At 36.7% G+C, this 144179-nt stretch overlaps 4 protein-coding genes and 1 long non-coding RNA gene across 6 annotated transcripts; 2 read left to right on the top strand and 3 right to left on the bottom strand.

Moving 5' to 3' along the window:
* The first annotated feature begins 6113 nt into the window (after positions 1-6113).
* LOC132294658 (CDPK-related kinase 4-like) lies at positions 6114-10963 on the top strand. 2 transcript variants are annotated; one of them, XM_059792586.1, is made up of 4 exons: positions 6114-6353; positions 9375-9437; positions 9881-10048; positions 10578-10963. In XM_059792586.1, the coding sequence occupies exons 1-4, from the start codon at positions 6186-6188 to the stop codon at positions 10581-10583; spliced, it is 405 nt and encodes a 134-aa protein (XP_059648569.1). In that variant the 5' UTR covers positions 6114-6185; the 3' UTR covers positions 10584-10963. The 2 variants fall into 2 exon arrangements, 1 of the variants encoding a protein (XP_059648569.1); XR_009478134.1 differs by lacking the exons at positions 6114-6353; positions 10578-10963 and having other exon boundaries at positions 9319-9437; positions 9865-10021.
* A 224-nt stretch (positions 10964-11187) lies between these two features.
* On the bottom strand, positions 11188-14969 carry LOC132294664 (uncharacterized). Its single transcript, XR_009478137.1, has 2 exons — positions 14248-14969; positions 11188-13849 (listed from the first exon to the last, which is right to left on the bottom strand). It is a non-coding gene; the product is annotated as an uncharacterized LOC132294664 (long non-coding RNA).
* Positions 14970-68817: 53848 nt separating this feature from the next.
* LOC132270645 (uncharacterized) lies at positions 68818-69204 on the bottom strand. Its single transcript, XM_059771828.1, has one exon. It carries the CDS (start codon positions 69202-69204, stop codon positions 68818-68820), a length of 387 nt encoding a protein of 128 aa, XP_059627811.1.
* Positions 69205-85445: 16241 nt separating this feature from the next.
* On the top strand, positions 85446-85769 carry LOC132293640 (flowering-promoting factor 1-like protein 3). The gene has a single exon (XM_059791227.1). The coding sequence runs from the start codon at positions 85446-85448 to the stop codon at positions 85767-85769; it is 324 nt and encodes a 107-aa protein (XP_059647210.1).
* Positions 85770-106910: 21141 nt separating this feature from the next.
* LOC132294648 (vesicle-associated membrane protein 724-like) lies at positions 106911-119155 on the bottom strand. Its single transcript, XM_059792575.1, has 5 exons — positions 118811-119155; positions 115126-115267; positions 114921-115041; positions 107476-107538; positions 106911-107314 (listed from the first exon to the last, which is right to left on the bottom strand). The coding sequence occupies exons 1-5, from the start codon at positions 118998-119000 to the stop codon at positions 107165-107167; spliced, it is 666 nt and encodes a 221-aa protein (XP_059648558.1). The 5' UTR covers positions 119001-119155; the 3' UTR covers positions 106911-107164.
* Positions 119156-144179: the final 25024 nt, after the last annotated feature.

Below are 144179 nucleotides of genomic sequence, written 5' to 3'. Positions count from 1 at the left end.
TTGTGTTTACAAGAAAAAACAGGGTAATGTCATCATGATTCTCGTTTTATATGTCGATGACATCTTACTCATTGGTAATGATGTAGAGGCTTTGTCATCAGTTAAAAGGTGGTTGTTCAATAAATATGAGATGAAAGATCTTGGAGAAGCAAGCTATATTCTTGGGATCAAACTTATGGGAGATCGGGTTAAAAAGAAAATAGGCTTGTCTCAAGAGTCTTACATTGACAAAGTTCTGATCAGGTTTGGAATGGAAAACTCTAAGAAAGGGTTTTTGCCATTTAGATATGGATTGGCTCTTTCTAATGACCAGTCTCCCAAGACTGATAAAGAAATTGAGCAAATGAGGCGAGTACCATATGCTTCGGCAGTTGGTAGTCTCATGTATGCCATGGTCTGTACCAGACCAAACATCTGCTACTCTGTAGGGATTGTCAGTAGATATCAGTCCAATCCTGGACTTGATCATTGGTCAGCTGTGAAGAATATCTTAAAATACCTTAGAAGAACTAAGAGTCTCATGCTCGTTTATGGAGGTGATGATCTGGTTCCAGTCGGATATCGGATTCTGATTTTCAATCAGATCCAGATGCCAGGAGATCTACATCTGGATATGTGTTCAAGTTCAATGGAGGGGCAGTTAGTTGGAAGAGTGTCAAGCAGGGTTGTACTGTTGACTCAACCATGGAAGCAGAATACATTGCAGCCTCTGAGGCAGCAAAAGAAGCTATTTGGTTGAGAAACTTTCTAATTGAACTGGAGGTTGTGGAGCATATAGATCAGCCTATGACGCTTCATTGTGACAATAGTGCAGCTATAGCCCAAACTAAGGACCCAAAATTTCATAAAGGAACAAGACACATTCAGAGGAAACATCATGTGGTTCGTGATATAGTAAAGCGAGGAGATATACTTGTGGCCAAGATTACATCGGAACATAACCTTGCTGATCCATTCACAAAGGCTTTACCGATCAAGATGTTTGATCGTCATATGGAGAACATGGGAGTTATATGTGATTCGAATTGGCTATAAGTGCAAGTGGGAGCTGTTAGGATATGTGTGCCCTAGCATAACAAATTCTAATTTTGGATTGTAAAAGTCATGGTTCCTTATCTGAATATTATTATTAAAACATTATACAATTGGTGAATGGAATGTATTATTTTTCGATTCATTATGGAATTGATTGTGTCCACTTGATTACAAGATATATTTATATATGTATGTAATGGCAATTAATACTATGTTATAAATTAGTAATCATAAATGGTTCAAAATCGGTAATTATAGATGGACATTTAATTAGTTAAGATTTGAACCGAGTCCATGATAGATTGAGATATATTGCGAGAGCTGTCATATGCAATTGCTCTCTATCACAGTCATGGCTTTTGACTCTTAAGCATGAGAGAAGTATAGACTCTTTTATTAATTAATAATTACTTTGATTTGTTCGGCGGATACCTCGGGATCCTTAGATCGACACTTTGGGTAGTTATGTAATTAATAGTTAGAGGTATATACTCTCAATATTTGCATCAGTGCTATTTATATTTATTTTGTTTTGATTATGGTTGATCACAAATTAAATTCGAAGGCCTTCGTATGTTTTAGACAAATGTTTTCTATATATATTTATTTAGTAAATTATTATTTTGTCAAATAAATATTTTATTGTGATCGAGCTGGAAATAATCAAAGGTAACAAAATAATTATATTAATTATGTTGTCAGATTGATGGCTTTAATTATCCGATAAATAATTAAGCATAGAGGGGTCAAAGTGCAACATTGACTTAGAGGTTATTTACTATTTAATTAGAGTGCAATTAATTTCTTTTAGTGGAGTAGAAATTAATTTATGAATTAATTGAATTGGGTCTATGGTTTAATGGACCGGACCAATTATTAATTTATAGGAGCCAAGAAATAGTAAGCCCAAAAGGATTCTCACCAATAGCCCAAGTTGATATTGGAGTTCTGTTAGAATTGAGAAAGTTGATTTAGAAATGGAGAATGATTTATTGTTTCCTTATTCTTATTTTTATTTTGCCTATATATACATGGGTCCATGGATATTTTAGGAGTGACTTTGAGAACAAGAAAAAGGAATACACTTTCTCTCTCTAGATTTTAGGGTTTGTTTTCTCTTCTAAAGGAGGCTACCACAAGCTTAGATTCCAAGGTCATTCATCAATGCATGTTGCTGATTCCTAAAGGGAAGATTATAATCAAGAAGAATGAGAAATCATCTTACTAAAGGGGTATACAATAAGTGAGAACATTCACTTTAGAGGAAAGATTAAAAGGTTTACTCAGACATTTGATGTAAGTATTCAATCTGTTTATTGAATTATACATCATCTTTTATTTGTGTTTGCATAAAACTTGTCTCTATGCGATGAATCAAGATCCATGATTGCAAATCCCTCAAAAGTTTTTAAAAACTTACACGTTTCCCAACACCCATAACCCATAAACCAGTCCTTAATTGGTTAAAAATAATCATCTCATCTTGGTTCAATATCTGTTTTGCTACTGACTATACAGGTTATGAAACAAATTCTTCTGACAATAATTTATATTAATGACAACAAAACTAGAAACCTAATCTATGTAAATATAGGTATTGTGTCATCTATGAATACGTATGCACTATAGTGCTCTAGTACAGGCCACACAAAAGTCCAATACATGTAATCAATTTAACTGATATATAATTCCTAACCCCTACAATAATATCAGTCTCTCTTTAAATCATGATTATATAAACACAATTAATAAATCAAAACAATCTACCCAAGCTTATCACTAGGATAACCATTATGAGATAACAGAGGAATAATAACGCATAAACTATGTAAAATTTAAGATGCGTCATAAACTCAAAGCTAATTCTATTAGAGATTGACAAAATTCCAAAATGACTTGTAAGCATCACTAGTAATTCTCCACAGTATCCTTATACAAGAATAATCCAGAAGTGCAGAATATAGCATCATACAAATCTATAACATCAGATTAACTCAATGCTTCGACATGCAATCTCCACCATTCTAACCAAATCAAAATTCATGAATTCTATAATTAAATCATAAATAGTGATCTTAGCACAAATATATAAAAAGGGTTACAAGCAAGAATTAACTTGCCTAACTTTTCTTCGCTTCAAAACAACGAACGCGTAGAATCCTCGGGATAGCAACGTAGATAAAAACTTAATACAACTAATTCTAGACATATACATATATATGTAGTGGTTGAGTTCAATTAAAACTCCTTTAAATTTCAAAATAAATTAGATGATAGCTTTATCTACTTATATAAATAACTAACGATATATATATATATATATATATATATATATATATATATATATATATATTATATATATATATAACACGTCTCTTAAAAAAATCGCGGTTGTTACATTTAATCATATGACTGTTATAACGCCACATCACCATCTTACCATTTCCTCATTAATTTATCAAAACTTAATTAAATATGGTATTTTTTGGATTCCAATATAACAATTACTGCTCGTTAAATCAATTTTAATAAAGTCAAAAAATATATTAAAATTTAATAAAAATAACTTATTCATTAATTATCGATGAGTTATTTTACATGTCATGTTTGATGGAATTAACCTCAATGACATGGATCTTTTATCGAACACAGATAATGTAAAAATAAAATAAAATATTTTACTTTAAAAAGAAAAACATTTTACAAAAAGAATATTTTAGGTGTAAACAACGAAGCCCTAATCTCTTCTGAGGAGACTCAGACTTATCATCAAATCAGAGGAAACCATCTCGAACCCATTAACAAAACCTCCCTCTCTCATTTTGGATTGTCATGGTTGGTTAAATTAATTAGTTTTTTTTTTTTTTTTTTTTTTTTTTTTTTTTCGTCAAAGATAGAATCTCCTTTGTAACTTTACTACTGATAAATCTGATTTTGGTTTGTTCTTTACGAACACAAATACACTATCTGATAATACACTGTCTAATTCACGGTTCTTTCGGTTCGACCGCCGAGTTTGTCGCCCTTATTACACCGTCCGTGTTCTCTCTCGAAAACTTGCATCGTCTTCTCTACTGAACTGTTGATTCTTTTTTATTTTCATCCATATGTGTACAAACACACATACACTGCTTAATTCACGTTTCTGGATTATCATATTATACATATATATATTTTAAATACACAAATATATACACATAATTGCTTGTGTATACCTGAAACTAAAGTTGATCCTTCTGTGTTTGAGTATTAACTAGGAAAAAAAAGTTAATATTTACTGGACAGATTGCCGTCTATACTTGAAGATTGATGATAGTGGAGGGAAATTGAAAGAGGGAAGCATAATGGTAATTGTTATCTTAGAAATTTTAGCGCCAAAAAGTAAAATGAAGCTTAATGATAATTGTTATTTGGAAATTTTAGTACCAAAAAGTAAAATGAGCGAGATGGGGAATCAGCCGTAATTGTTATTTTGGAATCCAAAAAATACCATATTTAATTAAGTTTTGGTAAATTAATGAGGGAGTGGTAAGATGGTAATGTGGCACTATAACAGCTATAGAATTAAATCCTTGGAGATACTAGGAGAGGAATTCCCTTGGAGAGGATCCGTTCCCTTAAATTTATGTCCTGAATAAATAAGATTTTGGGGACCACTGGTAACGGTCCTCGATGTATAATCTCTTGGTTACTTGGCATATATCAGATGGGTTTACATTTATATATATAACTATGTTAAGACTTTTTGGCTGTCCACGCTTATTATATATCTCTAAGTATCTATATTCAAATCAATTGTTGGGATAAGGGTGAAATTATTTATAATGTTTGTGAAGCTATTACCAGCAACTAAAATATATACATGTGCCATATGATTCAGTTTTTACTTTGATTACAGTTTTACTAGTATATTTCCTTCATCTCTTTTGTTATTAGTCTCGTCTTTATTTATCTCTCTTTGCTATCTTATTGTGGATTTAACTCTATGGTTCAGTTTGAAATGGGAGGAAAATAATCAGTGATTATTAATAAGAATGTTTACTTTAAAAATCAAACCATGCACTTAAATGTAATTATTAACCACCGAGTTACTTGTTATTAGTTATAATTATGATACTATGCATAGATCAGTTTCACGCTCATGGACAAAGAAAGAGTTTACCTGGGCACAAGTCCAAATCTTGGACAATTTTTACAGGTAATCAAATAGAGTACAAAATTAATTGTATGATTACCTTTGGAATTTTATCATAGCTAATCTTTTAATTAAATTGTTATATAAACCATAGTGATCATGGTACGTCATTCTTAATATTATGTCATTCTTCATATTATGGTTTATATCTTGATACATGTCACACATGATAAAGGCTTGATTATGTTGCCTGGGCACAATATATTATTTTTTATGAGATCCATTTTATGGATATTGAGATTAAATTCAACGTCTTTGGGACTGCATTCAGTTTATGATAACTTGAAAATTGAATATCTCACGGTAAAAGACCCACTTATTTTATGGTTAAAAAATAAAAAAAAAACAAAAACATTCACAGAGTATTGTGATCCTTCTAAAAAGCTTATATGAATGGATGCAATTATGGTTGCAGAATTATGAAATTATTGAGTAATATAAGTCGGCCTTATTTATAATCAGCTAAATTGATATGATGTGGAGAAATAATTACTCATAAGTATATGTGAAAAGAATATCACTTATCGTAAATTTATAATATATTTGATGTAGAGAAAATTTTATTGAAGGTTATATATTGACAAAGTGATACTTTACTGATCCCACTGCTTTACTAATCACGCTGAATGTGTGAATTCATGTACACTGATATCAGGTCCGATTATGGCCACTATAACAAATTAGGGAATCACCGGGACTTTTTTTTATGAGTGCTTTCACTTTCTTATTTTTATTTTCTTCAAAAGTAAAATCATATTTGAGATGAAATAGAAAGTAAAATCATATTTAATAAGAAGATTTTATTTTTAGTATTTTGAAAGTAAAAAACATAAAGTAAATTTAATAATTTTTATTGTAATTTTGCTTTCTTGTTATATTTCTCTCTCTAAAAAACAGCAGCCGAAATCTTAGCCGTGCCTTTGCAACCCTCACGAAGAAAAGACGTTGAACCAGCATGACGAGATGGATTGAAACGGTAGACGACTTCCAACGATATTGTGCTCAGCAACGGCGAGCACAACACATCCGACCACCACCATATCCAACCCCACCACCAAAAATTAACTTCGGCGAACCCATTTCACCCACAACCTACGCATCTTCACCCATCTTCAGAATCAAGGTAATTGCTTTTCTCCTTTGCTTTTTGAAATTAAGGTAATTACTTTTCTCACATGGCCTCTGATCGGATGGTACAAAAATGATCGATTCACAAGAATTTCATGTCATCTCCAATTTTGAAACCCAAGTCAATTTCTGGCCTCTACAAGCGGCCTCTTTGCTTCTAATCAAGATAATTTCTTAGGCATCGAGACCCACCTGTGTGTCCAATACTCTCTACTTTTACATATAGATTGCTCAAGTCCAGAAATGCTATGCTCATGAAGAAAGCCCAATGAACAGTCACAACTTCCGCCATGAAACGCAGACGTTTCGACATCGTAATTGTTCATCGTCTGCTTCTTCGCCAACTCCGGTGAGGTTGACTTTCTCGGTGGATTCGTATGTTCTTTCTTCTCCCTGCACATATTCGTGGAGCAATCTCTTTTTCACTTTGGGTGGTGATGGCTTCATTAAGGGTTTGTTGATTGCAGAGAGAGAGAGAGAGAGAGAGAGCAAATCTGAATGCTATAATAAAAGGGAGTAATTCCTTATTATAGTACAAAAGATAGAGAAAGTGAGGATTTCACTTTTTTTTTTCTCCTCACATCAATATAAAGTACTTCTTTAAAATTGAAAAGTATTTTACTAAAATTATTTCACTTTACTATTTGCTTAATTTATCATTTGTTTCTAACTTCACCAATCTCATCCGACATTACAAACTTCAAGCCCTAGGTTTCTCTTCAGCCTCCACAATGGCCTCCATCCTATTCTCGTTCTCAACTCTGAACTTGCCCTCTCTCTGTCTCTGCAACTGCAATCTACAAAATCTACAAACTTCAAGCCCTAGGTTTCTCTTCAGCCTCCCCAGTCGCCTCCATCTCTATTCTCGTTCTCAACTCTGAACTTACCCTCTCTCTCTCTCTGCAACTGCAAACTACAAAATCTACAAGAATCAGAAGTTCAAAACCCATAATACTTAGTTTACATATCTGTCTGCTAGAATCAAAAGTTCAAAACCTATTACCTATATCAAAACCCATATCGGCATATCATTTCAGATTGTTCAAAAAATCAAAACCCATATCGGCATATCATTTCAGATTGTTCAAAAAATCAAAACCCATATCTTTCAGTTTCCATCGCCCGCTGGTCCAGTTCAGGTTCACCGTTCGCAAGCTTCAGCCGCTGGCCCGCTGTTTTTTTTTTTTTTTTTTTTTTTTTTTCACTCCCGATTTCTTGTTTCTCTCCTCTTTCTAAAGTTGAGGGATTCACCGGAAACGCAACTGATTCATACACGGCTCGCGCCTATATACATACATATATGTATATACACACACACGTCTATCTCATTCTCAGGGAGATTGCGATGGACCCTTCCATTATGAAGCTTCTTGAAGAGGACGAGCTTACGTTTCTCTCTCTCACTGCACAATACATGTTTGAATATGTTCGCATATTTGTTATATATATATATGGCTGAAATTTATTGGATTTGTAAAAAAAAGGGGAATTGTTGGGATAGTAAAATCTAAGTTGTTATCATCTGATACGTTTACATGACGAAACTATGCATTCTGGGGCGGATGTGGAGGCGTTCACTGCTGCTTTAAACAGGGACATTGAGGGCCACACCTCCACTTCTCAACCCTCTACAAGCTTTGGATTAAGGACGAGGTTCTATTTTTTTTTTTTTTTCTGTAATTTTTTTATAATTTGATTAATGCCGCTCCCCCTTTGATTGATGAGAGATGTAGAGGAAGTAAAACTTTGGATCATATATATGCGTATGTACATATATTATTTCGATATGCACAGGAAATTTGGGAAAAAAATTGTTCTGATTTTGAATCTGATTTAATGTTTTTTCATTTTATCATGTTTTTTCATTTTTTTTAATCCTGTTTTTTCCCCTTCCATGAGGGAAGGAAGAATAAGACAGCTAGTTGTTGCATTCAAGAATTTGTCTATATATATTTGTTCTGTACTCAAAATTTTCAACTTTCCCGCCTGCAAATAGGAATCCAATTACATTTTCTGTATCATGTGTTTTCTGTTTCTGAATCTTTTAATTGTACAGTGTCAAAATAATCTGAATTTTATTTTACTAGCTGAGTATTATATCATAAATATACATTTTACTTTCCTTTTATAAGGGAATTGTAATTATATTTTGTATCACTTTAGCCACGGTTATTAATTTTTTTGCATCAATTCTGTGTATCATCCTTCTCACGTTGAGTTTATCAGTTAAAGCATTAGTATTACTGGGGTCTCTGTTTATTTTGAATGGTAAGTACAAGTCATGATACTTAGATGAGTTATTGCCATTTCATTTTTACAGAGGAATTTCAGTAGACAGAAATTAAGGATATTTATATTGATACATTCAATCGAGTCCCATTTATCTTCATCCATCAACTGCCTTGAATGAAAGCCTACCTTATTTTGAAAACGGATTAGAAATGGGCTTACACACATCCAGTGGAATATTCTGACCATCTATTCTCCACCCATCTTCCTTTGACCATGAAGCTGGAGAACAGCTGCTTGAAAACAGACTCAGCTTATCTGTCTTGCTGAGTTTGTGGATCGCTTTATATGTTGAATGCCTCAATTAGATGGCTTGAAAATAGTCATACCCGTAAAATTATTTCATGCTATTATCATGACTGATTGAAGATTCTGGTTTTAGTTATAATTTTTGTTATTGTTGTTTGTTCTTCGATTGCAGGCTCTCTCAAAAGCTTTAAGCCTATAACAGAGGATGAGTTGGTTTATCTTAGAGCTCAGTTTATGCTTTTGGACCCTAACAAAGATGGACATGTCTCGCTTGATAATTTCAAATACTTCCCTTTCTTTCTATTTGATCCTTAAATTGAAGTTGATTATGATTTCAGGGAATGATTGTTCTAACTATGGAGATGACATGATCATGTGATAAAAGAAATTATGTTCTGTGTTAGCCAGTTTTCTTATCCTCATTCCTTCCTATAAAGTCAAATTTATGGTCAAACGAGAACTGAAAACAAATTTGCAGGCTATTGTGCGAAATGCAACTGACGCAATGAAGGAGTCAAGGATTCCTGATATTCTCAATGCGGTGAGGACTTTGGGATCATTATTGCTCAGTGAAAAAGTATATGATCATTGTATCTGATATTTATTCTGGTGTTTATGATATTTTTGCATGTTTAAATGCTTATAAAATGAGTAGTTCCTTGTGAAATAACCATTTTTGCTTGATTTTCTTGCTTGGTAACATGTTTATTTAATGATAAACAATCTTTAAGCTAAATTAATACCTGTTACTTAACGACAACTTCAGTTAGGTACTTCGTATTAGTTGGAACATGTCCAGGGTTATCTGCAGCAATTAAATAATCTATAGACCTTTTTTTTTTTTATCATATTCCATTTCTATAAGTGCTTTTTGTCTTGTGAATCCTGAATATTACACTGAATTATTTTCTTCTTCTTTTTTCAAGTTTAAAATTAACATTGCTTTTCCTGACTCTGGTGCTTGTCAGTTGTCTTTTATTGTAGATGGCGCCACTGTCCTATCGGAAGATGGACTTTGAAGAGTTCTGTGCAGCTGCAATCAGCACATATCAACTGGAGGCTCTTGAAAGATGGGAGCAGATTGCATCTACAACATTTGAGCATTTTGAACAGGAGGGTAACAGAGTGATCTCAGTGGAGGAATTGGCTCGGGTATTTTCTAACTGTCTTTAAAGTTCCAACACGTCATTTCTTTTTTTCTTTTTTCCATCAGAGTGGGAAAAAAAGTGTGTACAAATGAAAAGTAGCAGATGAGTCAGTTGGGATTAGGCATATTTAAAATTAATTTTTTTTTCTCCATGCTCAGTCTTTGCAGATTGTAAATCTGTTTGGGGTTGAGGTCATAATCCAAAATTATATATAGAAAGTATTCAAAAATTTTAATTTCATCCAGCTTTTCAAACTGTGTTTGTTTAATCTAATCATCCAAAATTAATTGATTATTGATGATGAAAAGGGATAACGAGTCTTAAAACTTGTTTTTTAACCCTTTCCTCTCTTCTTTAGATATGGTTTTTGCAGTTGTTGACTTGGTTCCATGACTGTTATATCAAAATGCAATGAAATGTAGTTGAATGACTTGGGCTCTACAGCTGTTGTTGGTGGGTCTGAATGATTTGGGCTCCGATTGCAATTTTATAACTAAGCTTACGTTGTAACGTCTAATATTCTTGAATTTCAGTTTTAGAGGTGGAGATTCATCAGCGCGCCATGACAGAACTGAAGCTAGTGGGACAGCAGCTGCAGCAAGTGTTGGATCAATTTCCCTTCCATGGAGAAGAGCAGCAGCCCAGTGGTGTGCTTCAGCTGCAGCCTGAAAACTTCCCTTTTCAGCTCTACCCGTATTGTACATAGTTCATGCCTATTTACTTGTTGGGATTCTTGAATTGGTTATGTTATTGGCTGATTTTTATTTTTTTCAAAGATGGGCCAGAGGCAGTTGCAAATCTACTCATCTGTTTTTTTTTTTTCTTTTTTTCGGGTTTCTCCTGTTTTTAGGGAGTGATGCAACTTTGTTGAATGTATAATAAAGATATTTGTCGAATGTATAAAAAAGATATTTTCTCATGGGATTTCTGCTATATGTTTATCAGCTGTGTGTATGCATAACCTGTTCGTAGATCCTCTTCAAAAAAATAAAATAAAATAAAATTGGATAATCACCTGTGTTCATTAAAAGAGCATTGGTAAAGGCTCATTAAAAAAGCACTGGTAAAGGCTTAATATCAGCGCTTCTTAAAGAACGTTGATAAAGGTACACCGACGTTGGAATTACCAGTGGTTTTCAATGAAGTCTTTCACGAGCATTTCTGAACGCTGGTAAAAAACATAACTGTTGTAGTGGGCAGAGTAAAATTATGAGCTTTTATTATGATATTACTAGTCCCACTAGATCGAAAACGATTTCTAAAGTGAAATCTGTTCATTTCACGATCATAAACATGGTCGTGGGTATAGTCATGATAGAATTAACTATCAACACCGTGGATGTTATTACTTTACTTTTACATTGGTGGGACCAAAATAATATTAAACAAGCAAAGGGGGAGAATTTGCACGCATTGCTTGTTATCAATGCGAAATTGATTTAGTGTGCCGATGAAAATTTGATCAACGTCAAATTGCTTATTATCAATATAACATCGAAAAGGAAAGTGTTGCACAATCTGCTTCTAAGTATTTATTGGATTCTCACCGTATACTTCCAAGCATTTAATTAATCTTTACCAAGGCACAATCTAAGAAAAGAAAATAAAGATAAAAATGAATTTTATATGATGCTTATGGATATTTCAGCTTTTATAAGGTAACCTATTATTGATTAGTAATATCCACACAGCTTATTTATACTTCCTTATTTATACTTTCTTTTATTATCTACTTTATTAAGCATGCCTTTTATTTATTTATTTATTTTTTTTTTGGTCAAAGTTTTTTTTTTATTTTTTTTATTATTATTATTAAAAGATGAAGTTTGCATGCACGAAATTACATTAACTCGAGGTAAGGATATATGTCTCGTGGACCGTAAGACCATCAATCCTTCGTCATTGAAAATATTTTCCGTAACAAGATAAAAGTAATGTAGAATATATCTGTCTCACTTCCATTAAAAAAAATATATTAGAAAAACTTCATTTTCTTATGCATATTATTATATTACCAAAATCATGTTTGTTTATTTTATATTCACAATATTTCATTTGTTAAAATTCTTCTGTGACGGTATAAGTTTTACAAACACGGTACATTTGTGATAACCCGAAAGTTGACCCAATAACGGATTCGGAATGTGGGAGCGAAAAGGGAACAAGATTTCTAGAGATGGACATTGTCCTTAGGACGTCAAAGTGGCCTTCCGAGGAGTCCCATAACTCAACGGAAGCGAGATGGAAGTTAGGATTTCAAAACCCTCCAAGAAATGGACTAAGGGCAAAATGGTAATTTCAAACAGAAATGAGTGCCACAGTGCACACCATTGGATAAACAACGAAAAATAAATAAGGATAGACTCAAGAATCACATGATTCGGAGTCTGAACAAAAAAGTTATAGCCGAAGCAAAACGAAAGACAAGGCTGCCAAAAGTCAAGTTGGAATGAGCATTGCTAGCGAGCGCCAAGTGCAGCGGGCACCCGCTATGCTGACACTGCGGGCGGATGCCAAAATTGGCGGGCGCCTGCCAAAATGCAAACTTGAAACTTGCATTTTATTCTAAAAATCACAACACTTACTCAAAAAAAATCACATTGGGTCAATTTAACTCTATTTGCAACATCATAGCATTTGACTTCAACAAGTTGGGTTCAAGTTGACATTTCATCACAATTTTCAAGAAAATTTCAAGTTCACATCAAATGAGCTCACAAGATATCATAAGAGGCCCTCACTTGGCAAGAATCAAGAATTTGATACGAATATACTCAATGGCGCTCAAAACATGCATTTGGATGAAGAATGAAGCAAATGGAACAAATTCATCTCATTTAAGGACACTTTGGAATTTTTTTTTTTATTTTTATTTTTTGAAAAATTTCAACACTTGGTTTCAAAAATGAAATTTTTAGAGACTTTGGAGTTGTAACTTTCACATGCATTGTAGATAAGAATTCTCACAAGAATCATGCACTGAATCACTCAACAATTGAAGGAATTTAAAAACTCAACTTCACATTTCAAATTTAAAGTCCGAAACTAAATTTCAACTTTTGAAAACCAACAAATTGTGCACAAATGAGATTTCCAATTTTTCAAAGATCATATTCCAGAATTTCAGCTCAATCATGAGCATATATCTTAAGATCAAAACATTGCAAAAAGTTCCATCTCACAACACTTGCATGTTTATAGACTTGACACTTCATTTTCAAGTTTAGAAAAAACAAATTTTTAACTTCAAGTCACAACATTCAAGCATTAAACAACTTAGAACAATCATCTACGCAATTCCACACTTAGGCTTTAATCAAATTAAATGAAGTTGGGGACATACTCTAAAATTGCCAACTTACAATGCCAAACAAGTTCCAAGTATTTTTCAACTTACTTTCAAAATTTCAACATGCTTTCTCTAAACAATATCATTTCCATTCACAATTCAAATTTTCAATTCCAATATCCATTTTTAACAATTTAAGTGCAACAAACAAATTAGGAACAAACTTCACTTCATTTAACAAATTCCATTCCAATTTCCATTTTTAGAGATTACAAAAACTTTCAAGAAATTTGCAACATTTTCAAAACCACAACCCTTTTGAGAATTTTCAACAATCACTTCACAAATAGGCAATAACAGTCACAGTTTCAATTCTCAACTCACAGAATTTTCAAACACAAAACCACGCATATATATCAATCCAATCACAGCCCAATCTCCAACACAAAAATAGCAAACAATCTCCATTCAAAGCCCAAACTCCAAATTACAGAATCCCATCCTCCTTTCATAGTCCTGCCCAATATTTTTAGAAAATCAGGATCAAACCCTTCACAAGTTTTTCAGAAAAATTCTTATACACAGCCAACATCACAGCAATCCCAAAATTTAGTTCACAGTAACAACAAACACCATATACAGAATTCCCACCCTCCTTTCATATAAAAAATTACAGCCCCAAACTCCAAATTACATCATCACAGGTTACCAAACAGTCAAGTCTCAACATCCATGTTCAATTTTCAGTCCAAATATTTTTTGTTTAAATTTTTCAGTTATTTATTATTATTATTATTATTATTATTATTATTATTATTATCAATTTTGGTTCAACATAGATGCATATACATACAAAGAAATATAAAACAAAAATAAAATGAAAAACAAAAAATGTAATGAAAAACTGAACATACCCGAGAAAGAGATGAGAAAAACAGAGAGAGAGACTCGGGAAGATTTAAGTGAAACAGTGGCCGGAGAAGATGACTGAAGATGACCGGAAATTGCAGAGAGCTGCCGAGGGCGATAATCGCTTCTCCTTGGCCATAAAATGGCCGGAGATAAGGAAGAGAGAAAACCCGAGATGAAATACAGACCGCGATGAAGAAGGAGCTCGGCTGATGAGGCCAAGAGCTCGCCGGAAGAGAGAGAACACGGCGGCCTAAGATGGCGCCGAAAATCGCAGGGGGGAGGGTTTTACTGCTCCGGTGGTGGTTGACAGAGACGGGGGAGAGATGAGAGATGAGAGATGAGGGATGAGGGAGAAAGAGAAGGTGAGAGGGGAGAGTAGGTGGGGGCTAGGGTTTGTGATTCGGTGAAGAGGGAAGAGAGATAAAGATGGAGGCGAAGTGAAAGAGAAAAGAAAGAAGAGGGAGAAAAGAAAGAAAATAAAAAGAAAGAAAGAAGGAAGAAATAAAATGTAAGAAAAAAAAAAGGTTTAGGCATTAGGTGAGGGGTTAGAATACCAGTGGGCGAAGAAAGTGGGGCCCAAAATTTGAAAAATGATTGGTTAAAATGCGATCGATCGGTGATCAGGTACCATCGTTCATAACCTAAGCTTGACTTTTGAAAAAAGAATTTTGGTCCCAATACAATCGATAGGTCAGCGATCCATCGTGATGACTCATGAATGATTTTGAGAAGATGAAAGGTCCAATGCGATCTATCTGAAAGGTTGGCGATCGATCGTGAATATTCACAAACGATGGATACCGAGAGTTGTTTTCAAGGCAAAATGGCACCCTACAGATGACGATTGATCGCAAGAATCTGTGATTGATGGCTCCAAAAACTAAAATGAAGCACTTTGGAATCTATCTAGACGACACAAGAATGAAAAATAAAAAAGAAATAAAGGAGAAATAGAGTTTGAAAACTCTACGAAGCTAGTGTTTAATATCTCTAGTAAAACGTTGGGCTACTTCCTAGCTTGGATCAAAGATTTTTGTTGCCTTTCCCTTCTCAATGAGATGAAAATGTTCTTGAATCCCATCCAACAAACTATTTCCTAAGGAATTTGTTAATTTAAAACAATGAAGCTTGGTAGATGTGATACCCCTCGATTCTAGAGTCACGGGTGATCAAGTCCGAGTACAGATTCGAGGGATATCAAACAATTAATATGTAATTGAACACGAAATATAAAAAAAAAAAAAATGAAATAAGAATAAAATAATAAGCTGAAAGAATTCTAAATTAAAAAACCCCAAAAGATTATACATTAATATAATTTAAACTTTCCAATCCGTACAACTTGAGAATCCATCTAATAAACCCCTAATAATCCCAATCGAAAATAAAATACAGAATCAAAACCCAACACTAAAATATATAAGGAAATCCTATGTAGTCGGAGGAGTGAGTGACTGTATTTACTCAACACGATCAAACTCTAAGCCTAGAACTGATGATCACTTGAAAAATAAAAGTGGGTCAGGCCCACTAGCAAGTTCCATCCTAATACAATCCATAGAGAAACCCGATAGGCAGATACATGCTAGATAACTCAACAATAACTAAATAGTTCGTAAATATATATATATATATATATATATATATATATATATATATATCCACACTAAAGGACTCTCACTTAACTACGGGACAGTCTCAACCTGACTAGTAGGCATCATGCAAAACGCACCTGGAGTGGGCATGAGTACCTAGACCTAGCAGGGTGATCGGTTGTCAATTATATATCAACATTTGCAATTGCACAAATCATTGTAAAATAGGGCTATTGGTCGGGTAAGTCGAACCACTAAGACTGCTAGTTTAAGGCAACCTAAGTAACTAGAATCATCTTTTAGAATGATAAAGGGGTTTATAGAGGATTTGTTGGATTGTCACTAAAAGTATGAATTAAAATGTGCATAAATTGAGAATGCAAGGGAGTACGAGATAAAGACAATAAGAAATGGGAGTTAGGGAGGTGAATTCACTACCTATCACTAAGCATGCTATGGCATAATTTACTTTGGGGAAGTAACATATATAAATGACCAAAGAATATAACAACATAAAGTAGCTATATTTCCTTCAAGAAAAATATAAAATCAATAGGCAAGAATAACCTATCAAAGCACTACATGTTTTGGTCACCTAAACTAGAATGCAACCTTAGACATGATCACCAAGCCATAGATCATCAAGCCCTTAATCTCATACTAGGAGCACATGAAATAGAAATCAAGAAAAATCTATCAAAGGAAAGCCCTAAGCAATAGATTATCAAAATTCCTAAATATCATACCAATAAAAACACTTCCATGAACTCATCCACATTGTCACTATGAAAATGTAGCAATATAATCATGAGAGAAAAATAATCTAAAACAAGATGATTAACCCAAAATGATCATTTATAAGCATTGGAGTTCTTTACATAACATAAATTGCTCTAGTTCATGGAAAAATCACACATATACATTAATCCCCAAATATAAATCAAAATAGAGCAATGCTTACAAGATGGAGCTTCATCACCTCCCTAAATAGGGAGTTAGTTAGCCATAATTATAAAGTATGAAGAAGAAGAGGAAGAACCACTCTCCATTTTCACACCCTAAACTCAAGAACACTCTTTTTTCTCTCTAGCCCTTTGCCTCCCCCAAAACTTGAGATATGAGATATGAGATGAGTGCCTCTTCTTTATTCCAATCAAAACCTACTCACCATACCCCCCAAATCCCGAGCTCGCCCCTCTGCATCAAGCTAAGCGACACAAAATGAAGATAAGGAGACAAAAATGTTGAAATTCAAGGGCAGTTGAGCTGCTTGCAGCAGGTCGGCGGGCGCCCGCGGTGGCTTATGAGGGACTGGAGTGTTTGGCGGGCACCCGCGATGGCACGACGGGCGCCCGCGGTGGCTCGCTGGGGCTCCCACGGGGGCTCAGCAAGGCCCCGCGAAATGGGGCAGAGAGATTAGGGGTTCGGCGGGCGCCCGCGAGAGCTTGCCTCTACTATATTAGCAAGGCTTCTTCACGCTGGACCGTGGATGCACTTCCACGAGGAACACTCAGTCATGACTTCACAAAATGGCAACAGAAGAAGTCAAGTCCAAAAGATGACTCCCCAACACGGCGCATGTATTTCAACGAAAAGTTGTCAAAACCGCTTCTTTGATCATTCTTGGGAAAAAAACCTAAAATTAGAAAGAAATACACAACTGAATTAAAATTATACATTATCCTCTAATAATGGACTTAACTAATGCAAGACAGGGCGTTTGAATATGTAATATTCGGCGCTTATCACACCCCTAAACTTACATTTTGCTAGTCCCTTAGCAAAACAAAATAAAGAGCTTAATGCAAATGACGACCAATGAAATGCTAACACATGCATCAATCACGAAACAAAAATATCGACAAAGCTCAACTATGATTTGGAGCGCAGAAAATTTTGAAGATAGACATTAGACAGACTACCTTGTATATATGAAGCCTTAACATAAAATGGCAAAACAAGTTCAACTTAAATGCATCAATCATCAAGGTCAATATAAACACTTCAATTGTTATCTCTTGAATAACATGAACTCTAGCTTCAGTGAAAGTGAGCCAGTTTCCTAATATGTGGCTTTTACCCTCTTTTTCCAATCTCAAGAACATATTTTCACATCCTTAAATCTCCTTCTAAATGAGGGCTCCAAGGCATAACTTTATTAACTGCATAACTTTTGTTGCTTATTGACAATTTTATTGATCAACTCTAAAGATCACCTACTATGGTCGTGCAATATCGAGAATTCATTAAGCTTTCTAACCAACCCATGTAGCAAGTGTTGGGCCAACAACTCCCAAGCCAGGTGGCTTTAGGGCGCTAAGTGTAAAGACACTCCTAGGGCTTAATAACTCGAATTGGAAAGGCTACGAATTTCAACGAACCATCTTTATTTATTTTTGAACAACCGTGCAATGTCTAAGTTCTTTAAGCTTTCTAATCAACCCATGTAAAAAGTGTTAGGCCAACAACTCCCAAGCCAGATGGCTTTAGGGTGCTAAATGTAGAAACATTCCTAGAGCTTAATAACTCGAGTTGGAAAGGCTACGAACTTCGACTAGTCAATAATTGAATTTTTTCTTTTTCTTTTATATATATATATATATATATATATATATATATATATATATTTTAATTAATTATGCCAAGGATATCCATTCATTAGGGTCATTAATTCAGATCATTGAGTCCCGATCAAGGTCAATTTGGGTTGCATACCTCACAATTAGGTTTCCGGTGTGCAAATGTGCAATGTGAAGCATAACAGAGTATGAAATCCGACGAAAATTTAATTGAAATATTTATACAAATCGACTATGAATCAACATGTTTAATTCAAAAAAAAATTTCTTTATTTTCAAAAAATTTGTCTTGGCTTCCATACACAAAGTATTAAGCACATGCTTCATCCTTCAAAAAGTTCCCTTTAAACAAAATGATTTTATTAACTTACTAGCATAAAAAATGATCAAAAATATCAAATGAGCAAAGAATATCAAAACTGCAATAACATGCTCATGCACCCCCAAACTTGAATGTCACATTGTCCCCAATGTGAGAAGACAAAGGACAAGCAAAGAGAATGAACAAAGGAGGAAAGGAACAATAGTACCAAGTTGATAGGATTGGAGTGGCAGTGCAAAAATAGGCCAGCTCGTAAATTCCCGGAGCATGCCCCCAAACTTGGTTTCAAAAACATGTCAAAAGATATCTATACAAGACAAGAATCATATGAATCCAAATTTAATGAAAATAACTGCAATTTATTTGACTAAAAATGATAAACCATGCAAAATAGCAAAAGTGATGCAGTTATAAGTGCCAAAGAAAAACTGAAAAACAAATGCAAACGCGGCCCAAAATAAGTCTAAAAAGTACTACTAAAACGGGAAATAAGAAAAATGAAATCACTCCACCATTGGGGTAGAGGAGGAGGGACCAGGTGGGCCAGGTGCACGGTCAATCAATGACTGGAGCATAGCCTGCAAAATCTCTTGATTCTCCTGAGTTTTCTGGACGGCACCCTCTATAGCATCAAAGTGCAAGGAAAAGGCATCGAGACGAGCATCTAAGGCAAGATAGTCGGCGTGAGTCATGACATCCGGCGGCGGGACAAAAGGGGCAGTTGGAGAAGCGGGGGTATCAGGAGGAGGAGGAGTAGGAGCCACAGGGGGAGCCGGAGCACCCCAATCCAACTCGTCACCAATGCGGGTCTGACGGGACGTCTGAAGTTGAGCTGTGCTAGACTTCCAGACCCAAAGGTTGAAGTTCAACACATATTTCTCTTTCTGTTCACCACGGGGAGCTCGGAACCCCATGTTTTTTAGCAACCTTGTAATAAGGTATGGAAATGGGAATGCCCAGGTGATGGTGGTGCGCGACCGAACCAAGATTAATTCATTATAGATTTTTAGCAATTGGTCCCAGACAAGTTGTGGGACACAAAACCAACACTCCTTTTCAGCATAGTAGAGGGTTTTCAGAAATTCCCCCTTTCGCTCGGAATGGCCTGGCACGGGTAGGACGTTCTTGGCCAGGACCGAATCGAGAAACCATAGCCGGCATGGTAAGAAAGATTTATTGGTGTTTGTGGTTCTATTTCCGGTGAATTGACCATGACAAATTTCTCCCACAATGTCTGCTAAGGTAGGCTGATCGGGACCTTCAACATAAAGGGCGAGGCCCGCCTCATCCACCGGCGAAACCAAGGGGCAATCCATAGCTATGGCAAGGTCATCGAGGTTGAATTCATAATCATAGCCATCAATGGTGGTTTTGATTTTGTCCGGTTCCTCACATGAGTGGACCATGTTGGCATAGAACAGACGGACCACACGCAGGAAGTAAGAATGAGCGCGCAGTTTGAAAAGAGAGGCAAGGTCACGGGCCCTCAATTCGCGGACAGACCATGCGGTCTCCAAATTGCTCTCGAAAGTAGGTGTAATGTCGAAACGAGCTTCGGTTTCAATTGGCCATTCAGCCCAATTTGGGGTCGGAAGAGCATTAGAAGGGCCCTCGGATGACCAAGCACGCTTGGAAATAACCCTATGAGCCATTGGAATGAAGAAGATTGGTTCAGGACTTTTGTCAAACACTTGGTATGCAGCAAAAATTAGAAGAGAGCAAAATGAGGTTAGAAAGGTGAAAATTCCCAAAAATTTGTACCTAGAATCAACCATGCACAACCCCAACAAATTCTACAACCTTCACCACATCAATCTCATCCTCCATTGATCATAAAAGTAAAAAAACAAAACGAGAAGAGAGACGTACCCAATGTGGAAGAACAAAGTTGCTTTTATGCTTGATGATGATGCAAGATAATGAGGGATGATAGAAGATGGTGGGTGAGATGAAAGAGGGAGGAGGTTAGAGATAGATTGGAGGATGGTTTGAGGGTTTGAGAGGGATGGGGGCGAGAGTAGAGAGCGAGAAGGGTTTAAGAGAGAATAAAAGAGGGAAAAATGGGCTTGAAAGCCCATTTAAAACCCGTTCTGCGAAGGCAGCGGGCGCCCGCGGAAGGGATGGGGGGGCCCGCGGGGGCTTGGCGGGGCCCCGCGGGAGCTAGTTTGCGTACTGCCTCATTTGGCGGGCGCCTTCGGGAGCTCTCTGCAGTTGCCTTGTGCAGCTTAAGATGGCCTTGCAAGGCCTGGCCGGGGTCAAAAGCAACCAAATTTGAAAGTTTAAGTGTCTAATGACCTGTGATACCTCGTAAAACCTACGGAACAGGAATTGAAGCGCATTTTCAAAAATGCTAGACTTGTGGTCCGAATCTCCCGTTATCTTTGGATTTGTCGAGAAAATTGCCGGAATGACCTTGCAAAAGTCTGAAAATTGCACCAAGACCTTAAAATGACTAAGAAAACCGCATGTGACCTTTGGAATGCAATTCGAGACAATTCCATAAGAGGTCACATTTTGGCTATAATTAGTGAATTTTCGAAAAATTCTTAGCCAATGTAACTTGAAGGAGGGAAACTTGGAAATTGGAAGAATTGCTTTCCATGAGTGCTAAATTTATTGTCGATAACTAGACGAACCAGGCATCGCATAGCGCATTAATCCTCGTAGATTGGGTCCGTTAGTAGGACTTTCTTAACTTTTCGAAAAGGGATTATGCCATCAATGTAAGGCTTAATCCATTGGCCATTAACTTTGAAGAGAGATCCATTGGTAGGATCTTAGAGTTCGACGGCACCATGAGGAAAGACAGCTGTGATGACATATGGACCATCCCACCGTGAACGGAGTTTACCGGGAAAGAGTCTCAATCTAGAATTGAAAAGCCAAACTTTTTGTCCAAGGGCAAAAGACTTTTTGACAATGTGCTTGTCATGAAAAGCTTTAGTCTTTGCCTTATAGATTTTGGCACTTTCATACGCATCATTTCAAAGTTCCTCAAGTTCATTGAGTTACAATTTACAAGTAGAGCCGGCTTATTTGAGATCAAAGTTGAGCCTTTTTATGGCCCAATAAGCACGTTGCTCTAGTTCAACGGGGAGATGACACGCCTTGCCAAAGACAAGTCGATATGGCGATATGCCAATGGGTGTCTTATAAGCTGTCCGGTAAGCCCAAAGTGCATCGTTTAGTCTTAATGACCAATCTTTGCGGTCCAGTCGAACCATTTTTTCCAAGATGTGCTTAATCTCCTGATTAGAGACTTCCACTTAACCACTTGTTTGAGGATGGTAAAGTGTGGTAACCTTGCGGATGACGGAGTACTTGGAGAGGACGGATTTAAGATAACGATTTCGAAAATGAGTTCCACCGTCACTAATGATTGCCCGGGGCGTACCAAAACGACTAAAAATGTTGGACAAAATGAAGTTGATCACTACTTTATGATCACTAGTTTTGGTAGCTTCGGCTTCAACCCACTTGGAAACATAATCCACTGCTACAAGAATGTACTCACAGCCATAAGAAGATGGAAATGGTCCCATGAAGTCGATCCCCCACACATCAAAATTTTCTATGATTAAGATGGGAGTGAAGGTCATCATGTCTCTCCGGGACATGGATCCGAGCTGTTGACATCGCTCACAAGATTTGCAGAAATTGTATGCATCCCGAAACAAGGATGGCCAATAAAATCCGCTTTGAAGGACTTTGTCGGCGGTCTTTTTGGCACTAAAGTGTCCCCCACAGCACGAGTGTGACAGAAATTTAGGACACTTGTGGTTTCATTGTCGGGAATGCATCTCCGGATGATTTGATCCGGGCAATATTTGAACAACTCCGGATCTTCCCAAAAGAAATGCTTAACTTGGGAGAAGAACCGGTCTTTCTCTTGTTTGGACCAATTGGATGGAATTTTACCTATCGCTAAATAGTTGACAATATCCGCATACCAAGGGAGAATGGTATGGGAAATCTGAAAAAGTTGCTAATCCGGAAAGGAATCACGGACTGCAGGAAATTCAGAAGATTTTTCAATAAGTAAACGAGAGAGATGGTCTGCGACAACATTGTCGGTCCCTTTTTTGTCCCAGATTTCAATGTTAAACTCTTTAAGTAAGAGTATCCATCAAATTAGACGGGGTTTGGTTTCTTTTTTAGCAAGCAAGTGCTGAAGAGCGGCATGATCCGAGAAGACAATAAACTTGGATCCAAGAAGATAAGAAAGGAATTTATCCAAGGCATACACCACAGCTAGCAATTCTTTCTCAGTGGTGGTGTAATTTAATTGAGCATCGGAGAGAGTCTTGCTAGCTAATAGATGACGTATGGAAGTTTTTCCACACGTTGGCCCAAAACCGCGCCTAATGCATAATCGGATGCATCACACATGATCTCAAATAGAAGAGACCAATTAGGTGGTTTCATGATTGGGGCGGATGAGAAAAGAGTGCGTAGTTTCACGAAAGCTTCCATACAAGCTTCATCAAAATTGAATGGAACGTCTTTGGCAAGAAGATTAGACAAGGGCCGAGAGATTTTGCTAAAATCTTTGATGAAGCGCCGATAGAAACTGGCATGTCCAAGGAAGGAACAGATTTGACGGACCGAATTTGGAGGAGGGAGGTTAAAGATTAACTCCACTTTGGCTTTGTCAACCTCAATTCCCTTTTTTGAAACAACATGTCCTAAAACAATGCCTTTTTGGACCATAAAATGACTTTTCTCCCAACTTAGAATGAGATTTGTTTCCTTGCACCTTTGAAGCACAAGAGATAGATTTTGGAGACACGAGTCAAAGGAGGATCCAAAGACGGAGAAGTCATCCATGAATACCTCTAGGAATTTTTCAACCATATCTGAAAATATGGACATCCTGCATCTTTGGAACGTGGCTGGTGCATTGCATAGCGCAAAAGGCATGCGTCTATAAACAAAGGTTCCGAAGGGGCATGTGAATGTGGTCTTCTCTTGATCTTGCGGATCAATTGCCACTTGGTTATAGCCGGAATAACCATCAAGGAAACAATAAAAGCTTTGGCCGGCTAACCTCTCTAGGATTTGATCAATGAATGGGAGTGGAAAATGTTCCTTCCTAGTGCTAGAGTTAAGTTTCTGGTAGTCAATGCACACACTCCAACCAGTGGTGGTGCATTATGGCACGAGCTCTCCCACGGAATTTTCAACGACGGTGAAGCCGGATTTCTTAGGAACAACTTGAGTGGGACTCACCCATTTGCTATCAGAGATAGGGTAGATGATTCCTGCATCCAATAGCTTGATCACTTCTTTCATGACCACTTCCTTCATGTTGGGATTCAACCGGTGTTGCACCTCTCTAGAAGGTTTAGCGTCCTCCTCCATATGGATGCGATGCATGCAAATAGAAGGGTCGATTCCTTTCAAATCAGCCACTGCCCAGCCAATAGCGTCTTTGTGCTCTTGTAGCACCGCTAAAAGGCTAATTTCTTGATCCTTTAAAAGGTCAGAAGCAATGATGACTGGAAGAGTTTGATTAGCACTAAGAAACACATACTTGAGGTGAGCCGGGAGCGGCTTTAGCTCAAGTTATGGAGGAGACTCCAAGGAAGGGACCGGAGGAGTAGAAGAGAGTTGAGGAAGCGGTTCTTTTGGAATTTTCCATGGAGGAGTATCCATGACAGCATTAATGTCAAGCAAGGAATTGAATTCTTGGATTGATTGGTCAATATCAAAGTTTGAGAAGTCGAAATGAGACATGCAAGTTTCCAAAGGATCTTTGCTTAGAATGAAGGGGAGGGATTCTTCAACCACTTCATCTACCACATCGACAAGGAAACAATCATCCTCATTAGAAGGATGTTGAGTTACATGGAAGATGTGGAATTTGACTTGCATATTTCCAAAGGCGATATCCATCACCCCAGTTCGGTAATTAATTAAAACGTTAGCCGTAGCTAAAAATGGCCTACTGAGGATCACGGGAATATGCTTCTTTGTGTCATGAACCGGTTCCGTGTCAAGAACCACAAAGTCTACCGGAAAGTAGAATTTGTCCACTTTGATAATGACATCTTCAAGAATGCCTCATGGGTGCTTGACCGATCTATCGGCAAGCTGCAAGACCACGGAGGTTGGCTTTAAATCTCCCAACCCAAGCTATAAGTAAACTGAATATGGAATTAGATTTACACTAGCTCCTAAGTCAAGGAGGGCCCTTTCTATCTTGTTGTCGCCAATGACACACGAGATAGTTAGGGCGCCCGAATCCTTATACTTTGGAGGAACACTGTGTTGAATGATTGCACTCACATTTTCAGTTAATCTCACTTTCTTTGGCAAATGATTTTTGGAAGTGCGCTTTTGAGTGCACAAATCCTTGAGAAATTTTGCATCGGGAGGGATTTGCTTTATAGCATCCAAGAGAGGCAAGTTGATTTTTACTTGCTTGAAAACTTCCCACATGTCTTGAATTTTACAATTCTTGTTCCCAATATGTGTCAACTCTTGGAGACATTGAGGAAATGGAGCTTTAGGCTCATAAGAAGTTTCTACATTTGGGGTGACAAGCTTGGGATTTTCATGAGTAGGATTTGGATTAGAAGAGCTGGGACTTGGATTTGGATTTTTCGAAGGAGAATTTTTCTCATCTTTGTTTCCTTCAACCTTGTTGTCAACAACACGACCACTCCTAAGGGTGGTGATTGCTTGGACTTGTTCATGAATTGGCCCACCCGGAGGAGGGGATTCATCAATCACATGCATCCCTCTAGGATTTTCAAATGGTTGAGTGGGAAGCTTACCCTTGTCTTTTTGGAGCAATTGATTCATAGAGTTAGTTATTTAGCCCACTTGATTCTCAAGCTTAGTTATGGACTAAGTATGAGAATGAACCATTTGGAGAGTGGGTTGCAAAGATGTCAAGAGTTGCTTGTTGGAATCCATCATTTGCTTGTTCAATGATTCCATCATTTGCTTGTTTGCAGCCACAATCTCATCAGTTGGGAACACATGGGGTTGATTGGAGACATTTGGATTGTATGGAGGACGGTAGCTTTAGGAGGCCTGAAATTGCCTATTTTGAAATTGAGAAGAGGGCTGATTTTGTTACCCTTGATTTTGAAATTTTGAATTTTGTGGGGCTTATTGCCTCCACGAGAAATTCGGATAATCTCTTTATTCGGGATTGTAAGTATTGGAATATGGATAATTTCTAGGCCTTAAGAACATTGCATTCACTTGCTCTTGATTAGAATTAGGAAATTGTTCCGGTGTGGGACAATCTTCTGAAAGATGGAATGGACTAGTACATGATGCACAAACCGCACTTGCCGAATTTTGAGACAAAGAGGGGGAGAGATGTGGTGCCATCAATTGATAGAATTTATGAGCTATGGCATCCACCTGGGAAGATTCCTCCCTCAGTGTTTTTGGTTGACAAGGGTTGGTGTTCTTTGTATTGATTAAGGTTGGACCACTACGAGAGTTATGCTACAATGAGTTTTCACTCAAATTTTTAAGTAAGGTCCATGCCTCATCCGCACTTTTAGACATGAACATCCCTCCACAAAATGAGTCAACCATGAACCTATGTGGGTTGGTTAACCCAGCATAGAAAGCTTGCACTAATTGCCATTTTAGAATTAGGTGGTGTGGATATTTCCTTAAGAGGTCTTGAAATCGCTCCCAAGTCTCATGGAGTTGTTCCCACTCGCTTTGTGAAAAGCTAAGAATGGAACGCCTCATTAAATTGGTTTTACTTACTGGATAATATTTCTTTAAGAATTCTTGCTGCAGTTGAGCCCATGTGGTGATGGAATTGGCAGCAAGGGAGTTCAACCAATATTTTGCCCGTTCTTTTAATAAGAATGGGAAGAGATGCAATTGGAGAGCATTATCAGGAAAGCCCCTCAACTTGATGGTACAACATATTTCAAGGAATTCATCAAGGTGCTTATAAGGGTCCTCATTTTCAAAGCCATGAAAAGATGGAAGCATTTGGATGGTGCTAGATTTGATTTCATATTGAGCGGCCTCAATATTTGGCATCACTATGCAAAAGGGAGAAGCATAAGTGGTAGGGATGAAGTGGTCCCTTAGAGTCATGGGAACCACATTTGGAATTTCGGCCCTTTCATTATTAATCCCCTCATTTTCAACATTTCCTACATTTTCATCCATTGTGTTAAATTCAGTTTCAAGCTCTCTTATGCTAGAAGATTCCCTAAGGGTTCGTCTAAGAGTTCTTTCAAGAGAATTTATATCAACTGGAGATTCTAGAGTTGGTAGGGAGAGTGATCTACGGCCAAAGATTAACAACACACCCCACAATCAATACAATAAATCATCACAATCAACTCCACATACAATGTTTCATTTCTCCTCAATTATCAAGACAGAAATTAAATGGCCACAACAAGGACCGATGCTTTGTAATTGAAAATAAACAAGAAAATAGCCTCAACAAAGGCTTCACAACTTAACTATTACCAAATTATACATTGACAATATTAACAATTTCGAAACTAAAAGGCCAAGAGACCTACCTGGAGTCCTCTAGACTTACAAATTGCTAGCATTCCCTCGGCAAGCATCAAGTCCCTAGAATCTCACAAACAACTTTCAACAGCAAGATAGTCCAAACCACACAAGAAATATTCACAAATCACAATATTGACAATCAAACCAAAATTAACCCTAGAACTTCAGTTGCTAAACTGTGTGCAACTCCCCGGCAACGGCACCAAAAATTGATCGATTGTCAATTATACATCAACCTTTGTAATAACACAAATCATTGTAAAATAGGGCTATTGGTCGGGTAAGTCGAACCACTGGGACTGCTAGTTTATGGCAACCTAAGTAACTAGAATTATCTTTTAGAATGATAAAGGGGTTTATAGAGGATTTGTTGGATTGTCACTAAAAGTAGGAATTAAAATGTGCATAAATTGAGAAGGCAAGGGAGTACGAGATAAAGACAATAAGAAATGGGAGTTAAGGAGGTGAATTCACTACCTATCACTAAGCATGCTATGGCATAATTTACTTTGGGGAAGTAACATATATAAATGACCAAAGAATATAACGACATAAAGTAGCTATATTGTCTTCAAGAAAAATATAAAATCAATAGGCAAGAATAACCTATCAAAGCACTACATGTTTTAGTTACCTAAACTAGGATGCAACCTTAGACATGATCACCAAGCCATAGATCATCAAGCCCTTAATCTCATACTAGGAACACATGAAATAGAAATCAAGAAGAATCTATCAAAGGAAAGCCCTAAGCAATAGATTATCAAAATTCCTAAATATCATGCCAATAAAAACACTTTCATGAACTCATCCCAATTGTCACTATGAAAATGTAGCAACATAATCATGAGAGAAAAATAATCTAAAACAAGATGATTAACCCAAAATGATCATTTATAAGCATTGGAGTTCTTTACATAACATAAATTGCTCTAGTTCATAGAAAAATCACACATACACATTAGTCCCCAAATATAAATCAAAATAGAGCAATGCTCACAAGATGGAGCTTCATCACCTCCCTAAATAGGGAGTTAGTTACCCATAATTACAAAGTATGAAGAAGAAGAGGAAGAACCACTCTCCATTTTCACACCCTAAACTCAAGAACACTCTTTTTTCTCTCTAGCCCTTTGCCTCCCCCAAAACTTGAGATATGAGATATGAGATGAGTGCCTCTTATTTATTCCAATCAAAACCTACTCACCATACCCCCCAAATCCCGAGCTCCCCCCTCTACATCAAGCTAAGCCACACAAAATGAAGATAAGGAGACAAAAATGCTGAAATTCAGGGGCAGTTGAGCTGCCTGCAGTAGGTCGGCGGGCGCCCGCGGTGGCTTGCAAGGGACTGGAGTGTTTGGCGGGCACCCGCGGCTGGTGCCCGTGGCGGCTCGCGGGGGCTCAGCAAGGCCCCGCAAAATGGGGCAGAGAGATGAGGGGTTCGGCGGGCGCCCGTGGGAGCTTGCCTCTGCTATATTAGCAAGGCTTCTTGCAAGCCTTCTTCACGCCGGACCGTGGACGCACTTCCACGACGAACACTCAGTCATGACTTCACAAAACGGCAACAGAAGAAGTCAGGTCCAAAAGATGACTCCCCGACACGGCGCACGTATTTCAACGGAAAGTTGTCAAAACCGCTTCTTTGATCATTCTTGGGAAAAAAAACCTGAAATCAGAAAGAAATACACAACTGAATTAAAATTGTACATTATCCTCTAATAATGGACTTAACTAATGCAAGACAGGGTGCTTGAATATGTAATATTTGGCGCTTATCACAGGGTACACATCAAACCATCATATCCAACTATGCATCTCAATGCATATACGCTCCCTAACCATCAATCCTGAGACTCAAGCTCATATCGTGGGAACATAATTATATATTTAAAATATATTTCATCCTAATACAGAACATAAAACAAACATCCAGTATGTCGTTCAACTGTTTTAGTTGACATGACATGAATCCATGTAGGATTTAACTATTTTAGTTAATCCATTCCGTATGTATGAATAGGTAGGAATTAACATTTTGATCTAATCCATCCCTAATATGCCACTGTCCCATACCGGTGCATATAATGCATATGATCCATAAATGATGCAACACTCATTTGAACATCAAATGCATCCAGAAACAATCATAATAGAAATCAGGTATATGCAAGATCCCATTACATATCCAATATATGTTTATAATCATATATCCTCCGTTTAAATTGTTAGAACAAAATAAACAATTTAAATCCTCCATATCCATATAATTGACAGAACAGAAATTGTATTAGTTCATCAATTAACATCTATAGCATGATATAATGATAATCAGAATTATGAATTGAGCACATTATACTGGAATGCCAAAAATACTTCCATACTAGTCCATGTAATTTGCTAAAACAAAACTAGCAGTTAAAACTTTCACAACTCCTGACAGTATACAATTTAGTATTTAAATTTCATGATGTCTATAATCATACCATAAACCAACATTCCTGGCCTTAATTATATAATATATATCATTAATATAAAATCACAAAAGTAACTTTCATTCCAGTCCATTTAATTTGCTAAAATAAACTAGCAATTAAATCTTCTTCCCTCCTTGACAGCATGCATATTAATATTTATATTTCATGATGTCCCTTACCGCAACCTAGACCAACATTGCTGGGTCTTTAACAGGTTCAAAACATCTTTTAAAAACCCCCCAATTGAATTATAGAATTTCATTTTAGCCCCTGGAATAAAAAATAAAAATAAAAATAAAAAATCAGAAAAACACCCCGTAGGGTGTTTCCAGCAAGGGAGCCGGCTCCCCCTTCATAGGAGCCGGGTCTCACCCTCTTGTAGCCGGCTCTCCCTCATGGAGAGCTGGCTCTCTCACCTAGGGAGCCGGCTCCCTCCATTAGGGAGCCAGTTCTCTCCCTGAGAGCCATGATCTGCCTCCTCTGTTTTTCTTCTTCGCTTCCGGCAAAGTTCAAGTCGTCTGTCCCGATTTTTGTTAAAGGTTTTAGGGTTCAATATGAGTCCTAACAGTCCTAGAAACTCCTCTGATTCCAATATGAATTGTTTGACAAAAATCTAAAACATAATCGAAATAGTTTATGCAAGATAAACGATTTCAATTAATTAAGCATAAAAATAGTTTACAGTATGATATAACATGCATCAAACATCCGTTTTAAAGTTTAAATTAATTCCTGGAGATTATATAGCATGCACAGAACACACGTTTAAGGGAAGGAGTTAGGATAAAACTTGCCTTTAGGTTTCGATTTGAAACCTTTAAACGTCGTCTCTGAATTCTCCGATGACTGCCGACTACCGATAAACCTCCTACTGCTCGGGCTCAATCCCACAAGCCATCCATTCCTTCCTCTTTGGTCCGACCTTTAGTCCACTGCCAAAATCCTTACTGGTTCTCACAGTTTTCTCTCAAGTTGCTCTCTGTTTGTGAAAAAGGTTTTGTTGATTTCTAAACCCTAAGCCGACGTCTAATGTTATATTTATAAAGGCTTAAGGAAAACCTAATTTCTTTAATTCTAAGAGAAGACGTAAAAGAAAATAAAATAAACCTACACTAAGTCGGCTAACTTGTGAGAACATACGAAACCCTAGAATTATATTACACATTATATAATGAATAATAATATAATTCAATTATTAATATATACTAATAATTAAACTAATCCACACATATATATATACCCAGATATACATGTTAACCGTACCCACTTACTCCCTTATCCAAGTAATCCATGTAACCCAAACCGTTAGTCCATTTCTACTATCCAAGTCCATCCTTAATAAAATAAAATAAACATTTAAATCATTTATTTCCTAACAAATAAGCTACACAAAAACACACATAAGCAATTACCAATAACTCAATTAAAAATGTAAATTCAAATAAGCCAACCAAATACATTCAACCCCATAATTAAAGATAAACAAGTAATTCAATTAACCACATAACAAAAAGCTAAATAATCAATTAAAAAAAATACATGCACATGAAATAAAATAATTTAAATTTCAATTATATCCTTTTGAAAATTAGCGGTATTATAGTAGACCTCTATCCACACCCAAAGAAGGGCATTTAGGCTTCTTTGCCTTTTTTACTTTTGATTTCAAATTAGAACCATGGAAAGTAGAATCACTTGATTTTGGTGAGTTAACAATTGGTTAAACTTCAACTACTTTCTCAACAATTTCAACAACATTGACTTTTTCATGCTTGTCAATAGAGTTTGGGATTGGATTAAAGATGTTCAATTTTATCTTCATATACCCAAAAGAGATTTTCATCACCCCGATCTTACAATTGATTGTTGCATTGGCAATGGCCAAGAAATGACAGCCTAAGATAACGGGAATATGACTCTTAGGGTTTGCAACCGGTTCCGTGTCTATGACAACGAAATCAACTGAGAAGTATAACTTACCAACTTTGATTAAAACATCCTCAATGATCCCACACAATTTTTTTATGGACCGATCAGTGAGTTGCAAAATAACTGATGTGGGTTTTAAATCTCACAAACCTAATTGAACATACACCGAGTAAGGAAGGAGATTAACACTCGCTCCAAGGTCCAAGAGAGCCCTATTGATTTTATGATCACTAATAGTGCATGAAGTGGTCGGAGAGTTGGGGTCTTTGAACTTTGGAAGAGTATTATGTTGTAAAATGGAGCTTACCTGCTCGGTGAGGGTGCTTGGCTCTTGGACTTCCTCTTTTGGGTGCATAAGTCCTTCAAGAACTTAGCATTGGTGGGAAATTAATGGATTGCATCAAAAAGAGGAAGATTAACTTTCACTTGCCAACACTTCCATCATTTCATGGATTTTACCCTCTTGTTTCCCAAAAAGTGAAGAATTTTTCAAAGCTTGTGGAAACATGGTCTTTGGCTCACAGGGCTTTTCAAAATTGCTAAATGATGATGATTATAATGATTTGCCTTTAATGTGATCATGTGGCCTTGGTGAAGTAGGAATAGGATTGGAAACAGGACAGGGCAACCATTTGGTTGCACTGGTTCATTATCTTCACTAGGTGCTTCAACTTTGTTGTCAACCTCTCTCCCACTTCTTAAAGTGGTGATGGAATTCACTTGTTCATATGGAGGAAATCCCAATGTGGGAGTTAATTTCACCATGTATTGAGGTTTAGGCTCGGGCTGTAGAGGCAATTTACCCATCTCTTTAGCATTCAAAGAACTAGTTATTTGCCTGACTTGGGTTTCTAGCTTTGCTATTGATTGAGAGTGGGAATGGAACAACTGAGCATTGGCCTTTAAACTTCCCAAAGCCGATAAGACTTTATCCTCAAAAGCGGTGTTCCTAGAAGGTCGACCTTGAGAATAGGATTGAGAATTAGACACTTGAGGATTTGATTATTGGTTCACATTGAAAGAGGGGTATGAAGGACGGTATCCTTGAGGATTTGACCTTTGAAGGTGCAGGGGCACATACTTCTCTTGGAAACCTTGACCTTAAGGAAGGTTCGCACCATTTCCTTGGTTTTTCCAAGAGAAGTTTGGATGATTCTTCCACCCCAGGTTATAAGTGTTTGAATATGCGTTATTCCTTGGATGGATAAATGCGGCATTTTCTTGCTCTTGTTGCTCACCTTGAAACAGAATTCCACTAGGACAATTGGAAGTATTGTGAGTCAAACTTGAGCAAGTCATGCACATTTTTTGATAAGAACGAGGAAAGGAAGATACTTGATTGGCCAAGTTTTGATTCATCAAGAATTAATCAAATCTTTGCGTTAAAGTTTTAACTTCGGCGACAATGTCATTTGAACTCTCTACTTGACACAAGTTCGAGTTCTTCTTCCCTCCAACATTGGAATTACGGGCTAGGCACGAGGACAACGACCTATGCATATAGTTTTCTCTCATATTTTCAAATAAGTGTCAAATGTCATCCTCATGCCTTTCCAAATAAGTACCTCCATATGAAGCATCTACCATACCCTTTTGGGTTTCGGATAAGCTCTCGTAGAAGTATTGAACTAATTGCCATTTTGGAATGTCATGATATGGACACTTTCATAGTAAAGCGTTCAAGCGCTCCTACGCTTCATGTAGAAGTTCTCCATCCCCTTGAGAAAACTCACGAATGGAAGTTTGTATGGAATTGGTTTGACTCGCAAGGTAACACTTCTTTAAAAATTCTTGTTGCATTTCTACCCAAGATGTTATGGTATTTGCCCCTAAGTTGGTGAACCAATATTTAGCTTTATTCCGAAGAGTAAATGGGAAAAGCTTCAACCTTAAAACTTCTTCCGACACGTCTATGATTTTCACAATAAAGCACACTTCCAAGAACTCATTCCAATGTTTGTAAGGTTCCTCATTGCTCAACCCAAAGAAGATTGGACACATTTGAATGGTGGAAGGTTTGATTTCATAATGATGGGCCCTAAAATTAAGAAGTTGGATGCACGTTGGGGCATTATATTCATTAGGCACATAATGGTCTTTGAGAATCATTGGAGGGTTGGGAACTTATTGCTCTACATAAGCTCCAAGAAGAACTTGACCTAGGGGAGGTGGTGGCACAAAAATCGGTCTTGGCATTCTAAGAGGGACTTGCACAAGAGGTGGTTGTTCCACATAAGGTGATATCACATTATCATTAGGTTGTTGCACATTGTTAAGATAGTACATACCTTGTTGGTCCACATAACCAAGATCCTTAACTTAATCTTCCATTGATATAATGAGGTGTTCAAGAGTTGGAAGAATTCCACTAAAAGTACCTCTACCTCGTGATTATGAACGATGGATTCAAGATTTAGATTCAAAGGTAGAATAGGACGATAAAGTGACCTTCAACTATGCATGCATAAGAAAACAACAACAAAAGCAACAACTTCTCCCCTACAACAACAATCAATTAGCAATCAATTCACAACCTCCATATACGATGTTCCCATACTCCCATGTTATATCAATGCAATAAAGTAATGGTCGTGACAAGGACCCATGCTTTCAACATTTAAAGTAAAGGCCTTAACAAAGGCCAATGCACAATTAAGACAAAAGAAGTCCAAGACGCGCTCACAAAGTTCCCAAGCAATAATGTCGAGGTCTAATGCTTGTTTTCCTTGCCTTTAAGTACCTAATTAAACAAATAACAAATGAGAAAAAAAATAAATAAATTAAAGACAAGCAATCAAATAAGTGCTAATTCCTAATTTGATTCTAAGTAAAACAATTGATCCTTGGCAACAGCGCCAGAAACGTGATGTCTTCTCGAGTGTGTACACAAAAATGTTTAAAACTTTTAGAGAGTATCAAGTGGGCATCACATTTAAAATTTATAAAGCCACTAAACACTTATACTATGTAGTATAAAGTGAAAAGGGATCATCCCAAGAGATAAAGTGCACTTAGAATAAAACTCGGATTAGTAGGTCAATTAATTGAAAAGAGGGATTGGTTTGGTTTGATTAAACTACAATTGAACTTAAAAAACATGAAAATTAAAATAAGCTAAATTAAGTTGGGTGTACAGATTAGGAGAGAGGTCTTAAGGCATAAGAATCACCACTAAGCCCTTCCTCTAAACCACTAACCTTCAACAATATGGGAAAAATTCAATGTTGTAAACCAAGTGTGTGCTATCAATTGCAACAATGAGCATGGATATCAAAAACAAGCATGAATTGTCTACTTAACAACAAGTAAGCTAGGATGTAGCACAACTCATCAAGTCAAAGCATAAACCATTCAATTAATCCACAATTGTAGCACACATCAATCTAGAGAAATATACATCTTGCAACAATGAGCATGGACTATCAAATTCAAGCATGGATTGTTTACCTATCCAGGAATTGAAATGCAATTAAACTACCATTACACTAATGCAATAAAACTAAAGGTGTAGAACAATCCATCAAGCATAAGCATAATCCATCAAATTAATCCACAAGTGTATCCAATAATAACTATGCATAACCATCACTAAATTCCCAATTTAATCACACATAGACATGTAATCAACATAGAGAAACTAATGTAGAGACATAACTCTCAATTTAACCATACATAGATATGTAATCAATCTAGAGAATTAATAGGAAGAATTTAACCATTGAATTCATAGACAAAGTCAAGATTCATATATTCATAAGGCTAAAACATTCATTACAACAAAGAATTCTCCCAAAAGTTAAAGAACTAGAGTTTAGAGTACAAGCCTAGGGCTCTTCCAAGCCCTAAGATGGTGTTTAGCCACTCATAGATGTGGTCATGAAACCCTCAAGGGCAATTTCCAAGCATAGCTCCATCTTTTTCCTCTTGGTCTTCTTGGTAGAAATCCTAGGGATCTCGATGTTCTTGCCTCTCTTCTTCCCCAAAACCCTAATTCTAGAGAGAGAAAACTATCTATCTATCTATAGAAAATATCTAAAATTAACCAACTAACTAGTGAACAATGAGTGAACCCTTAACAAAATGGTTCATTTTGTCTTTTATACAAGACCTTTGGAGGCCAAAATGGGTCAAAAACATGCCAAAAATTGATGCAATCTTGCAGCTAAAAGTTAGATGAAGATCGAGCGAAGTCAGGAATAAAATAGCTTACTACCAGCAGAGTTACGATTGATCGTGGAATTCTGTGATCGATTGTGAATGATATGGTAGTCTTATCTTGACAACTGGTTGTCTTATTCGCTTAGCTGGCGCTGACATGGCACTACAACGATCGCACTTCCTTGCGATCGATCGTGAATGCTCGAGGGTAATTTTCTGACTTTTTTCGGATTTTCTGCTTAGCTCTAAAAAGGCCTTAATAGATTGTTTTTAGCCCATTTAAACCTTATTGACCTGAAATAAACAAAAACACAAATTAGAACTAAAATGGGAAAGTAAGATAGATGAAGGGACTAAAATACCCTAACTTAGGTGTGTTAGCTCTTCTCTTCCCATCTCTATCTCTCATACAGACATATAAATATATATATTCATATTCATATTCGCACTATACTTTTCTACGTTTCCATTCCATTCTAAAATGAAATGACTCTTCTAACTCTAATTTCACAAGTAAATAATTATTTATTTTCCAATTACATAACTACCCTTTCAGATATGATGGGTCTCTTTTTAATCTTTAATATTTTTCCTTCTTTTTTTTTTTTTTTTTTTTTTTTTTTTTTTTGCAACCCCTATTAACTATAAGTTTAGGGACATTTTTTTTCATTTTATTTATAAAAAAAGGCAAGTGGAGTGCGAATATTGCCTCCCTATATCTTATATGATATATATATATATATATATATATATATATATGTATATATATATTAAAGAGAGTTTGGAACATGAAATTAAAATGGATGTTGTGATGATTGGGTATTTATTTCCCTTTTTCTTGTATTTTTCGTTTCACGTGCATTGGATATTATATGTGTGAGAATACATATATATACTATATCAGGGTTTTCGGGATTCATTAACACATTTCTTGGAGTCATGGACTCTTAGAAATGCATTTAGAGTATTTTTCTTCATTTTGGGTTTGAGGGATTAGGAGGTCCCCAAGTGGGCATGGTAGGATTTTTTTTGGGTTCGAAAATTTCCCCAATGTAACTTATCTTATTTTATATTGTATTAGGCATTTAATTTTATATTTGTATAGCCTTGCATATGTGTGTAATACTCCCTCTATCCCAAAAAGAATGTTATATTTTCCTTTTTGGTCTGTCCCAAAATAATTGTCACTTTCTTTTTTCAAACAATATATTTTACATCTTTTTATATATGTCCTTGGAGTTTAAAATTTCAAACTTAAATATTCAAAACTTAGAAGGGCAAATTAGTAACTTTTCAGGGAGACAAGGCATGTCCCCTTAAAAATTTCTACTCCCCAAAAACAACATCTAAATTCGGATGGAGGGAGTATGTGTTATGGAAAGCGGGACACAATGTTCATTTTTGGGTTATAGTAGTGGAACCCATTCTCCACTCACTTTGTGGAGTATATATGGGGGGGAGAGAGAGGGAGAGAGAGAAAAAAAAAGGGCACTTAGTCCACCAATTTGAGCTAAACCTTCTTTGTAATGTATATTTGCATTAGACAAGCTAGGAATTCATCCGGCTACACTTCGAATTTGAAGAAATTGTAATCGAAGAAGTTATGAATCAAGGCTCCATTTGTTTAAACGTAAAATATTTTTTGAAAAATATTTTTTTATTTTTTGATGTTTGGTTGTCGTAAAATATTTATGAAAAAAAAAATTTTAATTTAACAAAAATAACTTATCCATCAATTTTCAACAAGTTATTTTACATGCCCTGCCAGATGGACTCGACCTCAACCTCAACGTAAACCTTTGTCAAACACCGATAAAGTAAAAATAAAAAAAATAATTTACCTGAAAAAGAAAAATATTTTCAAAAAGAATATTTTACGTCGAAACAAATAGAGTCCAAGTCAAGGGCTATCATCCTATGGTCATAGATTTTGATTTGGTGTATATTAATCCTTGGGCTGAAATAGGGCTTTTGATTCTTCTTGAGTTGGGGATGTTTAACTAACAATTTCCTTAGCTTTATAAGTATAATTTGTAATTTTCATTGTGTTAGCATGCTCTTATATATATATATATATTTTTTTTTTTTTTCTTTGTTGCATGTTCTTATATTTTAATTGTATAAAATACTTATTTGTTAGCTTGTATGGTATTATTCTTAGCTTGAAGCATATGTAATAATGCTAATAGAAGAATTGTATACTATTGAAATTAAAATTGAGCCATAACTTGCCTTAGAAAACTGACTTGGTGTAAATTGTCTGGTAGCATTCTTATGTGGTTAAATATTCTAGCTTAGATTTTATCAGTATGATGTTGGTTTATGAAAATTGATATTCTTGGAGTTAATCCTGGTTAATAACATGCTTCAATATGAAAAGGATATACTTTGGATTCAAGTGCAGTTAAAGCTCCCTACACTTGACAGCAAGTGCCGAACCCAACCCGAGCTCAGCTTGATTTTTCACAAGCTTAGACAATCATTTTTATAATTAGGGTTGGGTTTGGGTTAAAAAATTTCAACCTGAATTTAATTAGAGTTGGGCTTGGGTTGAAGTGTTAGTAACTCGAGCCAATCCGAACCCGAATTCTAATATTATTTTCATATATATTTTTACTTTTAAATACATTATATATAATATTTAAACTATGATTATTTTTTTTCTTTTCAATTTTTTTTTGTTAAATCTTAACTTATTGTATACTAACATTTAGGACAATTAATTTTCTAAAAATTTGTTCGAATTTATTAAAAATATACAAAAAGTCTTTAAATTTCTTCTGGTTTAAGAGTAATTTAATCTAAAACTATTTCAAGATCATATTAAATTTTCGGTATAAAAATTAGCCATATGGGTAACCCGAATTAACCTGAAGTTTTAATCCGAAATATAAACCGGAGTTGCAAGCTTGAATTTAAAAGTAAAAGAATAAGTTGGATTCGAATTGAGTAGTTAAGGTTAAAGATAGGGTTAGGGTTGGACTTGGGTTTAGTGGGTTGTTATACCTCAAACTCACCCAGCCCGCCCGTGTTGCAGCCTTACCTTGTGTTGTCTCTGCTTAGCACTACATAAAACACATTCCCATATGTTCTTTAAGTGTGAATTGCACCATTATGGATATTCATACAAGACAAATGATGTTTCTACACTCAAGAGCAATAGTTGGGGTCAATTTATCAATTGGGCATACTACCATTGGAGTCAAAATACCATTGCACATGGGGTATGTAGGCTTGCATTAGCTGTTTTTGTATACCATTTATGGCAGGAGCGCAATAATAGACTCTACCGGAGCTTGCCATCAACGCAATCAAGAGTCATGAGACTGATCACTTCTTCCATTGCAGAATCACTTAAAACTTCGAAGAACCCCTCCTTCTCTGCCCAGCTACTGAGTGGGTCTTTTCTCCAACGACTAATCGCTCACCACCAATGCCTCCAGACTAATTGGAGAGAAGAAGGATGGAGTTTCCCTGTCGCTGCAGGTTGTTACGGGAATTGCATTGTACATCCATTGCTAACGGATCCGAATTCGTTATCTATGGCTATTCATGGGTCTCTTCTTGTACCAGAAAGTTGTTTGCTCCAACTGTTGACTCTAGCTGTTGGCTTTTGTTTGTTCCAAATGTTGTTAGTCTTGTTGGGCTCTGACTTTTGGGCTGCTTGTCTTATGGGCCACATTGTACGTTCATTACATTTTAATATAATTGCTATACCATTCAAAAAAAAAAAAAAAATATGGAATATAACTTGAAATGTTTATCTCGTGTATTGTAGTTATGATAATAAGCTTGTTGTTCCCTTTAACAAGTGTATAATGTTTAAATTGAACAAATTGAGCTCCCTTATTAACTAGCATGCCACATGTTCGATGAAACTTCGATGAGAAGTTATCTTTATTCCTTGTGTTTGTTGGTAAGTGTGTACTACTATAAATCAAATGGTTATCGTTACAATGACTTGAAATTATGGAATTGTTGCGTTTCCTCACACCATGTATTGCAATATTGCATAAAGTGGGTGTATGGTGAATGAGTAATGATTTTTCTAAGGTTGTGGATTTTTTTTTTTTTTTTTTTTTTTTTGGGAAAAGAATATCAGGGAGACTACTCTGTATCCAGTGGGTTAACCAACTTATAGGGGTACAGGGAGACTGCTCCATATATGGTTATATTAACCAGGACACAAAAGGTACAGGGAGACTATTCTGATCCGAATGGTTAGTTAATTCCCTAGAGATGCCGGGGAGACTGCTCTACATCTGATTGTGTTAACAAGTTTTCAGTGTTGTGGGTTGAATTTTGACTACATATTTGGGTTTATGTGTGAGTTCAGTGACGTAGCTAGAAATTTTTTGCGATGGGGGCAATTTTTAATAACAATAATATATATGTATATATATATATATATATATATATATATATATATATATAATTAAAACAATAAATGCAAAAATTAAAATATTAATTTATAATTTTTCTATTTAGTACATTCGCAATGATTTTTCAGATTATTCGTTACTGTTTCAAATTTGAGTTCATTCAATTAAATGTAATAAAAAAAAACATATTTAATGAATTAAGAATAAGCTATGAAAAAGAAAATAATACAGTTACCTAACTGTTCTAATATATATATCACATATGTGAAAAAAAAAAAAAAAAAAAAACACAAACTAAAATTTAAAAGAAGCCCTAAAATAATTTTGGTAATAATAAATAACTAATAATTTTTCTAATTAAAATTATAATAAATTTAGATGATAAAAAAAATATCAAATTACCTATCTACCGCACTGCAGTATGACTGACTGAGTCTCAGTCTACTAGTAAATGGTTGCCCCACTTGCTTTGTTTGGATTGTAGAAAATGTTGAAGTTCAAGATGAAAATGTAATGGAAATAATCCATTTGTTTATGGTAAAGTCAAAAAGTGTGGTAGAATATCGTGGTGAATTTTTTATTTATTTTTGGAAAGTGGTAAAGAATATAATATTTTGGAAAAGTAGAAGAAAATATCATATTTTTTGGAAAATATGGGCTTTTTTGGTTATATATATATATATATAATATTATGTGTGCACTGTCAAATTTTAGAAGGGATAACAATACAAATATAAAAATCTTTCCATATGTAATTTTAAAAAATTAAAAATTCAGTGGCCCCAATTTGTCCCTTTGTGGCTACGCCACTGTGTGGGTTCATAGTGCATAATCTTAGATTAATGTTATATTGTTGCTTCTATTTAATTTGAAGTTGTTGTATAAGCATGTATGTTAGTCTAAAACCTAAATTTCAAAGAAATGATCCCTTAGGTTTATTTGCATCAGGTTTATCGAGCAACCTAAGTTCATGATAAGAGCTGAATAACCTTTTTTTCCTTCAACAAAGCTAGCGACTTTAAATTAGGACATCCTAGTCATTGATGCCAAATATGGGAAGAAGCATCACATTTCCTTATTGCACTTAGATCCTCATGAAAACTTCCATCCAAAGCATAGAGCTGTCCTTTTTTATGCCCTCTTGCTATCATCTTTTGATTTGGACCTTTAACAACAAAATCAGGATTTGGATCTTTAATAACAAAATCAAAAGAGGTGAATTCAAAAGTACATGAATTATCTGAAGTAAACTTTCTAGCAGATAATAAATTCTTTTTCAAATCAGGAACCACACAAATATCTTTTAATTTTAAATTTCCTTCCTTTGTAGTAACACATGCATCCCCAGTATGAGATATAGACGGGGCCATTCCCATCTCCAACATATATCACATCACCCCTTTTGTAGGCTTTTATATGGGATAATTTACTTGCATCATTGGTCATGGGTGAGGTGGCTGCAGAATCAGCATAGAAAGATTGATCATTGTCATTGATGGAGAGAGAGGAATATCCTCTTATTGATATGAATAGTCAAACCTGGACCAATAATCTATAGCAAGGTGATTAATTAGCTTGACCACAAATTTAGCAAGTGACATTACCATAATTGTCAGCCTTATTATTTGACCGTTGTTGCTGTTGATTAGCCGAGTTTCCATCTTTGCTTTGCCCAGCATTATTGCTTAATTCCCCTTTAGATTGATTGCATTTGAATTGCGGGTTTTGGTTTCCATTGTAACGCCCGTCTAAAGCCTCTACCTCTCATCTACCTCTCGAGTTGAATTGTCCTCTGCCCCTCAGTTGTTTCGACCTCGACCCCGCTGTCCAAAGAAAGCTTATGCATGCTCTATGTATGCCTTCTTTTCTTCCTTTTGTGCCAAGAATGATTGTTCATGTCCCTGAAGTGCAAGTACAAACTGATTAAAAAGTAGGACATTGAGGCTTGGTGAGCATAGCCAAGTGAAAGTCTTGATATTTTGGACCTAATCCTCGTGAGAATTGGAAGACTTTATTGAGATCCGAAATTGGCTTCTTAATTGCAGCAAGTGTGTCAAAAATGGACTTGAAGTCCCTTAGATATTCAACTAAGAAACGTGACCCCTTTTTGAGTGTCACCAACATATCTTTCAAAAGGTAAGTCAACCATCATTGTTGTTCCATAGTTCAGATAACGGATTGATGTTTTTGTTTCCAGCATCATCCTTGATCTCCTCAGTGGGTTTGTCATCACTATTGGGGTGATAAATGACTCCATGGCTGTAGACAAGGAGAAGAATTGGGAACGCCACAATAGGAAGTTGGTGGTGCTTAGCTTGACCGAATCCAAGTTAGAACATTGGAGTAAGAACTAGATGTTGAGTTTTGGTTCTTTTTTTTGGGTTTAAGATGATGAAAAAGTCATAATGTTTAGGCTCACGGGTTTAAGCTCTTATACAATGAATTTTTTTTTTAAAGAAAATGAATATTGTGGAAGCGCATATTAAGTGTCTATACAATTATATACACGTATAGAAATCAATCACAATTACAATTACATGATTGTTTGAATTATTTAAGGAATAAAAAACACATGTGACAACTATAGTTGACTAAGAATTGATTTGTTTCCTTGAGTAGTTCTATGATGATATCCTTCATGAGATTCTCCATGATCTTCAATGATTGTTGATTTATTTCTCACAACATCAATGCATGCATAAATCAGGCACATCAAATACATGATAAAAACAATAAATAAAATTGAATATGCAAAGAATTAACTCTCTCTATTTTGACAGAGTCTCATTACATTTTCAACAAAAATTCCCCTTACATTCTCTCCCTCCTGCCTATTTATAGGCATTTACAAGTGCTATTAGCATGCTATAAGTGATTCCCTAAGTTGGGTCCCTCGACCTCAGGATTCATTCCTTACGGGCCTAGCTCTTCTCGGAAGATCCCATGCATTCGGCCCATTCCACAACGTCATCGTGTGGGCTGAATCCAGTTTTTCGGCCCGATCCTCTTTTCGTGGGTCATATCCAACCCATGTCACTTCCGGAATCCTCAACTGCCCCATAATTACTCCCTAATTAATTAGGGGGTAATTATTAGAGGCTGCTAATCATGGCTTGACGGCTCGAGAAGATCTCACGGAAGAATGGACGGTTGGATTTGGAAGTCGGTGCTTCGAGATTCAAAAAACTCCTCGCTTTCCTGACTCTTCGGCCTTCGGGCCCACCTTGTCTTTATAAGCCTCAGAGATGTTCCATCAATCCTCTTTACCGTCTCCATCTTGCTTTACTATTAGTCGAAGAGTTAAATCCCCTCCGACGAACTTTTGCAAAAGCTTCTTTTTCCAGTGATCTTGTAGTGCTCTTCGCGGTGTTCAATCTTTCGAGGTTAGTTTTGCTTTTTTCTCCTCCTCTAGGGATTTGCTGTTCTTTCTCAGAATCTTTGTTCATTTTCACCATGACTATAGACTTAGGTGTTTTTCGTATGAAACTTAACCTTCTTGATGACATTCAAATTAGGGGTTGCCCCAAAGATGTAAATATTAGGACTGGTGATAGCCTTCTTCCCGGCGAGGTCTTATTTTCCAATCTTCAATTAAATCTCATTAGGTTCCCTCTGCATTCCTTCTTTAGCTACATTTTTAATAAACTGAAACTTTCCCCTTTGCAAGTAAACCCAAATTTTCTCAGGGTTCTATCTGTTATGTTGCTTCTGAACCGTGACAGAGGTCTAGATCTTGACCTCATAGATCTTCTCCTTTGTTACAAGGTTAGCAAAATCTGAACTGATGAACCATTTTACCATTTCTACCCAATTGAGAAGAGGTCCATATGCAAAGATAAAATCAAATCTGAGAAGGGTTGGAGAAAAATATAATTAGGATTAGGGGAGCTTGGTTTTCTCCAGCCGCAAAGGACTTCCCTATCCCGAGCGCTTTTGGCGAGTACTCTGTCTCTTCGTATAAAAAATACAAAACCCATAAGAGTGAATGTCCTTGCGAGATTTGCGTTCCTCACTTTTGTACTTTCTTATGTCGTTCCTTAGGCATTCCTTGTGATGATTTGAGCTACGGTGTTTGCAGGGATAGGGACAACTATTGGAAGAAGTACGTTCTGAACGACATTCCCTCTTGCTCGGACCTCCTTACCTCAGACAACCTTCTTGCTCTCTAGCCCTTGGCAAGATAATGAGTCAACTCCAGATCCCCTCCTTCGGCAGGAAGAAAGCTACCCCCAGGACCGTTCTTGCCCCTGCGGCAACTTCTTCCCCAGTTTCAGTATCTTCTTCTGCCACTATTTCTAATACCACTCATTCCATCGATCCGACCGTGACGGCTGTAATACACTTAATTTCATAAGGATAGTCCTGGTATTTAATTTATTATTTTAATTGAATTTTTAATTATTTAATTTGTTTAGTTGCTTGTATGTTGGACTTAATTGATTATTTGATTATTAAGCGATTACATGCTTGTTTGTCTTGTGTTGTTTAAATTACTTGTCGATTAGTTTATTTAAATGGTGTTTTATTTTCTTTTATTATTATGGTTTTAATGGAATTATTTTAATTGGTTATTTAAATTGTATTTTGGTTTTTTAACTTAATTATATTCTAGCATTTTAATTATTTATGTGGCTTTGTGATTTAAATGTAATTTAGTTGCTTCATTATTAGAGTTTTATGTTATACATTGCAGTTGGGTTATTGCCGACTTGTTGTTGGTTTAGGATTTAATGTAGGGTTTAGATTAAAACATATAAATACATAAGCATACGTCTGTCAAGGGTTACAAAACAAACCCTATTCAGCCTATTCACGAATACTGTGAAACGGAGAGTTACAGAGAGGAATACAGAGAGCAACAGAGAGGGAACTTTGAGGGTTTAATGGAGAGGTTCAAGGAGGAAGGAACGGGGTTGCTTCTGGGTTAGCCAAGAGTAACAGAGGCGTGGAACAAAGTTGGAAATTTAGAGACGACAGTTAGAGATTTAAAACCAAAGTCTCGAAGGCAAGTTTCAGTTCTTGCTCTTTCCCTTTAATTCGTGTTATGTGCATGCCTAGCTAGACTCCAGGAGTTTAATTAATGCTAAAACAAATTAATTATGCATGCTTAATCAAAATAAAACAGGGTGTTGTAGAGTTATACATACATGTTCGTGTTTTCTTTAGTTTTGTGATCTTTATACATGAACTGTTGTTTAAATTGAATCTTTGCATGTTAAAACACTTAAAATAATTTAGTATGGATGTATGGGACGTAGGTTGAAGCTTAGAGGCCTTAGCAATAGCGCTTTACGGTTTACAGAGGCTAAACGGACGAAGAAGACGGCATCAGCACCAACTTAGCCGACTCAGTTGGAGACTGAGACGACTGACGAGGGCCGTTCCAATACGCCAAACTAAATGTAGTGAATGTGTGGTTCAATAAAAGCCCTTTATGTCAAATTTAAATTTATAAAAACCACTACCAACACCACTACTAACGTAGCAAGAGTGAGTAGGGACCGTCCCAAGGGATTATACGTGTTGGAATTTCAACTTCGACTCTAGCGTACCAAATGATTGCAAAAGAGAGTTGGATTGGTTGATTACTTCTAGAAAAGAATTAATTAAAATGCAATAAAAATAAAACTAAGTAGAGATAGGGATTTAAGAGATGAGAAGAGAGGACTTAGGGTGTTGGAATCACCACTAAGCTTGTGTAATTAACCACTTGCTTTCCATTAATGGGGAATACATTGTTGTGAATAAAATTGGTTCGACTAGCAAAGGTGACTCAACAAGTGTATAATGTCTAAACAACATGTCAAAGTCCACAATATATCTATTGGAAGAGGAATATATTGTCTAGACAACATGTGAAGAGAACAAAATATCAAATCAAGTCATTAAACATTTCATTAAGCTCATAGTCCAAATAATTCACAAGGATAACTTAGTTAAACATGTATTGTCTAAACATCATGTGAGAGGCCACAATATATCTATTGGGAGAGGAATAAATTGTCTAAACACATGTGAAAGATACAACATATCATAACTAGTCATTAATCCTTCATTAAGCTCAAAATTCCATTACACCACAATATTAGAGCATATGCTTCTTGCATTCAAAAACATGGAATATCAAAGAACAAGCATGAATTGTCTCCCCCATCTAACACTACACTACAACTACACTACTAGCATGAAAACAAACTAAGGGAGAGGCACAATCCATCAAGGAATAAGTATGAACCATCAAAAGACATAACAAGAGCATTCCATTAAGCACTAATGTCTAGCCATCACTAGATTCTCAATCAACCACACATACACATGCAATTAATATAGAAAAACTAGTGTAGAGATCAATTCCCCAAATAATCACACATAAGATAACATGTAATTAAAATAGAGAATCAATGGAGGAATTAACCCATATGAATCATGTGAGACATAATTCCTAATTTAATCACACATAGACATGTAAATAAACTAGAGAATTAATAGGAAGAATTAGACCATGGAAATCATAGAAATATACCAAGATTCATGAAATTCACAAGGCTAGAACACTAATCACAACAATATATATAAAAATCCCCAAAAATAGAAATACAAGGGTTTAGATTACACAAGACTTAGGGCTCACCCAAGCCCAAAGTGTAGATCTAGTCAATCATGGAAGAGGTGGATGTAGTCATGGAATCAAGCTCCAAACATGGCTCCATTTTCTTCTTCCTCTTCTTCTTCTTCTTCTTTTAAGCTCTAGAGATGGAGAGATAGTAGATTTAGAGATGTGTTCTTGAGATGTGCCTTCACTTCTCTCTTTTCTTCTAACTCTAATCTCTAACTTTTTCTAGAGAGAGAAAATAAAAATTACAATGTAGAAAATAAAATGATAAAAAGCCTAAAGAATCCTCTTTTACAAATGGGTTGCTTCCCTTTATATAGAAGGTCCTTTTCTTAGCCACTAAGTCTGGAATATATGCCCAAAAATATCTAATCCCGTACTATATGGTGGGTGATAACTCGCGCGCGCACGGAAAAGGTAACAGCTTGCTGCCAGCATGTCCAGTTCGATCGATCCAACTTTTTCGATCGATCCAACTTATTTTTCGATCGATCCAACTTTTCTGATCGATCCAACTTTTTCTGCGATCCATCCAACTTTTCAGCTTTTCAGTATTAGCTTCTTTTTGCTCCAAATCAGCCTGTTTTTGCTCCGGATCATCGCTAAGACTTAGTTTGACTCCAAAAAGGCCTTAAGAACTCATTTTTAGCCCATTTTAACATTATTGACCTGAAATAGACAAAAGCACAAATAAGTATTAAAACGGGTAAATAAGATAGATAAATGTCCTAGAATACTCAAGCTTAAGGGGTTTAAATGTGTACTTTTCAGCGCTCATCACACCCCCAAACTTAAATATTGCTAGTCCCTAGCAATGAACTACGAAGTAAGGAATGAAATGAACAACTAAACAACTATGAACTAGAAAGCAATAAAATGATAGCGCCACTTTCGTAGGGAACACGATTGCATTTAACATATGCAACAAGCCTTTTAAACCCCTAGGTTACCCCTAGTGGACGAGTGAAGTCTCGTGAGGGTTTCCAGAAATGATTCCCACAAACATTAAGCTCATTCTTTCAAAAGAGGCACCAATATTACAAACAAGCATTGGGAGAAAACTACCTCAAGTATGCAATTTTTTAACCATTTTCAAGCAATCTCCCAAAATCTCAACATCAAACAAGCAAGCATGGTCCTCCACACATCAAGAAAATGATCATGAAAATCGAAACAAGTCTAGAATCCATGTGAGAGGTCCGGCATCAAGTGTGTTGCTATCTTAGCCAACTAGAGAAGTAATCGCATCCTTACCCTCAAACTAGCACACAAATCTAGTACCGATCATCAAGATAAGAGAGTGGACCTTTTATTAAAGCTTTATTCTTCTAGGTGCGCTTATTCTTTTCACTCTATTTTTATTTTTATTTTTATTTTTTATTTTTTATTTTTTTATTGAGGATCAAAGATGGAAATATTGTGCAATGTGTTGATCTCTTAAGCTTTCTAGAAGATTCATGTAGCGAGCTTTAGGTCAATGACTCCCAAACCAGATGGCTTTAGGGCATTAGGTGTTAAGACACCCCAACGGACTTACAAACTCAAATCAACTAGGCTACAAATCAAGACAACAACCATCTAATCATTTCTCACTTCTCACCTTTTGGGAGAAGTCCTCACTTTTATTACTTTTGCAACTTCTTCTCTTTTTTTTTTTCTTTTTTTTTTTTTAATCAATTATTAACCTAGAGTTTGGGCCCTCCACCTTTTGGCGCGAGAAGTTCACTGCTTAATGAGGCAAGAATCCCGGCTACTCAATGAAAAGGGGTTGTTATCCACCTTTATCAAGAATGAAAGCTTTCAATGCACTACTAGCCCAATTGGGATATAACCAATTCAATAATCAACAAAGCATGTACCCCACAAATGAATGCTAGTGTGCACCGGTGCTAGTGTAGAATCCTAGAATGAATCTTAAAACAATCACAAATTCAGGATGATGTGGACCACAAATGCAAGCAAGATATCAATCTTTTGAAAAATTTACTCCTAAATGGCATCGTCAAGGCATACAAGAAGTATTGGACTCTCAAGTCAAGCAATTTTTAAATTTTAAGCAATATAGTCCTCAAAAGATCAAAATCATAACTAACATCAATCTCAAATCTCAATCATGCATTTAATGCTCAAATCTTAAGTAGAATGCAACAAGACACCTTACCCCTAAACTTAAACCGCACATTGTCCTCAATGTGCAATGAGAACAATGGAAAAAAAGTGGAAAGAGTATACCGTGGTGGTGTAGACATGAAGCCCGGTCATGATCCAATTCGAAAGACGTCTCCCCCAAACTTGGAATCAACAACCTACTTGAATAACCACGCTAGCAAACTCACATCAAATATCAAATGGGATAAGAATAATTAAATCAAGCATTCTAAGGCAATGTAACACATGATGCAAGAAAGATATAAGATCAAGCCCTAACTAAAACATAAAGTATGCACGACTACACATAAGGGCACAATGATGAATCTTTTTATATTTTCATTTAATGAAAGCAAGTATATACAAAATGCAAGAAAAACAAAGAATAAAATACATGAACAAAATACAATAAGAAAAATAAATAAGGCAAAATGCAATGAAAGAATATGTACAATGAAAGAAATAAAAAACAATATGTGCAATGTAAGAAATGAAAAGGAATATGTACAATGCAAAAAAAATGGAAAGAATATATACAATGCAAGTATATACAAAATTTTCTTACTTTTTGTTTTTCATTTTTTTTTTTTTAATATATATGTGAAAACATGCAAAGAAAAATGAAAAATGTAAGAAATATGCAAAATGGGTGCTAAGTTTAACATCTCTATCAAGACGGAATGCTTCTTTGAGAAACCGTCCTTTTTTTTTTTTTTTTGAAATAAAAATTAAAGTTAAACAAAATATTTTTGGATTTTTGGAAATAAGATAAAAGGAAATAAATAAAAGAAAAGAAAAATGTTTTTGGGATTTGATTTTTTTTTAATTTTAAATATTTGAAATAAAAATAAAAATAAAGCTTGGAAATAAAAGTAAAAATGAAAATAAAATAAAAATCTTTTTCAAATTTTTGAAAATAAAATAAAATTAACAAAAATATTTTTGTGTTTTTAACAAATTTCCAAAAACTTCTTCTTCTTTTTTTTTTTTTTTTTTTTTTTTTTTTAGTCAAGAGGGAGAGGTAACTAAATGAAATAAAATAAAAATAGAAATAGGAAAAAGTCAAAAAGTGAAAGGGTCAAAGGGGTAAAGTTGTGATCGATTGAAGATGAAGTTCGATCGATCGAACATAGCTGTGATCGATCCAAGATGAAATTCAATCGATCGAACATGTAAAATTTTGGAGATCCCGAGAGCATGCATTTTTGAAAAATGGATGAGGCCTGAAAATTTTTCTAAGTGTTGAAACTCATGATCGATCGAACCACATGTTGGATCAATCGGAAGATAGTTCGATCGATCGAAATGGTTCACGATCGATCGAACTTTCAAAAATTTGGAGATCCCGAGAGCATGCATTTTGGAATTTGGATGCAGATTCAAAATTTTTCTAAGTGTTAGGACTCATGATCGATCGAACCACATGTTGGATCGATCGAAGAACAATTCGATCGATCAAAGGTGATCTTGTGATCGATCGAACTGGCACCAAATACCTAATTTTGAACTGAAAGTGCAGAAAATCCTATGCTAAGCCCCAATGATGGTAATAAGAATGGAAATTTGAAAAATAGATGGAAGAATGTACACAAGAATGAAAAATAAAAAGAAATGAGGGAGGAATAGAGTTATGAAACTCTATGAATACTAGTGTTTAACGTCTCTAGCAAGACGTAGGTCAACTCACTAATCAAATGAATCAAAAACTGGATATGAAACATCCTTATTGACCCTCTTTTCACTTTTCTCATTTAATGTCCCACTTATGACAATAAAATCATCCTCCAAAAGAATGACTTGAAAAGAAATAAAAGAGATGATATTGTTCCTTTCATCCACGGTCTTGAAAACAAAATCAATCATGGTTAGGCTTGCCTCTTTGTTGTGTTCTTGAAACACATTCAAATGATCATCCATATTGATAATTGGTAAGGCATTGTCTTTCAAAGACTCATTTGGATTAATAAGAAACATCCTCTCTTCGTCCCTCTTCTCCTCCTCATAAATTACCATTTCCTCACCTTCTAAGTAAGTTAAGGAGTCCATTAGAGAGTTTATTTCATTTTTAGAGCTTTTAAAGTCAAAACCACAATTTTTATACATTTCCAAAAGACACTCCTCAAGAGGGTCATTAGAGATAATAGAAGGAAGGCCCTCTTCAACAAGTTCCTCCTCCTTCTCTCCTACCTCAAGTGTGGTCAACATCTCCTCACTCTCTAGAGTAGCCATCTCTGAGATAAAATCATAATCAAAACAAGGAAAGTCCTCATTAATCATGTTATGTTCTATTGGATTAGCCACTAACTCACTTGCCACTTCCTCCTCTATACAAGATAGAGTGCTAGGCATTAGCTCACTTGTTTCATTCTCCTCACTCTCATCATCCTCATCTATATACATTGAAGTTCTTGTCATTTTTTCATTTGCCTCTTCCTCCTCCTCTTGATGAGAAAGAGTATTTGTAATTTGCTCAACTTGAGCTTCTAAGTTGGCTAAAGTTTGAGAATGAGAATTAATAAGTGAAGTGTGTGAAATATGCACATCAAGTAAAGTGAACACTTTTTCTTCAAATCCGGGTGAGTACTTAGAAGGTGGTGGAATTGATTCATCATAAAATGGTGGTGGAGGGCAATAGTCATAAGAAGGATTAAATGAGTGATCAAGTCCATAATAAGATGATGCATGAAATGAATTAGACTCAATCTCATAAGGATTAAAATGTGATGGAGGAGCATAAGGTGAAGGGATGTAATTCCCCCCCAAACTTGGATCAAACAATTCCTCCATTCACAATTAAAACCCAAATGCAAGAAAAAATTGGCCTCAACAAGGGCCTATGCTTGGACAAAAATTTAGCAATAAAATGAGCCTCAACAAGGGCTATCACAGGCATACAAAGAAGTGAAACAATTAAAATACAAGAGTGCCAAGAATTGCTCACAATGGTCCTTTAGCACTTCAACTCCAAATTTAGCTTTTAAGCTCCAATGATTGCTTTAAGTTCCAAAGTTCGCCTTCCTTGTAGTCAAGTACCTAATTGAACAAATAATAATGAGAATCAAGAGAAAAGAATATACAATGGAAAATAAAATAAAAATAGAAGCAATCTAATGAACACTATTGTCTAGTTTAATTCCAACAAAACCGTTAATCCCCAGCAATGGCGCCAAAATCTGACGACGGCCGTTCCAATACGCCAAACTAAATGTAGTGAATGTGTGGTTCAAGAAAAGCCTTTTATGTCAAATTTAAATTTATAAAAACCACTACCAACACCATTACTAACGTAGCAAGAGTGAGTAGGGATCGTCCCAAGGGATTATACGTGTTGGAATTTCAACTTCGACTCTAGCGTACCAAATGATTGCAAAAGAGAGTTGGGTTGGTTGATTACTTCTAGAAAAGAATTAATTAAAATGCAATAAAAATAAAACTAAGTAGAGATAGGGATTTAAGAGATGAGAAGAGAGGACTTAGGGTGTTGGAATCACCACTAAGCTTGTGTAATTAACCACTTACTTTCCATTAATGGGGAATACATTGTTCTGAACAAAATTGGTTCGACTAGTAAAGGTGACTCAACAAGTGTATAATGTCTAAACAACATGTCAAAGGCCACAATATATTTATTGGAAGACGAATATATTGTCTAGACAACATGTGAAGAGAACAAAATATCAAATCAAGTCATTAAACATTTCATTAAGCTCATAGTCCAAATAATTCACAAAGATGACTTAGTTAAACATGTATTGTCTAAACATCATGTGAGAGGCCACAATATATCTATTGGGAGAGGAATAAATTGTCTAAACACATGTGAAAGATACAACATATCATAACTAGTCATTAATCCTTCATTAAGCTCAAAATTCCATTACACCACAATATTAGAGCATATGCTTCTTGCATTTAAAAACATGGAACATCAAAGAACAAGCATGAATTGTCTCCCCCATCTAACACTACACTACAACTACACTACTAGCATGAAAATAAACTAAGGGAGAGGCACAATCCATCAAGGAATAAGTATGAACCATCAAAAGACATAACAAGAGCATTCCATTAAGCACTAATGTCTAGCCATCACTAGATTCTCAATCAACCACACATACACATGCAATTAATATAGAAAAACTAGTATAGAGATCAATTCCCCAAATAATCACACATAAGACAACATGTAATTAAAATAGAGAATCAATGGAAGAATTAACCCATATGAATCATGTGAGACATAATTCCTAATTTAATCACACATAGACATGTAAATAAACTAGAGAATTAATAGGAAGAATTAGACCATGAAAATCATAGAAATATACCAAGATTCATGAAATTCACAAGGCTAGAACACTAATCACAACAATATATATAAAAATCCCCAAAAATAGAAATACAAGGGTTTAGATTACACAAGACCTAGGGCTCATCCAAACCCAAAGTGTAGATCTAGTCAATCATGGAGGAGGTGGATGTAGTCATGGAATCAAGTTCCAAACATGGCTCCATCTTCTTCTTCCTCTTCTTCTTCTTCTTCTTTTAAGCTCTAGAGATAGAGAGATAGTAGATTTAGAGAAGTGTTCTTGAGATGTGCCTCCACTTCTCTCTTTTCTTCTAACCCTAATCTCTAACTTTTTCTAGAGAGAAAAAATAAAAATTACAATGTAGAAAATAAAATGATAAAAAGCCTAAAGAATCCTCTTTTACAAATGGGTTGCTTCCCTTTATATAGAAGGTCCTTTTCTTAGCCACTAAGTCTGGAATATATGCCCAAAAATATCTAATCCCGTACTATATGGTGGGTGATAACTCGCGCGCGCATGGAAATGGTGACAGCTTGCTGCCAGCATGTCCAGTTCGATCGATCCAACTTATTTTCGATCGATTCAACTTTTTCGATCGATCCAACTTATTTTTCGATCGATCCAACTTTTCTGATCGATTCAACTAAAAGTTCGATCGATCCAACTTTTTCTGCGATCCATCCAACTTTTCAGCTTTTCAGTATCAGCTTCTTTTTGCTCCAAATCAGCCTCTTTTTGCTCCGGATCATCGCTAAGACTTAGTTTGACTCCAAAAAGGCCTTAAAAACTCATTTTTAGCCCATTTTAACATTATTGACCTGAAATAGACAAAAACACAAATAAGTACTAAAACGGGTAAATAAGATAGATAAAGGTCCTAGAATACTCAAGCTTAAGGGGTTTAAATGTGTACTTTTCAGCGCTCATCACCGACTAAGTTGGCAACTTAGCCGACTAAGTTAGGAACTTAGCCTGCTCAGTTGGCAATTGAGCCGACTAAGTTGGGCCGCGACCTGGAACTTAGTTTTAATTGCCCAGAATTGTTTATGCTTAAAAAATTTGAGAATACGGATATGTAAATAAATTTTTATAAATTATTTAAAAGATGAATCAGTATAAAAGCATATAACTTAGCATACTGATAATGGATGGAAAGAACCAAATTGTTTAGCTTAATTTTGGGCAACATAATGGATTATAATAAGATTATAAATCTTATATTGGATGCATGATAGATCATTTTATGTTTAAGGTTTGAACTATGCATGCTCTAGATGTTAATTGTTGGAATATCAAATTCTCTAGTGCAATTATATGAATTAATGCTGGGATTTATATTGCTGAAATTTTAAATACTTTTCTGCAATGATATGGATAATGGTTTGGATTGTAAATTACTATCTTATTATTATGTTTTGTAATTTACAGGGATATGGAGGATTGTATGCATCGGTATGGGACGGTGACATACTAGGGATGGTTTAGCTTAAAACGCTTAAACCTACCTTAATGGATTAAAGGATGGATTGAAAAATATTGAATCCAAATTGTGATTGAGTCAGATCAACTGCGACTAAGTTGAATGGCTTCCTAGATTAATGGATGGTAGTTAAGTCATATCAACTGAATAAGTTGAGTGACTAACTAGTTTGTATATTGTATGTCTTCTCAATAAGTATTTGAATGATATACCCTGGTTTTGGACGGACTTTATATATATGTTTATGGTACCACGAGATGAGCTTGAGTCTCAGACTCGTTGGTTAGGGTGCGTATATGTAGTGGATGTGTAGCTGGTTAAAGTAGGTTGAGGTGTACCCTGTTAGGTCTAGGTACTCATGCCTACCTTTGGGTGCGTTTTCGCATGTTGCCTTCTATTCAGGTTGAGATCCCTACTGTAGTCCAGTGAATATCCCTTAGTATTGATATATATATGTATGGACTAGATAGATATTGTTGAGCTATATAGGATGTATCTGCGTATCGGATTACTGCTTAGATCATAGTAGAATAGGACTTGCATGTGGGCCTGACCCACTCTTTATTTTTCAGGTGTCCGTCAGTTCCAGGGTTAGAGCTTGGATATGCAGAGCAGATACAGATATTCATTCCTCCGACTACGTAGAAATCTTTTCTATGTTTAGCTTTTGATTCTATTTTAGATATTTTAGTTTCTATTGGGTTTTAATAAGGGGTCCACTGGATGGATTCCCGAGTTGTAAACTTATGGAGTTTTGGATTAACGGATTTAAATAATTATGTTTTGAGGATTTTTATTCTAGTTTCTTTCAGCTTATTATTTTTATTTCTTTAATTCAATTTGTATTCCGTGTTCGTTATAAATATTAATTGTTTGATATTTCCCTTGGGTTTGGGTCTGGGCCTGATCAACCCGTGCCTCGGATCCGAGGGGTATCACAGTTGGTATCAGAGCACTCCAGGTTTAAGTGTCTCTAGGGTGTTTCATAGTAAGTCTTCCGCATAGCGTTATCTCTTGATTAGAGCTTAAGTTTAGGATTTGTTGAATTCCTTTACGGTTTGTTTAGAAAGTATTGATATCAAGTTTATTCCGTAATTTTAGAATGTTTGACACTAAGAGAATGATGTGGTCTGCGATGAAAGCAAAGAGGGACCAAAAGAAGAGGAAAGTTACTCCAACGATTCCCCTGCAAAGGCCGACCAAGAAGGCAGAATGGGAAACCAAGGAATTGGTTCCAATAGGTGTTGCTTCGGAGTACAAGCCAAGGAAGGTTTCTTGTGTGCGGAATTGGCCACCATATTGTGGACCTAACACAACTTCGGTGGTGCTCGAAGCTGAACCAAGCGGAGAGGAAGACCCCGAAGAAGATCTGGATGGAGGAGATACCGGAGCATCCAAAATGGAGGGCATCGGTGTTCAAAGATGATTGCTTTTCTAAGAGTAGTTTAATTGCTAGTAGTAATGGAGATATTACTAAAAAAGTGTAGTACGGATTTAATCGCGTGCACTAGGATTATGTTAAAGAATATTTTACGATTATTCGTTTGACAATTTATGGTTTGGAAAAGTTCTTAATAAAGTGAACCAGCGGTTTTGGCTATCATTACTGTGTTTTGTGATAACATTTTTGAGCTATATACAAATATGGTTTTATTAGACTATATTGGATTGTGTATGATGCGATGATAAAGGAATATCACAGTGGAGTGATTTGGTTTGATAGGCAAACAGATAGTTGCTAACTGGTACGTTGGGTTGAGACGTGATGATTGCTAACGAGTTATAAAAGAACTTGTTTAAATCAATATGATAAAGTTAATATTAAAGGAAGAATTCTTAAAATAGAATGACGTTCTAACTATGAGTAGATTTCGGAGTATGTTGTCTATGTTATGTGTTTTACTCTACGGAGTATTCAACATTGTTGATTTGGATAGTTTAAATTGGTGACACAGGTATGCGATAAACCTTATGGTGTTTTCATACCTTTAGGCGATATTGTCATTTTACTTGAGGGTGATGTGCCTGTGACACTAGATATTGGCAGACTCAGATTTCTAGCTAATCTACTGGTCCTGGACATGCACACTTATGATGTGATACTTGGGATGAATTGGTTGTCTCACTACCATGCCCAAGTTAATTGTTTTGATAGGTCTATTGTGTTCACCGTACCTGGTCAAGTTATGCTATGCCGCGTCCTAGTGGTGGAGGTAGCATTTGTTTGTTCCATGTGGAGGAGGAAACGGAGGAGGGGACTACTGTATCATTGGATAACATACCAATTGTACAGGATTTTCCAGATGTATTTCAGGAAATTCCAGGGTTGCCACCTAGTCGTGAGATCGATTTTGTGATTGACTTAGCTCCAGACACTACGCCTATTGCTAGGGCACCGTACAGGATGGCACCAGTGGAGATGAGAGAACTGAGGGATCAAATTCAGCAATTACTCAGCCGGGGTTTCATTCGTAGGAGTACATCACCTTGGGGAGCACCGGTTCTATTTGTAAAAAAGAATGATGGTTCACTTCGGCTGTGTATTGATTATAGGGAGTTGAATAAGGTTATTATTCATAATAAGTATCCTTTACCCAGGATTAATGATCTTTTTATCAGTTAAGGGGAGCCACATGCTTCTCCAAGATTGATTTGCGTTCTGGGTATCATCAATTGAGGGTTAGGGAGCAGGATGTTCCTAAGATAGCATTTCTTACAAGATATGGTTCTTATGAGTTTCGTGTTATGCCATTTGGGATGACTAACGCACCAGCAGTGTTCATGGACTTAATGAACAGAGTCTTCAGGGCTTATTTAGATCAGTTTGTCATTGTTTTCATTAATGATATCTTGATCTATTCTTGGACAGAGGACGATCATGCTAGACATCTTCGGATAGTCTTGCAGACGCTTCGTGAGCACCAGCTGTATGCCAAGTTCGAGAAATGTGAATTTTGGTAGCGGGAAGTGAAGTTTCTAGGTCACGTGGTGTCAGAAAAGGGGATAGCTGTAGATCCAGCCAAGGTTTCAGCAGTGGTGAAGTGGGGACAGCCTACTTCACCTACCAAGATTCGGAGCTTTCTCGGATTGGCAGGATATTATCGAAGATTCATCCAGGGGTTCTCAAAGATAGCAGGACCACTCACACACCTAACTAAAAAGGGTGTACAGTTCATGTGGGATGAACACTGTCAGCGAGCTTTTGATGAGCTCAAAAGGAAGTTGACTTCGGCACCGGTTCTGTCTACTCCACAGAGTGGGATCAAGTATCTTGTTTATACGGATGCTTCGTTGCAGGGTCTTGGATGTGTTTTGATGCAGGAGGAGCGACCGATTTCGTATGGATCTCGGAAGCTTAAGCCTCACGAGCTTAATTATCCAACGCATGATTTTGAGTTGGCAGCTGTGGTTTTTGCTTTACGTATTTGAAGGCATTATCTGTTGGGTGAGTCCTTCAGATTGTTCAGCGACCACAAGAGTCTGCAGTATTTGTTCACTCAGCGGGAGCTGAATATGAGACAGTGCAGGTGGTTGGAGTTTGTAAAAGACTATCACTTTTCTATACAGTATCATCCAGGGAAAGCGAATGTGGTGGCAGATGCACTCAGTCGCCGACCTGTTGGTAGTCTTTCTGCTTTATTCACCACCGAGTGGAATGCTTTGAAGAGTGTGGATGAGTTGTCGGATGCTTTTATGGTTTGCATGGTAGTTACACCTTCTATCATTCACAAGATTTTGAAAGCACAACTCACGGATCAGCAGTGTATTGACAAAGTTACAGAGATAGCTTCTGGGGAGGTTCCATTTTACTAGGTTGGGACTGACGGAGGCTTGAGGTACAAGGGACGTTTCATGGTACCTTCTGCTAACAATTTGAGGAAGGATATGATGACTGAGACTCATCATTCTGAGTTTTCTATTCATCAAGGAGGAGACAAAATGTATCAGGATATAAAGTGGTAGTTTTGTTGGGCAGGTATGAAGCGGGACATTGCTCTTTTTATTTCTCAGTGTAGTACCTGTCAGATGGTTAAAGTTGATCATCAGAGGCCACCAGGAGCTTTACAGCCACTACCAATACCGGAGTGAAAATGGGAAAGCATTTCTATAGATTTTGTGGAAGGATTGCCCATTTCTTTCAAGGGTCATAATTCCATTTGGGTCATCATGGATCGGTTGACTAAATCAGCTCACTTCCTACCTATTCGCACTGACTTCACTTCGGAACAGTTGGCGAGGCTTTACTTTTCCGAGATTGTGAAGCTACATGGCATTCCATTGTCTATTATATCGGATAAAGATTCGAGCTTTGTGTCAGGATTCTGGAAGAGTTTTCAGCAGGCTTTGGGTACAAAGTTACCCCTTAGCACTGCTTATCATCCTCAAACTGATGGACAGACTGAGAGGGTTAATCAGATTATGGAAGATATGCTTCAGTCGTGTGTGCTTGATTTCAAGGGCCACTGGGAGGATTACTTACCCCTTGTGGAGTTTGCTTATAACAATAGTTTTCAAAAGACTATTGGGATGGCACCATTTGAGGCGGTATACGGCCGACCATGTCGATCACTTGTTTGTTGGATGGAAGTTGGAAAGAACAGATTCTTGGGTCCTGAGTTCATCAAGGATACTTCTAAGCAGATAGCTCTTATTCGAGATCGTATGCGCACTGCTTAGAATAGACAGAAGAGTTGTGCTGATCGGCGTACTCGTGCTTTGGAGTTTCAGGTTGGGGATCAGGTTCTACTCAAAGTGTCAACTATGAGAGGAGTAATGCGCTTTGGGAAGAAAGGAAAGTTGTCACCACGGTTTGTCGGTCCTTTCATGATTACGGATCGAGTTGGGGCTGTAGCTTATAGATTGGCATTGCCGGATAATTACGGATCGAGTTGGGGCTGTAGCTTATAGATTGGCATTGCCGGATAATTTGGATCGTGTACACAATGTGTTCCATGTTTCCATGTTGCAGAAATTTCTGCGAGATGAGGATTGGTATCCGTATATTGATGTTGGGGAGATAGAGTTGCAGCCGGATGCAACATATTTGGAGCCACCGAGTTGTATTGTCGACCATAGGGATCAAATCCTTCGTAATAGGGTTATTCCTTTGGTGCGTGTTCAGTGGAGTCATCACAATGAGGCTGAGTCTACTTGGGAACGGGAAGATGTCATTCGCTCGCAGTTTCCTGAAATATTGGAAGAAGGTAAGAGTGAATTCCGAGGACGGAATTCCTTTTATTAGGGGGAAAGAATGTAATACCCCTAATTTTCGAAGGATAGTCCTGGTATTTAATTTATTATTTTTATTGAATTTTCAATTATTTAATTTGTTTAATTACTTGTGTGTTGGACTTAATTGATTATTTGATTGTTAATCGATTACATGCTTGTTTGTCTTGTGTTGTTTAAATTACTTGTGGATCGTTTATTTAAATGGTGTTTTATTTTCTTTTATTATTATGGTTTTAATGGAATTATTTTAATTGGTTATTTAAATTGTATTTTGGTTTTTTAACTTAATTATATTCTAGTGTTTTAATTATTTATGTTGCTTTGTGATTTAAATGTAATTTAGCTGCTTCATGAGTAGGGTTTTATGTTATACATTGTTATTGGGTTAGAGCCGACTTGTTGGTTTAGGATTTAATGTAGGGTTTAGATTAAAACCTATAAATACATAAGCATACGTCTGCCAAGGGTTACAAAACAAACCCTATTCAGCTTATTCACGAATACTGTGAAACGGAGAGTTACAGAGAGGAATACAAAGAGCAACAGAGATGGGACTTTGAGGGTTTAATAGAGAGGTTCAAGGAGGAAGGAACGGGGTTGCTTCTGGGTTAGCCAAGAGAAACAGAGGCGTGGAACAAAGTTGGAAATTCAGAGACGACAGTTAGAGATTTAAAGCCAAAGTCTCGAAGGCAAGTTTCTGTTCTTGCTCTTTCCCTTTAATTCGTGTTCTGTGCATGCCTAGCTAGACTCTAGGAGTTTAATTAATGCTAAAACAAATTAATTATGCATGCTTAATCAAAATAAAACAGAGGGTTGCAGAGTTATACATACCTGTTCGTATTTTCTTTAGTTTTGTGATCTTTATGCATGAACTGTTGTTTAAATTGAATCTTTGCATGTTAAAACACTTAAAATAATTTAGTATGGACGTATGGGACGTAGGTTGAAGCTTAGAGGCCTTAGCAATGGAGTTTTACGGTTTACAGAGGCTGAACGGACGAAGAAGACGGCATCAGCACCAACTTAGCCGACTCAGTTGGAGACTGAGCCGACTAAGTTGGCAACTTAGCCGACTCAGTTGGAGACTGAGCCGACTAAGTTGGCAACTTAGCCGACTCAGTTGGAAACTGGGCCGACTAAGTTAGCAACTTAGCCAACTAAGTTAGGAACTTAGCCTGCTCAGTTGGCAATTGAGCCGACTAAGTTGGGCCGCGACCTGGAACTTAGTTTTAATTGCCCAGAATTGTTTTGGAACCTATTTTAAGTAATCTAAATGGGTTAAATGGACTTTGGGTGGTTCTAAAATGCATAATACACTTCTTATGCTTAAGAAATTTGACAATACGGATATGTAAATAAATTTTTATAAATTATTTAAAGGATGAATCAGTATAAAAGCATACAACTTAGTATACTGATAATGGATGGAAAGAATCAAATTGCTTAGCTTAATTTTGGGCAACATAATAGATTATAATAAGATTATAAATCTTATATTGGATGCATGATAGATCATTTTATGTTTAACGTTTGAACTATGCATGCTCTAGATGTTAATTGTTGGAATATCAAATTCTCTAGTGCAATTACATGAATTAATGCTGGGATTTATATTGCTGAAATTTTAAATACTTTTCTGCAATGATATGGATAATGGTTTGGATTGTAAATTACTATCTTATTATTATGTTTTGTAATTTACAGGGATATGGAGGATTGTATGCATCGGTATGGGACGGTGACATACTAGGGACGGTTTAGCTTAAAACGCTTAAACCTACCTTAATGGATTAAAGGATGGATTGAAAAATATTGAATCCAAATTGTGATTTAGTCAGATCAACTGCGACTAAGTTGAATGGCTTCCTGGATTAATGGATGGTAGTTAAGTCATATCAACTGAATAAGTTGAGTGACTAACTAGTTTGTATATTGTATGTCATCTCAATAAGTATTTGAATGATAACCCTGGTTTTGGACGGACTTTATATATATGTTTATGGTACCACGAGATAAGCTTGAGTCTCAGACTCGTTGGTTAGGGTGCGTATATGTAGTGGATGCGTAGCTGGTTAAAGTAGGTTGAGGTGTACCCTGTTAGGTCTAGGTACTCATGCCTACCTTTGGGTGTGTTTTCGCATGTTGCCTTCTATTCAGGTTGAGACCCCTACTGTAGTCCAGTGAATATCCCTTAGTATTGATATATATATGTATGGACTAGATAGATATTGTTGAACTATATAGGATGTATCTGCGTATCGGATTACTGCTTGGATCATAGTAGAATAGGACTTGCATGTGGGCCTGACCCACTCTTTATTTTTCAGGTGTCCGTCAGTTCCAGGGTTAGAGCTTGGACGTGCAGAGTAGATATAGATATTCATTCCTTCGACTACGTAGGAATCTTTTCTATGTTTAGCTTTAGATTCTATTTTAGATATTTTAGTTTCTATTGGGTTTTAATAAGGGGTTCACTGGATGGATTCCCGAGTTGTAAACTTATGGAGTTTTGGATTAACGGATTTAAATAATTATGTTTTGAGGATTTTTATTCTAGTTTCTTTCAGCTTATTATTTTTATTTCTTTAATTCAATTTGTATTCCGTGTTCGTTATAAATATTAATTGTTTGATATTTCCCTCGGGTTTGGGCCTGGGCCTAATCAACCCGTTTCTCGGATCTGAGGGGTATCACATCGGCTACCGACCCGATTTCCAACGTTATGGCTGTCAATCCGAACATGACCCCTTCTATCAGTAACCTTCCCAGCTCTGCTACTGTTGCCGCTCGGGAAAAGGCGAGAGGATAAAGGCCTCAGCCTGATAGTGCTCTCAGCATTGATGACATTCTTTTGTCACAAAGGGTTAGGCCCTCTGGGCCAAGTGTGTCCGTACCTCCTCTGACTAGGCCCCCTTTGACTAGGACTTCTGCCCTCTCTGGGCATATCTCTGTTAATGCCTTTACCTCTGTATCGGCACTATGGAACCCTCGCTTTATTCGAATGGATGGATCGTCTGTAAAGCTGGACGAGACCATGTTCAATGATGGTCAGACCGTTATGGCATACTACAGGAGCATGTGGACTCCTAAAGATATTGAGGTAGCCAAGGGTCTATCTCAGAATGAAGTGATCAGCCGATTCCCCTTGTCTGCCATGGAGGTAACTTTTGCCCCTCAGTCAATGAATCTTTACATAGTCTTTACATTTGATTACTTCTGATCACTTGCTCCACTTAATTAGTTATCGTGTATATCTCTACAGACCCTGTTTGGGATGATGGCCATGCAGAAGCAAGTTGAGCTGGGAAATGCCAAGGCTCGTAAGCTCTCTGACAACCTTAGTACAGCTAACAAGGAGAACAATGTTTTAGTTACTCAGAATGCCGAGCTGATGGTTCAGCTCAACAAAGTTGAGAAAGAGAGAGACGCTCTGAAAAAGGAGACAGACTCTCTTCAGGACGAAAAGGATGCTCTGCAACTTGAGAAGAGTATCCGGCATACTAAGCGAGAATCTCTTAAGACTGAGAAGGAAGAACTTCAGCGCCTTCTGAGTGATGAGCAATCCGCTCGGATGGCCTTTGAGAAAAGAGCTCTAGACGAGCATGATGCTTTACTCAACACCATCAGTAAGGTAAATGGTGGTATACTAGCTCTGCACGCTCAGTTTTCCAGGGTCGGGGCCCTCAGATATGCTCAGGGGTTCCGAGAGGGTTATACCGATTGTGTTCTAGCTGAAGGTCAAACCGGTTCTACCCCGGATGAGGTTGACAAAGAACTGGAGATTGATCCTCCGGGTGTTTATGCCGACCCAAACTCCACCCCTGCTGAGGGCATATTTGATGAATACCAAGAGATTGCCTCTTCCAAAATCACTCATACTCCCTCTACTGCTCAACATCTAGGAGTTCTTCCTCTGTCCACCGTGACTCCATCCGCCACTGCTGCTAAGGATGAGCCTCAGCAAAATGATTCTTCCAATGCTACTGAGGATAGAACTCAGCAGAATGATTCTGTCATTCAGCTTGATTCTCCTCCTCGTGAGGATGGAACCGCCAACAATGATGAGGGGATCATTCAGCACCATCAAGAAGCTGACGGGGCAAATGCTTCTAGTTAGAACCTTTCTGATATATCGACCTCCTTCCTTTTTGCACTTTTGTCATCTATATACCTCATTTTTTGTAACTCGAAAACTTCATTATTAATGAGATGGCTGACTTTTGGTTGAACTTTTGCTAAAAATCCCTTTACTTAATGATTTAATGCTATCTGATCTGATTTTTCTCTGTATGTCAGTGGGTTTCTCTCTGTATGTCAGTGGTTAGTGTTCGGCTAGTGTGCCACTTTGCCACATTTTTTTTTTTTCCTCAAGTTTTTGGCGTTCGGCTCACAGTGCAACTGCCACTTACTTTGCTGAAGTTGGCGCTAGGCTAGAATGCCACTTGCCACTTTCACTCTTGTACTTTTTGGCAAATTTTTGGCGTTCGGTTCATAGTGCCAGCTGCCACTTACTTTGCTGAGTGGTTAGCACTCGGCTAGAATGCCACTTGCCACTTTCACTCTTTTACTTTTTGGCAAGTTTTTGGCGTTCGGCTCATAGTGCCAGCTGCCACTTACTTTGCTGAATGGTTGGCGCTCGGCTAGAATGCCACTTGCCACTTTCACTCTTTTACTTTTTGGCAAGTTTTTGGCGTTCGGCTCATAGTGCCAGCTGCCACTTACTTTGCTGACTGGTTGGCGCTCGGCTAGAATGCCACTTGCCACTTTCACTCTTTTACTTTTTGGCAAGTTTTTGGTGTTCGGCTCATAGTGCCAGCTACCACTTACTTTGCTGAGTGGTTGGCATTCGGCTAGAATGCCACTTGTTACTTTCACTTTTTTACTTTTTGGCAAGTTTTTGGCGTTCGGCTCATAGTGCCAGCTACCACTTACTTTGCTGAGTGGTTGGCGCTTGGCTAGAATGCCACTTGCCACTTTCACTCTTTTACTTTTTGGCAAGTTTTTGGCGTTCGGCTCATAGGCCAGCTACCACTTACTTTGCTGAGTGGTTGGTGCTTGGCTAGAATGCCACTTGCCACTTTCACTCTTTTACTTTTTGGTAAGTTTTTGGCGTTCGGCTCATAGTGCCAACTGCCACTTACTTTGCTGAATGGTTAGCGCTCGGCTAGAATGCCACTTGCCACTTTCACTCTTTTACTTTTTGGCAAGTTTTTGGCGTTCGGCTCATAGTGCTAGCTACCACTTACTTTGTTGAGTGGTTGGCGCTCGGCTAAAATGCCACTTGCCACTTTCACTCTTTTACTTTTTAGCAAGTTTTTGGCGTTCGGCTCATAGTGCCAGCTGCCACTTACTTTGCTGAGTGGTTGGCGCTCGGCTACAATGCCACTTGCCATTTTCACTCTTTTACTTTTTGGCAAGTTTTTGGCGTTCGGCTCATAGTGCCAGCTGCCACTTACTTTGTTGTTTTCATACACTCAACTTTTCAGAAGAAGATAGCTTTTTATAAATTTCAGAATTCTGTACAACTGAAAATGAATAATACCAGAATTAAAACTTTAAACTTTCTACAGATAATACCTTTTTAAAGATGTAGCATTCCATGGCTTATTATCCAACCTTCCAGCCATGGTCTCTAGTATATATGCCCCCTTCCCTATGACTTCTACAATTCTGTATGGTCCTTCCCAAGGTGACATCATCTTTTTAACCATTCCTACCTTCTTCTTCAGAACCAGATCGCCAAGTGTGAAATCTCTGTGCTTCACCCTTTTGTTGTGGCTGCTAGCAAGTGTCTGCTGATAGGATGCAAGCCTTATTGCCGCAACATCTCTTTTTTCCTCTAACATATTAAGGTTAAATCTCAGCATTTTGTCATTCTGTTCCTGATTCCATGTTAAGTTTTTGACAGTTGGAACTAAATATTTAACCGGTATGACTGCCTCAGTTCTGTATGCCATGGCGAATGGGTTTTCCCTTGTCGGCCGTCTAGGGGTCGTTCTGTAAGCCCATAAGACGTTCGGGAGTTCGTCCAGCCACTTCCCTTTATGGTCTTCCAGTTTCTTCTTGATACAAGCGAAAATTGTTCTATTCATAATTTTTGCTTATCCATTGGCCTGGGGATGACTTACTATTGCCAACTTTTAGTTAATTCCATATTCTTCCAGCAATTCTCTGACTTGCTTGCTGTCGAGATTAGTCCCATTATCCATAACGATTGACGTCGGAACACCAAAACAGTAAATAATATTACTCCAGATGAAGGGTCTTACATGGGTTTGCGTTACACTCGGATATGGCTCTGTTTCCACCCATTTGGTAAAGTAATCTGTTGCCAACAATACATACTTGTTCTGAGCTCTTGCAGTTGGCAAAGGACCAACCACATCCATCCCCCATTGTGCGAAAGGCCATGGTGTGGCTATCACGTACAAGTCCTCAGGTGGTTGGGGGATTAATGGTCCGAACCTTTGGCACTTATCGCATCTTCTGGAGAATTCTTCCGCATCTCGTGACATGTTCGGCTAGAAGTACCCTTGCGTCATTACTTTGTGCACTAAAGATCTTCCCCTTGAATGATTTCCACACACACCTTCATGAATAGCCCGCAATATTTGCCGAGCCTCTGTGGGGGTAACGCACTTTAAGTACGGCCCAGAAAAAGACCTCCTGTATAACTGGTTATGCACTATAGTGTACTTTGCAGCGTTCGATTTGATTTTCCTAGCCTTATCTCTTTGCTCAGGCAGAGTACTGTCCCGAATATAAGTTATGATCGGATCAATCCAACTTGGCTTATATGGAATAACATTCACTTGCCAAGGATCTGGGCCCGAAGGTTCTTCAAAAATGGAGGGCTGGTTCAGTATTCCTACTGGAATCACCCTTGCCAATGTCTCTACAGAACCCGAGGCGCTACATGCTAGCCGATCGGCATCTTCGTTATGCTCTCTCGGTATTTGGATGAATTCAATTTTTTCAAAGTTTCTGACTTCTCGCATAATAGCAGAATGATATGCTTCCATCGTTTCATCTTTGGTTTTATATTCGCCATTCACCTGCCGGACAATTAACTGCGAGTCACTAAAGACGGTCAAATTCCTGACCTTCAGCTCTTTGGCGATCTTAAGTCCAGCTAGTAGTGCCTCATATTCTGCTTTTTGTTAGTGGCTTTGAATTCAAGCCAGAGCGCTTAACTTAGGGACATGCCTTCTGGTGTCTGCAATTTGACTCCAATGCCTGCCCCCATCTGATTTGAGGATCCATCGACAAAGAGTTTCCACAAGCAACCTCGAAGGTCTTCCTCCATGTCTTCTGAATCACATTCCAGTAAGAAATTTGCCACTGCTTCCCTTTGACTTCCGTTCTGGGTTCATATGTTATGTCAAATGAGCTTAACTCTATGGCCTACTTCGCCATCCTCCCTGAGAGGTCTGGCTTGTGCAGGATTATTCTGATAGGGAAAGTGGTTAGAACAATGATAGGATGGGATTCAAAATAATGCTTGAGCTTTCTTTTCGCATGTACTAGCGAGAGTATCACCCGTTCGGCCTTTGAATAACGTCGTTTGGCCTCAGTCATCGTTTTGCTAACATAGAACACTGGATATTGCTTTCCCTCTTTACAACGGATCAGAACGCCACTTGTTGCGATGCTAGATACCCCGAGGTATAAAAACAGTTTTTCTCCTGGTTTGGGAGCTGACAGGACCGGAAGGTTTTGCATATATTCTTTCAAACCAGTTAATGCTCGGCACTGTTCATCCCCCAAACTTGTCTCCCATGGCTTCGTATTGTGTCAAAAAATGGTTTGCAATGATCTGACAATTTGGAAATGAACCGGCTTAATGCAGCTATCCGACCCGTAAGTGCTTGCACTTCTTTGATTGTCTTCAGCTCGGCATTCTTAGTCAGAGCTTCTGTTTGGGCAGGGCTAGCTTCTATGCCTCTATGATTAACCACGTGTCCCAGGAACTGACCAGAACTCACGCCGAAGGAGCACTTGGTTGGATTGAGCTTCATTCCATATTGTCTCAACACATCAAATACGTCTTATAGATATTTTAGATGGTCAACTTTCTTCTTACTTTTTACTACCATGTCATCAATGTAGGCTTCCACAGTCTTCCTTATTTGATCCTTGAAAATTTTGCTAATAAGCCTTTGATAAGTTGCTCCGGCGTTCTTCAGTCCGAACGGCATAACTTTGTAGCAATAGGTCCCTCGTTCGGTAACGAAAGAAGTTTTCTCTTCGTCAGCAAGGTCCATGGGGATCTGATTATAACCTGAATAAGCATCTAAGAAGGTTAAACGCTCATACCCAGTAGTAGCATCCACCATTTGATTAATCTTGGGCAGCGAAAAGCTATCCTTCGGATAGGCTTTATTCAAATTGGTGAAGTCAATGCACACTCGCCATTTCCCATTCTTCCTCTGCACAACAACAACGTTTGACAACCAGTCGGGATATTACACTTCTCTTATGAATCCCGCATCAAGCAGCCTATCAACCTCCTCGGCTATGATCCGGTTACGTTCTGGAACAAACCTTCGCTGCTTCTGCTTTACAGGTCTTGCATTGGGATTAACGTTCAGGGAGTGACAGGATACCAAAGGGCTAATTCCAGGCATGTCTAAGTGACTCCATGCAAATACATCGGCATTGTGAGATAAGAAATCAATTAATTCCTGTTTTTCCCTCTCGGTGAGTCTTACTCCCGCTCGAGTAGTTCGCTCTGGCCTAAATTGATCGATCTGTACATCAATAAGGGGTTCTTCTGTCAAGTCCACTGGCTCATCCTCCCCATTCTACTTGGGTGGAGGCTTCTGTAATTGCTATTTCGGGCTCGCCGATCGGACAGGTGCTTTTCCTTTCCCAGCGGATTTCAGTGTCACTGAATAACATTCCTTAGCTGCAACTTGGTCCCCATGAATGTCAATCACCTTGGTGCCGTCTAGCCCCAAGTATCGCATTACTTGGTGCAGAGTGGAAGGAACACCTTGAACTCTGTGGGTCCACCATCTGCCCATCAGAAGGTTGTAAGAAGGATGGATCTCGACAACCACAAAGCTTTCCATCAGAACCCTCTCTGTAGTATGCACTGCTACTTCCACCATACCGATGGGCTCCGCTCTTTTTCCATCAAACCTTAGCAAAGGATTCCAAGTGGGCTTGAGCCGGTCTGGCTTGATCTCGAGCTGATCAAATGTGTCCCTCGGCATGACGTTCGCACTACTTCCAGGATCAATCAGAACTCTGCGTACCAAACATTCGGCCACTGTCAAACTGACGACTAACGGATCTTCATGAGGAATCTTAACGCATAACAAGTCAGTTCTGTCAAACTTGATTTGCGTTGATGCGTTCTGCTAATACAGAATGTTTACACTGCCTATCCTCCTCTTCATCTGTGCTTGGCGGAGGCGCGCTCTAAGCAGTTCTTCTGACTCTTGAGCCAGTTCGGGCTGACCATGAATCACATTGATTATGCGAACTGGTTGCAAGTTATGGGAGCTCGGCTTCTGATTCCTTTTTACTTGTTCTATTGGTCAGTTCTGTTCCACCGCCGTGCCTTGGATATAACTTGCGAACTCCCCTCTGGCTATCAGCATCTCTACCTGCCTCCTTAAGTTATTGCATTCATTAGTCTGATGGCCAAAGTCAGAATGGAAAGCACAATGCTTAGACTGGTCCCTCTAGTCGAAGGGCTGTCTAATAGGTAAAGGAGGTCGGAACTTATCTTTTTTTTCTTGGTACAGCTTTGCCAGTGTGACTTTCAGCGAAGTATCCAGCTCTTCCTCTCTGGGCCTCTTCTCAGCTTTCCAAGAGGTTTGACGCTGTGGCTAAGCCTGCTTTTGCCTAATTTTTGCTTTGGTTTTTTCTTCTGTTGTTATTATGGACATCTTCCGAGCGTTAGCTGTTTCTTCTTCTTCTAAGCGTACAAAACCATCAGTTTTTTAATTCAGCTCGTCCATGGTCTGTGGCGTGTTCACCACCAGACTTGTGTGGAACGGAGTCCCACGAATTATGGCCAGCTTGAATGCCTGAACCGCCGTGAACGGATGGCACTCGATCACCATGCTCTTGGTTAAATTGAATTTAGTAAGAAAAGCTTGGAGGCGTTCATCTTCATGTTGCCGCATCGTGAACAGACTGGAGACATCTTTTGCCGGGCACTTATTCCCATAGTACTGGTTGATGAACCGATCGCAAAAGCTTCGAAAACTATCAATCGAGCCCCTCGGTAAGTTTTTGAACCAATTGAGTGCTGGTCCAGCTAAGCTTGTTGGAAAACATCTGCACATTAAGGAGTCGTTCTCCGTGTTCAGAGCCATTTTCAATTGGATATGATATACATGATCGATTGGATCAGTCGTTCCATCAAACAAGATGAAAACTGGCATTGAGAATTTCCTCAGACTCAGAGCATTTAGAATTTCATCGGTAAACGGCGAGTCAACCGTCCGAGCTGCTGAATGAAGGGCCTCATTCTCTCTATGGAACCTTGCGGTAGCTCTCTGATCCGTAGATCTCCTTTCTGAGCTTCGGTAATCTAACGTAGCCATTGAAGGTCGATAGAGCGAATCGGACGATCTTTCCTCTATGTATTCCTTCCGCCAGATCGGTGTAGTTTTGTGATGTCCAAACTCCACAGCTTCTTCTCGGTTGAACCTCTTCTAATACGGATTAAAAGTCATTGCCTCGTTCCGCCTGATCTGCTCACGCCTTGGATCTAACTAAATTGAGCTTTCTCGATCATCAAAACGACGAGGATTTGGCGGCAAATCATCTGGCCTAACCTCCTTATGACGAGGATTTGTCAGATTGTTCTCATCCTCTTCACCTTGACACGCAACAACAGGATGCATAACCTCTTCACCCGCCGGAAGTGATTGCAGAATCGCCGGAGCTTCTTAGCGCTGCATCCCAGCTTTCAACTCTGCATTCTCTTTCCTGAGAACTTCGATCATGTTCATCAACTCATCAAGCTTCATCTGCTGGACATTCTCCACCGGATTGGAGCTCTCGCCTCCTATCATGATTTCGGAGCGAAGCAAAGGCATGAATCATAAGATCTTAATCAAATCTGAGCTTTACTGATGCAAATCTCGTCGGATCTGGACTCAAATTCACCCAATCGTGATCACAGTTCGCTATATATGAGCTTTTCTAGCTTTTAACTCATTGGATCTAGCTGCGATCAAGCAAATCTCAGCTGCGTAATTCCAACGCAAACACGTCAAAACCAACAGTAATCAAGAATTCCTTCAGAAAAAACTGCAATCTCTCCGATCTGGATTCAATTTCTAGAAATCTTTCTTCGTCTTCACGGATCAGTTTGAATTAACATGACATCGATCAAGCATAAATGAATGTTCTTCATCGTTTCCCACAGTCGGCGCCAATTGAAGATGCAAAGAATTAACTCTCTCTATTTTAACAGAGTCTCATTACATTTTCAACAAAAATTCCCCTTACATTCTCTCCCTCCTGCCTATTTATAGGCATTTACAAGTGCTATTAGCATGCTATAAGTGATTCCCTAAGTTGGGTCCCTCGACCTCAGGATTCATTCCTTACGGGCCTAGCTCTTCTCGGAAGATCCCATGCATTCGGCCCATTCCGCAACGTCATCGTATGGGCTGAATCCAGTTTCTCGGCCCGATCCTCTTCTCGTGAGTCATATCCGGCCCATGTCACTTCCGGAATCCTCAAAAATGTAGCATCCTTAATTTAAAAAAGAACAGTTGTGAAAAACATACCTATCTTTTTTCGAAATTACTCATCACATTAAGCTTTTTCTGCTGCCAACAAGTAAATCAAGAATTTGGAAAAAATAAAAAATAAAAAGTATTTTTATTCATGAGTTAAGCTAGCCTCCTAATAATAAGGATATATAACATATTAATAACAAGAATAACCATAAAGTCGTAAAAACAATCATGTCTTTATAAACCTTAAAACGCCAATTAAAGAAAGAAAAAGAACATGAATAGTAGTGAAAGTAACTAACCTTGAGTACTAAGAGGCATATTGCTAGATCACTAGAGCCAAAATGCCATAGGAATGATAGATCAAAAACATGGATAGTGAGCGAGATAGAGAGATCAAGCAGATAACGATAAATATAGAGATAAATCAGACCAATTTCTTACCAAAATGTAGAGAAAGAAAGAGATATAGAGAGATCAAGAGAGAAGGATAGAGAGAGAGTGCAAAATACATTGGAAATTTTAGGTTTAACAACTCAAACCTAACATTCAAAAACTAGAAAACTTACCAACCCAAACCCATATTAAAATTTTATGCTGAACACACTAACAAACATAAATTCAAGAAATATGATGAACTTAGCGAGTCAATTGAATATCGAAAAAACGAAATCTAGAGAGACCTTGCAAAGACGGAAAAAGAGTATCTGTCGGCCTCAACTGTACATATGTCAATGCATGCACAAATCAGGCACATTACTCCTACAAATGAGTTTCAAAATAATTTCAAATACATGATAAAAACAACAAATACAATGTAGCATCCTTAATAATTTTTTTTTAAAAGTTCTGAAAAACATACCTATCTTTTTTTTTAAATTACTCATCCCATTGAGATTTTTCTCCTGCCAACAAGTAAACCAAGAATTTGAAATATAAAAAAAAAAAAATTGAGTATTTTTATTCATGACTTAAGCTAGCCTCATAATAATAAAGATATATAACATATTAATAACAAGAATAACCAAACAGTCGAAAAAATAAACATTTCTTTATAAACCTTAAAACACCAATTAAACAAAGAAAAAGAATATGAATAGTAGTGAAAGTAACTACCTGAGTACTAAGAGGCATATTTATAGATCACTAGGGCCAAAATGCCACATGAATGATAGATCAAAGACAAAGATAGTGAGCGGCATAGAGAGATCAAACAGATGATGATATATAGAGAGAGATCTCTTACCAAAATGTAGAGAAAGAAAGGGAGATAGAGAGATCAAGAGAGAATGTGGGATAGAGAGAGAGTTAAATAGATTGAAAAACTTAGGTTTAACCAATCAAACTTACCATTGCGTCATCTCCCTCTCCCAATGTGATAATGATGGTAGAAGAAGGTTTGTTCAGCATGCCCATGTCTAATTAGCAAATAAAATCAGAATTAACATTACAAAATTTTAAAATTTAATGATTTATTACGTATTGAATTATATCTGAATATTTTGATACAAAAAGATAAGAATAATAAAAAATAAAAAATAAAAAATAAAAATAATCATACCTAAATGCAGGGCGGAGCCAATTTATGCTCAAATGGGGCCCCCTTGGCTTGGCCCCGCAACTATATTATTATAGTTATTTTCTTAATTTTTTACATATAAATGAAAATTTGTATATAATCCCTTCCTAAAATTATTTTAGTTCCTTAAATTTTCTTTAATTTTTCCTTATTTTCCTCTTTCTCTCTTAAAATTTCTTTAATTTCCTTAAAAATGTAAAATTTTCCTTCTGTTTTTTCTTTCTAAAGTTATTTCATTCTTCTTTCCTTTTTTCTTCTTGTTCTGCTACCTAAAATTCTTCTTCTTATTATTCTTATTTTCTTTTATTATTATTATTTTTTTGCACTATGCCCCTCCTAAATTAAAATCCTAGCTCTGTCCCTGTCTAAATGTAACAGGTCCGAGTTTATGATTATATCTCTGTATGTTCTTTAACTTCATAACTCGTGGAATATCTTTAATGAATTAAATCTGTCGATGATTTTTTTTAAAAAAAATAGTCAGGTTAGGTAATATCTTTAATGATTTTTAGTTTGATCATGACTCTTTACTAAATAAAAAATATACTTTTAGAATAGTAATTCCAATTAATATTGGCAGCCATATATCTTTAATGATTTTTTGTTTTGTTTGATTATACTCCCTATACCTTTAATAAATATAAAAATATACTTTTAGTATAGACAATGCCAATGAATATCCTCAGCAGCCAATTATCTTTAATGATTTTTTGTTTGATTATGACTCTTTAATATATATATATAAACAACCAAAGACTTCCAGTGAATTGTCTTCTTTCTCTGAGATTCAAAGACTCCAGAACCTCCTGGAGTGTGGCTGCTGATTGGAGACTACCAAGTGTGGTCATTGATAACAATAGTGCTACTGCTCTGCGTGTTGTGCTCTCCTGTGTTTTGGTTTCCTCTATGTTCTTGTATGGAGGCCGGATCCTTTTTGCCTTGAGGGCTTCTGTTTAGGCCTTAGTGCCTTTTAATTATTGTTTGTTTTGGGCTGCCTTTTTTGGGTAGCCTTGTATTGTTTGTCTTTATTTTGAATAAATTGATTGATTTACTCAAAAAAAAAAAAAAAAAAAAGAAAAAAAATGAATGACCACACTCCCTTATTTGTTACATAAATAACCAATTAAAAATCATAGGTGTAGTAATTTGCTGCAACTATTCCGTTAAAAAATTATTTTTTATCTAAAAAAGAGAGAAAAAAAATTAGACTACTAACAAAATTCCAAAAACAATTACTTAAGAGTAACTCCAATAAGTCTCTAAAAATTGGCTATACGAATTTGCCACATCAACATTTTTCAAGAGTCACGTCAGCATTTTCAAGAAACACGTCAGCGTTTTAGAGTCTCCAAATTTTAGCTATCACATGTACTCCAATGGTGCATTTTCGCTCTTAATATTTTTTAAATTTTTAATAAATAATATTTTTCTTAACGACTATATTTCTAATGGCTATGTTTTTCATCTTATATAAACAATCATTTATTCATCTCATCATCATTATATTCATCTTTATCATTCTAGCAAAATATCAAATCACATCTCCTTCAATCTCAAAATTCCAATGGTTTCCTCATCACAATTTTTTCCTTAGTCAGGCTCTAATTCTTCCTCTTCCTCTTCATCTAATAACCCTATTGACGCATTGATTCAACATAATCAAGACGTCTTTAGTTCAATTTGAATTCAGTGAACCTAGAGATAGTAGAGCAAGCCTTTAAACTGCGTAAGAGGCGGTACATTCATCGTGATCGAGAGGGAAGCCACCGTCAACTAATGAATGACTACTTTGGTGAGAATTACACATATCCACCGGAATACTTACATAGACGATTCAGGATGTGACGAGAACTATTTCTTCAAATCCTAAATGATGTCAAAGCTTATAACGACTACTTCGTTCAAAAAAGGGATGCAATAGGTCCTTTGGGATTGTCTTCTATACAAAAGATGACAACTGCAATACGTATACTCGCATGTGGTTGTGCAGTTGATCATTGTGACGAGAATATTAAAATCGGTAAGAGCACTACCATTGAAACCCTGATGACATTTTGTAAGGCTATTGTTGGTGTGTATAGGAAATAGTACATGTACTCACCCAACGAAGCCGACATAGCACGACTTCTTTGAGAAGAGGAGGAAAGAGGATTTTCGGGTATGCTCGGTTCTATCAACTGTATGCACTGGGAGTAGAAGAATTGTCCGGTATCGTGGCATGGTACGCACAAAGGACACTCTCATACGCTTACGCTCATATTGGAGGTGGTTGTCTCAAAAGATTTGTGGATCTGGCATACATTCTTTGGAATGCCGGGTTCACACAGTGACATTATTGTGCTGGATCATTCTCCGGTATTCAACAGTATCGTCACTGGCCAAATTCCTCTGGTTAATTTCGTTGTGAACGACCATTATCATAGAATGGGGTATTACCTATCTGATGGTATATATCCTAAGTGGGCAACTTTGATGCAAATCATCCCACACCCAACTACAACAAAAGAAAAACTTTTTGCTCAGAAACAAGAGGCCTACAGGAAAGATGTAGAACGAGCTTTTAAAGTCTTGTAGATTAAGTGGGTAATAACGCAACGACCAATGCATTTTTGGGATAAAGGAGATTTATACCTTATAATGAAAACGTGCATCATTCTTCACAACATGATCATTGAAGATGAGGGTCATGCCAATGTTGGAAGATGGACTCCGCCACCAGAAGAGACAATCTTGGTTCCCTCTTTAATTCAAAATCCAGTGGTCTCAGTGAGACACATCTACTCTTGTCAAGTCGAAATTCACAACAAAGAGGCAAACACGCGGTTGATGAAAGATTTAATTGAAAATTTGTGGAACTGCTTTAGTGAAGAAAACGTTTAATTTATGTTGCATTTTTAATTTTTAAATTGTTATAAAGTTTATGTAATGGAATATTTATTGTATAATGTTTTATTTTGAAATAAATAATAAAATTTTTTGTTGATTAAATTATTTAGCCAATATGTTTGAAATATTGTAAACAAGACGATATCTAATATCATTTAATTTATTAATTTATAGAGGTGAAAACACGGACACATTTTTTTAAATAAAAAAATCATATTTTAAAATAAATTTCAATTTGTTAGGGAAAAAACATCAAAAAAAATTTGTTTGGTTAGCCAATACAACCGTTAAGGCACTGCTTGGGTCAGCTGAACAGTGCCTAAAATGACTATAATGTCAATAGGAACATTGAAAATTTTGAAAAGGCAAAAAAAAAAAAAAAAAAAATACTTTTTCTAATTTAAAATTTTTTTTTTTTTTTTTGTCCAAAAAAGCCTTTAAGGCACTGTTTGTGTCAGCCAAACAGTGCCTTAATGTCTCTTTAGATCAATTATGTTGAGGAAATAAAAAAAAAAAAAAGAAAAAAAAAAGAGAGGCCAAAATAACCCAAAAATTTGATTTTTAGGTAATATTTCAGTAGAACACGCCATTCAAAACAGTAGTCTGGGCTAAGTTACAGTAAATTGGGCCACAATTAAAATATATATATATATGCAGGCCTGCGATCTCTAACAGGGTCACCAGAAACGGCGACCCATTCCCCAATCCAAATGACGTGGCCCAATTTTGACGACCCACAATGGAGCAGATTGGGTTGCCAAAATGAGTCCAAATCGCTTAAAAGGCCACCATTGGACTTGCTCTAACATCCTTAAAAAAAAAAAAAAAAAAAAAAAAGCCTACAATGATCGAACCTAGCTGAGAAACGGTAAATATGATCATTGGCCAGATTTCACAAAAATAATAATAATAATAAATAAAATAAAAAACCGATTAGACCACTAACAAAATTTCAAAAAAATAAAAGAAATTCCTATCATTGAAAACACACAAAAACAAAACCTACAATGATGTAACCTAGCCCAGAAAAGTGTAAGATCTCTTATATTGCTAAACACTTGCTCCCAAAAAAAAAGCATAAATATCATTGAAATGAGCTTATGAGACAATCTTGGCAGAATCCATAGATATCAACACAAAACCGGTCGCTGTTTAGGAGAAAAACTGCACCAATGATACTACGAACCCGTGTCATTAATTAATTATATTATGTTAAGAAAAAGTATGATTATTTAAAGAGTCCGAAACATTCATTATGTTACATTAAAATTTGATCTCCATGACCCGTCGAGCCTTCATTTAAGTATGGGCCTATAACGAAGTCCACAAGGCCAATAAATTGGAAGTCCGAGATCAACAACCCAACTATAGGCCCATAAATTGGAACTTGTAGTTCAGCGAGTGTAGATCCACAGAGGAAGAGAAAGAGAGATTCATTTAGTTTCACAGGAATAATTTTCTATTCTCAAGAGATTTGAATAAAAGACTAAAATTTTCAAACACGTTTTTTTTTAAAAAATTATAAAAAAATAAAATAAGAAACCTAATTACTAAAAAATACAAGTAAAAATTCGATAAAAACTTTCCGGTCCTACATCACCTATGTATCCGTAAATATCACATATACCTATTAAAAAACAATATCAAGGAGGAATAAAAATCAACAACTAATTGCTGCACTACTTCTTAAGTACTGTTGTGATCTTATCTTTAGTTTAATTACAATGTATTAATTAATTCTTGTCATTATTGATGGATTATAGAATATTATCACCAAAAATCTCCAAAAAGAATTGATCCATCTCTCTTTATTCTCGAAACCTATGTAATTGGTCTAATTCCACCATCTCATAATAAAGTTGGGCATAAACCTCTGTAATATTAGATCTGCTAATCATTCTCTTTTAGCTTTAATCTTATTCCCTCAAAATTTTGGTAGAAGAGGACAATAACCACAACAAAAGACCTTTTTAGTTACGTTTCTGACAATAGTGCCCCTCTCTCTCTATCATGAATTACTTATTAACCATGTTTTTTTCTTCCCTTGTTTTTTTTTTTTTTTTAGTTAACCTCGGTTTGGAGATTTCTACTTTACTAATTCCCGAGGATTTAAGAAGGACGCCTTCTCATCCAGACCGGATAAGTCGCTAAGTATATAAGCGGAGGGTGGCCCCAAGTAATTGTAAACTCCTAATGAGAATCGAACCTCAAACCTAATATTAGGTAGCACCAAAAGTCAAGTGATTTTACCACTAAACCAACCCCTTAGGAAAGAGTATTTGTTTATTATTATTATTATTATTATTTAATTTTGATATAAAAAAAAAAAAAACAAAAAATTGACTCCACATCCCTCTATTTTGAAAGGTGAAAATGTATAACTAAATTACAATTCTTGGTGTTTGATAAAGGAATTTAATCATTCACAATCCTGCCAACTCCACGGGCTAGAGAGAGAAGCTTATGTGATTCTTTTATTTCTTCTAAGCTTTCAAAGACGAATAGATATTGGTTGGGTTAGAGAGAAAAGCTTATGTGATTCTTTAATTTCTTTTAAACTTTTACAGATGAATAAATATTGGGTGAATTTGACGCATCGTATATTGAACTACTCTAAACTCGTGTCGTGCACATGCAAGCACTTCTTGTGCGCTTTTAGTCATTTAGTAATTCCTACCTTCAAAATAGAAGTCTAGATGGGAATGAGTGGTCGGAAATCATGTCTCTCGACACTTGTATAGACAATAGTTGTTCCAACTTTCTTTCAGTCGGGCTAAACAAAAATGTCTCTGTGCTACCGAAACTTGCATTGACAAAACAAAATGGAAATAAAATATAATAGTTGATAATAAAAAATAATAATATTATTATTATTTTTATTATTAATTAATTAAATAAAGAGAAAAGTGAGGTGAATAGTCAAAATAGTTAGGCAAAATGCACTTTAGGATAACCTCACAATGGTCGTCTAATTATCAGTAAAAAGTGACCACAGTCTGAACGGGCCGAGAATTGAGAGTCAATTTCTTATTTGCCCCCACCCACACCACACAGTTTTCTTAAATTCTCCCAACCACACATGCTTTGGGAAAAAGACATTCAACCTTTACTATGCAATATGCATTTCTTAAACAAGTATCCATCTTCATTCCATCAACATATTCAACTCTTACTTTTTCTTCGTATTTTGTTCATCTTCGTATTTCAATTGATACATACCTTACCGACAATATATATATATATATATATACACACACACATATATATAACCACATTTCTCTCTTCATTCTTTACGATAATAACAATACATACTTGTGTGTACTATATATTTAAAACTTCTATAATGTTAGATTTGTAGTTTGAAATTTGTGTGCGAAAATTAATTTCCTTTTAGTTTGGGACTTTTCAAATGGCCATGAGTTGGAAGGAAGTTGATTTTCACTAGGACTCTTCTATTTTAGAGATGGAAATTGTTTTGGTAACTCATGTGGGTTGCACAATGCGAAATAAATTGTGGAATATAATTTGAAAAATACTTTAAAAGAGGGTAAATAAGTGTAACTTGTTCCCTTACCCAATTTTTTGCTTAAATTATATTTACCGAATTTAATGTAAATTAACCAATCCACAAAGTAAAAATAAATGCAAGTAAAGTAAGGTAGAGTTAGATAACACCAAGGTTTTAGTGAAGAAACCTAGTTGAAAAAAATCATCCAAACAATAGAACAATCTCATAGAATGTCACGCAATCTTAAAAATATCCACTATAGTTGAAGCAAAATACAATGAATTTCGACTTAGACTCATACCTTTTCACTTTACCAAGAACCAATCGCTGAACATTTTCAGCTTTATGACTCCCCCGTCCAACAACACTTGACTTCAGGCTTACTCCGTTGATCCCTGTAAAAAGATTGTTGGTACATCAACAACACTTTAAAAATGTTTTGACCCTTTCAAAGTGTGATATCTTTTTCCTTTTTTTCAAATCTGAATTTTTGAAGTAGAAATTAAAAAATGTTTTGATGATCAGTAGCAAAAGATCTTCAATGAGAACGAGCCCTGATCACATAGAGAACCACATCCTAAATCACTAGTGTGTGTAGTATGAGTATTCTTAAATTGAAAAATAAACAATCTCTGCAAAATCTCTCTAAGGCTCTCTTAGGGTTTGAAAACATTAATATTGAAAGCGGTAATGATTTGAGAGTATAAGATATATTTATAGATGTTTAAAATACCTTAAAACCCCTTAGAAAGGTTAGCAATTTCGTGCAAAGACATTCCTCTAAAACCCAATCAGAAAACTAATCAAATCTATGTCTTAATTGAGAAGAACTTTCTTTTTTGGTTCGAGAAAACACAACCGATTCTGATTTTGAAGAACACCAGTTGCAATTTTATTCAGAGCTATTTGTTTTCCTTCTGAGAAAAATAACCGATTGTAATTTAAAACACCACCGGTTCTGTTTTTCGTAAGAGTAAAAATAAACAAGTTTTGACTCTAAAATCTCTAGCCTTCAATATAAAACATAACCTAAGTGTATTCTCACTACACTTATTTGTCTAAGTGTTCTCTTGATGGTCATGAAGTAAGATGACACTTGTTGTTCCACTTCACTTACATGTCTAAGTGTTCTCTTAATGATCACGAAATAAAATAGCACTTGTTGTTCTGCTTCCGTCCTTGAGATTAAAATAAAACAAATATTACAACTCGATCATACTTGTTTTGACACTGGAACGTGCCAGTTACATTTTTATACTTCACGATTCGTTATAGGCAAGTTGTGAAATTCTTGTCCAACAAGAATTTGGTACTTGAAGACTCTATAAATAGAGATGTGTTTGGATAGAGATAGAAATAAAGAAAATATGCAAGGTCTTAATTGAAAAGGTTAGGGTTGTGAGGCGAGGGGAGAGTATATGTAATTCTGGTGGATATAGCCTAAGAAAAAAGGGGTTATGGTGTTCTTAGCTCGGAAAAGAACATAGAGGGATTCTGTATTTTTAGCCCGACAAATAACAAAAAGGGGTTCTAGTATTCTTAGCTTGGAAAAGAACAAAATAGTGCAAAAAGAAAAGAGTGAAAGAATGTGTGGGAGTTTGACATATATGGTTGTATATTTTCTTCCTTAATACATAATAGTGAAATCTTTCTCTCCATGGACATAGCCCCAGAGTTAGGTGAACCATGTAAAATACTATGTTATGAATTGATGTATGTGTATGATTATTATCTCCATATATGCTTAATTGTGTGATGATGTGATAATGATGCTTCCGTTGTGTATGATAAAAAAGGGATTTAGTTCTCAACAACAATTGGCTAAGAGCTAATTGGAGGGAGTTAAGCTAATTGGAGGGAGTTAGTATCTCTAACAACTAGTATCAGAGTCAATGGTGGGTCAGAGCATGTGGTTGGACTTGAAGATCAGAGCAGAAGGTTAATGTGAAGTTTGTGATAGCAGAGATTGATTGTGGATGCTTTGGAGATTCAATCTGAGTTTGATGATGACATAAAGAAGATAGATGGTGTGAAGACACAAACCTATAAGGAACAAATCTTGGGACAACCTAAATAGTGGATGCTAGTTTTCAAAATGGGGCGAGTATGGTATGAATAATTTGAAGAGAAGGTTTTGCTGCTTTGAGCTAGAAAAATGGCGAGTAAAAGTATTATTGGTGAGTTGCCATGCATGAGCAATTATAAACCAATGGGAAGGAAGGAAAGAATAAGAGTTTTGGTTTGAGGTTGAGAGATCTTCAGTCGAAATAGAGTAATGGAGGAGCACGTGAAGACAAAATTCAAGCCAATGTGGAGATTGTTGGGCTTGTTGATTGAAATTCATGTGCGGGAATTGGCTTCCTTTTCTGGCAATTTGGGGCTTTCTAAAAAGCCTAGACTTGTGGAGGAATTTGTTTATCACTAAGATTCTTCTATTTTAGAGTTTAAAATTGTTTTGGTAACTCCTTATAGGAAAGTTGCGGAATTTTTTTCCAACAAGGATTTAGTAATTGAAGTCTCTATAAATACGGAAGATTTTAGATAGAGAAAGAGATTGAAAAGATATAAGGGACTAAAAAGGTGAGTGGTGTGAGGATATGGAAGAGTATTTGTAATTCATGTGGAACATAAGCGTGAAAGAGTGTGTGGGTTTTGACATCTATGGTTATGTATTCTCTTTCTCGATACATAATAGTGAAATCTCTCTCCCTATGGACATAGCCCTAGAATTGTGTGAATCATATAAAATATTGTGTTGGGCGTTAATGTGTATGATTGTTATCTCTATAAATGCTTGTGTGATGATGATGTTTCCTTTGTGTATGGTGAATGAGAGATTTAATTCTCAACAAAAATTGGCCAAGAGTTAATTGAAGGGTGTTAATATCCCTAATACATATTAAGTGTACATTATATATATATTATGATTTATATATATATATATGTGAATCCATATATATTCTGTTGTCATTAACTCCCACAATACTCTTGGAGAGACTCAAACTAGATCTCTACCTTTTGTGAGATATAAATTTGTAATGTTGGCAAATTTCGGAGTCAAAACTTGATGATCAAGTTGTATTATTGTTTTTATTGAGCCTCGGTCTTTTGGACCTGAAGTGCAAGTGTCTCTTATCGTTGAATCTGTTGAGAACATCATTTAGAACAAGTATGTGAGTGAGGAACACTAGTGAGTCTTTTTAAAGTTAGGTAGAAGAACAGAGGTTAGAATCAGCTTTCAGCGAAGTTCAAATGGTTGTACTTCACCCTCCATCTAGTTGTACTTTACTCTTCAACTGGTTTCCCTTCCAACGAAAGAACTGTTCTCTGGAAAATTCCAACCAGTTGCACTCCAATGTCCAACCATGTGCACTTTCCTGAATGTGCAAAAAATTATATTTTTTTGTAACTTTTTAGTTTTCAGTTTTTACCCAAACTTGTAGAGCAGTCCCTACATGATTTTAAAAGCTCTTTTTACTTGTTATAAAGATTCTCAGATATATCTATAAATAACATCTTTATCAAACCCTAATAAAGAGATTGATGGCTTAAATTGGAAAATCAAAGTTTTTATCCTTTACATAAATATTGAAGCTTTTTGAGATTTTTTTTAGAGAAGTCTAATTGTATGTTTTTTAGAGCACATACTTAAACATGAGATTGATTGGGGTAATGTTATTCTTTAAAGTTTACATCAGATTACAAGTTGATCAAAACAATAGATTTTCTACAAACCTTCACAAAATTCATCTTTGAATGAAAATAAAGTTTCGGTCACACTTTGAAGTGACCAAGACATTTGTGAAATGTTGGTTGATCTACCAACAATTCTTTTACAGAGATCAAGAGTAAGTTTGGAGTCAAGAGTTGTTGAGCGGGGGAGTTGTAAAGTCGAAGAAGACTGTCAACAATTGGTTTTTGGGTAGATCAAAAATGTGTGAGTCTGATTCAAAGTCCATTGTACTTTGCTTTAATAATAGTGGATCGTTTCACTCAGGGCTGCGAAAGTCCTCGTGGTTTTCATCCTAATTGGTCAGATTTCTTTCAACTAGGATGTCCACGCTCAAAAATCCGGTGTACTTTACTTGTTTTATTTTATAACTTATATTTTTATAGTTGTGGATGTTTAATTGATCATCAATGTAGGTAAATTAATTAATCACGAAGATTGGGCAAGCTGACCTATTCACTCCCTCTAGGTCATTAAAATAGTAATTCACAACTTAATCAATTAACATCTTCTGCACCGCTAATCACACATTTTACCTTTTACAATAAAAAGAAGAAATATACCACTAAACCATAAGTCTTAATATACATATATGATGATTCACATTGCACATTATTGAAATTGTAGGAAAAATAATAACTTAGATCCATGATATATACGATGAAGTTAAGAAAAACGCTATTTCATAGTTTTAAGGTGAAATATCGTATGTGATAGCTCTTGTCAATGCAACCTTAGAACTGAAAATATTTAGAAGTTAATTATGTCGGCTATGTGAAATTCTTTTAATCACAATTATCAACATAGACTCATCTTCTTTGACTATGCACTAAATACAAAGTGTATTAATATGATAGCTACATCTACTTAGCTTTTACCTAAAAAGAAAAGAAAAGAAAAAAAAAAAGAAAATTGATGGCTACGTGCTAGAGACATCCCCCGCTTTCCAAATATGGATATATCTCATCCCATGACCATCCCAACTCCAACTTGTGAGATGGAATGGTTCCATCCTAAGCCTCCTTTATCAAATATATATATATTCCATCCTAAGCCTCCTTTATCAAATATATATATATATATATATATATATATATATATATATATATAAGACAAGTTATAAAATTACTTGGCACAATTTGACGACCCTGTTTTAACTTGCAGTGACCCCTTTCAGATTGAAAACGGTCTAACAGTTAATACCTAATAATTTTAATTTGCTTGTGCTTCATGTCATCTTTTCATAACATTCCATCCTATAAGATCCTGAAATTGCATTTTTCAATGTTATAATAATATTTTTTTTTCGTAATAATTAGAGAGAGTTTTATTTTGGACTTCATTTTAGATTTTTTAAAAATACATGCACTTACACATTCATCTCCTTTCATTATAAAATAAATAAAGTACAAATGCACGCTACCCCCAATGAAGCTGGTCAATTCGGTTTCATTTATGTTATTTATTATTTTTTTAATTTTGTAATTAAATTAAAAATACGCATTCATTTATTATTAGACTACATCAATAACTACAAGGAAAAGCCTATTCACTTGTATAGAAATATTACTCTAATTAATTTTCACCTTACCTACCAAATAAAATAAAATAAAATGATAGTTACGCAAGCATTACATTGAAGTCATGTTATACCAGCTTTTACCTAGAAAAGTCTCAATTTGAAATGTTTTTTTAGAAATCTAAGATTCTCTTACATGTTTGGTTCAAAGACTTGGAAAATCAGAGATATTGGATTCCCCACAATTTGATGATTATATACCCACACAATATACAATACTTTTGCCTAATAACCCTGACCATGAATATTTATCCTTAGACTTGCCCTAAATGGACCCCACCTTACCTATACCCGTACCCAAACATGCTCTCATTCAGACCCAATTTAGTATAATATTATATTTCCATATATAGTATTCCAAGGCTACCCCTATAAATACCCCCCCAACTCATTCCTCCTCCTTAGTACTCCATCTCCAAGCTTGTAACCAACCAGCAGCTTCACTCTCATTATCACTTTCTCTCCCAAAATGTCTGGTGTTTGGGTTTTCAAGAATGGGGTGGTCCGGCTGGTCGAGAACCCGGCAGCCGAGTCCATGGGCACCAGCACTCGCCGGAAAGTGCTAGTCCATCTTCCAAGTAATGAAGTCATTTCTTCTTATACAGTTCTTGAAAAAAAGCTGTCGTCGCTCGGGTGGGAGCGATACTACGATGATCCTGACCTTCTTCAGTTCCACAAACGATCCACAGTTCATCTCATCTCTCTCCCCAAGGACTTCAACAAGTTCAAGTCCATGCACATGTTCGATATCGTTGTTAAGAACCGCAACATGTTTGAAGTTAGGGACATGTAGTCCACATAAGTTTGGAGATATATATATATATATATATATATATATATATATATATATATTGTGTTTGTGGGTTAAATTTGTTCTTTGTTTGTTTGTTGATTTTTAGTCTGTCCAGTTTGATTTTTAGCTTTTTTTTTTTTTTTGGCTATGTTTCTTATGAGTCTTATTGTATGTGAAGATGTTGATGGAGCTTGGTCTTCACGTTAAGAAACTAATGTAGCTTATAAGGTACTGTTTGGTGTCGTTGTGCAAATTATAATGTTATAATTCAGCAATGAAGATTGGGTTTCTTGTGTTTATATGTTTTTTGTGTGTGATTGGGTTTCTTGTGTTTTTATTTTTTTGTGTGAGAGAGTGAGATAGAACTAGTATATTTTTCGAAAGTTGAAACAGACACACACTCATGGTATATTTATATTAGATTAATTTGGGGTATTCGGGGCTTCGCCACAAGAAAGCATCTCCCCACCTAAGGCTAGATAATCGTTGAGTATATATGAAGACGTGACCTAAGAAATTGTTTGCACTCAGTGAGAGTCGAACCTCAGACTTAATACTTCATAAGGTGTGACCTTGCGCCACTGGCCACCCACTTGGATCACACCCATGATATGGCTTCTAGCAGATGTCAATGTCGCCTTTGAAAAAGAAAGATCATATATATTATCCATGCTATTGCCTCTAGCACAGCTCAACATCCCTTTTTGAGAAAAGAAAGATCATATCATTTAAGAAAAGAAAGATCATATCATTTAGGCTAATGTTCATTGACAAAGAAATGATGTTGCTATACACGATGACATGGCAATATGTTGTGACTGGCTGTCATGCATGATTGATTACGTGGACTAAATTAAAGAATGAAGGGACGTACTAATGAGATGTCAGGTTAGAGTGAGCCAATCATCAACTTTGCTTACTAACAACGTAGTGATTAAAGTGTGTATCATATCTATCCAGATTTTATGGAGATGAATCAAAGTGTGTATCATACAATGTATATATATATATATATGTGTGTGTGCGCATTTATGTATATCTAAGTTGAAATAGTAAGGTGCAAAAGGTATTTTGACTGGAAAGATCTAAAAATAGAAATTATATTCGTAATGGGAAAAAGAAGAAGTAGTTTGAACCGTAGCGTCAAGTTGCAGTTCACCCCATGACAAGAAATGAAAAACTCAACTCTCATTTTGCATGCTCCAATTTGTGACTACAAGCACTGTATATCCCTATAACAGCACAAGCACTGCCATACATTTTTAAAAATAAAAGAACGAGTTTGACTTTTTCATTTCATTATCAAGAGATTCTGTGACAAAAAACATGAACTCTCTTTTAATTGAGACTACAGTCTGATTTCATTATCAGGACGAACAGCTTTGACTGTTTAATTTCGATCGTTAGAGTGTTGTACACATGCTAAGTTTAGTTAAATTTGAGTAATGATATTAATAGACCCCTGAGCGTAAACTCTCTATTTATTTACTACCGGATTGATCCTACAAGGTTTTTATATTTATGAAAAATCAAACAAATCTTTCGATAGATCTATCCATTCAACAATTTTTAAAGAGATCTCGCGACTCTTGTCATAAAAGAGTTCTCTTAATAACATTATTTATTAAATTTACCATTGATACTCATTATCACTCCTTATTATGAAAGTCAACAGTGATTGAGTAGTGAAAATGCTTCCTCTTCAATCATCTCGTTGGGCATCAATATGACAACTACATAATAATAATAATAATCTCCATAACAGCATCACCAACCACTAATTTATAACGCATCCTGAAGGAGTTATGCCATTTTAATCAAGTACTCATTCTTCTAGAGAGTGATTGGTGATTTCGTGCGAGTTGTGATATACAAAGTTCAAAAGTAGATCTATTCTATTTTATTTATGCGAGTGAAAATAACATTAATTATCTTATATTGGCATTATCGTTCACACACATAAAAAAGTCAATGTGTCAGACTCACGGACTTCTCATTTTAATCACTACTTCGTATTTAACAAAATATACAATACCATGTGGTACTTCTTTGCTTCCAGGTGATTCTAATCCATATAAATGTATTCACTAAGTAAAAGATTTGAACCAAGAAAATAATATAACCGTCAAGTTATATATTAAAAAAGAAATGACAAACTTAGTGTACAGGTTTGAAAAAAGTTAGATATACACAGTCTTACCTCTAAATATAAAAATTTTATTTTTTTTATTGCAAACTCGTAAACTCTAAATCACAATGAAATAAAGTAGATCAAGACTTAGCCCGAATTCTAGTTATATATTAGTATTGGAAATTTTGGGATACATTAAATATATATATATTTGTGTGTGTGTGTGTCCACTCAATTGTAAGCTTGTGCATGGAAATACACCCGTGATATTTTATTTAAGCAGCTATATATGCAACTGAGTGCAATTAGAAACCAAAAAAACATGTGCTACAAAGTTGGTGGAGATCCCTGGGTCCTAGTATTGTAAATGTACGTACTGGGCAGACTGCATTGTAGATAAGAGGCTTATCAACACGTGTCTAATTCTAGCTATACTTAAATCGATCCCCATTCAAAAAGGCGTAGAGCTCTTTCCTATTCATGTCTATCCAAGCCCACTCCTTCCTTGGATGGGCTTATATAACATCTCTCTGCATGTATATATGTATATATTTGCATGTGACTATATCGGTGTGTGTATATGTGTATATATATATATATATGTATACATACTAGAGTTAACTCTTGAGGACTACTAGGAGGTAATTCATGAGGTCATCCAAAGGGAATTGAATGAACTCAGAATTGGATGATGGAGAAGAGAGAGCCTCCGTTTTTTTCATCCTATCCATTAAGGGTATGGGAACAAGAAGATCTCAATTTGTCTTCATATGAGTTTGATTTTGATGGCCACAAATGCTTTTGTCTTGTATTGTCATGCCAAGTAGTGAGGTTACATTGGTAATTTAACACCCTTATCAGAGTCCAATAAACTGTTTTTTATAATGATAAAATTGATGAATGATCTATTTTTTCTTTCAAGGAGTTGGGCAAGTCACGTAGTGTCAAAATTCTAATTTTTTTTTTTAAAGTGAGAGTGTCTTGAGAGCGTCTGTATATTAAGTATAAATAAAATTATATAAAATCATGTCATATATATTTTGTATTTTTTTATATATTTAAATCCACATATATGTAAATATATTTTTTATTTTTTATTTCATTAATGATATATATGTAACAAATAAGTTAATTTTTCTCACTAATAGATGTGTGATTTATTTATGATATTCTCCAATTGGAAATCATTTTAATGGTATATTTTTAAATATATATATATATATATATATATATATATATATATGATAGTATAACAATGCTATACAGCTGGGCATACACGCAGTTTAAGTAATTAATTTGTATACTGAATAATAATGTAAGTAATAAATGCATATATGATAATATAAGTGTTCCAGCCGTAAGAAATTTAGCTGTATAAAGTGAATTTGTATAAAAATAGCGAATTAGGAAAATAAATTCGCGAATTACAAAAATTGAATTCGCGAATTTTGTGCGAATTCACTCCCAAATCGTAAATTCGCGTACGGAACTTGAGAGCGGGGCCACTTTGAACGAATTGTGTGGACTTAGAGAGTTGGTTAATTAGGAGAAATTAAGGGATGCCCTATGTTAGACTTTTTAACAAAACTTAATTGTATAAAGAATTTATGTAGATATCTCATTAATCAAGGAATCATCGAACCTCTAACTCGGATGGTATGATTTTTTCTACCTACTCAATCAAAAGGAAAGTGCATAATTCGAATTCCTTCAGAGAAATATTATAGATAATGAATACTCCGTATGTGTTTGCGTTCACTTTCAGAAAAGAAAATTTCTCATTTGTCAAGAAGAGTTTGGTAATGTTGGAATTTTTTGAACTTTTAGAAGAATTGGTTATTAATGAAATTCATGGCAACGGGTCACAAGTGAACCTTTAAATTTCATATAGGATACTTAGTGGTCATCAATCTCAAGGGTGCAATTTGAGGCATTTTTTTAAAAAATTTGAGGACTTAAGTACTATGTTTGATAGTTGAGGAGTGCATGTAGCAACTCAACATATGCGTGGGTGTTTAGTGCAATTTAACCTCAACATATGAACTTTTAGAAGAATTGGTTATTAATGAAATTCATGGCAACGGGTCACAAGTGAACCTTTAAATTTCATATAGGATACTTAGTGGTCATCAATCTCAAGGGTGCAATTTGAGGCATTTTTTTAAAAAATTTGAGGACTTAAGTACTATGTTTGATAGTTGAGGAGTGCATGTAGCAACTCAACATATGCGTGGGTGTTTAGTGCAATTTAACCTCAACATATGCATATGTTGAGGTTAAATTGCACTAAACACCCACGCATATGTTGAGTTGCTACATGCTATATATATATAGTTATAATAGTGAGGTTAAATTGCACTAAACACCCACGCATATGTTGAGTTGCTACATGCTATATATATATATATATATATATATATATATTTGGAAGTGGGAGGGATGGGGGCAAATGTTTTTTAAACCTTCCCTTTTTGACAAAGATTCTCTAACAGGGTTGTTAAATTTCCAACCAATTAAAAGAGAGACATACTTCTAAGAACACTTGATTACGAATGTGCATCACATGGACAGCATAGAACTTTCCACACAATAATTTAATTATGTAGCTAGCCTAATGAAGTCCTATATATATATATATATATGTGTGTGTGTGTGTGTGTGTGTGTATGTGTATATATATATATATTTATTATAATATTCTTGAATTAGTTACAATTTTCTTAGTTAGGCATGTTCTAACCAATGCTTTTTTAGGCGCCCACCTTAATTTCATGGGGTTTAAGAGTCCAACGTGAGAAGTTAATTGGGGCGGTTATATATATATATATATAATGAGTGTGTGTGTTCGCGCGCGCAAACTGAAAAAGATGTTATGGAAGTCAATTGAGTTTGGCAAGTCATGACTTTAGAATGCTAATAAAATAGTCGCATTATGTATTCATGTTTCATAAAAGGGTTCGGAGATGGTTGGATAGCCTATGTTCCCTTTCTTTTGGTGGAAAATGTTTAATTTTTGGAAGCATTTTCAAGTGTTTAGTTGACTGTAAAAATATTTTACACAATTTTTTAGAAAACAATAAAAGTAACTCGGAGAACAGTAATTATTTCAATAATGGGTATTAGCTCGATCGGATGATTGGATAGGGAAGTTGAGTTTTCAAACCAATAGAGCAATATTATAAATATGTTTGTGTTTAGTTAAATTTTTAAATAAATAAGTAAATCAGAGAACGTGAATTCTTTTATCTAGGCAATTTTGCCTATTGAGCTTCTAATATTGACTTTTACCTGAATCAACCTTACTCTAATTTTCTTAGAAGTTAACTCGAATATTAGATTTTTAATATTAATTTTTCTTAATTGACACTCAAAACTCATATCACCAAGATATTTTGACGCACAAGTATACATTATGTATACATGTACATGCAGGGCAGCTCAAGTCTTTTCAGTAATTCTTCCTCTTCTTTTTCCTTTTCGAGTAACTTGTTCTTCCTCTTATTTTTCCTTTTCAAGTAACTTATTGCAAGTCTCATTATAGATTTATTTACCGGAAAAAAAAAAAAAAAAAAAAAAAAAAATCTCATTATAGATTTTTTGATTTAATTTACACTCTCTCCAAGTTTTATGTGAATCATTTTAAACAAACATAATGTACTAATATAATAAACTAATCATTTTAAACAGACATATATAATTGAAGGGACGAAAATGTCCTCCGCTGAATTGGACTGACACATCACCCCGGACGCACCACGTGTCACCAACATAAACCTAATTCACAAGGTTTGATGGGCTGCGCAAATCGGGTAGGCCCACATGAGCAAACGACAAACAGACTGGATTGGCTCAAAAGGAAAGAGAGGCCCAACAACCCAAAGATCGGAGCTTGAGCAAAGGAAAATTGTAATGTTATGATTTAATTATATATATATATATATATATATATATGTATATGTATAAATAAGTATATATATGTATATGTATGTGGTGTAAGTTAGAAAAAGGAAAAGTCAAAAATGGTGGTGGGACCCACCACCCACTTACAATTGTTGTCTAGAAACCCCTTGGTCTCTCAAAGCTCTCTCACTCTGCCGTGACTCTCTCTGCCTCCCTTTTCTTCTGCATTTTCTTTTTCATTTTGTACCAAACTTCAAGTCTAGATTTCTCCCACAATACTTGGAGTTTTTGGTAGCTGTTTGTGGCAAATCGAAACCCATAACTAGGCCTTCGAATCCATACCAGCAATTTCAGTTTTGGTACCCCCTAGGATTTTTGAAATTTGAGACCCATTTGAGGGTTTTGCATCACATTTAAGGTAGGGGTTCTTAATCCATACAATCTTGTGCTTTAGTGAGTTAACTCCTCTTAAATTGTTGTTTAGCATAATTAATTTGTATAGAATCTAGTAAATTGTTTGGTTCTTGTGCATATATGTTAATTGTGTAATTATGTGTATTAAATGATCTATGTGAAAAGCACGCCTAAGTGTGATTTTCATATGCCTATCATGCTAGATTTTATTGTGTGAAAGTATGTTGTAATTTCCTTACAAATTATTGTGAATCATGTTTTGTTAATTAAAATTGAGCTAGTTGTAGGATGATAAACATGGACATGGAATAGACACATCTGAATGTGCGGTTCAAGAAAAGCCTTTTGGGTTAAGTTTAAATTTATAAAAATCACTACCAACACTATTACTAAAGTAGCAAGAGTGGGTAGGGATCGTCCCAAGGGATTATACATGTTGGAATTTAACTTCCACTCTAGCGTATCACAAGATTGCAAAAGATAGAGATTGATTTGATTAAATTAAGGTGCAATGAAATTAAAATGCAAGTAAGGTAAACTAGTTAAAGATAGGGATTTAAGAGATATGAAGAGAGGTCTTAAGGTGTTGGAATCACCACTAAGCTCAAGTAATTAACCACTTGATTTCCATTAATGGGAAATACATTATTATGAACAAAATGCGACTATCAATTGCAATATTAAGCATGAACCATCTAATTTATGTATGAATTGTCTACCTAAACTAAGTGTAGCACAACCCATCAATTTTAAGCATGACCCATTAGCAACAAGTGTAGCACACATCAATCTAGAGAATCATGGAATTTGCAATATTAAGCATGGACCATCTAATTTATGTATGAATTGTCTACCTAAACTAAGTAAAGCACAACCCATCAATTTTAAGCATGACCCATCTAAGTAGCAACAATTTTAGCATACATCAATCTAGAGAATCATGAAATTTGCAATAATAAGCCATGGAATATCTAAGCAAGCATAAATTGTCTACCTACCTACAAGCATGAATTAAATTTTAGAACAACCCATCAAGTATAAGTATAAACCATCAATTAATTGACAAACCCATTCAATGAAAACCCATGCTTAGCCATCACTAGATTCTCAATCAACCACACATAGATATGCAATTAATATAGAAAAACTAGTGTAGAGATCAATTCCCAAATAATCACACATAAGACAACATGTAATCACATAGAGAATTAATAGGAAGAATTAATCCATATGAATCATGTAAGAAATAATTCCTAATTTAATCACACATAGACATGTAAATAAATTAAAGAATTAATAGGAAGAATTAAACCATAGAAATCATAGAAATATACCAAGATTCATTAAATTCACAAGGCTAGAGCACTAATCACAACAATATATATAAATCCCCAAAAATAAAAATACAAGGGTTTAGATTGCACAAGACTTATGGCTTATCCAAGCCCTAAGTATAGATCTAGCCAATCATGGAGGAGGTGGATGTGGTTATGGAATCAAGCTCCAAATATGGCTCCATCTTCTTCTTCTTCTTTGAAGCTCTAGAGATGGAAAGAGAGAGTGGTCTAGAGATGAATCTTGAGATGTGCCTCCACTTCCCCCTTTTCTTCTAACCCTAATCTCTAACTTTTCTAGAGAGAGAAATAAAAATTACAATGTAAAAAATAAAAAGATCAAAAGCTACTTTACAAATGGGTCACTTCCCTTTATATAGAAGGTCATTTTCTTAGTCACTAAGTCAGGAATATAGCCCCAAAAATATCCAATCCCGTACTATGTGATAGGTGGACTTTTGGGCGTGCACGGAATAAGACAGCTCGTTGCCAGCAATCTTCGATCGATCCAACTTTGATTTTCGATCAACCCAACTTTGATCGATCTCACGATCAATCTCACTTGGCAGCTTTTCAGCATCAGCCTCTTTTTGCTCCAAATCAGCCTCATTTTACTCCGGATTTTCACCAAGACTTAGTTTGACTCCAAAAAGGCCTTAAGAAACCATTTTTAGCCCATTTTAGCTTTATTGACCTAAAAAGGAAAATAATACAAAATTAGTCTAAAACGGAAAAATAAGATAGATAAAGGTCCTAGAATACTCAAGTTTAAGGGGTTTAAAAGTGTATTTTTCAACGCTCATCACACCCCCAAACTTAAATATTGCTAGTCCCTAGCAATGAATTACGAAGTAAAGAAATGAAATGAACAACTAAACAACTATAACTAAAAAGCAATAAAAGGATAACACCACTTTCGTAGGGAACACGATTGCACTTAGCATATGCAACATGCTTTTTAAACCACTTGATCGGTTGGTCAATTAACATCAACCTTCGCAATAGCACGAATCATTGTAAAATAGGGCTATTGGTCGGGTAAGTCGAACCACTGGGACTGCGCTAATCTATGGCAACCTAAGAGTCTAGAATTGTTCTTAGAATGATAAGGGGTAATAAGGGTTTGTTTGATAGTCACTAAACTAGGAATTCAAAGTGCATAAAACAATAGTGTGCTAGGAAGTAAAGAGATAGAACAATAGAGAAGAGACTAGGGAATTGACTTCACCACAAGCCATATAAACATGCCTAATTGCAATTAACTTAGGGAACAAAGTATACATGCAATCGTGATATGTAGAAATGCAAGACAACTACAATATCTTCAAGAAGTTCACACATTCAAGAATTAAATATAATCCATCCAAGGTTGGCATAAGTCATCTATCTAAACTAGGGTATAGAATGAAGTATCCTTCCTAAGTTATGAACTATCAAAGTCCTCAATTTGTGTGGTAAGTGCACATGAAGTCAAGAACTAAGCCATAATCCATCAAAGGTTTCCCTAAGCCATGGAATATCAAATTTCTTAAACAACATGCCATTAAAACCATTGTATAATCTCATCTTCATTCTCACTATAAAGATGTAAGTAGCATAATCATGAAGAAACAATTTCTAAGACAAGATAAGAGTCTCTACAAGATTAAATATGGAATGAAACACAAATACATCAAAGTGTATCTCTAGATTAGACAACTTGTTACATAAATGCAAAGTTCCCCAAATATAAACACAATTAATACATATTTACTTGACAAGGGTTACATCAACTCCCTAAAAAGAGGTTTAGTTACCCATGGTAGCTCTAGATGAAGGAGGAAGCAAGGCCTCCAACTCCATTTTCGTGCTCCCTTGTGTTGGCTTGAAGAACTCCTCTTTCTTACTCTCTTATCTCTCCTCTATCTTCTCAAAATGAAGCTTATCCCATTCTGTGGCTTTGCTTCCCTCTTATCTAGATCAAGACCCTAACCAAGGCTCTCTCTCCTCCCTCCAAAAACATTTCCAACCACTCCATAAAGAAGGTAAGTAGAAATGAGGAACCCAATGCACAAGTGGCTGAAATGAGCCATTTCCGAAGTGCAATCTGCCTGAATTTCGAGTACTCGAAATAGGGCCTCGAGCACTCGAAAATGGAGCAGATTGCTCCATGCTTGCTTTGCTTCGCCCGGACCTACTTTGGTAAAACAGCCATAACTTTGCTCTCCGAACTCTGAATGATGAACCGTTTGAATATTTGGAAAGCTAATTCAGAGCTCTAAAAACTTTATGTTTTGGTAAAGATCTAATTATCAAGTCTGGTTGGTCGAAATTGAAGAGCAAGGCAGAAACTCATTGCTGCCAGGCAGTTCTGAGCACCTCTAATAAGAAGATCATAACTTTCTGCTCCGAACTCCGAATGATGAACCGCTTAAATATTTGGAAAGCTGATTCAGAGCTCTAAATCTTTCATGTGAAAAGGGAAGTCCAGTTCTCGAGTTTGGTAGGTCAAAATGGCAAACAAAGTTTGGGCTTCACTGCTGCCAGAATTTCAGAATTGGCACCTTGATATTAAAAAACTCTACAAAACACCCTTCTTGCTCCTTTATTGCAATTGAACCTGAAAATGCACAAAAACATACAAATGAAAGTAATCTACACAATTAAACGAACAATGGACTTAACTAATGCAATTAAGGGCGCTTGAATATGCAATATTCGGCGCTTATCACCCCTAGGTTACCCCTAGTGGACGAGTGAAGTCTCGTGAGGGTTTCCAAAAATGATACCCACAAACATTAAGCTCATTCTTTCAAAAGAGGCACCAATATTGCAAACAAGCATTGGGAGAAAATTACTTTAAGTATGCAATTTTTCAACCATTTCCAAGCAATTTCCCAAAATCTCAACATCAAGCAAACAAATATGGTCCTCCACACATCAAGAAAATGATCATGCAAATTAAAACAACTCTAGAATCCTTTTTGAGTGGACCGGCATCAAATATATTGCTATCTTAGCCAACTAAAGAATTAATCACATCATTACCCTCAAATTAGCACACAAATCTAGTACTGATCATCAAGATAAAAAGTGGACCTTTTATTAAAACTTTATTGTTCTAGGTGCACTTATTCTTTCCACTCGATTTTTTTTTTTTTTTTTTTTTTTTTTTTTTTTTTTTTAATCCTAAGGATCAAAAATGGAAGCATGGTGCAATGTGTTGATATATTAAGCTTTCTAGTGATTCATGAGGTCGAGTGTTAGGTCAATGACTCCCAAACTAGACGGCTTTAAGGCATTAGGCGTTCAAACACCCTTACGGACTTACAAGCTCAAATCAACTAGGCTACAAATCAAGACAACCTCCATCTAATCATTTCTCACTTCTCACCATTTGGGAGAAGTCCTCACTTTTTATTGTTTTTGCTTTTGCTCTTTTTTTTTTTTCCAAGTATTAACCTAGAGTTTGGGCCCTCCACCTTTCGGCGCGAGAAGTTCAGTGCTTGATGAGACTAGAATCCCGGCTACTTAGTGAAAAGGGGTTGTTATCCACCTTTATCAAGAATGAAAGCTTTCAATGCACTACTAGCCCAATTGGGATATAACCAATTCAATAATCAACAAAGCATGTACTCCATAAATGAATGCTAGTGTGCGCCTGTGCTAGTGTAGAATCCTAGAATGAATCTCAAAACAATAACAGAATCAAGATGATGTAGACCACAAGTGCAAGCAAGATATCAATCTTGCGAAAAATTTACTCCTAAATGGCTTCCACAAGGCATACAAGAAATATTGGACTCTCAAGTCATGCAATTTTTAAATTCTAAGCAATATAGTCCTCAAAAGATCAAAATCATCGCTAACATGGATCTTAAATCTCAATCATACATTTAAAGTTCAACTTTAAGTAGAATGCAACAAGACACCTTACCCCCAAACTTAAACTGCACATTGTCCTCAATGTGCAATGAGAACAATGGAAAAGATGGAAAGAGTATACCATGGTGATGTAGACATAAAGCCCGGTAGTGATCCAATTCGAAAGACGTCTCCCCCAAACTTGGAATCAACAACCTACTTGAATAACCACACTAGCAAACTCACATCAAATATCAAATGGGATAAGAATAATCAAGCATTCTAAGGCAATATAGCATAAGATGCAACAAAGATATGAGATCAAGCCCAAAATAAATCATAAAGTATGCATGGCTACACATAAGGGCACAATGGTGATTTTTTTTTTTTTTTTTTCATTTAATAAAAGTAAGTATATACAAAATGCAAGAAAAACGAAGAATAAAATGCATCAACAAAATATAAAAAGACAATTAAAGAAGGTAAAATGCAATGAAACAATATGTACCATGCAAGAAATAAAAATAATATGTACAATGCAAGTATATACAAAATTTTCTTACTTTTTATTTTTCATTTTTTTTTTATGACATAACAAGTATATACACACACACATAATAAAATGCAAAGAAATAAAAATGTAATAAATGAAAATGCAATGAAATAAAAAATGTAATTTTTTTTTTTGAAAGTATGTACAATGAAACAAAATGCAAGAAAAATAAATAAATAAAAATAAAAATGAACATATATGATACAAGAGATAAATGACACAATGTGTCATGTGGGTGCTAAGTTTAACGTCTCTAACAAGACGGAATGCTTTTTGAAAAACCGTTTTTTTTTTTTAGACAAAACAAATATGTACACAAACAAAAATAAAAAGGCAAGAAAATAAAGAATGTAAAGAAATAAATTTTCTTATTTTTTATTTTTCGAAATTAAAAATTAAAGTTAAACAAAATATTTTTGGATTTTTTTTTTTTTTTTTTGAAAGTATGTACAATGAAACAAAATGCAAGAAAAATAAAGAAATAAAAATAAAAATGAACATGTATGATACAAGAGATAAATGACACAATCTGTCATATGGGTACTAAGTTTAACGTATCTAACAAGACGGAATGCTTCTTTGAAAAACAGTTTTTTTCTTTTTTTTTTAGACAAAACAAATATGTACACAAACAAAAATAAAAAGGCAAGAAATAAAAATGCAAGAAAATAAAGAATGCAAAGAAATAAGTTTTCTTATTTTTTATTTTTCGAAATTAAAAATTAAAGTTAAACAAAATATTTTTGGATTTTTTTTTTTTTTTTTGGAAATAAAATAAAATAGAATAAAAGAATTTTTTTTTTTAATGAAAAACAAAATAAAATAAAATAAATATTTTTGGAATTTTTGAAATATAAAAATAAATAAAAATAAAAGTAAAAGTAAAAATAAATTTTCAAAACCTGCAGACATGTTCGATCGATCTGACAAAATGCTCGATCGATCTGACAGAGAGGTGAAAATATGCAGGTTTTTGGGTTTAAAATTTTTCTAAGTGTTGGAACTTAAGATCGATCCAATGATGAAGTTGGATCGATCGAAGAACTTCAGATCGATCTTGAAATACTTTCGATCGATGGGACAGAGAACTGAAATATGCAGGTTTATGCAGGCTCAAAATTTTTCTAAGCGTGGGAACTCAAGATCGATCGAACTTGGAGTTTGGATCGATCGAAGGTGTTCTGATCAATCTAACAGAGAACTGAGATCTGAAGATTTTCTTGGATCGATGAGACAAAGAGTGATTTGGATGCAGGTTTGCTACAGGAATGAAGTTCGATCGATCGAACTCTCATTTGAGATCGATCGAACTTAAGCAAAATGCTCAATTTCAACATGAAAGCTCATGCAATCCTAACCAGAGTTCCTAGCAATGCATATGAACCCAAAATAAATATCTAGACGTCACAAGAAATGAAATTTAAAATAGAAATGAGGGAAGAATAGAGTTTTGAAACTCTACGAATACTAGTGTTTAACGTCTCTAGCAAGACGTTGGGTCAACTCACTAATCAAATGAATCAAAAACTGGATATGAAACATCCTTATTGACACTCTTTTGCATTTTCTCATTTGATGCCTTGCTTATGACAAAGAAATCATCCTCCTAAAGAATGACTTGAAAAGAGATGATATTGTTCCTTTTATCCACGGTCTTGAAAACAAAATCAATCATGGTTAGGCTTGCCTCTTTGTTATGTTCTTGAAACACATTCAAAGGATCATTCACTTTGATAATTGGTGAGGCATTGTCTTTCAAAGACTCATTTGGAATATCAAGAAACACCTTCTCTTCATCATTTTTCTCTTCCTCAAAAATAACTATCTCCTCACCTTCTAAGTTGGCTAAGGAGTCCATTAGAGAGTTCACTTCATTTTTGAAGTTTTCAAAGTCAAAACCACAATTATTATATATTTCAAAAAGGCATGTCTCAAGAGAGTCTTTGGAGATAATAGAAGGAAGGCCCTCTTCAACAAGTTCCTCTTCCTTCTTTCCTACTTCAAGTGTGGTCAACGTCTCCTCACTCGCTAGAGTAGCAATGTCCAAGATAAGATCATAATCAAAACAAGGAAAGTCATTATTAATCATGTTATGCTCTATTGGATTAGCCACTAACTCACTTGCCACTTCCTCCTCTACATAAGATAGAGTGCTAGGCATTAGCTCACTTGTTTCATCCTCTTCACTCTCATCATCCTCATCTATATACATTGAAGTTCTTGCCATTTTTTCATTTGCCTCTTCTTCCTCCTCTTGACGAGAAAGAGTACTTGCAATTTGTTCAACTTGAGCTTCAAGATTGGCTAAAGTTTGAGAATGATAATTAATAAGTGGAGTTTGTGAAATATGCACATCAAGTAAAGCTAATACTTTTTCTTCAAATCCGGGTGAGTACCTAGAAGCTGGTGGAGTTGGTTCTTCATAAAATATGGGGGAGGGTAATAGTCATAAGAAAGATTAAATGAGTGATCAAGTCCATAATAAGATGATGCATGAAATGAAGTGGACTCAATCTCATAAGAATTAAAATATGATGGAGGAGCATAAGGTGAAGGGATGTAATTTCCCCCCAAACTTGGATCAAACAATTCCTCCATTCACAATTAAAACCCAAATGCAACAAATAATGGCCTCAACAAGGGTCTATGCTTGGACAAAGATAAAGCAATTAAAATTAGCCTCAACAAGGGCTATCACAAGCATGCCAAGAAATGAAGCAATTAAACTACAAGAGTTCCAAGAATTGCTCACAGCAGTCCTTAAGCAACTTCAAATTTTAATTTTAGCTTTAAGCTCCAATGATTGCTTCAAGGTCCAAAGTTTGCCTTCCTTGTAGTCAAGTACTAATTGAACAAATAATAATGAGAACAAGAGAAAAGAATATACAATGGAAAATAAAATAAAAATAGAAGCAATCGAATGAACACTATTGTCTAGTTTAATTCCAACAAAACCATCAATCCCCGGCAACGGCGCCAAAATTTGACAAAGGGCCGCTTAATATACGCCAAAATAATGTAGTGAATGTGCGGCTCAACAAAAGCCTTTTGGGTCAAGTTTAAATTTATAAAGACCACTACCAACACTACTACTAAAGTAGCAAAAGTGAGTAGGGATCGTCCCAAGGGATTATACGTGTTGGAATTTAACTTCCACTCTAGCGTATCACAAGATTGCAAAAGATAGAGATTGATTTGATTAAATTAAGGTGCAACGAAATTAAAATGCAAGTAAAGTAAACTAGTTAGAGATAGGGATTTAAGAGATATGAAGAGAGGTCTTAGGGTGTTGGAATCACCACTAAGCTCATGTAATTAACCACTTGCTTTCCATTAATGGGAAATACATTGTTGTGAACAAAATGCGACTACCAATTGCAATATTAAGCATAGACCATCTAATTTATGTATGAATTGTCTACCTAAACTAAGTGTAGCACAACCCATCAATTTTAAGCATGACCCATCTAAGTAGCAACAATTGTAGAACACATCAATCTAGAGAATCATGGAATTTGCAATATTAAGCATGGACCATCTAATTTATGTATGAATTGTCTACCTAAACTAAGTATAGCACAACCCATCAATTTTAAGCATGACCCATCTAAGTAGCAACAATTTTAGCACACATCAATCTAGAGAATCATGGAATTTACAATAATAAACCATGGAATATCTAAGCAAGCATAGATTGTCCACCTACCTACAAGCATGAATTAAATTGTAGAACAACCCATCAAGTATAAGTATAAACCATCAAATCAATTGACAAACTCATTCAATGAAAACCCATGCTTAGCCATCACTAGATTCTCAATCTACCACACATAGACATGCAATTAATATAGAAAAACTAGTGTAGAGATCAATTCCCAAATAATCACACATAAGACAACATGTAATCACATAGAGAATTAATAGGAAGAATTAATCCATATGAATCATGTAAGAAATAATTTCTAATTTAATCACACATAGACATGTAAATAAATTAAAGAGTTAATAGGAATAATTAAACCATAGAATTCATAGAAATATACCAAGATTCATTAAATTCACAAAGCTAGAGCACTAATCACAATAATATATATAAATCCTCAAAAATAGAAATACAAGGGTTTAGATTACACAAGAACTAGGGCTCATCCAAGCCCTAAGTATAAATCTAACCAATCATGGAGGAGGTGGATGTGGTTATGGAATCAAGCTCCAAATATGGCTCCATCTTCTTCTTCCTCTTCTTCTTCTTCTTCTTTGAAGCTCTAGAGATGGAGAGAGAGAGTGGTCTAGAGATGGATCTTGAGATGTGCCTCCACTTCTCCCTTTTCTTCTAACCCTAATCTCTAACTTTTCTAGAGAGAAAAATAAAAATTACAATGTAAAAAATAAAAAGATCAAAAGCTACTTTACAAATGGGTCACTTCCCTTTATATAGAAGGTCTTTTTCTTAGTCACTAAATCAGGAATATAGCCCCAAAAATATCTAATCCCGTACTATGTGATAGATGGACTTTTGGGCGCGCACGGAATAAGACAACTCGCTGCCAGCAATCTTCGATCGATCCAACTTTGATTTTCGATCGATCCAACTTTCAGTAAAAGTTCGATTGATCCAACTTTGATTTTTGATCAATCCAACTTTGATCGATCTCACTTTTCTGATCGATCTCACGATCGATCTCACTTGGCAGCTTTTCAGCATCAGCCTCTTTTTGCTCTAAATCAGCCTCTTTTTGTTCTGAATTCTCACCAAGACTTAGTTTGACTCCAAAAAGGCCTTAAGAAACCATTTTTAGCCCATTTTAGCTTTATTGACCTAAAAAGGAAAATAATACAAAATTAGTCTAAAACGGGAAAATAAGATAGATAAAGGACCTAGAATACTCAAGTTTAAGGGGTTTAAAAGTGTACTTTTCAGCGTTTATCAGAATCCATGCACTAACATTGAGCATGAAAATGGGAAAAAATGTTTTGAAATGAAAAAGGAGAATTTTGGGAAGAAGTTTTGTTTAAAGTCTTTTGTGAAAACCCGATCGCCGAGGGGGTACCAAAGGGCCGGAGTGTTAATATAGCCTTGAGGGAACTAGGGAGATTGCCCTAGCGTGGTTGAGCTAGCTGGGCCCAAAATGACGCCGCGGGGGTACCAAGGGTCAGGGACACTAGCCAATCCTTCTCTCGTGTCGCTGCGGGGTCACCAAAGGGCAGGTTATATTAACAGTTTGAAAGTGATGGATTTGAATGTTGAAAATGGGGAGCGACATTGGTATGCATTGCATATCATAGCATCATATTGTGTATGCTGAGATTGGATTTAATGTTGTACTTTCCCGACATAGTATAACCCTGATTCCTATTGTCCTATTCCTTATTTGGATTCACGGGGATACAAGAGGTGTGTCTTAGGCACCACCTAATGAGCAATTTTGTTCACCCCTTTTATTTAAATTTTTTTTTCAGGAAACGGGAAAGAAGTGGCGGATGACAATCCCCCGCAAGCTTAAAGAATATTAGGAGTTGTATTTTATTATCTTTTGTATCTTAGCCCATTTTTTTGGTATAGTCTTAAACTATGTAAAAGAGTATTCATTTTTGCAAATCATGGCCCTATAACATAACTAAGATCTTTGATTATTTTTGTTGTAAATCGAGACTATGTAAATGCTTAAGTTGAATAAGATGACGACGATGGGCTAACTTAGGGAGGTTGTTAATGTTGTGGTATTAGAAAATGTAATATATTTCTTTTGTATTGTGTGTTAGGGCAGGTTGGATTGGTCTTGAAAGGCCGTAGCATTTTTTTCATTTGAACAGGTTATTGTAGGACCACTTTTAGCGGAGGTCATGCCAAATTTTTTTTTTTTTTTTAAATGGTATCAGTTTAAGGGTCGTTACAAAAATAGTGTAAGACAAAATGTGTATAAATAGAATAAGAAGCGGAAAAAAGAGCTAGGCAGAGTGTTTGGTGTATGAGAAAACTTTCTATCAATGGAAAGAAAATAATCTTGTATGCACACTTTGGCAACATATGTGGGAAACGAAGGACGAAGATCAATCGATTTCCATATTGAATCATGACTCAGCTCTGGTCGGGAACTATGATCAGAGAAGGAAGCTCACACCAACAAAACAAAAACGAACGAACCAGACATGACGAGCTAATGTAGCTCGTTGAAATCCTAAGGCGGGAGAATGCGGAGCTCAGATCCATGATTGAGCAAAGAGATATGCCACCGCTTCTGCATCCACCAGTGGAGGTTGTGGGCGCAAGCGAGGATGATGCTCACCAGTAATTGGATCGGATGGGATCCACATATGTGGATCCGCAGCGCAAAGAGATCATCCTGGAGGAGAAGTCTCAGGAGGAGGAACGTATAGAAACTCACCTCTCAGCGCCAAAGGAATCGACTGAAGACCAGACATTCGACAAAATTTTCAAGTCTAATCCAAGGACTCACAACCGAAAATATGTAAAAGAGCAAGAATGGGAACCAAAGGCTCCATTGTTGGCTGACAAGGTCGCCCAGGCATCTGCCCAAACAGTCGAGTCTCCTTTTACCGATCGAAGAGATCATCTGATCCCTGAGGCCGAAGAAGTTCACCATTCTAACGTTTACACCATTTGATGGAACTAAAGACCCTACAAAGCATGTGTACCACATTTAATTACAAATGGCTCTAGATACTGAAGATGATACCCTAATGTGCAAGGTATTCCCAACGAGTCTCACCGAACCAGCACTCAGCTGGTTCAAACACTTACGAAATGATTGGTCAGTGGTTTCCGAAGGCTCTGTGATCTGTTCGTAGGCCAATACTTCGGCAACCAGCAAGTTAAGAAAACCATATCTAGTTTGTTCACCATAAGACAACAAAATGGTGAACGATTTCAGGATTTCCTTACCAGATTCAACCTAGAAATGAGCATGGTGGACAATTGTCATCAAATCGCAGCAGTCGAAGCGTTATCGGAGGAACCAAATTTCATAAATCCTTAGTGAAGAAAACCCGACCAACTATGGGGATACTCAATTCAAGGGCGCAAATTTACATACACTTAGAGGAAGAGGAGGCGGTCTGCCTGTAAAGAACAACAATGGTCACTGTGGAAAACAGGACCAAGGACAGGATGAACACTTAGGGAGCTCCAATCTCACAACCACAAGCAACTCCATGGAGAGCTAAGAAAAGATAGTGGGAGGATGAGACAATTACCCCTCTCAAGACAAAGCTGGTGCGATTGTACCAAGAGAATAAGGGAAAATTCTGACCACCACCGCCTATCAAGTAGCCGCTTAAGCAAAGGGATCAATTCAAACACTGTGCCTTTCACAATGACTTTAGGCATCAGACGAATGAATGCTGAAACTTGAGGAGACAAGTTAAGGCACTAATTGCCAAGGGAGAGCTAGGTAACTACTTAATGGTGAAAGAGCAGGCATGCCCAAACGATCACGCTAAGGGAAATCCTAGAGCCCACCCCCATGAAGGGCAACATGTTCAGATCATTAATGCGATCCATGGAAGGCCAGAGGGAGATGACGAGCCAGAAAAGGTCCATCGATCCTGCCTTAGACAAGCGCACATGCTAAGAAGGCTCGGCAACGTCAACACAGTCCGCAATGAGGGTAGCAAGGTGCTAATAAAGTTCGAAGGAATTGATCTACTCGAAAGTGTGCGTACAATAATATTTTATTTCTATTGATTGAAAGTTTTCTCATATACCAAACACTTTGCCTCTTTTTTCCTCTTCTTGTTCTATTTATACACATTCTGTCGTACCCTATTTTTCTTTGCTTGATCTCCAATCTTTGGGTTAATAGGCCTCTCTTTCCTTTTGGGCCGATCCAGTCTGTTTGTCGTTCGCTCATGTGGGCCTATCCAATCTGCGCGGCCCATCTAACCTTGTGGATCAGGTTTATGTTGTTGACACATGGCGCGTCCTGTGTGACATGGCGTGTCCTGTGTGAAGTGTCCGTCCAATTCAGCGGAGGACATTTTCGTCCTTTCAATAATCTAATAATATAATAAACTACATTTGTGATAAAATTTTAAAAGATAAAGAGAGCCCCTTCTACTTCTCTCGTGTTTTATTTATTTTTATTTTTTTTTTGTTCCCCCTTAAGAATTGATTAAAAAAAATAAAAAAAATAAAAATTTCAAAATATCAACCAAACACTAAAAATTAAAATTAGGAAAAGGATTTTTTTCATGTAAAAAGGCCTATTGGAGATTATTTTTCAATGTAAAACATTTTACTGACAACTTATTACAAGTAGATAATAGCAAATATTACCAGGATTTCAGCTTATGAGAAAATTGCTCATTAGGATTATTAACTCTAGGTTTCACATGGATCGCATTAACTCTAGCCAAAGACCTCATCCGAGCTATCCAAGTGGGCTAAGTTGACAAATTGTTGGTGAAAAAGAGGATTAGTTCAATTTAAAGGTAAAACAATTTCTGGTCGGCTCCAGTGGTGAAGCCTAGGACTTGGTTTCTCGTGATGCATTAAGTTTTAAGTTCCAATCTCAAGTGCGATTAATTTCTTAGAAACCACGATCGCGAACATAATCCGAGCTTTACCCGAATCATGTGGAGGGGTCACCTTGCACAAGTTCCGCAAATTAGTCGGACACCCCGGTTATTGGGGAAAAAAAATTATAATTATAATCAAATATTTCAACTCTGACTGTTAAGTTTCAGACATGAATTTATGCACACATGGACTTTAATTTGGTCTGTATCTATACTATCTATACAACATCTAAGAAGCGGGTCTGAAACAAAACTAATGCTCAGGTGGCACTAAATCTGGAAACAAGCTAAAGCAGCAACTAGCCATTTGTAAAACACAGTTTTACATATATGCTGAAAAATCTGTCACTGGTATATGCTTCACATAGGAAGAAAACATTCATTTTCAACATGGCCATCAAAGGAGCAGATTATGAACAGAACAATAATTTCCCAATAATATACTTCTATTACACTCATAAAAATTTATACAACAAATCGAACAATAAGAAGGGTAACAATGTCTATACCATTTGACCAGACCCTATGGCACATCTCCCCCCAACCCAAAAAAAATAAAAAAGAATCTTTCCTCCAATTTGTGATTCAGTGACCGCTTTCAAGTCTCAAATGAATTCTCAACTTTAAGTTTTGGGGTGTGCATGATTCAACAAGAGTGGTCCGATTGTGTGCTGAGGACATGCTAGTTGGTGCAGTCGAAACCATGGCAGACCGAAAGCCATATTATCAAGATTAGAATTAAAATGATTCCAAGAACTACCAACTTTATTTTCATATTTTGATACCACATCTTTCGTCGGATCTGAGTCGCATTTCCCTTGAATGTTTGGGCCTGAAAGGAGCAAGAATGAATGGCTTTACAATTCATAACAATTAAGATCATTAGTAATCTGAGGAATGGACAATAAATTCACTGATAGTTTGGGAACATGTAAAACATCTCTTGGAAAATTTAGAGATTATAATTTCAGAAGCAAATAAGGGTCAACTAACCGAATTACAGAGATCTTCAGTCTTGTCATTAAGAGTTGTCAAGTTTCCCCCCCTTTCGATAGCCTGAAAGGTGCATGCATAGCGTCAAATCAACAATCACTTAATTGATCATTAATGATGACCCAATGACCATGCAAGAGAGATTTGAATGATGCAGTTTACGGAGAGCAGCAGATAAATTACAGATAGCATTTTTTTTTATTAAGTGTAAACATTTACAGATAGCATGAACCACAAATAAAGTACATTGTCAATGATAGATACCCTTCAACCAGAGGATGGGTCAGTTTTCACAAATTAAGTCACACCGTTCGTCAGTATAGGGGGCCGCTCCATGGCTCTGACCGCAAATCGCCACTTTGACAGCGGATGCGGCCCTAAATCATGAACTGAATATTTCCAATCTGCCAATTCATCTTGGATGCAACCAATCTGCGTAAATAAGTTTTTTATTGTTTGATGACCCTCCAACATCCTAACCGTAGCTTTTTAACTTTTTTACCTCAAATTCTCAAATCTGGGTTTCTGCAACTAACTAGAAAGAAGAAGAAAGACACTGCCACCTAATGATCATCCTTGGTAAGATTGAATTGATCGAAAAGAAACCCCTTTCACTCCACTCTGCCATACACTATTGTTCAATGTGAAACAGGACATTGGCAAAGGTTATTACATTTTATATTATATTTGAAAAAAGGGCCCAATCTTTTGGGGTTTCTTCTATTAATCCATCCATGTATGAAAATTAGGATAATATCCGTTAGTGAGAACAATTATAAAAAAATTCTTGAATGAAATAAAAAGTAAAAGATGGTATGAATATATAAATACATATGTGTATTGAACACATAATTACATACAGCATATAGATAAAAATAAATAAATAAATAAAAAAAGAGAGAATATTTATGAACATACTATATTAGACATATATATATATATATATGTTGGCATACATGTACATAGAGACTCCCACTCCAATAAAAAATTTAATTTTGTCACTCTCTCGCACCCGTGCTTGCTCCAGCTCCCTCTCTATGTGACTTGTTAACGTGATTGATTAGGATTTACCTTTCATCTATTAGCATAATTAGCATAGTTGATTAGAGCTGACTTTGTAAACTTAATACTTACCTTATATGTTTAATATGTGTATAGTAAGATTTTTCTCCCTATTTTTCTCTAGTTTTGACATGATATCAGGGCCTACATGATTAGTGTTTTTCTGATTTACCTTAGCAGTCACCAATTTGTCTAAACTCTACCCATACCCATACTTACCGTCACTCTAAATACCTAAAATCACACCTGCTGCTGGCTGTACTCTGCTTGCCGATGGCTTGTCTTTCTCTCCGATCGATCAGTTCTTGTCATCGGCCTTATCTTTGCTTCCAATTGGCTTGGTTTGTCAATTTTTTGCCAAATTAACTACTGATTTCCGCCACGGCTTATCGGCAAATCATCGATTTTACTTACCCAGACCCTCTCGGCTTGATCTGAAGGTGGTGGACAATCTATTTTCGAATTGACTCGTCGCCGACTTCATTCTTCTCCTTTTGTGCAGCGAGTTTTTTTTTTTTGGGTTTTCTCTACTGCAACTATTCTTCTTATTGAATTTTGCAATCTGTGTTGCTATAATTTTTTGGGGTTTACAATTTGCATTGCTGTGTTCTTTAGTCAATATATATATATATATATATATATTTCAAGTGCTATAAGTAATGGGTGACTCAAAAGACAAAGGAGATTCAACTTTTGCCTCTCCAGTGTCTGCCTCAGTTACTGTTCATCAGGACCACTTGTCCTTACAAATCACTTCGAATAAATTAGATGGTTCCAATTTTTCCACTTGGTCCCAAAGTGTGGAGTTATATGTCACAGGTCGAGGGAAAGTGGGATACTTGACTGGTACCAAGGTTAAGCCTAATGAAAAATATATTATTACTTATGCTACTTTGGTGGAGGAGAATGCCATAGTTAAGTCATGGTTGCTAAATTCAATGGCTCCTGGAATTAGGGCTGTATTTCTCCGCTTGCTCACTGCCTCTGATGTTTGGGATACAGTTGCTCAAACATTTTCTATTGGCAAAGATGCTTCACAGATGTATGAACTCCGTTGCTGAGCACATGAGACCCGTCAGAATGGCAAGACTTTGACTGAGTATTATGCTGCACTTCAAATTATTTGGCAAGAATTGGATTATCTTCGTCCTTATTCCATGGAATGTGCAAAAGATGCATCTACAATGAAAAAACAGATTGAGGAGGATCGTTTATATGATTTTTTAGCTGGTTTAAATCCCAGTCTAGACCAAATTAGGAGTCAACTATTGGCTCAGGATCCACTTCCAAGTATTCAGAATGCTTATGCTTTTGTGCGCCGTGAGGAACTTCGTCAACTAACTATGATGGCGGGAAAATTCAATGATAGCTCAACCTTAAAAGTGGGATCTTCTCCTAAGATTGCATCGGTGATTCCTTCTGCTGGTACCACTATTCCTCTAGGAAGGTCCTCTTCCAGTTCATCTGATTTCAAATCCTCTGATACTCGGAGATGTACTTATTTTAATGGTACTAAACATGTTCGAGAAACATGCTTTAAGCTACAAGGATATCCAAACTGGTATGTTCAGAAGAAGAATGCCAAGAAAAAGGGAGGCAACTCTGGGTCTCAAGCTCATCATACTTCTGGTGACACTCAAATTGCACCACAACTTTCTTTGCCTTCTTCGGTAACTCAACCGTCTCAGCAAGTTTCCCAGGTTGATGCTTCTACCTCTTTGGCCAATACAGGTAATTTGGGATATCCCTTGAGTATTTCTTCCATCCCTTGTACTCAATCTTGGATTATTGATTCAGGGGCCTCCAATCATATGACTAATAACCTAACTCGGTTTGTTTCAAAATTTAATCCTTCTAGGAGTAGTGTTAAAGTTGCTAATGGTTTGTCCACACCAGTTTTAGGAGCTGGTTTTGTTCCTTTGTCTTCTTCTATGTCTCTTTCTTCTATTTTACATGTTCCTTCGCTTTCTAATAATTTACTCTCCATAAGTCAAATTTCTGAGAATCTAAATTGTTGTGTAACATTTTTCCCTACCCATTGTGTTTTTGAGAATATTCTTACGAAGAAAACGATTGGTCTTGGTAGGGAGAGAGGGGCCTGTACTACTTGGATTTGAGTGCTTCAACTGGTTCCAAGGTTGCGCAAATGTACCAAGTTGGAGTAGAGGAATCTAAGGCTAAAGAAGAGATTTGGTTATGGCATCGAAGACTGGGACATCCATCTTTTCCTTATTTGCAACGTTTATTTCCTTCGTTATTCTCTAAAGTTTCTCTTTCAGATTTTCAGTGTTAACATTGCATTTTAGCAAAACACCATCGTGTTTCATTCCCTTTAAGTTTTAATAAAAGTGATGTCCCTTTTGCACTCATTCATACTGATGTTTGGGGTTCGCTTTCGGTTCCTTCTCACACTGGTGCATAATGGTTTGTTTCTTTTATTGATGATTGCACAAGAGTGTCTTGGGTTTATTTGATGAAGAATAAAAGTGATGTGGCTTCTATTTTTCCAATTTTCCACCAAATGCTTTGTACACAATTTAATGCTTCCATACAAGTGATCAGATCTAATAATGGATGAGAGTATATCAAACATACTTTTGGTGCCTACTTCCAACAACATGGCCTTGTTCATCAGACTTCATGTGTCTCTACCCCTCAACAGAATGGTATAGCTGAGCGTAAAAATTGCCATCTCCTAGAGGTGGCTTGATCTTTATGCTTTGCTATGCGTGTTCCCAGAATTTTTTGGGGTGATGCAGTACTCACGGCTGCATTTCTTATAAATCGCATGCCATCCAGCGTTCTCCAGTTTCAAACACCTCTCTAAGCCTTGTCTCGATATCAGTTTCTTCCTTCCCGTCTTAACATTCCTCCTAAGGTCTTTGGATGTGTTAGTTTTGTCCATGTTCACCCGCATCAACGGGGTAAGATGGATCCCCGTGCCTTGAAGTGTATCTTTGTGGGTTATTCTGCTACCCAGAAAGGATATCATTGTTTTCATCCTACCCGTAAACTCTTTGTTTATATGGATGTTACCTTCTGTGAGAAAGAAGCCTATTTTTCAGGGGGAGTTACTGATACTTCTCTTCAGGGGAGATTGGGAGTCGGTTAGAAGAGAAGTCTTTTTTGGATGAAATACCAACTGTGCAAAGGACAAAGATAGTACCTGAAAAGAAGGAGAAAGAGTTAAGAGTGTATGTGAAAAGAAAAAAGGTACATATGGATAATCAAAAAGATAATGAGGAAGGCACTCAGACAGGTTCGGCAGACTCCCCTCTTAAACCATCAGACCAAACGGCTCCTTCTAAGGATATTCCTGAAGATCATCAGGAGGTAATTCCTACTATTCCTTCTTCTCTTGAGCCTAACCTTTCCTTTGAGTCTAACGTTGATATCCCAGCAGTCTCAGCAGGCCATTTTGAGATACAAAATGAATCTCAAGGTTCTCATTATCTTGTTCGTCCTAATCGGGGTAAACTTCCTAAACGGTTTACTTTTTTATCTGGTAATGTTGTCCAATATCCTATATCCAATTATGTATCATCTCATCGGTTGTCTAATTCATATGATGCTTTTGCAAATCAATTGTCCTCTGTGTCCATTCCTAATAGTGTACAGGACGCTCTTCGCAATCCTAAATGGAGAAGTGCTATGACTGAGGAAATGAAAGCTCTTCAGAAAAATTCTACTTGGGATATGGTTAAACTACCGGAGGGTAAGAAAACTGTAGGTTGCAAATGGGTGTTCACCGTGAAGCATAAGGAAGATGGCTCCATTGATAGATATAAGGCCAGACTAGTGGCTAAAGGTTATACACAAACCTATGGGATTAATTACCAAGAAAATTTTGCATCAGTGGCCAAAATGAACACCATCCGGGCCCTCTTGTCCTTAGCTACAAATCTAGATTGGCCTCTACATCAGTTTGATGTGAAAAATGCTTTCCTACATGGAGAGTTGGACGAGGAAGTTTACATGAATCCTCCTCCAGGGTATACTACTTCTTGTGATGTGGATAAGGTGTGCAAGTTATGAAAGTCCTTGTATGGACTTAAACAATCTCCGAAGGAATGGTTTGATAAGTTCACACAATCAATGAAAAACTATGGATTCAAACAGACTCAAGCTGATCATACTCTATTTCTCGAGAGAAATAAGGACAAGATTACTGCATTAATAGTTTATGTGGATGATATGGTGGTTACTGGTAACGATGACAAAGAGGTTAGAAAACTCCAGAATTATTTAGCAAAGGAATTTGAGATGAAGGATTTGGGTACTCTGAAATATTTTTTTGGGTATTGAGGTGACCAGATCAAAGCATGGTATTTTCCTGTCCCAAAGGAAGTATGTCTTGGATTTGTTGACTGAAACTGGGATGCTAGCTTGCAAACCAGCAGATACTCCAATTGAGCAAAACCACAAGTTGGGGGAATATCCAGATCAAGTTCCCACAAATAAGGAACGATACCAAAGGCTAGTTGGGAAACTAATCTACTTATCTTATACATACCCTGACATCGCCTATGCGGTTAGTGTGGTGAGTCAGTTTATGCATGGACCTAGTGAAGCTCACATGGATGTTGTATGTCGGATTCTCTGGTATCTAAAATCTGCTCTTGGTAAAGGTTTAATGTTTTCTAAACATGGACATTTAGAGGTTGAGGGTTACACAGATGCTCATTGGGGTGGATCAATAACTGATAGAAGATCAACTTCTGGATACATTACTTTCGTAGGTGGAAACTTGGTAACTTGGCGGAGTAAGAAGCAACATGTGGTAGCTAGATCAAGTGCAGAAGCAGAATTCAGAGCTATGGCCCATGGGGTTCAAGAACTGCTATGGATGAAGATCTTGATGGGTGAATTGGGTTTATGTCCCTTGAAACCTATGAGTCTTTAATGTGATAACAAGGCTGCCATTATCACATAACCCAGTTCAACATGATCGTGCCAAGCATGTTGAGGTAGATAGGCACTATATCAAAGAGAAACTAACAGGTGGAATAATTAGGTTGCCTTTTGTAAAGACCGAGGGCCAGCTAGCAGATATTTTGACAAAGGCAGTATCAAGTTGAAGTTTCAATACTTCTTCAATCGACAAGTTGGGCATGCAAGACATCTATGCACCAACTTGAGGGAGAGTGTTAACGTGATTGATTAGGATTTACCTTTCATCTATTAGCATAATTAGCGTAGTTGATTAGAGCTAACTTTGTAAACTTAATACTTACCTTATATGTTTAATATGTGTATAGTATTTTTTTTTTTGGTAAGTAATATGTGTATAGTATATATACCTCCTTGTGAGAAGAATAAAAGTATCGTAAGATTTTTCTCCCTATTTTTCTCTAGTTTTGACATGACTTAAGGCAAGACTGCTAGTCTCCTATCATGTTGGTTTTCATAGTTTTTTCTTTCTCAGAGTTGAGCTCTTTATAATGGAGAGTTCGATTTGCATAGTAGGTATTTGGGTTTTCTCACCCAGTACAGCAAACCATACAACCATAAATCAGCTATTGAGTCTGAAGAAAGAAATTAAACTGCTGCTAGGTCAAGGAAAGTATGATGTTGGAGAAAGATGCTCAAATATAATATAACATAAGAGTGATCCAAAAGTGAGTGGAATGGTGAATCAGGATGCATGTACACAACCCTAGATAAAAGGGGCAAGTACCTAGTTGAGTTGAGTTTCATTCTCTGGAAGCAAAAGCTCACATCCAAAAACAGGGAGATGGGCATGATTTTCAATCTCCATTCTTCTGATGGTTGCTTTCAACCGCTGCAGAATTAGCCTAAGGTGCATAGACACGCAGAATCTTTACGTGGTTGAATGTTTTGGAACAAATAAATGGAAGAACGGAAGTTTTTCTTTTGGGGTGGGAGGAAAATAAGGGGAGATAGAACTACTACACTATCACAGCCAACTATACTGAATCCTTTATCAGTTGCCTGAAGCTTGACATGCCCTTGCTTTCCACTGTGATTAGATAGATAGAGTCGCACACTCTTTCGTGGATTGCAGAAAGGATCGCCTTTGCCTCCTTTGCATTCAAACATTTCAGATAAAGCCCAGTGAAGGACCTTCTGTATAATTGATCATCAATAATAGCGTACTTCGCAGCATTCATTCTTACTTATCTTCCTTGCTACATTAGTTATTATATGTCATTGACGCTCTATTCTGATATAACCAATTAGAGAAAAAAAAAAGCTTATAACTTCAGAGTGGGAGCTCAATTTCAATTATTAAACAATTCGATTATGCAATAAGCTATTTAAGTAGAAAAAGGAATGCATGAATAAATAATGTGATATATATATAAAACCAACCAAAAGCACATAAATCACACCCCTATATTTCTCCAATGTGTTTGACATACCTTGTCGATATTTTCCAACATGACACTTTTAACTTCTGAAACTTGAGCCTTCACTTTTACTAGCTTCTCAATCTCTTCAGCATGATCAATTATGTACTGCATGTGCTCTTTCATAATTGGTCTGTAGAAATCTGCTTCTTAGTACTTACCAAATGAATAGGGATATCAACATTTCAATGTTCAAAACTTTCTTGATTAAACATACCCGAATTCCGTATTAAGACTTTTGGCAACAGCTGTATCTGCTTTACCACCACCATACCTTTGTTTGAAGTCTGCCTTCATACGTTCCAAAAATGCAATAGAAATCTGCTTCCCCACAGACTCTTTGGCAACAACACAGTAAGCTGCAAAGTTCAACAATCATCACATCAAGAGGGTTAAGTACGAAACTCCACAACTCTATGATTGAATCCAGATTGGTTTTGACACAATAGAAGCATGAATACTATGCTTAAAAATAAAGTTGTCAACGAGCCAAACCAGCAAGCTTGGCTCATATCTCTCAAGCTGATCTCGAGAAAGCATATGAACTTGCCCCAGCCCTAAAAAATATATATTCAATATGTAAATGTTATTGCCAAAATTATTTTTGGCTACTTAGCCTACTTCCATGTCCTTTTGATGCAACAACTCAGTTCAACTCACTAAAGCCTCGTACAATAGTTTGAGGTTCACTGTGTTGAATTCATTTCACCAGCCCCTCCTATTTTAGCTTTAGTACAATTGTTTGAGGTTCACTGTGTTAAATATATTCCACCAACCCACTCTATAATAACGCCATAAATTTTATTAAACCACATGCTACAATGTCATTCTTTACTAACGTCAATCTAATAAAATGTTTCACCCCTTCCCTAGGGTTTCTTTTAATGTAAAGTACTATATCACCCTCTGTTAGTAGCAAATTGGTATTAGTTCAACACAAATCATCTTAATTTGCTCTCATTTCATCTCAAACTATTGCTGCTGTAAGAGTCTCAACTAATGTGTTTACTTTTAATGGCCAATAGATGCAATTTCTTTAACACTTTTGCAGCAACAATGGGCATATAGCATTATAGCCCAAACAATAAATCTTACCCGAATACCGGGATATGCACCTGTAGAAAAGGGAGAAAAAAAAAAAAAAAAAAAAGTAGTGATATTAACCCAACCAAGAAACAAATCAAATTCCTTCCCTCTATGCATAATTATATTCTTCTGCTAAATAAATAAACAAGTTTTATTATTATTATTATTATTTATATATAAGATTGTATTAGAAAGCGTTCAAACGGGGAATGCATCCCAAAAAGGAAGTCTCCTGGTAGAAAAAGGAAGTCGCATGCAGCTCAAAGCTTAATATAACAATACTAAACAGAGAAAGTCCCTCATTCAAAGCATGTCGGTTCATTTGGAACGATTAGGGGGGGAGGGAGGGGGAATAGAAAAGAATAACACCTAGGTTCATTTGGCTGTGAAGAAAATGCTGGAGACCATAAGAACAAGGAAGTTTAAAAATGGTATGCAAGAGAGATAAAAAATAAAAAAATAAAAAATAAAAAAAAACAACTCAGGCAGCTGAGTAAAATAAACTTATTTGGCTTAGCTGAGTTGATCTTTTCACTTTCGTCAAAACAAAACAGCACGGCACAATATAAAGATCTAGAAAAATCCAATTTTTTTTTTCTTTTCGTTTTTTATAGTTTTCTCAGCAACCAAATGGAAAACTTAAAAGACCAATACTAATAATGGTACGGAACACAAGTACATAACAATGAATAGTTCACATACGCTATTGCCAATTATAGTTTGACTCATTATATTGTGAACCTTGCTTTGACTGCAACAATTTTATCACATTGGCTACTTAACTTATATTTTTACCATTTGTAAAATTAATATGCTGTGTAAAGTAAATGGGCATTAAAAAGACGTAAATTGCTAACAAATGGAAAGAACCAAGTCATATAAGACACATATTGTCACACAGACCAAAACTCTGCTTCCATGGCTCGTCCCTTATAAGTTATAATTTTGACTTGACGTAACTTTTTCTTTTCGACTGCTAACTTACCACATATGTAATCTTAATATTTGATAGCTTCACACAGGGATGTTAATTTGCAAATAGTCAATGCGCCACAAAAGTGTCACTTGTTGACATTGATTTACTAGAAAAGGCACTCATGTGGATAAAGCAAGGTCCCTAACCATAGAATGACTAATATTAAAATTGGTAACAACTTGCTTGAGCTATCTGCCGGTGCTAAACGAGGAAAACTAAGATACCAGAATAAAAACAACAAAGTGGTAAAGCAAACGGATAGATATTGCCTATTAAAGAAAGAAAAGGTACAGAGATATAGGATATGCACAAAGAACAGCCAAATCATAACCTGTCGGGGCATATTGTATGGAATCTTACACTTAAACAGTTTGACCCAAAGGCAAAAAGGCTTCAAAAATGGTTAAAAGATTACAGACAGATAACCTCTGTGTTGTCTATGGTAGCGAAATCACCGACTTCGACAATGGGATCAAACTGCCCAAGGCCAACGACAAAAGGATGCCCTCTTAAATAATTTCGATAAAATCGATGGTGTTTTACGAGGTTTTGTCAAAATCCTTAAAGAAGAATTGGTTGGACATACCGGTGAACAACTCCTCACTGATGATGCAACCTGTGCTCTTTCGAAAATCGAATTATGCAACATTTGCCAATTTCCAGAATACGTCAAGCTATTTACCAAATACTTCCGTAGACTCCCACCCAATGCTATCGAACATTGGTTACCCCAATTCTTTCATAAACTTCCAAATCCATGGGATGAACTCGCAGCCAAAGGCTATCCCGATTTCCTTGTCCGAATCCAGAAAACCGATAACATTGGTTTCCGTACAAATTTTGTTTATCGTCTCATCAATGAAAAATGTCTTGAGACAAAAGCCAAAAAACAGGTTAAAAACCAGATCAATGGCACTGCTGAAGGTCAACGCTGTTGCGATAAGATTCTCCAAGAAACCTGGAAAATCGGATGTGCGCCTTATAAAGCTACGCCATCTCGACCTGCCCAACGAAAAACATTTCGCTGGAAAAAATGGAAAGGACGGCGCCCTAAAGCCTCAAAGAAGTATGTTACACAAGCTACTTCTCCAAATATTTGGTTAATTGGTTTGCAATTGGTAATTATAAGATTGATCACAAATTTACAATTTTCATCATAATAGGTAATGCTTTACTCTCTCAATTGATATCCATACGCATGCTTATGCATTTAACTTCATCAACTAAACGCTCTATATAGATATTTATGAAATCCATAAGTCTATCTGACTAACTTTAAGCCACCCCGATAGTTTCTTGAACTTTAAAACACATTCGCTTATAATTACATTCGTTCAAACTATAACCCATGCCTATACGAACCCAAATTTTTAGCTTGTTTTCCAAAGGATGACCAGCAATATAAACTACAAACCCTATGTGAACATATAGGATCCTCTGTGTGTAGAGAGAGAGACATTGTTAGTGAAGCCAAAAAGGAGTAGTCTCACACTCAAATGAGCATAACACAACTGAATTGGCTGGTGGAATTGAGATTTACATTTCTTTTCAGAATCCGGTTTAGTTATCTTTTCTGTTTTCATCAGTTTTCTCATCAACCAAACGGAACACTAAAAAATTACCAATAAAGTGTAAACAGAACACAGCAATTTTGGATTTTTCTTGGTTGGACTAGCAAATTAAGTACAAATCATCTCCGCGAGTTATGGTTTTAGTACCCAATAGGGTCTAGATCCAACTACACTCACTTGGAAATCCCACATTTAATCTGTTTGTTTCTCAAGAAAATGCACAGGAAAATACTAGAAAACGAAGAGATCGGGGGCAAATGAGGAATTACCGTAACCGTCCTCAACGTGGAAGTTAAAGGTGTGGTGATCGCAGTTGTAGGTGAAGTTTTTGTTGTTGGAAGGAAGTTTCTGGAGGCACTGAGTCGCAATCGCCGGGAAGTTCCCAGTGAACTCGGTGTACTCGGCCAGTACCATTGTGCCCCGAGCCACGAAGCTGTATATGAACAATTCCTGACCCATATTTCTCTCTGGCTCACCGAGTCAAGCTCCGAGTTTTAGAAAGAGAAAGAGAAAGAGAAAGAGGAGAGAGAGACCTCTTCCTCTGTTCTCCTCCTGCTTCTTTATAGGTTTCCATGTTTTCAGGTGCTCTTCTTTACTTTGCGGCGAAGTTGCTTTTCTATGACTTTGAATCAGCAAATGTTTAAAGACAAGTTATTTCAAACGGCGTCGTTGTTTCTTCACTCGATCCAGAAAATGGACTTGGTAAAATGGATTTCGTGGTATTTTCCTTTTTCTTGGTAAAATGGATTTCGTGACTTGGTAAAACGGCGTCATTGTTTTCTATTGACTTTTTCTGTTGAAGGCCAAGAGTTATTTAATTCACTTTTGTTTTTGTTAATTAATGTGACTACAGACTAGGGGTGACAAAATGCGTACAGATTAGGGGTGACAAAATGGGTCAGAAACCATCAATTCGTTTATATCCATCCGCTTTTTAATAATTTTGGGTAAACCATATTTAAGATGAGTCAAAAATGAGTTGGATAATTTTTAACCACTTAATTTGAGAGTCAAAATAGATTGAATATGATTACCCATATTTCACTTAGCACATAATAAACACACAATACACTCAGCTCATTTCTCTCTCTAAAATTCACTCACTCACGATTAGGGTTGCAAGTTAGGCTGGCCCAACACAGCCGAGTCCCTACCCGACCTCAACCCGAAAACGGGTTGGGTTGGCCTGCCCGAATATTTTGGGTTGGTTTCACGGGTCTTTTTTTTTTTCCCCAAATATGTAAATTACATTTTTCTTTTCCATGTTTGTAAATATCAAAATTTTTTAAAAAAATTTATTTTTAAAACGTCAATATTTTGGGCGAGACGATTGAGTTTCACGAACCTTTGTTTTTTTTTTTTTTTTTTTTTTACACAAATATACAAATTACATTTTCCTTTTCCAACTTTGTAAACATCAAAATTTTTAAGAAAACTTATATTTTTTAAACATCAATATTTTGGGCGGGTCGGTCGGGTTTCACAAGTCAGTTTTTTTTTTTTTTTTTCAAATATTTAAATTACATTTTCCTTTTCCATGTTTGTAAACATCAAAATTTTTAAAAAAAATTATTTTTAAAACATCAATATTTTGGTACGGGTCGGGCGGGTTCACGGGTCAATTTTTTTTTTTAACAAATGTACAAATTACATTTTCCTTTTCCAAGTTTGTAAACATCAAAATTTTTATTTTTTAAACATCAATATTTTGGGCTGGGCTGGTCGATTGGATTTCACGGGTCATTTTTTTTTTCTTCCAAATATGCAAATTACATTTTTCTTTTCCATGTTTGTAAACATCAAAGTTTTTAAGAAAATTTTATTTTTAAAACATCAATATTTTGAGCGGGTTGGCCGGGTTTCACGGGTCATTTTTTTTTTTTTTTTTCAAATATGCAAATTACATTTTCCTTTTCCATTTTATTTTTAAAATATCAATATTTTGGACGGGTCAGTTGGGTTTCATGGGTCACAATATATATATATATATATATATATTTCAAATATGCAAATTACATTTTCCTTTTCCGTGTTTGTAAATATCGAAGTTTTTAAGAAAAATTTATTTTTAAAACATCAATATTTTGGGCGGGTCAGTCGAGTTTCACGAGACAATATATATAATTTTTTTTCATGTTTGTAGACATCAAAATTCTATTTTTAAAACATCAATATTTCTTCTCTTATTCACTCTTTCTAAAACGAGTTGATAAATATTGCTGAGTTTGAGATTGCGTTTTTTTATTTGTTATTAAATAAAATTTTAAAACCTTCTGAAAAATAATAATAATTAATGGGTCAACGGGTCATAACGGGTTGACCCTATATATTTTTTACCTGCCCATCTTCAACCCGTTTTGAACGAATTGAATATGGGTCTTAACCCCATGTTTAACCCACTCATTTTCAACCCGGCCCAACCCCCCATTTGTCACCCCTACTACAAATGTGTCAATTGGATTTAGAGAAAACTAAAATATCATCTATGTAAACAACAACAAAATCTTTAAGATCATTAAAGATAGAGTCCATCCAGCGCTGATAGATTTGTGGTGCTGTGTTAAGACCAAAAGGCATAACGGTCCATTGATAGTGGCCGTGAGGAGTACTGAACGCCGTAAGAGGTTTTGACTTCTTTCGCAGTTTGATCTGCCAAAAGCCTGCTTTACAATCAAACTTACTAAAGATTGTAGATCCACGAGTTTGATTAATGAGAACATCTTTGCGTGGGATAAAGTATCCATCGAAAATTAGATGTTCATTGAGCCGTTTATAGTTGATGACCATGCGGGCTTTTCCACGTTTAACTTCACTATGGTTTCTAACCATAAAGGCAGGACTGCTATGTGGACTGCGGGTGCGTTCAATGAGTTTTTTCTCAAGGAGGTCCTGAAGTTGTGCATCAAATTCATCAATGTCCCTTCTCAGGTAGATCATTGGTTTAACACGAATGACGACATTGCGATTTTTGAGTTGAAGCCGACAAAATCGAGGACTTCGTTTCCACAGGGTAAGTGGATTTTCTGAGAAGTTTTGGCGGAGAGATGAGTACAGCCAATGGGTTTCGTTTAGAACCAGTAAATCTGAGTCTCTTTTGGGTGGAGAGAACTTTTCGTTACAAACAGAGGCTAGATTTTCCTGAATAGGGATTTCAACGACTGTTTGATCTTTGAGAGTTAAAGAAATGGTTTTTTCATTTAACTGTAAAGGAAGATAACTATAGATAAAGTTACATCCTAAAATGAAATCACCATGCATGTAGGGAAAGCAAAGTATTTTTGGGATAATGAATTTTTTATCATTAAGCCAGATAGCAACATCTTTTGCTTTAAACTGAATAACATTCAGGGGTGCTTCAGCATCGATGCCTTGAACTCCAATAGGGTGTTTCATTTGCTGCCATTTTTCGGAAGGTAGAGCATTATAACGACAACAACTGGTAGTCGCGCCTGTATCTATTAAAACACAAAGGCTATATGGTTTATATCCTTTGAAGTTTAAGATACCGTTGACATACGTATACTTACGCTTTTTTCCTTGAGAAGGAGCGAGTAAAATTTCATCATTTCCTGTGCGAAAATGGAAGAATTTTGCTGAATTCATTCGATGATTCGAACCAGGCAAAAAGGGAGCATTGCCATTGGGGTCAACAGGAGCTTTGCCTTTTTCCGTCCAGGTGAAACGTCGTCGAGGGGGTATATCGACTGAGGTTCTTGGGGGAAGGTGTCGTTCCCATCCAGGATTTCTTTCGGAAGCGGATCGTTGTATCTGAAGTGGCTTTGCTTTATTCGTAACATAAAGATTTGAGCCGGAGGCATGAATCGTTGCAACAGTTGGTTCTGTAATGCGTAACTTGGGTACATGATTGATGTTATCAAATAACCAAGTTTTAGGGATCTCTAGATCTGTCCAATTGAGGAGTTTCGGCTCAATTATGGTATCAAATGGTCTTGGTTCAAACAAAGTGACTAGTTTTGAGTCCAGTGTAGGAACAGTAGCTGTTTCTGGTTCTCGGGTGAGTTCATAGAGAACTTTCCACTGTATTCCAAGACTAGGGGAGTCATAATCCATTTGTAGTTTTGACAACTGGAGTTTGACTTGAAGGACCTTTTCAATGTTCGGGTCAGAAAGAGAAATGAAAAAATTTGGTTTGATTTTGAACCAAATAAGGTTATTGACCAAGTTGGACTGAACACCGCCGATAAGTGCATCAACGGGTTTATGAAAACGGTTGTCCATGAGGAGTGCCACGAGCGGTTGATCAGTTCCTCGTCGAAACAGAGAAGTGATTTTGATTTGAACTAATCCAATATGAATATAGCGAGCGACAGGATTTTGTTGTTTCCAACGCTCAACTTTATCCTTGTTAAGGATATTAAAACCACATTGACCATTTGCGGTATAGTCGATGGTTGTATTGCCACTGAATTGTTCTAAAATTCGTTTGGAAAAGATGGCAAAACGCGAAGTTTTATAAACTTCTTCTTTCTTGATTCGCTGAAGTTTATCGAACTGAATCAATTGTTCGTTTGTGAACTGAACTTCTTCGCCAATGATGTCGCTAAGCTTAATGTTAGTGTTTTCATCGGGGAGGGAAGGAGTAACGTTCATCATGCAGATATTTTCAAGATCCGTGTCTTCTTCGGTATCACTGGTGGTGGTACTGGAAGAGCTACTGGTATAAACGCTACTTGAGAGTTCATACAGGATGGTAGTGGGGTCGGTGATTTCGCTACCATAGACAACACAGAGGTTATCTGTCTGTAATCTTTTAACCATTTTTTAAGCCTTTTTGCCTTTTTGCGGGCAGGTAGTGGCATAATGACCAGCTTCATTGCAAATGAAACATTTACAATCCTTTTTTGTTTCAATGGATTTAGAAGCCTTGGAGGATTTTTTGGTTTTGGTTCCTTTGCCTTTCTTCTTTGACCCCTGAGTGGGTTTTGGAGAAGTAGCTTGTGTAACATACTTCTTTGAGGCTTTAGGGCGCCGTCCTTTCCATTTTTTCTAGCGAAATGTTTTTCGTTGGGCAGGTCGAGATGGCGTAGCTTTATAAGGCGCACATCCGATTTTCCAGGTTTCTTGGAGAATCTTATCGCAACAGCGTTGACCTTCAGCAGTGCCATTGATCTGGTTTTTAACCTGTTTTTTGGCTTTTGTCTCAAGACATTTTGCATTGATGAGACGATAAACAAAATTTGTACGGAAACCAATGTTATCGGTTTTCTGGATTCGGACAAGGAAATCGGGATAGCCTTTGGCTGCGAGTTCATCCCATGGATTTGGAAGTTTATGAAAGAATTGGGGTAACCAATGTTCGATAGCATTGGGTAGGAGTCTACGGAAGTATTTGGTAAATAGCTTGACGTATTCTGGAAATTGGCAAATGTTGCATAATTCGATTTTCGAAAGAGCACAGGTTGCATCATCAGTGAGGAGTTGTTCACCGGTATGTCCAACCAATTCTTCTTTAAGGATTTTGACAAAACCTCGTAAAACACCATCGATTTTATCGAAATTATTTAAGAGGGCATCCTTTTGTCGTTGGCCTTGGGCAGTTTGATCCCATTGTCGAAGCCAATCGAGAGCATCTCCTTGTAGGGTTGCTGAAAGATAATCAAGGAAACGGTCGCGTTCCCAGGTTCCTTTGTAGTTATTGACGAGGATGGCTAAAGACTGGGCCCATTCGTCTATAGTTTTCAAATGATCTTTATATGGGACATTGGTAAGGTCCAGATAAGTTCCATGTTGTGAAATGGGAAACTTATTGAGATCATCTTTTCTTGTCCAGGTAGGGACTGTAGAAAAGTCGTATTTATAAGAGGAGGTATAGACTTTGGGTTCGGCTGGTTTGCCTTTTTCTTCATCAGTCTTTTGGCCAGAGCCAGAGACTTCTTCTGCTGGAAGAAAGTCTTCGGTGGGAAAGTCGCCATAGAAGGATTCGTCTAGAATCGTATCAGATCGACGTTTTTTTGCTTTTCCTTTTGTAGGTTGTGGGACTTCTTCGATGGTTGTATCGGAAGATGAAGTAGGTATTGGATCGGCTTCAATGGTTTCATCGAGGTCTTCTGAGGAGTCTGACTTATCAGAAAAGGCGTAAATTTGTTCGTCTTCTGAAGTATTTTCTTCGTCAGAGTCACTAGAGTTTTCATTTGGAGTGTAACCAAAGTGGGTAAGCAGATTCTCATTTTGAAGTGAGATCTGGCGCATACGAGTAATGATATGAGCGCTTTCGTCGAAAGTGAGTTGTGGGTCGACATATAAAGCTTGTAAACAATTGAGCTGATCTATGATGCTTTCATAATCGTCTCGTCGATAAGTAGAAGAAGAAGGTTCAGAGAAGACCTTAAGGGTTTCAACTCTGTCTTCATGTCCGTAGAACAGGGGTTTGACCTTGTAACGGGTAGGTTTTCCAACAGAGGGATATACTGGTGGAAGGGTATCGTCAGATGGAAGAGCAGAATCCTGTGTTGGAGGAGGATCTGGTGGTTCAGGTGGGTATAAATCAGACATTTTAGCCTTTTGAAGTTTGGCTAAATCGATAGTCATTTGATTTATTTGATCCTGAAGGGCAGTATCTGGTGTGGATGAAAGGGTGAAAATCTGGGTAAGAGTTTCAAGTTTGTCATTCAAGGAGATCATGCCTTGTTGGACATCTTCGAAGGAGGAAGCCATATGGGTGTTGGTTGCCTCTAAATTGTGCTGGAAATCGATTTTCCAGTCAGTAACCATGTCGACAAGAAAGTTGATTCCTGCCCCTACTTGTGTAAAGGAAACAGGTTCTGTGGTAGTGAAATGAGAGATATGGCGATAAGCATCGATATCATGACCTGTAAGGTTTCTGATACAGTTTACAGAGCTATTTTGTGCCACAGATATAGAGTCTCAGATGTTTAAAACCTGTTCTGGTGCCTAAAACCAAGGGTTCCTGTAAACAGCTTAATAATCGTCACAACAGTCATACAGACACTGACATATAAGCAAAGACAGGATAATATGGGCTTGCAACAGCAGTTAAACATAAGAGAAATATAACATAAGCACAACTTAGATACTGAAAACTTTATTACATTAACTTACAGTGGTCCAGATTCGAGGTAGGCTCTGATACCAATTACAAACACATATGCTGCGGAATTATAACAGAACTTACAAGCTAAGGGGAAACTGAGAGATTTACAAAACAGAGACAAAAAAAACCAGATGCCTAAACCTTACTGAGGCTTCGGTTTAAATAGCATTACAAAAGATAAACAGTGTCCGAGAAGATAAGATCGAATCTTTTCTTTTACTGTTTGAAAAAGTGAGTGTCGGCAACTTTCACTGTTGATGAATAGTTTGTCGGCAGCTTTCGGCTACTTTTGCTTTTGGAAAAAGTAGAGGGGACATCTTCTGTCGTGTGCTGGATCATGATTGCAGTCGAGTGGAGAAGAGTGTCGGTTAGCCTTCCATTGCATTGATGATATTATGGAGTTCATACTCATCAAGTGGAGGGGTACTGGCAGGAGATTGTGCATCTGCTATATCCCATTCAAGATTAAGTCTGTCAGCACCGTCCTTGACTCGAGATGGAATATCCAGTGTAGTCATGCTAACAATTTCTTTTAAAAATTCCTTAGCAATATGAACCTGGTTTTCAGCATTCATATCTTCACCATAATAATTAGTGATGGTTGTGAGGAAGAGCCTGCGTCCGTCACAACAATAAAAGACGGGGTCTTGATGAAAATAAGAACCGTCTAGAACATGACGAGCAGTGTCTTGGAGGTGCAGGAAACTGTGGATTTCAAAATAATAAGGAACAAGGCTGCTAGCAATTTCCTCATAATTGAGAAGGCGAGTATGCTCGTATTCATCATGTGCGGTGAGTTTGAGATACCAAATTTGATAAGGTTGAAATAAGCGAGTTTTTTCTCGACTTCCAATGGAACTGGAGATCCAAAAAGTCAGATGTCGGCTGTAGTTCCATCGACTACTGATGCGATAAATCATGGATTTAATCATGGCTGGGAAAGGTTGGTAGGAATCATGAGAGGAGAAGGTAAGTTTATTAACAAAACCCCAATCAATAGGTTCCATTGACCAGTCAATGCCAGGAAGGAGAAAAAAGCAAACTTAGGGACTCGTTTACCATTATAGAGCATATCAAAGGTATTGATATCTTCATGCAATGTTTCGTAGTAATATCGAATTATATCATAATGATCTTCAACCTTTCGATAGATGATACGAAAGAGATCGGGAGGAAACATATCTCTTGCTTTTTCAAGAAGACAAATACGATTGATTTTTGCAAACGTATTTTGGGGAAAATCTTGTTCTCCTACTAACTGGGCAAGTTTAAGAAAACAATGGATTTGTGATAGAGAAAAATCTTTTTCCCAGTCAATAGTGAGACAAATCTGGATGCAAAGCTTTTTAAGCTCTTCCGTCATTGCTGATTGTTCAGCTATGAGGGCAGTGAGAGAACTCAGATGTTGTCTGAATTTCTTATTCGCACAAAGCTTATGTGCTTTCCAAACATTGTTAATTTCATCATAAAAATTGTGTGGAAGTCCAGGATCATAGAAATTGTTGATTTCTGTAATGTCTGGATTTTTGGAAAACATTTTTTGTGAAGCTTGGCCCACATTATAGAAAACTGTTTGGGCTTCTAGAAGAGTGTCATAAGCTTTAAAGCAAGAACCATTAAATGAACGAAGCTGTTTGTGACAGTCGGTCCAGTTGTCATAGATGCCAGGCTGGTGACCTGCAAAAACCACGAACCATTTTTGTGGTTGTGATGGAGTTGGTTTGGAGATTGCTTTTTTAGCAATAGTGATCCAACCATCTTTATCTTTCGGTAGTGGATTTGGAATTCCATCCATCTGTGTTCAGAGAATGAGAAATATCGTTGTTAGATACTTCTGGAGGTCTGCTTAAGAAATCTGCAAGAAAATTGTTAGTTCCTTTGATATGTTCGATAGCAAAAGAATATTGAGCAATTACATTATACCATTTTAAGCGTCGCCCATCAAGGCAGTTTCTCTTGTTTATGAGAAAATCTTTTACTGCCTGGTTATCAGTTCTGATAATAAAGTCTTCTGGTGCTAAGTAAATATGAAAACGTTTGATTGCCAATTTAATTGCCAGAAGTTCCACCAGAATTATAACCACAAATTAACTCTTCTTTTTGAAGGAGTTTGGTGATGGGAGCTTTACGAGCTCGGATCATGGGATACGATGGAGTGTCATCAGTCCATTTTTCTTGAGGAATGGCTTTTAAGACACAACCCCAACAGAGCTCGGAGGCATCTGTTTCAAGAATAAGTTTATCTCCTGTTTGAGGAAAATATACTTCAGGGATATGAACTAAGTCAGCTTTGATTTGTTGGATAATGGTGGTATCGCTTTCAGTCCAATCAAAAGTGACATTTTTCTGTAGCTTTTTTAATAAAGGAAGTTCTTTTTGAGCTAACCCTTTAATAAAAGAGCGGCCATAATTCAAGATGCCCAGAAAGCTTTGAAGTTGCTTTTTATCGTGAAGAATGTCAGGGAAATCACGGATCTTAATAATGATATGATCCTGTAGTTTTATACCTTTGTGAGTTAAAACTAATCCCAGAAAATCAATAGATTCTTTTTCAACATCTATCTTGGTTGGAGATAAAATGATACCGTATTTCTTCAGTTTTTCTGAAAGACAAAGAAGATGCTTTTTATGTTCATCTCTGGTTTTAGAGAAAACTAAAATATCATCTATGTAAACAACAACAAAATCTTTAAGATCATTAAAGATAGAGTCCATCCAGCGCTGATAGATTTGTGGTGCTGTGTTAAGACCAAAAGGCATAACGGTCCATTGATAGTGGCCGTGAGGAGTACTGAACGCCGTAAGAGGTTTTGACTTCTTTCGCAGTTTGATCTGCCAAAAGCCTGCTTTACAATCAAACTTACTAAAGATTGTAGATCCACGAGTTTGATTAATGAGAACATCTTTGCGTGGGATAAAGTATCCATCGAAAATTAGATGTTCATTGAGCCGTTTATAGTTGATGACCATGCGGGCTTTTCCACGTTTAACTTCACTATGGTTTCTAACCATAAAGGCAGGACTGCTATGTGGACTGCGGGTGCGTTCAATGAGTTTTTTCTCAAGGAGGTCCTGAAGTTGTGCATCAAATTCATCAATGTCCCTTCTCAGGTAGATCATTGGTTTAACACGAATGACGACATTGCGATTTTTGAGTTGAAGCCGACAAAATCGAGGACTTCGTTTCCACAGGGTAAGTGGATTATCTGAGAAGTTTTGGCGGAGAGATGAGTACAGCCAATGGGTTTCGTTTAGAACCAGTAAATCTGAGTCTCTTTTGGGTGGAGAGAACTTTTCGTTACAAACAGAGGCTAGATTTTCCTGAATAGGGATTTCAACGACTGTTTGATCTTTGAGAGTTAAAGAAATGGTTTTTTCATTTAACTGTAAAGGAAGATAACTATAGATAAAGTTACATCCTAAAATGAAATCACCATGCATGTAGGGAAAGCAAAGTATTTTTGGGATAATGAATTTTTTATCATTAAGCCAGATAGCAACATCTTTTGCTTTAAACTGAATAACATTCAGGGGTGCTTCAGCATCGATGCCTTGAACTCCAATAGGGTGTTTCATTTGCTGCCATTTTTCGGAAGGTAGAGCATTATAACGACAACAACTGGTAGTCGCGCCTGTATCTATTAAAACACAAAGGCTATATGGTTTATATCCTTTGAAGTTTAAGATACCGTTGACATACGTATACTTACGCTTTTTTCCTTGAGAAGGAGCGAGTAAAATTTCATCATTTCCTGTGCGAAAATGGAAGAATTTTGCTGAATTCATTCGATGATTCGAACCAGGCAAAAAGGGAGCATTGCCATTGGGGTCAACAGGAGCTTTGCCTTTTTCCGTCCAGGTGAAACGTCGTCGAGGGGGTATATCGACTGAGGTTCTTGGGGGAAGGTGTCGTTCCCATCCAGGATTTCTTTCGGAAGCGGATCGTTGTATCTGAAGTGGCTTTGCTTTATTCGTAACATAAAGATTTGAGCCGGAGGCATGAATCGTTGCAACAGTTGGTTCTGTAATGCGTAACTTGGGTACATGATTGATGTTATCAAATAACCAAGTTTTAGGGATCTCTAGATCTGTCCAATTGAGGAGTTTCGGCTCAATTATGGTATCAAATGGTCTTGGTTCAAACAAAGTGACTAGTTTTGAGTCCAGTGTAGGAACAGTAGCTGTTTCTGGTTCTCGGGTGAGTTCATAGAGAACTTTCCACTGTATTCCAAGACTAGGGGAGTCATAATCCATTTGTAGTTTTGACAACTGGAGTTTGACTTGAAGGACCTTTTCAATGTTCGGGTCAGAAAGAGAAATGAAAAAATTTGGTTTGATTTTGAACCAAATAAGGTTATTGACCAAGTTGGACTGAACACCGCCGATAAGTGCATCAACGGGTTTATGAAAACGGTTGTCCATGAGGAGTGCCACGAGCGGTTGATCAGTTCCTCGTCGAAACAGAGAAGTGATTTTGATTTGAACTAATCCAATATGAATATAGCGAGCGACAGGATTTTGTTGTTTCCAACGCTCAACTTTATCCTTGTTAAGGATATTAAAACCACATTGACCATTTGCGGTATAGTCGATGGTTGTATTGCCACTGAATTGTTCTAAAATTCGTTTGGAAAAGATGGCAAAACGCGAAGTTTTATAAACTTCTTCTTTCTTGATTCGCTGAAGTTTATCGAACTGAATCAATTGTTCGTTTGTGAACTGAACTTCTTCGCCAATGATGTCGCTAAGCTTAATGTTAGTGTTTTCATCGGGGAGGGAAGGAGTAACGTTCATCATGCAGATATTTTCAAGATCCGTGTCTTCTTCGGTATCACTGGTGGTGGTACTGGAAGAGCTACTGGTATAAACGCTACTTGAGAGTTCATACAGGATGGTAGTGGGGTCGGTGATTTCGCTACCATAGACAACACAGAGGTTATCTGTCTGTAATCTTTTAACCATTTTTTAAGCCTTTTTGCCTTTTTGCGGGCAGGTAGTGGCATAATGACCAGCTTCATTGCAAATGAAACATTTACAATCCTTTTTTGTTTCAATGGATTTAGAAGCCTTGGAGGATTTTTTGGTTTTGGTTCCTTTGCCTTTCTTCTTTGACCCCTGAGTGGGTTTTGGAGAAGTAGCTTGTGTAACATACTTCTTTGAGGCTTTAGGGCGCCGTCCTTTCCATTTTTTCTAGCGAAATGTTTTTCGTTGGGCAGGTCGAGATGGCGTAGCTTTATAAGGCGCACATCCGATTTTCCAGGTTTCTTGGAGAATCTTATCGCAACAGCGTTGACCTTCAGCAGTGCCATTGATCTGGTTTTTAACCTGTTTTTTGGCTTTTGTCTCAAGACATTTTGCATTGATGAGACGATAAACAAAATTTGTACGGAAACCAATGTTATCGGTTTTCTGGATTCGGACAAGGAAATCGGGATAGCCTTTGGCTGCGAGTTCATCCCATGGATTTGGAAGTTTATGAAAGAATTGGGGTAACCAATGTTCGATAGCATTGGGTAGGAGTCTACGGAAGTATTTGGTAAATAGCTTGACGTATTCTGGAAATTGGCAAATGTTGCATAATTCGATTTTCGAAAGAGCACAGGTTGCATCATCAGTGAGGAGTTGTTCACCGGTATGTCCAACCAATTCTTCTTTAAGGATTTTGACAAAACCTCGTAAAACACCATCGATTTTATCGAAATTATTTAAGAGGGCATCCTTTTGTCGTTGGCCTTGGGCAGTTTGATCCCATTGTCGAAGCCAATCGAGAGCATCTCCTTGTAGGGTTGCTGAAAGATAATCAAGGAAACGGTCGCGTTCCCAGGTTCCTTTGTAGTTATTGACGAGGATGGCTAAAGACTGGGCCCATTCGTCTATAGTTTTCAAATGATCTTTATATGGGACATTGGTAAGGTCCAGATAAGTTCCATGTTGTGAAATGGGAAACTTATTGAGATCATCTTTTCTTGTCCAGGTAGGGACTGTAGAAAAGTCGTATTTATAAGAGGAGGTATAGACTTTGGGTTCGGCTGGTTTGCCTTTTTCTTCATCAGTCTTTTGGCCAGAGCCAGAGACTTCTTCTGCTGGAAGAAAGTCTTCGGTGGGAAAGTCGCCATAGAAGGATTCGTCTAGAATCGTATCAGATCGACGTTTTTTTGCTTTTCCTTTTGTAGGTTGTGGGACTTCTTCGATGGTTGTATCGGAAGATGAAGTAGGTATTGGATCGGCTTCAATGGTTTCATCGAGGTCTTCTGAGGAGTCTGACTTATCAGAAAAGGCGTAAATTTGTTCGTCTTCTGAAGTATTTTCTTCGTCAGAGTCACTAGAGTTTTCATTTGGAGTGTAACCAAAGTGGGTAAGCAGATTCTCATTTTGAAGTGAGATCTGGCGCATACGAGTAATGATATGAGCGCTTTCGTCGAAAGTGAGTTGTGGGTCGACATATAAAGCTTGTAAACAATTGAGCTGATCTATGATGCTTTCATAATCGTCTCGTCGATAAGTAGAAGAAGAAGGTTCAGAGAAGACCTTAAGGGTTTCAACTCTGTCTTCATGTCCGTAGAACAGGGGTTTGACCTTGTAACGGGTAGGTTTTCCAACAGAGGGATATACTGGTGGAAGGGTATCGTCAGATGGAAGAGCAGAATCCTGTGTTGGAGGAGGATCTGGTGGTTCAGGTGGGTATAAATCAGACATTTTAGCCTTTTGAAGTTTGGCTAAATCGATAGTCATTTGATTTATTTGATCCTGAAGGGCAGTATCTGGTGTGGATGAAAGGGTGAAAATCTGGGTAAGAGTTTCAAGTTTGTCATTCAAGGAGATCATGCCTTGTTGGACATCTTCGAAGGAGGAAGCCATATGGGTGTTGGTTGCCTCTAAATTGTGCTGGAAATCGATTTTCCAGTCAGTAACCATGTCGACAAGAAAGTTGATTCCTGCCCCTACTTGTGTAAAGGAAACAGGTTCTGTGGTAGTGAAATGAGAGATATGGCGATAAGCATCGATATCATGACCTGTAAGGTTTCTGATACAGTTTACAGAGCTATTTTGTGCCACAGATATAGAGTCTCAGATGTTTAAAACCTGTTCTGGTGCCTAAAACCAAGGGTTCCTGTAAACAGCTTAATAATCGTCACAACAGTCATACAGACACTGACATATAAGCAAAGACAGGATAATATGGGCTTGCAACAGCAGTTAAACATAAGAGAAATATAACATAAGCACAACTTAGATACTGAAAACTTTATTACATTAACTTACAGTGGTCCAGATTCGAGGTAGGCTCTGATACCAATTACAAACACATATGCTGCGGAATTATAACAGAACTTACAAGCTAAGGGGAAACTGAGAGATTTACAAAACAGAGACAAAAAAAACCAGATGCCTAAACCTTACTGAGGCTTCGGTTTAAATAGCATTACAAAAGATAAACAGTGTCCGAGAAGATAAGATCGAATCTTTTCTTTTACTGTTTGAAAAAGTGAGTGTCGGCAACTTTCACTGTTGATGAATAGTTTGTCGGCAGCTTTCGGCTACTTTTGCTTTTGGAAAAAGTAGAGGGGACATCTTCTGTCGTGTGCTGGATCATGATTGCAGTCGAGTGGAGAAGAGTGTCGGTTAGCCTTCCATTGCATTGATGATATTATGGAGTTCATACTCATCAAGTGGAGGGGTACTGGCAGGAGATTGTGCATCTGCTATATCCCATTCAAGATTAAGTCTGTCAGCACCGTCCTTGACTCGAGATGGAATATCCAGTGTAGTCATGCTAACAATTTCTTTTAAAAATTCCTTAGCAATATGAACCTGGTTTTCAGCATTCATATCTTCACCATAATAATTAGTGATGGTTGTGAGGAAGAGCCTGCGTCCGTCACAACAATAAAAGACGGGGTCTTGATGAAAATAAGAACCGTCTAGAACATGACGAGCAGTGTCTTGGAGGTGCAGGAAACTGTGGATTTCAAAATAATAAGGAACAAGGCTGCTAGCAATTTCCTCATAATTGAGAAGGCGAGTATGCTCGTATTCATCATGTGCGGTGAGTTTGAGATACCAAATTTGATAAGGTTGAAATAAGCGAGTTTTTTCTCGACTTCCAATGGAACTGGAGATCCAAAAAGTCAGATGTCGGCTGTAGTTCCATCGACTACTGATGCGATAAATCATGGATTTAATCATGGCTGGGAAAGGTTGGTAGGAATCATGAGAGGAGAAGGTAAGTTTATTAACAAAACCCCAATCAATAGGTTCCATTGACCAGTCAATGCCAGGAAGGAGAAAAAAGCAAACTTAGGGACTCGTTTACCATTATAGAGCATATCAAAGGTATTGATATCTTCATGCAATGTTTCGTAGTAATATCGAATTATATCATAATGATCTTCAACCTTTCGATAGATGATACGAAAGAGATCGGGAGGAAACATATCTCTTGCTTTTTCAAGAAGACAAATACGATTGATTTTTGCAAACGTATTTTGGGGAAAATCTTGTTCTCCTACTAACTGGGCAAGTTTAAGAAAACAATGGATTTGTGATAGAGAAAAATCTTTTTCCCAGTCAATAGTGAGACAAATCTGGATGCAAAGCTTTTTAAGCTCTTCCGTCATTGCTGATTGTTCAGCTATGAGGGCAGTGAGAGAACTCAGATGTTGTCTGAATTTCTTATTCGCACAAAGCTTATGTGCTTTCCAAACATTGTTAATTTCATCATAAAAATTGTGTGGAAGTCCAGGATCATAGAAATTGTTGATTTCTGTAATGTCTGGATTTTTGGAAAACATTTTTTGTGAAGCTTGGCCCACATTATAGAAAACTGTTTGGGCTTCTAGAAGAGTGTCATAAGCTTTAAAGCAAGAACCATTAAATGAACGAAGCTGTTTGTGACAGTCGGTCCAGTTGTCATAGATGCCAGGCTGGTGACCTGCAAAAACCACGAACCATTTTTGTGGTTGTGATGGAGTTGGTTTGGAGATTGCTTTTTTAGCAATAGTGATCCAACCATCTTTATCTTTCGGTAGTGGATTTGGAATTCCATCCATCTGTGTTCAGAGAATGAGAAATATCGTTGTTAGATACTTCTGGAGGTCTGCTTAAGAAATCTGCAAGAAAATTGTTAGTTCCTTTGATATGTTCGATAGCAAAAGAATATTGAGCAATTACATTATACCATTTTAAGCGTCGCCCATCAAGGCAGTTTCTCTTGTTTATGAGAAAATCTTTTACTGCCTGGTTATCAGTTCTGATAATAAAGTCTTCTGGTGCTAAGTAAATATGAAAACGTTTGATTGCCAATTTAATTGCCAGAAGTTCCACCAGAATTATAACCACAAATTAACTCTTCTTTTTGAAGGAGTTTGGTGATGGGAGCTTTACGAGCTCGGATCATGGGATACGATGGAGTGTCATCAGTCCATTTTTCTTGAGGAATGGCTTTTAAGACACAACCCCAACAGAGCTCGGAGGCATCTGTTTCAAGAATAAGTTTATCTCCTGTTTGAGGAAAATATACTTCAGGGATATGAACTAAGTCAGCTTTGATTTGTTGGATAATGGTGGTATCGCTTTCAGTCCAATCAAAAGTGACATTTTTCTGTAGCTTTTTTAATAAAGGAAGTTCTTTTTGAGCTAACCCTTTAATAAAAGAGCGGCCATAATTCAAGATGCCCAGAAAGCTTTGAAGTTGCTTTTTATCGTGAAGAATGTCAGGGAAATCACGGATCTTAATAATGATATGATCCTGTAGTTTTATACCTTTGTGAGTTAAAACTAATCCCAGAAAATCAATAGATTCTTTTTCAACATCTATCTTGGTTGGAGATAAAATGATACCGTATTTCTTCAGTTTTTCTGAAAGACAAAGAAGATGCTTTTTATGTTCATCTCTGGTTTTAGAGAAAACTAAAATATCATCTATGTAAACAACAACAAAATCTTTAAGATCATTAAAGATAGAGTCCATCCAGCGCTGATAGATTTGTGGTGCTGTGTTAAGACCAAAAGGCATAACGGTCCATTGATAGTGGCCGTGAGGAGTACTGAACGCCGTAAGAGGTTTTGACTTCTTTCGCAGTTTGATCTGCCAAAAGCCTGCTTTACAATCAAACTTACTAAAGATTGTAGATCCACGAGTTTGATTAATGAGAACATCTTTGCGTGGGATAAAGTATCCATCGAAAATTAGATGTTCATTGAGCCGTTTATAGTTGATGACCATGCGGGCTTTTCCACGTTTAACTTCACTATGGTTTCTAACCATAAAGGCAGGACTGCTATGTCGACTGCGGGTGCGTTCAATGAGTTTTTTCTCAAGGAGGTCCTGAAGTTGTGCATCAAATTCATCAATGTCCCTTCTCAGGTAGATCATTGGTTTAACACGAATGACGACATTGCGATTTTTGAGTTGAAGCCGACAAAATCGAGGACTTCGTTTCCACAGGGTAAGTGGATTTTCTGAGAAGTTTTGGCGGAGAGATGAGTACTGCCAATGGGTTTCGTTTAGAACCAGTAAATCTGAGTCTCTTTTGGGTGGAGAGAACTTTTCGTTACAAACAGAGGCTAGATTTTCCTGAATAGGGATTTCAACGACTGTTTGATCTTTGAGAGTTAAAGAAATGGTTTTTTCATTTAACTGTAAAGGAAGATAACTATAGATAAAGTTACATCCTAAAATGAAATCACCATGCATGTAGGGAAAGCAAAGTATTTTTGGGATAATGAATTTTTTATCATTAAGCCAGATAGCAACATCTTTTGCTTTAAACTGAATAACATTCAGGGGTGCTTCAGCATCGATGCCTTGAACTCCAATAGGGTGTTTCATTTGCTGCCATTTTTCAGAAGGTAGAGCATTATAACGACAACAACTGGTAGTCGCGCCTGTATCTATTAAAACACAAAGGCTATATGGTTTATATCCTTTGAAGTTTAAGATACCGTTGACATACGTATACTTACGCTTTTTTCCTTGAGAAGGAGCGAGTAAAATTTCATCATTTCCTGTGCGAAAATGGAAGAATTTTGCTGAATTCATTCGATGATTCGAACCAGGCAAAAAGGGAGCATTGCCATTGGGGTCAACAGGAGCTTTGCCTTTTTCCGTCCAGGTGAAACGTCGTCGAGGGGGTATATCGACTGAGGTTCTTGGGGGAAGGTGTCGTTCCCATCCAGGATTTCTTTCGGAAGCGGATCGTTGTATCTGAAGTGGCTTTGCTTTATTCGTAACATAAAGATTTGAGCCGGAGGCATGAATCGTTGCAACAGTTGGTTCTGTAATGCGTAACTTGGGTACATGATTGATGTTATCAAATAACCAAGTTTTAGGGATCTCTAGATCTGTCCAATTGAGGAGTTTCGGCTCAATTATGGTATCAAATGGTCTTGGTTCAAACAAAGTGACTAGTTTTGAGTCCAGTGTAGGAACAGTAGCTGTTTCTGGTTCTCGGGTGAGTTCATAGAGAACTTTCCACTGTATTCCAAGACTAGGGGAGTCATAATCCATTTGTAGTTTTGACAACTGGAGTTTGACTTGAAGGACCTTTTCAATGTTCGGGTCAGAAAGAGAAATGAAAAAATTTGGTTTGATTTTGAACCAAATAAGGTTATTGACCAAGTTGGACTGAACACCGCCGATAAGTGCATCAACGGGTTTATGAAAACGGTTGTCCATGAGGAGTGCCACGAGCGGTTGATCAGTTCCTCGTCGAAACAGAGAAGTGATTTTGATTTGAACTAATCCAATATGAATATAGCGAGCGACAGGATTTTGTTGTTTCCAACGCTCAACTTTATCCTTGTTAAGGATATTAAAACCACATTGACCATTTGCGGTATAGTCGATGGTTGTATTGCCACTGAATTGTTCTAAAATTCGTTTGGAAAAGATGGCAAAACGCGAAGTTTTATAAACTTCTTCTTTCTTGATTCGCTGAAGTTTATCGAACTGAATCAATTGTTCGTTTGTGAACTAAACTTCTTCGCCAATGATGTCGCTAAGCTTAATGTTAGTGTTTTCATCGGGGAGGGAAGGAGTAACGTTCATCATGCAGATATTTTCAAGATCTGTGTCTTCTTCGGTATCACTGGTGGTAGTACTGGAAGAGCTACTGGTATAAACGCTACTTGAGAGTTCATACAGGATGGTAGTGGGGTCGGTGATTTCGCTACCATAGACAACACAGAGGTTATCTGTCTGTAATCTTTTAACCATTTTTGAAGCCTTTTTTCCTTTTTGCGGGCAGTTAGTGGCATAATGACCAGCTTCATTGCAAATGTAACATTTACAATCCTTTTTTGTTTCAATGGATTTAGAAGCCTTGGAGGATTTTTTGGTTTTGGTTCCTTTGCCTTTCTTCTTTGACCCCTGAGTGGGTTTTGGAGAAGTAGCTTGTGTAACATACTTCTTTGAGGCTTTAGGGCGCCGTCCTTTCCATTTTTTCTAGCGAAATGTTTTTCGTTGGGCAGGTCGAGATGGCGTAGCTTTATAAGGCGCACATCCGATTTTCCAGGTTTCTTGGAGAATCTTATCGCAACAGTGTTGACCTTCAGCAGTGCCATTGATCTGGTTTTTAACCTGTTTTTTGGCTTTTGTCTCAAGACATTTTTCATTGATGAGACGATAAACAAAATTTGTACGGAAACCAATGTTATCGGTTTTCTGGATTCGGACAAGGAAATCGGGATAGCCTTTGGCTGCGAGTTCATCCCATGGATTTGGAAGTTTATGAAAGAATTGGGGTAACCAATGTTCGATAGCATTGGGTGGGAGTCTACGGAAGTATTTGGTAAATAGCTTGACGTATTCTGGAAATTGGCAAATGTTGCATAATTCGATTTTCGAAAGAGCACAGGTTGCATCATCAGTGAGGAGTTGTTCACCGGTATGTCCAACCAATTCTTCTTTAAGGATTTTGACAAAACCTCGTAAAACACCATCGATTTTATCGAAATTATTTAAGAGGGCATCCTTTTGTCGTTGGCCTTGGGCAGTTTGATCCCATTGTCGAAGCCAATCGAGAGCATCTCCTTGTAGGGTTGCTGAAAGATAATCAAGGAAACGGTCGCGTTCCCAGGTTCCTTTGTAGTTATTGACGAGGATGGCTAAAGACTGGGCCCATTCGTCTATAGTTTTCAAATGATCTTTATATGGGACATTGGTAAGGTCCAGATAAGTTCCATGTTGTGAAATGGGAAACTTATTGAGATCATCTTTTCTTGTCCAGGTAGGGACTGTAGAAAAGTTGTATTTATAAGAGGAGGTATAGACTTTGGGTTCGGCTGGTTTGCCTTTTTCTTCATCAGTCTTTTGGCCAGAGCCAGAGACTTCTTCTGCTGGAAGAAAGTCTTCGGTGGGAAAGTCGCCATAGAAGGATTCGTCTAGAATCGTATCAGAATGGGTTTTTGGATACAACCTATCTAAAAAACCCAATTTTTCTCTCTCATCACTCTCTTCTTCTCTTTCCCCCTCTCAAACCCTAACCCAAACAAGCCACAACTACTCTGCTAGTCAATCCACGACCTCACCCTCAAACCCACCACCAATTCCCTAGCCCTTTCTGCCCCTAGTAAATACATGCGCACACACACGCGTGCGCACACACACACACACATATATGTATATACACATCTACACAACCTCATCACCATCACCACCCACTGCGGCGGCACCAAGTCAATCCGGTGGACTCCCATCACGTGCCGCCAGCAGATTGGACGGCATCGCTTGGATAGACTTTCCGATAAGAAATCTCTCCCTCCGGTTGATTCTCGTCGTTGTCACTATCGTTACATGCTCGTCGTTCGCTTCATTATAGTTAGGGAAACACATAAATTAGGGTTTTGAAATTTCTCCATCAGAACCAATGCCAATGGAAAATCGCCACTGCTCGCAACCACGTCCCTAAACGCAAACGAGCCGCCGCTGCCACCCGCCGCTCTAACAGCAGCATCGATCTCTCATTCCTCGAAGCCATCAAGAGATCCCAGAACCCATCGAAGTTGTCAACCACTGCACTATCGAGAAGCTCGTCCCCTCCTTTGAGCGCCACCTCTGCGACAATATTGAATCTCGCCTCAAGTACCCTGACCAACCTGATAGGTTCCCTGACTCCGAACTGGAGCTCTACGAAGAGATTGAGAAGCTCAAAATCCTCATCGGCAAAGACGTGTTGGAGGACAACAACGAGCCTACTCAAATCCTCGTCGGTGATTTTGTTGTAGAATAGTGCGATGAATCAGAAGAGGTTAGGGGAGATTAAGAAATGGACGAAGTTGTTAGTCTGTTTAGAAGTGAGGTGTAATGAGGGTATACTTGGGGAAAAAGTGTCATTTAAGAGTTTTATATTTTACTATTTAAATAAAAAATAAATAAAAATTGAAGGGCAATTTTGACCTTTTATATTTTTTAAGGGACTGTTTGGATCTAATATCTGACAAGGGGGTGTCATTGTCCAAAAAAGACTCAACTTGTATACTGGTGTTCTTATGGTAAACCTTAAGGGGTGTCATTGTACTTTACCCTATAAATTAAAAGGGTTTTTAACCAAACATACAATTATGCTTATGTTATGGGGCGGATTAGCTCGTTTTAAACTCCTATGTGAGTTTTACAATGCGGAATGATTGTGGAATATAATATAAATAAGCAATTTAGAGGGGGTGAATATGTTCAACTTGTTGTTTTATCCAATTTTTACTTAAATTAAATTTATCGAAATAAAAGTAAATTAAATCACCCACAAAGCAATAATAAATGCAAGTAAAGTAAAGTAGAGTTAGAGTGATACCTGGTTTTTAGTGAGTAAACTGTTTGGCTGGAAAGCATGCTTTGGCGGGACGGGTCACCTAGGCCGTAGCTCACTTGATGTGCCTCAGTCTTAACCTATGTTTGGTCAGGGACCCTTAAAACATTCACAGGATGGTCTTATTTATTATAAGAGATGTTGTGTCGAGTGACTGTTGGATGAATGCCTCGTGAATGGCTTAAATGACTTTTGGATGAGCGACTCAGATGAGAGCAATGACAAACTTGCACTAGGCTCAGATTTGGAGAGTGCTAAGGGAGTAGCTTACGTATAGGATATCATTAAAAGCCAAAAGTGAATGGTCATTTAATCTTCCTGTGCTAAGTTGGCAGGTGTTCTTCACTTGGTTTTCTTCAGCTTTTTCTAGATGAGTGATAAGCTGGCGAAACTGATCTTTTCTGAGCGAAAGTGTGATGTTCAACTTCTGGATAAAATGATGGATTTGGGTTTCGATGGGGCTCGGTCTAGTCCATGGTAGACTATTGGTGTGTCTTAAAGACACTCGATCTCGATGAACTATGAACAAAACAAAGTGCGACTGATCGGTCTGACTGGACTAGAGACTCAAAGGACACGTGGTGTGGAAAATTGAGTATGGTTCTGAATGTGGCCGAGATTATTGTGAATATAAATAGAAAAATAGTTGGAGAAAATCATCCAAACATTAGAAAAATCTAGGAGACTCACATGGTCTCAAGTGAAATGATCAACTATAGATGAAGCAAAGTGCAATGGATTTTAACTCAGGCTCACACCCCTTCCAAACACCCTCGACTTCAAGCTTTGCGACTCCCCTGTCCAAATACTATTGATAAGCAAAGAATATTGCATATTCGATCCCTTAAACGCACATATGTGAAGGTGGTTCACTGATTCCTCACACCTCTTACACGTACAACCAGTTGACGATAATCTGCTGCCGTCTTCTCACCTTAGTGATACTTTTATCTTGGTTCTTATGTTTATTCTTGTTTATTTGTTTTTCATAGGTTTTTACCCAAAGAGACGGTCAATTCCATGCATTTATAGCTTATTGCGATGTTCCCCGTGCTTAAGGAGATGTTCGGGGCTTTCCGGATCAATTTGGGACTCAACCGAGAAGATTTGATGAATTCAGCTCCCAGAGCTTGAGCACAACTTTCTGTGCTCGAGCACAAATCATAAAATTTAAGAACAAAAGCTAAGTGTTGAAGAAAAAGACACTTCAGAAAAATTTAGCTCCCAGAGCTTAAATGTAACGGCCCAAATTTCAAGAACCCAGAGCATTAACAAGTAACCCTAAACCCGACTCAATATCGAGTCTGAAATGCGAAAGCAAAAACAAAGATGAGGTCATTAGAGGTAAATATCACCTCTAAGAAGACAAGAGAGCCTCATAAGAAGTCTCAAGACAAAACTCGAAGACAAAAACAGAAGCTAAGATCAAAACGGACAAAATATGAACTAGGGGTAAAATGGTCATTTTACCCAATGGTGGAGAAATTTGACTCAAACCAAGAAAAATAAAGTGTACAAATCCAGTCTAATCAATTCATAATATCCCAAGAGGATCTAAGACCTTTAGTCATGGTTTCCCAAAAAAAAACCTCTTCCGGTCAAATGATTTCCCGATACAGTCCCACTAAAATGAGAATATCTCTTAGTAGGAATGTAATCTAAAAGTGGAATTGATACCATTAGAAATCTAACTCAAATTCCTTGATTTTAGACTCAAGAATGACCTAATTTGGATATGAAATGAGGGAGATATGACTATTGAAATTTCGAGTGAAAAATCTTTGTAATGCATAAATAGTAACTGCACATTCTGCCCAAGGATTGAAAGTAGGCTTCCGAAAAGGTTTCCCAAGGTATAAATTGAATATGCGGTGTTCAAATACACCCAAATGACCCCAAAATGTCCCGGAGTGGTCAGTTTAGTTGTAGAAAAAATAAATAAATGAATAGTAATCGTGACCAAATTTGACCAAAAAAAAAAAAAAAAACCTCAATCGTTGGTACACTGTTTCCCCTTGCCCAAAAATAATCCCTAAGGCCTATAAGGTCAATCCCAAGTGAAAGAAAAGAATAGAATGGACGAAAATACCCCCGAATGCATTAAATACCAAAATTAAACATTTGGATGCAAAAAATAGAACTTTAAACATACATAGAAAGAAAAGTGGCCTTTGGCCTCATTTACATTATTTTGAAATACTATAAACATACATCCTCAAGGTTAAAACACCGGCTTATAATTTCAAGAAAGTAAAATACATTATTGAGTGTATAACTCCAATTTATACATCGAATTACATATATGACAAATGTAAACGCAAATGAATCAAAACATGTCATCAACTCCGATTGTCATCCCAAGTTACTCCTTTTCTGAAAAATATTTGTATAATAAGGGGAGAGCACAACCGTTCAGTAGGGGATAGATTATATAAGTAAATACGTCCTTCGAAATCCCAAGGATATACAAAAATGCTCGGCATCCCAAGGATGAAAGGTCATACAACTTAAAACCTAAGCTTCGTGAAATAAAAAGGAGATCATACACCATAACTCTAATTTACGTATCATGATAGTATGACTCAACTCAAGTAGTCACATAATCAAATCATGCATTAAAATACCAAGTTGTCAAATAATAACCACAAAGAACCATGAACCGAATAAGGCACATTATCACATAATGGCTATCACAAAACTATAACTACAACGAAATCCACATGATCCTATGAATTATGAACTCAACGCAACCCATGATCTTCACTATGATGCAACTCATACATGTAACTCCATGATGCAAAATGATGTTGTGCCGGAATCAAATTCCGCACCTGGAAACAAATGAGTGCCCTTCTGCACCCTATGGATAGCATTTATCCATCAAATAATTGAGTGCCCTTCCACACCCTATGGATAGCATATATCCATCAAATGCATATATATATATATATATATATCATGAATGCCGTGATACGCACCTAATGCACCCATGAACTTAATGATAACCACAATGAACCCATAGCCAAATTGGCACACACACCATGATTCACACATGATGAAGATAATCTTAATGCAACAAGGATGTCTAAACTACACAAGTAGACATTTAACCAAATCCTTTAAATGCATATAAACACATATGCACAAAAATATCCACAATGATATCATCTACACACAAAGCATAATTAGGAATATATATCAATCAAATACTCAAAATTTACTTCTTCCTATCATGCTTGACATTTCTAAAACCCCAATGTAAGCCCAAGGCAACAATTATATACCTTAAACATTATAAATATTAACATACACTAAAAAAATAATTAGGCTCACACTTCCATTTAGCAAATATACATGCTTTACAACTCCCCACATCCCAAAAAACTCCAGGAAAATGCAAATTATAAGCATAAGCCACCCCTACCTCAATTTGAGATGAAAATCTCAAATGACACCAAAACGGAACCGTTCCGAATATGACGAAACTTTGGGATTATGTCGGGGACAACAAGGAGAACAACTAATCCTCTTCCGACAACTACAAAATCCAAACCTAAGCTCAAACCCAAAACTCAAAAATGGGCAAAACGAAAATCTAATTGGATGAAAAGCAAGGCTGTACCAAGGCCATTACAAAACCCTCCTATGGCAAAGGCCAAATCAAAGTGGAAGAAGATCAAATGGAGGAGAGAAAGATAACATCTAAAAAAAGAAGAAAAAATCAGCAAAAAGAGGGAGAAATCTAATTTCTCTCTCTCT

Source organism: Cornus florida, unplaced genomic scaffold, assembly GCF_030987335.1.
Source record: "Cornus florida cultivar Cherokee Brave unplaced genomic scaffold, ASM3098733v1 CherokeeBrave_3.0.0_Hap2_Chr01, whole genome shotgun sequence".
Lineage (NCBI taxonomy): Eukaryota > Viridiplantae > Streptophyta > Magnoliopsida > Cornales > Cornaceae > Cornus > Cornus florida.
Note: the sequence above shows the minus strand (reverse complement) of the source record. Positions and strands in the feature narration are given on the sequence as shown.

Coding starts and splice junctions, on each gene's coding strand:
- LOC132294658 (XM_059792586.1), top strand. CDS start 6,186: ATGACGAGATGGATTGAAACGGTAGACGACTTCCAACGATATTGTGCT. Junction 6,354..9,374: donor CACCCATCTTCAGAATCAAG/GTAATTGCTTTT, acceptor ACAAATTTGCAG/GCTATTGTGCGAAATGCAAC. Junction 9,438..9,880: donor TTCCTGATATTCTCAATGCG/GTGAGGACTTTG, acceptor CTTTTATTGTAG/ATGGCGCCACTGTCCTATCG.
- LOC132270645 (XM_059771828.1), bottom strand. CDS start 69,204: ATGCCGAGGGACACATTTGATCAGCTCGAGATCAAGCCAGACCGGCTC.
- LOC132293640 (XM_059791227.1), top strand. CDS start 85,446: ATGTCTGGTGTTTGGGTTTTCAAGAATGGGGTGGTCCGGCTGGTCGAG.
- LOC132294648 (XM_059792575.1), bottom strand. CDS start 119,000: ATGGGTCAGGAATTGTTCATATACAGCTTCGTGGCTCGGGGCACAATG. Junction 115,042..115,125: donor AGTCTTAATACGGAATTCGG/GTATGTTTAATC, acceptor AGATTTCTACAG/ACCAATTATGAAAGAGCACA. Junction 107,539..114,920: donor TGTTGGAAAATATCGACAAG/GTATGTCAAACA, acceptor TGCACCTTTCAG/GCTATCGAAAGGGGGGGAAA.